The following is a 144,179-nucleotide window of genomic DNA, read 5'->3' on the forward strand; positions in this document are numbered from 1 at the left end:
GCACTCTTAACTGCTAAGCCATCTTTTCCTGTCCCCATGCCTTGGCTCTTTATTTTGAAATACTACCTCACTAAATCACCCAGACAGAACTCACTCTGTAGCCCAGGCCAGTTTTGAATTTGCATCTTCCTGTCTCAGTCTCTGAGTAGAAGAGATTGCAGGTCTGTACACACAGCAATGAGGTAATAATTGACTTGGGTCCCTCTCAAATATATGAATAGAATATTGGCAGCTTGAATAACAGTGTTTTTAGAGTCAAGATCAAAATCCTAACTTCAGACTCTCTGGGCTGTTTGTTGCTTAACAGTGGGCATGTCCTGACAGCAAAGCCCAGCTGACAGAAATGAGCTTCATGTGCAGTAACATGTGCACTGTGTATCTGCCAACAATCTCAAAGCTGTAAACCTCAAAAATAACCCTGGAACATAAGTTGCTGTCATTATCCTCATTTTAAAGATAAGGAAGGAGAAGTTAAATTAATTGCCTAAGGTTCCATAGCAAATAAGTGGCAAACCAGAACCCAGGAGTCTGGCTACAGGTTTTAACCACAGATAGAAAGTTCTCAAGTGACTGTTTACAATGAAGCTTATCTCTCTGAATTGCTATGCCTGTCGCAAATGGCCAAATGCCGGACACAGCAGAGGAGGGTGGAGTTGAGGGGACAGTCTGAGAAAAGCAATGCAGTGTAAAACCATTCAGGACTCCTCTTCACTACAGTCTCAGGAGAAGCATTGAGGCAGGGCAGAGTCACTGGGCAGGAAGCTGGGAAGTTGTCTCTATACCAGTTTAGAAAATGTATGAGGGGTTGGTGGGATGGCTCAGTGGGTAAAGGTGCTCGCTGCCAGAGTTCCATCCCTGGGTCCCATGTGGTGAAAGGTGAAAACCAGTTCTCTGCATAGGAGCTCTGTGGCAAGAGTTTGTAGCCACCAGCCCTCACTCTCTAAAATAAATACATTAAAAAATAAAATCAAAGAATAGAATGTGGGGGGCTGGTTGGTTGACTCATTTTGTTTTCTTTGTTTTGATTTTGGTGCTGGCAATCACCACATTGATCAGAGTCACAGGCATCCACCTCCTGAGTGCTGAGATTAAAGGCATGAAACCACTATGCCTGGACTTCACCCTTCCAAAGTAAAGAAATGTGTTTGAGATATGATGATGCCTTTATAAATTTGCTATTACAGCATAAACCTCAATGGGCAAAAAAAATTAAATCTTAAAAACAAGCATGAAGATAGAAACAGTATATACATCTAACTAATACTATTGGAGGTGAGAATTCTCAAGAGATGGCTCAGTAATTAAGATTAAGCATTTAGCTCTTGAAGAGGACCTGACTTCAGTTCCCAGCACCCACATCAGATGGCTCACAATCCCCAGAAACTAGTTTCAGTAGATCTGACCTCTGAAGGTACCCAAACACACACATATAATTAAAAATAAATAAAATTAATCTTTAAAAAATTCCCCAGGTAAGAGAATATAAAATAACTAGTTGACTATAACATTATAAAGTAAAGAGAAAGATGATCTGATCTTCTTTATTTCTTTTTATTTCACTTTTAAATTTATTTTGAGCCAGGCATGGTGGCGCATGCCTTTAATCCCAGCACTCGGGAGGCAGAGGCAGGTGGATTTCTGAGTTCGAGGCCAGCCTGGTCTACAGAGTGAGTTCCAGGACAGCCCAGGCTACACAGAGAAACCCTGTCTCGGAAAAAAAACAAACAAACAAAAAATTTTATTTTGGAGACAGGTTCTCACTATGCAGACCAGGCTGGCCTTGAACTCACAGAGACCTACGTGTCTCTGCCTCTTGAGTGCTGGGTATGCCACCATGCTTAGCTCCAGAAAGGAAAAAAAATATTCTGAAATGGACAAAAATATCAAAGTCACAAAGTATGCTCCAGAGAAGAGAGAACCATTTCCTGGTACTGTGCTGACAAATGGGGGTGGTGGCGGCTTTCAAACTCCCAAGGGACACTGTAGCTGGACTTTTACTATCTTGTGTTTCTTTCCCCTGCTCTTTATCCCAGAGGTTTCATCTCCTATCACTAGATAGGAGAGAAAGAAGGATGGGTGGGGGGGGGGGAGGGAGGGAGGGAGAGGGACGGGGAGGGGGAGGGGGAGGGAGAGAGAGAGAGAGAGCGCTAAATCTAGTTTCTTGTTTCTTCTTTGAGCATGGCTGCAAACAAACTGCAGCCAATCCCCATGAATGACCAACAACCATCCACTCCACCTATGGGCTCCTAGCATTTATATATCCTCTCTAAAAAAATTCCCAGAATTACAAATGCCACATAATCACAGAAACAATCTGCAGGTGGCAAAACCACGCCTCTGCTAGAGCAGGAGACAAATCATAGTCAGCTGCTGGGAAACAGCTCCATATCCCTGCACCCAGGATTAAAACAAAAACAAAGCATATTCTTATAATACTGCTTTCTGTGTGTGTCTGTGTGTCTATGTATGTTTCAGAAGCCAAAATTCCAGAATTCTCACTACTGGACACAATGAGTTAGCTTACCACCTTTCAACTAGAAGTTTACCTGCAAGATGGCTCAGTGGGTAGAGGGGCCTGTTGCCAAACCTGACAGCCTGAATTTGAGCTCTGGCCTCTGGGAGACATTTGACACCTAAACTACGTGTTCATTCCCTGGGCTGGAAGAGTAACTAGCTGGACATTTGGTATCAGAGTGTGGGACACTTGGCCTCATCTTGTGACTCATTAAGTGGACGGTGATCCCTAATACAAAGGAATCTGGGTGCTACGTAGCCCAAACATTAGACAAGTACCAGTTGTTCAGGCTGAGCTGGATTAACGGTTGGACCAGTTCAAAAGGTGTGCACAGGTGTAGAAGCATCAAGGAAAGGTAGGCTTTCAAAGCAAGGTGTGGTGGCTTCAGTGACAAGTGCTCTCTGTGAGCTCTATTTGAGCACTTGACCCCCAGTTGGTGGGGCTGTTTGGGGAGATGCTGCAATCTTGCTGGAGCAAGTCTGTCACTGAGAGACTTTGAGAGTTCCCGGACTCACCCCAGTTTCCATTTGCTCTTTCTGCTTCATGTTTAGAGTTGGGGGATCTCTTAGCATCCTGTTTCTGATGCCTGCTGCTATGCCTTCCTACCGTAATGGCCTCTTACCCTTCTGGAACTGCAAGCCAAAACCCAAAATCAAAACAAGAAACCAATACTCTTTCTTCCATAAGTCACTTTTATGGTCATGGTATTTTATCATGGCAACAGAAAAGTAACCTGATACATAAAACAATAGAGATTTTAGGCTCTCAAGACTGGAACTCACTATGTAGACCAGGCTGGCCACTCTGTAGCACAGGCTAGCCTTGGACTCATGAGCAACCATTTGCCACTGCCTCCTGAGTGCTGGGACTAAAGGGTATGCCAACCAGACAGAGGATGTCTGAGACAAGGCCTCACTGTGTAACCCAGACTGACCTTTAACTAGTTATATATTCCTGCCTCAGCCTCCTGAGAGCTCCTCTTATAAACCTGACACACCAAACCCAGTCCCAAACATACCCAGACCCAAAGAAGAGGTTTCTTGTTTGCTTTAAAAAATATATATATATTATTATGTGTATGTGTGTGTGAAATGTGGATGGGTGTGAGCACCACTGCTTGCACATGGAGGTTAGAACACAACTTTGTGGAATTCATTTAATATATTTTCCTCTTCTCCTTCTACCTTTCTGTGGGTTCCAGGGTCAAAGTCAGGTTGCCAAGTTTGCATAGCAAGTGCCTGGTTTTCTTGTTTTTTTTGTTTTATCCTACCAAGCCAAATCACTGGTCCAGATATTTAAGCTCTTTAACATTTTTCTCTCTTCTTTCTTTAGTCCTGAGACTTGAACCTGCGGCCCTGGAGCCACCAGGCAAGTGTCCCATCACTGAGCAGCTTCCCTGTCCCTTTTTACTTGTTAGTTTTGTTCTGAGACAGGATCTCCTGTAGCCTAGGCTGATTTCAAGATTGCTACGAACAGAGAATGACCTTGAAGTTCTGATCTTGCCTCCACCACCTGAGTGCTGGGATTATAAGCAAGAGAAAGAGACCAACTATATCAGCCATCTCCAAATATTTTTTTTCTCTTTTTCTTCTTTTTAGTTTACTCAGTTTATGCTGCAAAACAAAAGTTCTCCAGTTTGGAAAACTTCATGCTACTTATTTGAGAAACATTTCCAGTTTTGACATGTTAAACACTGTTGCAATTTTTGTTGTCCCAGCAACTGCTGTGAAGTGTTCACTATGACAGAGTCTGTGGGATGTGATTTATGACATGCCAGAGGATGGAAGCCTGAGCTGAGTTAGCTCAGTGGTAGAGCAGTTGCCTTGCATGTATGAGACCCTGGTTCTATCTTTAGTACCAGAAGTAAAAAGTGAAAGCCCAAGTCCTTTGAGGAGTGGCAGAGCCAATATACACCCAGCAAGACAGTGACTACTTGAGGGGGCCCATTAGCACCTGTGAGTGCCAGAGACAGAAATCTCAACAACATTCTGCAGATATTAAGTATATTATATAGTAAAGGCATGGAATATGCCAGCACCCAATGGAAGTTGGTTCATACATTTTTAAGTGTGTTTGGAGAACTAAGAGAAAATTACTTATTGTCATATAAAACTATTTGTTTTATGGTGTGTGTAGGGGTTGTGGGGAGACAGGGCTGTGCACCCCAGCAAATGTATGCGAGGTCAGAGGAGATGCCAGATGTCTTCCTCCATCCCTTCTTTTAAGACATGACCTCTTACTGAACTGGAAGCTCACCTGAGGTGAGGCTGTGTGCCCAGCAAGCTCCCAGGATCTACCTGTCTCTCTACCCCAGTTCTGGGCGTCCAGCTATGTCTAGCTGGACATAGTCTACTTTTAGACTACATATGATGTTTTCTGGGAAAGGGGGTGAATTTCTTCCTAACTCACTGGTGCAACAGTCTCTCCCTTGTGATGGAAGACTTCTTGCCTCCTTTCTCAGCAGCCTAAGTAGTCAAAAGTTCTTAACTTCACCTTAGATGGACAGCCAACATCTAATACAGCTATCCAATAGCCACCTAAGTTGCTAAGAGTGTAGCAGGCTGGATGCCATCTCTGATGGGTTAACAAGACACAGACAGATGGAGCCAGGAGGGATTTTCTCACAGGTCAGCTCTGGACTGCTGCTTCATAAGCTGTGTCCAGGCCAGCAGGAAAAGCCACACCTGTCCTGTGAAATGACTACCAGCCTTCACACAGGACACTAGGGCAGCCATCTGAGGGCCCTCTGGGGCAAAGGGACCCACTAGAAGAGCTGACAGTTGTTCAAATGCCACACAGGGTTATTGCGGCAACCTCAAGGCACTCAAGTTGAAATTGTCCAGGTTGGAGTTCAAGGAATATGAAGAGGTCCCAAACTCTTCAAAAAGTCTTCCCCAGGATATAAAAAGCCAAACAAAACCAAAACAACAACAACAACAAAAACAACACCCTCACAAAGAAAAACCAGAATAAAAACAAAAACTAGTAATTTCTTTTCTCTCCTTTTCTCTCCTTTTCTCTCCTTTTCTCTCCTTTTCTCTCCTTTTCTCTCCTTTTCTCTCCTCTTCTCTCCTCTCCTCTCCTCTCCTCTCCTCTCCTCTCCTCTCCTCTCCTCTCCTCTCCTCTCCTCTCCTCTCCTCTCCTTTTCTTTTCTTTTCTATTTTTGAGAAAGGGTCTCAAGTGGTATGGCTGATTTAGAACTTTCTCTGCAGACTAGGCTGGCCAAAGGCCTGGATTAAAGGCATGGGTTGACACCCCCTATCAGCACCCACAGAGGCCAGAAGAGGGTGTCAGATCCCCTGGAACTGGAGTTACAGACAGTTGTGAGTTCCCATGTGGGTGTTGGGAACTGAATCTTGGTCCTCTGCAAGAGAAGCAAATGCTCTTAACCACTGAGCCATCTCACCAGCCCCAGAAATTGCTTTTTAAAAATAGCACATTTTCTGTGGTGTGTTGGGCTACTTACAATGACTTCATCTCAAAAAGAAATACTTGAGTAAGACTTGAGGGAATATACCTTTAGGCCCAGTACTCAGGAGGCAGAGGTAGGTAGATCTCCATGAGTTTGAGGCCACCTGGTCTACATAGTAAGTTCTAGGCTAGGCAGAGGCTATGACTCAAATTTTTATTTATTTATTTATTTATTTATTTATTTATTTATTATTTTTTGTTTATTTTATTTATTTGGGGCACACATGTGGAGGTCAGAGGACCCCTTTCAGAAGTCACTTGTTTCTGTTTACCTTGTGGGCAACAGGGGTTGGGGTTGAACTCTGGTTATCAGGCTTGGCTGCAAGCACTCTTACCTACTGAATTATCTCATCCAGTAACTGCCTTTATAGTGTGGCTGCTTGCACCAGACTCTGTAGAATGCCTAACATACTGGAAACTCAGCGGACATTAAAACCTCAAAGAAAGAATTGTCTTCATTTTAACAGATGAAAAGCTGAATGAGACTCAGGGGGGGTTAAATGATTTGCCTAAATGATCTAGCCAACAAGAGGCAAGGCTAGGACTTGAACTCGGGACTGACTGTCATGCATGCCCACTCTGTTGTAATTTTATGCAAGGTTTTAATGTGTATAGTAAGACAAGAAGTCTATGCCAACACAGAACATGTGTGAGGATTAACTGAGAAAATTTATGTAAGTATATAATCCAGGAATATGGCAATTTGGTAAGAATTATCTACTTATATTTGAGATGCTCTTACTATGTAGTTCTATCTGAAACTAGGACCAGGCTTGCCCAGAAGTTCCCCTTACCACTGTCTCTTTAGTGCTGGGGTTAAAGGCATGAGCGGCCATGCCTGCCTAGTGTTTATTATTATTTATAACCATTGACTTACAACATTGGGCATGGTAGTAAATTCCTAGTTTGGGGGATGGAGGTATGAAGATCAGAAGTTCAAGTATATCCTTAGCTACATAGCAAGTTCAAGGACAGCTGGGATACATGAGACCCTGTCTCAAAAACAAACAACAAACCCCAAAACATGTGTAATAAAGAGGGACCATGCTTTTCTGTTAGTGGATTTCAGGGACAATTATTTATTTAAAAATAGCAACACTCACATGGTTCCCTAGTAAGTCAGTTTGCCAAGTTTAAAATAGCTTCTAAACACAGCAAGAACAGAAATTCAATCTTCGATATCATGGAAAGCCGTGATCATGGCTGCTACTTAAAAAGAGCCTGAGAGAACTGACTATGCATTTGCATGAAATTAACCCATCTCTGGTTCAGTTTCAGCCTTTTTCCACAGCAGAAAGAGCATGCATATGCATACACATGCAAATCAACAGACTAAGATAGTAAATTACTATTTGTCTGCAATAATATATACAAACCTCTTAATGTTGAGGGTTGATACTAACACAGGTATAGTACAGCAATATTCGGGTCCTTAAAATCTTTAGGTAGAGGACAAAGGATTTATGTATTTATATAATTAAAAGGAAAGACTAGGTCTCAGTAGGTGGGTGGTAGAGTTTGGCCTGGAACTTGATATGTAGAGCAGACTGATTTCAAATGCACAGCAGGGCTCCTGCCTCATCCTCCCAAGTGCTAGGATTATAAATATGTGCCACCACACTCAATAACAGGAACAATCAATGTCTAAAGTGTCTGAGGTGCAGATGCCTACAAGCCTAGGTTGGTAAACAGCTAAAAGAGGAGGGTAACTCCTCCTATTCCCTATGTTCTCTGCCAGTTCCAGTGGTAGGCTGGAGAGCTGGGCTAACACTTGTTCTGTCATTTGAAACCCTGAGAATTGGCATGGCAGGCAGATGAAAACTGTACCCACTGTGCCAGGCACTCCCTTTCCAGAACCTCTGTTGACTCAAAAACTGCTGTGTCGTTTGATGGTTATAGTGGTGCACAACACCTAGGAGGCAGAGGCAGGCAAATCCTGTGAGGGAGAGATCAGCCTGGTCTGCATAATGAGTTCCAGGACAGCCAGGGATACACAACAACACAACAACAACAACAACATAATCCACCCCCACCCCCCCAAACCATAAAAAACCAAAACCAACTGTCTTAGTCAGGGTTTCTATTCCTGCACAAACATCATGACCAAGAAGCAAGTTGGGGAGGAAAGGGTTTATTCAGCTTACACTTCCATACTGCTGTTGATCACCAAAGGATGCAGGACTGGAACTCAAGCAGGTCAGGAAGCAGGAGCTGATGCAGAGCCATGGAGGGATGTTCCTTACTGACTTGCCTCCCCTGGATTGCTCAGCCTGCTCTCTTATAGAACCAAGACTACCAGCCCAGAAATGGTACCACCCACAAGGGCCCCTTCCCTCCTTGATCACTAATTGAGAAAATGCCCCACAGCTGGACCTCATGGAGGCATTTCCTCAACTGAAGCTCCTTTCTCTCTGATAACTCCAGCCTGTGTCAAGTTGACACAAAACTAGCCAGTACACCAACCAACCAAAAGCAGAAGCTCAAGTTCTCACCCAGTCTCTTCCCTTTCAAATGTGGTTTGGAACACTTGGTTCTTTTTCTCTCTCTTTCTAGGGTTCTTCAGCCATGGACACAATTACTTCTGGAGAAAGCCACCAGAATCTTATTCTGTGGCCATCAGGAAGACAGTGGGAAAGCCAGGTATGGGTACTATGCCATGTGCTGTAAATCCCAGCACTGGGGAAATAGAGGGAGAATTGCTGTGACCAAGATGGGCTTGGTCTACCGAGTGAGATCCTATCTTAAAACACCCTCCCCTCTCCTTCCCCGGGGGTGGGGTGGGGGTGGAGGGGAGAGAGAGATTGATTACGATAGATGGGTGTGTATTATAACTTAAAGTAATAGCAATATAAAAAAATTTGTTCTGAGCCGAGGGTAGCAGGCAGATCTTAGTGAATTGAAGGCCTACCTGATCTTTCACAAAGAGTTCCAGGACATCAGAGATACACAGTAAGGCCCTGTCTCAAATTAAAAAAAAAAAAAAAAAAAAAAAACATTCTCCGTTAAGAATACAGGAATGAATTTGTTGGGTGCCATAAAAAGAATAAGAAAAAAAACCTCCTTAGAGTGCTCTCTTTGATAGCACATATTCTAAAATTAGAACAAAACAGAGAAGGTTAGTTTGGCCCTGTGCAAGGCTGACAAGCCGATTTATGAAACGTTCCATATTTAAAAAGAAAAAAAAATCTTACCGAAGGACTAGGGCAAAATTGATTTACAAATTCATGAACATTATTTTCTCTAAAAAAGAATTGGAAAAGTACTTGTAAAGTCCTGAGGGAATTAAGAAAATCGGGGTTACAAACACACGGGAGTGGAGTAGCTGATAGTGTAAAATTTGGAGTCAGGTTTCCTGCATTTGGTCTTTGGAGGTGGGACCTTACTTCTTGGCACAGCTTTCTGGATTGTTAAGTGGCAGGGATTAACTAGTGTAGTTGTGAATGGTAAAAGTCTTCCTGTATGTTACATATGATGGAACACATGTATTAGCTCTTATGACTTTCTGAAATTAAGAGAGCTATAAGTACTGTTGAATACTTGAGGTAGGGAGAAAGAGAAAGCCAGCAGAGAGCAAGTGTTCCTTTTCTGCCTCCCTGTGCAGCGATGTGAACACTTTCTCTGCTCTACCAGGGCATCCCCACCAGAACTGACTGAACCCTCTGACATGGTGGGCCTTTAAGAAAATCTGTCCTTTTTAAGGAAATATCCAAGAGCTATTTTGTTACAGCAATAAGGAAAGTTAAGTAACTTGAAAGGGAGGATGGCTACAAAACAGGAAGCTCTCAGCCAGGAACATTTAAAACTCACACATGGAGTTTTGGCTGGAATAGCCATGTCTCAGATGTCAGCATCATGTACCACAGAACCAGTTGCTTAAATGGTGTTCCTTTCGTTCACTTCCTGAGATGACTGAGTAGGTAGTAAATTAGGTGTCTTACTTTCTGTGGGGATTGGTTTTAATGTTTTGAAGTAATCCGGCACCCAAAATTGGGAAGCTGTGTGTCTAACTGCGGAAGGTCCTTGACCCCAATTGGTTTTTGGTCAGGTAATAAAGAGCCAATGGCCAATGGTTGGGCAAGTAGACTGAGGAGGGAATTGGAGGTTTGCACAGGCTAGGAACTGGAAGAAAGGAAGAAAGGGAATTATCATGATTTGGAGGGAGATGATCAGATTTAGCACTGCAGAAGGCAAGTCATCCGAAAAGTAGGTGAGAAGGAATGTGGCTCCCGGAAGGGCTGCCCAGAAGGAGCCTAGGCAACAAAGAGAAAATATAGAATTAGAGGGTGTTAAGCCAGGAGTACTGGAAGGAAATGTGTGCTAGCCACAGAGAGGATTAGACTACTCAACCTTTGAGCTAGTCAAAGCATATTTAAAATTAACTAGTGTGTGTGCCTGTGTGTGTCCTTTATTCAAGAATCCAGAGAGCTCTTGGGCAGGAATGCCCGTGTGACCCATTGGGAGCACAGAGTGGTTAGCCAACTACCGCTACAGAATGTATTTTTTAAAAAAAGTTTTATTTTATGTGTATGAGTGTTTTGCCTATGTGTGTATATCTGTGTATCATCTGTGTGTCTGGTGTTGGCTGAGGACAGAAGAGGGCATCTGATCCTGGGGAACTGGAGTTACAGCCAGGGTTGTGAGCGGCCATGTAGGTGCTGTGTGAATTGAACCCAAGTCCTCTGGGAGAGAAGTCAGTGCTCTTAATGGCTGAGCCCTGTGATAGTTTGTTTTGTCAACTTGGCACAGCCTCGGGGGAAGAGAGTCTCACTTCCGGTAGGTGTACATCACCTGTGGGTATATCTGTGGGGTTTACTTGATTGTTTAATTGAGCTGAGAAGACCCACTCCCTGAGGGCTGCACCATTCAAATGCTGATTTCTGTGCCCCTATATCTGGTTGCAATCCTTTTGCCAAGTATCTCCTGTCTTAGTGTTGTGTAAGCCTTGCTCCCCATTTATTCTCTGTTTTGTCAATAGAAACTGATTAGCCAGTGACTGGGCAGGAGAGACACTTCCAGCTAGGGGGAGGGAGGAAGGAGAGAGAGAAGATGTGGGGTTTAGCCATAGGGAGAGAGTTCAAGGGAGACCTTGAGAAAACACCTGTAGCCCAGAGAGCCAGATCAGTACTAAAATGCAAGTATCACTGGGCTTTTGGCTGGGAAGTACCCGGATTAATTTAGAGGATTAAGATACAGTAACACTGCTTAATTGTTGTGCCCTTAAAACCTGTTTATGAATGCAATAGTCCATTCTCAATTATTTGCGAGCTAGCTGGGTTAAGAGGAAAACAACAAAGAACACTTATTAAAGAGCTACCGACAGCCCTGTGTGAAGTACAGAGGGGATCTGAGCAGACGGGCATTTCTTCTTTCTACTCTTGACTGTGGCTGTGACTTCCTGCCTCAGTTCCTGTCACCTTGACTTCTCCTCTGTGTTCCACTGCATCCACAGTAAGCAGAATAAACCTTTTCTTCCTTCAAGTTGCTTTGCTTGGGTATTTTATCACAACAACAGAAATGAGATTAAATCTGGTGGTATATACTTGTAATGCCAAAATTTGGGAGCGAACGTAGGGAGACTACTGCAAGTTCGAGGCCACCCTCTGCTGTGTAGCAAGTATACGTTTGCCAGAGCTACATGGCGAAGTTTTGTCTCAAGAAAAATTAATTAATTAACTAGAGCTGTCTTAAGAATGTCTTGAGATCATTTCATTTAACATTAAGGGACGTGGGTTGAAGAGACGGCTTCGTGAGTATGAATGCTAGTTGCCCTGTAGAAGACCTGGGTTTGGCTCTCAGCAGCCATATGGCAACTCAAGGAGATGTAAAGCTTTCTTATGACTTCTGTAGGCACTGTACACATGCGGCGTGTATACATACACGCAGGCAAAATACTCACACACATAAAGTTTAAAAAAGTTCTTTAAAAATAAGGAACATTGGGGCTGGAGAGATGGCTCAGAGGTTAAGAGCACTGACTACTCTTCCAGAGGTCCTAAGTTCAAATCCCAGCAACCACATGGTGGCTCACAACCATCTCTAATGGGATCTAATGCCCTCTTCTGGTGTGTCTGAGGACAGCTACAGTGTACTCATATAAATAAAAATAAATAAATCTTTAAAAAAGTATTAAGATAAATAAACAAATTTCTTTTAAAAATAAAAATAAGAAACACAAAGGAAGAGTTCACAATCTTTTTTTTTTTAAGAGAAAAATCATTTAAAAGAATGTATTTATGATCCTTCATTCTGGATAGGATTTAAAATCATTTAGGAAAGGCTTTCTATTTAGTCTCAACTGATTCCTCTGTGCTAAGTGGCCATAATCCTGGGTTGGGCTTCCACAGTCAAGGTAAAGTGTTGCACTAAGTCACTTTTCTGCTCAAGTTTAAATTGAAAAGTGATAGTTGGTTGTCTCTAGTCTAGAACACTGTAACAAATCTCCTTGTTGTGTGTGAGACAGTCTCAGCATGAGATCCAGGCTGCCCTCAAAATTACAATGCTGCCCTCAAGTTTACAATCCTGCCAGTGTGGCCATACACACTTCTAGACCCAGCACTCAGCAGGTGGACCCAGGCAGATCTTGGATTGATCAACAGATTGGGTTCCAGGCCAGCCTGGGATGCATAGTGAGACCCAGGCTCAAAAAAACAAACAAAAAACCAAAAAACAACCAATTAATTTATGATCCTCTTGCCCTTTATACCCCCCTTACACCCCCACCCCCAATCACCACCTGGGACTACAAGTCAGTGCCACAATGTCTAACAGAAATTCCATTTTTAGTACCAGGTTGTTTATTATACTTAAATCAAAAAAAAAAAAATCAGTGTATGTGGGGGTATCCCTGTAATCTCAGCACTTGGGAAGTGGAGGCAGAAGGAATTTCAGCTGTATATCAATTTGAAGGCCAGTCTGGACTATCTGAAGCCTTGTGTCCAAACAGCCCCAACAACACAAATTTGTTTTGGGGCATCAGTAGTAAGGGGCTCAGAAGTATGCATCAGGGTAGAACTCAAATTTGTCCCCAGGACCATAAAACACTACTCATATATGTGTCTTATCTATTGCTACAGACACATTACTTAACGCCAGGGACACAATCCCTTCACGTGGCATTGTGTCACAATCCAGACATCTGTTAAGGTGTGACAACTGGGCTTTCATTTTATTGTGTGGCATGTGCCTTCCTCAGACCTTATTATGACACTGGCGTTTTGCTTTTCTGTGGTGGAGAAGAAGACAAAGGAGGAAGAGGAGAGAGAGTAAACTCAAGATGGACGCTGCTTCTATTGATAGGACATGCATTAGGTACTTTTCTGTTGTTGTGATAAACACCATGACCAAAGGCAGCTTACAGTTCCAGAGGAACAGAGCTTATAGTGACAGGAAAGGCATAGCAACAGACAAGACGAGACGTAGCAGTGAGAACTGGAAGCTGATGATCTTGTGTTCGTCCTCACGCAGGAGATATAGATATGCAGAAGTGGAGCCAGGCTATAATCTCCCAAAGCCCACCCTCAGTGCCCTACTTCCTCCCTCATGGCTCCACCTCCTAAAGGTTCCATGACCTTCCCAGACAGCGCCATCACCTGGGAGCAAGTGTTCAAATACATGAGCCAACAGAGGACGTTTCTCATTCAAAATACAACCCATAGTGTTTCACCATAAACTGTTTTTTATAAGTTGGAGTTCACTGTAAAATAACAGTAAATACACAAAGTAGTGATGTTTGTGTATTTGTTATTATCAAATATTCGACAAGTATAAACAAGTATTATGCATTATACATAATTGTTTCGTAATGCCTTTGCCCTGCTGGCATGCTGTAGATTCATTTACACCAGTATTATGATGTTATCATCATACTCATCGCTAGGACACAGCAAATGTTCATCTCTGTGTTAGTCAGACTTCTTGCTGATGTGACCAAACTTCTAACACACAAGCCTTTGGGGGGATACCTCATATCCAATCCATAACAAACTGTACTATAATCTTATAGGATCACTGTAATCATAGGTTCTGTCACTGTGCAGTATATGCCTATATTTTTTCATTATCTAAAATATTTTCCCTTTGTCCTTCAAGAGTCTCATGCTCTATCATTATTTATTTCACAAACTTAGGGTAGAGAAATTAATCGTAGTCCTAGCAATCCTGAGCTAGCAGGGAGAAGAGCTATACAAACACATGCCAGGACACTTTCTTACCATCTTAGAGAGTTAAGAACATTATGAGTCAGAGGCCATGCCTGGGAAGATTTTCTAAGATTCCAGAACTTTGATAATGCCTGCAAGTCTTATCATACCAGTTCCTTTCTGTAGACCCGCAGTTTCAATGCCTCCAAATGTTAGCAAATAGGTACTTAGCTGTAGTTAAGGGCAGCAAGGAGTGTGGAAGTTAGGAAAGCTGCAATATCCAGTCCCTTCAGAGCATCTCTCTTTACCTTGTGGAATGAATAATGCCCTCTCCTTGAGAGGGTAGCAGGCTAAGTTCCTAGGCTTGAAATATGAGGGTGGGGGCTTTGTGTGGGAGAAGAGAATTCCAGATTGAGATTTTGAGCAGAATTTCAGGAAAGGATCTAGGGCCTGAGTGGTAAACAGAGATGCTTTTCTTCTTGGAGAAGCCCCTTGTGTTCTCTCTCCTGGTTTCCTCACCTGTAACTTAGGAGTCACCTTAATATGAGGAATGCCTTATAATACTTGCTATGATGAAGCAAGGCCATCCATGTGAAATGCTGGCACGGTTCCCAGAACACTACACGTGCTCCAGACATTAGTATTCCTGGCCCTGGAGTCATGTGAGGGTCATGTGGACAGAGTCCAAAGACATTAAACCCAGCTACATGTAAAGGGGGAGCTGTAGACTGCATCCATATTTGAAACTGAGGTTATAGGTTAGAAAAAGTTATATAGCCGGGCGTGGTGGCGCACGCCTTTAATCCCAGCACTGGGAAGGCAGAGGCAGGCGGATTTCTGAGTTCGAGGCCAGCCTGGTCTACAAAGTGAGTTCCAGGACAGCCAGGGCTATACAGAGAAACCCTGTCTCGAAAAAAAAAAAAGAAAAAAAAAAAAGAAAAAGTTATATATCCAAATCTTTATAGCTGGGCTAGGGGCATCACTCAGGGTCACAGCTCACTTGCCGAGGAGTCTCCGGGCTCTGGGTTTGATTCCTAGTATTGTGGAACCAACAAGCAAGCAAATAAAACCAAAGCAAAGTGATGTAGCCGGTGAGCAGTGTATTGGGATCCACCCTTAGATCCCTTTGCCCCAAGAGACACATTTTTTAGTTTTCCTTGGAGTGTTCGCTATCTCTCAATACAAATGTCAACATAAATAAAACTTTATTTTAAAGATCCCCGTTTGGGGCTTGTCTTAGTTAACATGATCTATTACTATCAAAGACACCATGACCAAGGCTTATGGAAGGAAGCATTTAATTGGGGTTTTAATTACAGTTTCAGAGGCTGAGTTCATGACTATCATGGTGGTCATAGAACATGGCAGTAGGCAGGCAGCAGGCATACTGTTGGAGCAGTATCTCAGAGCTTATATCTGATCCACAGGTTGAAGGCAGAGATCAAGAGACTGGGCATGGCCTGGGTTTTTAAACCTCAAACCTCACCTTGAGTCACACATCTCCTCCAACCAGGCCACACCTCCTAATTCTTCCTAAACAGTACCACTAAATAGGGACCAGCCATTCAAATATATGAGCCGTCTTAGTTAGGGTTCCGATTGCTGTAAAAAGACACCATGATCAAGGCAACTCTTATAAAGGACAACATTTAATTGAGGCTGGCTTACAGGAGCAGAAGTTCAGTTCGTTGTTATCATCGCAGCATCCAGGCAGGAGTGGCAAGAGAGGAGCAGGGAGTTCTACATCTTGATCCAACTGAAGTCAGGAGAGGACTGTCTCTTCTGCACTGGGTGGGGCTTCAAAGCCCACTCCTCCAGTGACACACTTCCTCCAACAAGGCCACACCTCCTAGCAGTACCACTCCCTATGGGCCAAGCACATTCAAACCGCCACAAAAGCCATTCTATCCCCCCCCCCCACACACACACCAAAGAGGTGCAATCAACAAAACAATACATAGTCAATTAGCAGTGTGGGTTTACTTAACACTTTCACATTAGAGGGGGAAGCCGTTGTGTAGCCAATCATAAACATTTATTCCAATTTTGGACCAGCCACTACCCTTCATTTTTAAGGTCTGCTAACTACTATACTTTTTAAACAGAAAATGTATTTCATTTGTATGTGTGTGTGTGTGTGTGTGTGTGTGTGTGTGTGTGTGTGCCTGCGTGCATGCGTGCCTGCGTGCATGCGTGCGTGCGTGCATTCGAGTGCTCCAGGTGTGCACAGGTACGGACAGAAGCTAAAAGAGGGCATCTGATCACTTGGAGCTGGAGTTACAGGTAGTTGTAAGCTGCCTGATGTGGCTTTTGGAGATCAAATTCAGGTCCTTTGGAAGAGCTATAAGGGCTCTTAAGTGGTGAGCCATCTCTCAAGCCCAGAGGTGGTGGTGTTGTCATCTCCTCCTCCTCCTCTTCCTCCTTTTTCTCCTCCTCCTCCTTCTCCTCCTCCTCCTCTTCTTCCTCCTCCTTCTTTATTGATTCTTGCTGACTTTCACATCATATATCCCAATCTCACTCATCTCCTCATCCATTCATATCCACCCTTACGATGGTTTGTATATGCTTGGCTCAGGGAGTGGCACTATTAGGAGGTGTGGCCTTGTTGGAGGAAGTGTGTCAATATGGCTGTGGTCTTTAAGACTCTCATCCTACTTCCCTGGAAGCCACTCTTCTCCTGTTTGTCTTTGGAACAAGATGTAGAGCTCTCAGCTCCTACACCATGCTTGCCTGGATGCTGCCAAGCTCCTGCCTCGATGATAATGGACTGAACCTCTGAACCTGTAAGCGAGTCCCAATTAAATGATGTCCCTTGTAAGAATTGCCTTGGTCATGATGTCTCTTCACAGCAATGAAATTCTAACACTCCTCTGCCCTTGCAACTTCTCCCTAAAAAGAAAATAAAAAATAAATAAAAATTAAGAAACAACAACAACCAAAAGACCACCATCTCATCATGGAAGCTACAGTGTGTCATAGTGTGTTACACACTATACCCTTTTGTCCACTCATTTTTACTTGCCAATGTTCATTGCAATGAAGCATTGATCTATTTCAAAGCCTCTGGATTCTGCTACACTATACTGGATGCTCACTGGGACTTCTCTCAGATTTCTATTGTTGCCCTGTGTCATGGAGATCCTGCAACTTTGGACCAGCAGGACCAGCCTTTTTACACGCTTCAGCAAATCATCCATGGAGTAGATGCTGGGGTTGGACAACACAAAGTCCTGGATCTGAGCCTAGGAGGTACCTGAGTTGATCAGCTCACCAGCTCACCTGCACCCAAACCGCCAGGGTCATCTCTCCAGCACTGCCCCAGCTAACTCATCCACTGCTGCAGGGGCAGGGCCAGCTCTCCTGTTCTCATGCCCCCTCTCCTGAGTGCTGCAGCCAGTGAGGGGGTAGGGCCAGCACCCTACCTTCATGATCTTGGAGTTAGCTCTCTGCTAGAGGCTTCAAGGGGCAAGGGGGCATCTCTCCCTTGTCCATGCCACACCACACCCAGAGGTCTTCTTATTCATCTCCCTCTTCCCCTTCCTCCTTCTCCTCTTCATCTTCATTGTTGTGCTGAGAATCAAAAGCAAAGCATCTAGGCAAGTGCTTTACCACTAAGCCACAACCCCAGACTTGTTACTATTGAAAATAAAAATAATTTTAAGTACTTTTTAATTGTGTGTGTGTGTGTGTGTATGCAGGAGGCACTCCTGTAGAGGCCAGAGAACAACTTACAGCAGTTGTTTCTTTTCTTCGGCTACCTAAGTTATGGGAATTGAATTTAGGTCATCAGGCTTGGGAGCTTGTGCCTTTGCCTTCTGATCCACCTTGCCATTCTGACCCATTGTTACTGTTTCATAGTGCCCTGATGTCTTTATTGAAGTGGGAATCCGGGGTGAGTCTTGGGGAGGAAAGGAGCAGCTGATTCCCATGGATGTTGAACTCCTTGGGAGCATCCTCCTCCATCTCTCTCTGGGCTTCACCTGTGAGAGCAGAGCAGCAGCTCTGGGAGACTAGAGAGTTCTCATTCTCAGCACATAAAGGACAGAGTCTTAGTCAACAGTCCTTGACAAGTGTTGCTTAGGGGCTAGGGCTGCATACGCAATGAACTAAACAGCCATTTTCTGTGTCAGTGCTGTGTTTTAAAGAGAAGTGGAAAGAACAGTGCTTTGACAAGAGAAGAAAGGCTGGGAGCATGGCTGCTAGGGCCGTTCCTGTTCCTAGAGGCCATAGTTTCTGCAAGGCTTGCTTTCAAGGTGCCCATAGCCTGGCTTTCTGTGCCCGCTGTCTCAGAACGATGATGCTACTCCAGGCTCTGATATTGATTATTTATTTATTTATTTATTTATTTATTTATTTATTTATTTATGGTTATTTTATTTATTTACATTTCAAATGTTACCCCCCTTCCCAGTTCCCCCTTCGCAAACTCCCTATCTCATTCTCCCCCCACCCCTCCACCCCTGCCTCTATGGGGGTGCTCCCCCATCTACCCACTCACTCCTGCCTTCCCGCCTTGGCATTCCCCTGCACTGGGGGCACCTAGCCTTGCCAGGACCAAGGGCTTCTCCTCCCATTTATGTCGGACAAGGCCATCCTCTGCTACATATGCAGCTGGAGCCAGGGATCCCTCCATGTGTACTCTTTGGTTGGTGGTTTAGTCCCTAGGCACTGTAGGGGGTCTGGTTGGTTGATACTGTTGTTCTTTCTATGGGGTTGCAAACCCCTTCAGCTCCCACAGTCCTTCCCCTAACTCCTCCGTGCTCAGTCCAGTGGTTGACTTCGAGCATCCACGTATGTATTGGTCATGCTCTGGCAGAGCCCCTCGGGGGGGGGGGGGGACAGCTATACTAGATTCCTGTCTCTGAAAATATTCCTGTCCAGGGCTATAACTTTTGGTTCTCCTTCATGACAGAGGCCTGAGATGTCAGTCAGCAGCAAGGTGGGGAGGAGAGAGAAGACACAGTCTGGCCAGGCCTTTGGTTAAATCATCGTCTGTCCAGACAGAAAAAAATTGCACGGCTCTGTATGCTTCCTTCAGTGTTTCTGAGAGATTCTGCCAGATGTTTTGCTTCATGGTTTGAAGCAGATTTTTTAAAAAGAAAAAAAAAAAACCCACAAGGAGAGGTGACTAATTCTGTGGAGAATTTTTGCCTTTAATGTTCTTCTGTAAGTATTCTGGTTGCTGCATCTCCCAATGGCACACATAAAAAAGAGGAGTCCAGATGAGCTGTAATTCATTCCAGACACATCGCTATCTACAATACCATAGCATACCATCTATATAAAGATATCTTCCCCACTCCCACCCCCAAGACAGGATTTCCCTGTGTAGTCCTGGCTATCCTGGCCACTCTCTCTCTAGACCAGGCCAGCCTCAAACTCAGAGATTCTGTCTCTGCCTCGGGAGGGCTAGGGTTAAAAGTATGTGCCACCACTGCCTGGCTAAAAGATAAAAATCATTTCACCTGTAAAACAGGAGTGTGAGCAACCTCATAAAGACTGAAAGACATTGTATATGAAATATTTCACATAACTTCCTTAGGAATCTTGACAGGGTCTCCTATAGCTCAGGCTGGCCTTGAATTTCAGGAATGATGGCGGTGAACTCCTCACTGCCCTGCCTTTACCTCCCTAGTGCTCAGACACTACCGCACCTGCATTATGAGACCCTAGGGATTGAATTCAGAGCTTTGTCCATGCTACAGGGGCAGTCTACCAGCTTTGCTACATCTCCAGCCTGGAAAGAGCTACTTTTAACATATAGCTCCACCAGGAATCCAATCCTTATTGTGCTGACTTGATTATGTGGTTCTGGGTGCAAACCCAGCATTTTGGCATGTTTAGCATTTGGAATATATACTCCTGAGTGATACCCCTAGCCTTCTCTGACATCATCTGATACGACTTTGCCTTTGAGATCACAGAATCAGGATACTGACTATTTGTAGGGGTGGTGTGAACATTCTTGGTATTACTCATCCAAGGAAGGGATTAGTGCCCACAATGAGGAAGCTGGGATTAGATCAGGGTACTAGGTGCCCTTTTCTCATTGTCCTTTGTGTGAAGGTCACATCTGCTTAGTGAGGCTGGATTATGGCAAAGTAGGAACCAAGAAGGGCCAGATGAAAGATGTCAAGCTGTATTAAATAAGATAGACTGCATGCCATAGCCGTGATGAGATGGGTCGCACGCCTGGCATATAGGCAGCAGGTTGTAGCATTGATGAGCACTGTGGTTAGTCCATCCCCTGTGTGTTTTCGAAACACTGGGGGAATAGACGCTTTTGAGTGAAAGATGAATCTCAAGAGGAAGATGGGGTTTGATCTTCCCATGTTCCTTCATATATGAAATCCACTTAAAACGGTGAATTTCCTAGCAAACTTATTAGAACTTTTCAAAGGTTTCTACTGTAGTTGACGTTTTACTGCTGTGAAGAGACACCACGACTACAGTAACTATTTCAAAGGAAAACATTTAATTGGGGCTGGCTTACAGGTTCAGAGGTTTAGTCCATTATCTTCATGGCGGGAAACATGGTTGCCTGAAGGCAGACATGGTACTGGAGAGGTAGCTGAGAGTTCTACATCCAGATTGGCAGGCAACAGGAAAAGAGAGACACTGAGCCTTGTTGAGCATTTGAAACCCTAAAGCAGACCCCCAGTGATACACTTCCTTCAACAAGGTCATCCTTCTAATGCCTGTCATCTAGCAACCACTCCCTAATGGCCAAACACTCAAGTATACGAGCCTACGGGGACCATTGCTGTTCAAACCAATGCATTGTTGGTCTCAAGTCTTTGCTGATCTTCACTTCATTGTGAGAGGTACGGCAGAAAACTTCTCCTAGCGTCCCTGTTGGTCCTGGTCACTCCCATTGCCAAATTGGAGGAGGCCTGGCTATGTCTGCTAGGCGGTGCCATCACTGCTGGTTTACTGCTGGTGTATCTGTGAAGTGTTTGCGAGTGGATCTGGCTGCCACTGCTGATTCCTGAGAACTGAACTGCTGATCTCCTGACAACGCAGCTGGGAGTTGCTCCAAAGAACCATTCTGTTTAGGTCCACTTCCCCCGTATCCTAATAACCTTTCTTTCCCACTACCTCTGATGGGTGGTGGGCTAGAAGGGAGGTTAAAGTATTTAAGAATCCATATTAAAAGTAGATTTGAAAAAAATTAAGCATACATTAACCAAGTTAGAAAATTATATTAAGTAACTAAAATATGCTTCAGTGAGGCTAGGTACTGTAAATAGGGGTAAGATGTCTCTTGTCTTCAAAGTTGGAGAGGGAGTAGTTTTTTTTTTTGTTTGTTTGTTTGTTTGTTTTTTTGAGACAGGGTTTCTCTGTGTAGCCTTGGCTGTCCTGGAACTCACTCTGTAGTTCAAGGCTGGCCTTGAACTAAAAAATCTGCCTGCCTCTGCCTCCCAAGTGCTGGGATTAAAGGCGTGCGCCACCACTGCCTGGTCTTTCTTTCTTTTTTACTACCTGCCCTAGCAGTATTTTTTTTTTTTAATTTGGCTTTTTGTTATAGGGTCTTAGAATATTGTGCAGGCTGACCTTGAACTTTCAGAAATCTTCACCCCAGCCTCCCATTGCTGTGACTACAGGTGTGAATGCTAAACCTAGGTCAACAGTGTATTAACTCCCTAAGGTCCAAGCCTTTCGGTTGTAGTTTCTTTTTACTGGTGCTGGGGGTTGGACCTAGGGTTTTGTGAATGGTAAGCATGTACCTTTTACAGTTGAGTAAAATCCCCATCCTCATGCTGACCTTGAACTCACTGCTGTATGAGGGTGACCTTGAACTCCTGATCCTCCTGCCTCCATCTCCCGACTTCCGCACCTGATTGGATGGTATTGTTTTAAATTTTCAAGAAGAACTCAAAGGAGTACAAACTAATATGATTTAGAATAACTAAAATGAAATACTTTATTAGTTTAGTAGAATGTACAAAACATTGGGAGGGGAGTTACAGAGAAGTTTGCTTAACTTTTAAATGTTAACTAGGTCTATGAACAAATGCTTATGTAAGGATTCCATTTTTTTTACCATGTGCTGCCAATACTTTTATTGATACAAAAATACAATGCAAGAGGAAAATCTGTCTTACAGTAAGTTCATTGAATCTGAGCAGCTTGGAGAAATCATTAAGAACACTAGTTTGTTTTCATTTTTAAGACCTATAGTATTTCAGATTAGATGTCAGTGTGTGCACCTTAAGTTCTAGATTCTCATGAAGGCTGAACAGAAGCATCATTTGAGCCCAGGAATTTAAGACCAGTCTGAGCACCTAAAGAGAATCCTTCCTCATACAAAACACTAAAGCAAAGACACAAACTACAAGCTACAGGCCCAGGCGTGTGTGGACACACACACACACACACACACACACACACACACCTCTCTCACACACAATTCCAGTCAGAATGTCCCAATGTATAGAACAATGTTACTGGCTGGAAATGTATGTGGTAGAAACAAGTAAATAAAATAAAAGCACTATAACCATTTTGAAAACTTTGCCTATGGGACCATCGAAGAGTAGGTAAAGATAAGGGGCAGGCAACGCTCAGGGTCACCTTCCATCAGGAAGGGACAGTTCTCTTCCTTCCCACACTTGCTACAAAGTCCTTCATCTTCAGGGAGAGTAAGGGGAACACACAGAATGTAAATATTAATATAAAATAAATAAAATATTAATATAAATTACTCTTCTATATTTTGGGGTGATAAATTTACTGTGTATGCTTGAGTTCATCTTGGAAGTCTTTCCTTCCTTCCTTCCTTCCTTCCTTCCTTCCTTCCTTCCTTCCTTCCTTCCTTTCTTTTTCTTTTTGTTTGTTTTTTTTTGAGACAGGGTTTCTCTGTGAAGCCCTGGCTGTCCTGGAACTCAGTCTGTAGACCAGGCTGGCCTCAAACTCAGAAATCTGCCTGCTTCTGCCTCCCGAGTGCTGGGGAAATTTGCTTGATATGCACCATTTTCTGATTATTCAAATTGTAGTTAGACACTTCATCAAATCGTTATTGTCTATAGAAAAAATATTTTAATGAAGAATACACTTGGCCTGCTTTGAGGGTTCATTCACTGAGATTACAGAACTTCAATGAATAAAAACTAATAATAAAAAATAAAATACTGAGATGTAAAGTGAATAACTATATTAATGAAAAATCAAGACAAAACAAAGGCCTCAACATTTACTTTTACAAAAATATTTAAATAAGTACACATATACCATGAAATTATCATTAAAGATTAAAACTAGATATTCATTTGAGTCACATTGTTAGACATTTCAAAACTGTTGTTTTTTTGTTTGTTTGTTTGTTTTGTTTTTCATTTAAGGAAGAATCTTAGTATTCTGAGCTTATCCATCAAATAACAAAACACGCGATTGCCAAGTTTCTCAGGACTCAAAATTCTCATCGGAAGGTCATGCCAAATTGCACTATCAACATACAAAATGTGTGTAACCCTGAGAACAGACCGTCAATTTATTTGTTGCTATGAGAACACTATTTTGTATCAGAAATTGCAGCCTTGGCGACGCAGTGTTTGCGCCTATTTTGCACATGTTTTTCTACAGCAAGTCCTCTCTCTGTCTGCGATCCCGGGGAAAGGCTGGGCTTCCTCCTCCACCCGGCCCACGTCCGTTTTCGCTCCAGTTCCCTGACTGGCAGAGTGGCTCCGCTCAGGAGAGAGGGTGACGCCACAGAGCCACAAGGCCTGGTTCGGGTGGGGTTCGGGTGGGGTTGGGGTGGGCGGACGCTTTTCGGGGAGGGACCGTGTAACGCGCCAGGGGCCGCCAGGTCTGCGCCCGGTTCTGGGGCGCACCTGAGACGGCGGGAAAAAAAAAAGCTGAATAAAATAAGTAATTAAAGAAAGGAATAAAGAAATAAACAAGGCGTGCTACGTCCTTGACAGTCACAATCAGGCCCAGGCGGGTTCCGGAGCCTTATTAATAAATGACGCCCCTAGGCCCAAAGAACGCGGGCCTCGGTTCTGCTGGGGGCGGGGATCGGGGGGCCACCGTGCGTCCAGGGGCTTCCTCCGCCCGCGGAGTCCCGCGCGCGTCCCGCAGGGTTCGTGCTGGGTGTCTCCCAGGCGACCGGCTCCGCACCAAGATGGCGGAGGAAAAGGACGCGGAAGGGACAGGTAGGACCCTGCCTGGGGTGCCACGACGTCACCTCTGCGCCTGAGGAAGCGCTGCCCGGTCATCTTGAGCCCCTCGGCGTGCAGACAGTGGGCTGAAAAGCGGCGCCAGCCCGCGTCCCCACCGTCCGCCCTCCCGTCCCCTCGAGAGGTCTGCGCGGGCTGCTGTGGCCCCCGCCGGGGAGGTTCATAATGGCGTCCTTGTCCCTGACACCTCTCCTCCCCGTGAGGGCGAGGGCCGCGGTCTGGGCTGTGGGTAACCCGGAGGGCGGCCTCGCGGAGGACGGGAGCTGCGGCTAGAACCTGGCGGGATCCTCTGCGGCGGTGCCGAAACCCCGCCCAGCCCGGCCCAACCCCTGCCCCAGCTCTGGCCGCCTCCATTTTGCCTCCTCCTCCGCCAGGCGGAGCGCAGCCTCCAGGTCAGACTGGGCCCTAGCGGCCCGGGTCTCGCTAGAGCCTTGCTTAAGGAACACGCACTTTAATCACTTTAAAGAAAACCCAGCCGGGACTTGTCGGGCCGCCCAGACCGGCCGGGTACCCGAGAGGCCTCAGGGGACCCGAAAAACTAATGTTTCACGTTAAACTGCAAGACCTTTTGAATTGTTGCTAACCCAGCCGAATGACTTAAAGTCGGATCTTGTGACTCAACAGCCATTACGTGATAAATTGACAACATCACCGCTAAATAAATAGTCAAGCAAGCCCTAAAATAGTAAGTGGCAAACATTGCAAAAAAGTGAAAGTAACACTCCACCTTTGCTGACTCCCCTCCCTCTCGTATCCCCCCCCCCTCCCGCTCCCGCCCCCGCTCCCGCCCCCTCCACCCTCTGGTTTGGAACACAGTAGTTAGGTTAACAACTAATATTTACACGAGTTGTTTAGTCCATTGTCATGGTGATTACAGGAACCCAGCAGGGGAACGTGAGACCCTAGAGATCTTTTTTTTTTTTTTTTTTTTTTTTTTTTTTTGGTGTTTTCGAGACAGGGTTTCTCTGTATAGCCCTGGCTGTCCTGGAACTCACTTTGTAGACCTGGCTGGCCTAGAACTCAAAAATCCGCCTGCTTCTGCCTCCAGAGTGCTGGGATTAAAGACGTGCGCCACCACACCCAGCAGCTAGAGATCTTATTGATAACCGGGAAACCTGTGATTTATAGATGGTAAAATTAATCTCAGAAGTCGGCATTGTAGTATAGAGTTTTAACTCTACTAAGGTATCAAGATTTTTGTGGTGCTGCTTTAGAAATGGAAGGTTTTATTCTACTTTTTTGTTGTTGTTTTTACAAAGAATATGAAGTTAGAGGGCAGGGAGTGTCGGTGAGGTGTTGGGGGAGGGGAAAGAATATGATCAAAATATGTTGTATAAAAAAATGTTTTAGGTGAGCCGGGCGTGGTGGCGCACGCCTTTAATCCCAGCACTCGGGAGGCAGAGGCAGGCGGATTTCTGAGTTCTAGGCCAGACTGGTCTACAGACTGAGTTCTAGGACAGCCAGGGCTACACAGAGAAACCCTGTCTCAAAAAAAAAGTTTTAGGTAAAAAATAAAAAAGCTTCCCCAGAAAGTATTTTTATTTAGTTATACTTTTATTACCCCCCTTCAAAAAAAGTAAAGGAGAAAACCATTAGGGGATGAATTATTTTTTAAATTAATTTAGTTTATGTGTATTGGTGTATTGCCTTTGTGTATGTCCGTGTGAGGGTGTCGGATCCCCCAGAACTGGAGTTGCAGATGGTTGTGAGCTGCCATGTGTGTTCTGGGAATTGATCCAGGGTCCTCTGGAAGAGCAGGTAGTGCTTTTAACCTCTGAGCCATCTGTGTTTTTTGTTTTTTGTTTTTTAAACAAAATCTAAATCATTTGGTTTTACCAATGAAAACCCGGGAGCCAGAATCTGTGGTAAAAGCTTGCTAGCTCAGAGAAGCAGAGAAAGCACCCAGCTGACCTTCCTCCTCAGCCAGTGTCCCAGACATTGTTTTGTTTTTTGTTTTTTTTCTTAATAATCCTATGTTTACTCTCTGTCAATTGGTTGCTTGTTCCACCTCTTAACTTATGGTTGACTTTATTTAATTTTGTTTACAATATTCAAGCAGAGAACTCTTGGATAAATGCCTATGCTAAAGCTGAGACACACCACAACTAGAGACATAATAGGTGTTATTAACACAGTGGGAACAAATATCCATCTCTCCAGACTCCTCCTTTTCTTTTTAAGTTAAAGACTTATTTAGGGTAGCATTGGAGTATACTGCAAGTTTTTACAATGTAAAATTATACACACACACACACAGAGACACAACACTTAGGATCTCACCTTGTAGCTCTGATTGGTCTGGAACTCCCAGAGATGCACCTGTCTGCATCTGAGTGAGTGCTGTGACTAAAACTGTGTGCCACACCCAGCCTGATTTTTACAATTGTTATCCCTACTTGAGAGAGACAGAGACAGACAGAATTTCTGTTTCTTTAGTTTCCAAAACATATTTTAATGTTTAGTGTAAGTTTAGGAGAAGAAACAGTTCAGTCAGCAACTAACTGTGGAAGTAATGGCTGTTGAAAGCTGGATTTCATATATTCAATTTCTTATATATTTAATGCTTGCTTCATGGGAAGTAGTCTGGTGAATGTTAAACCTGAAAATTGTGATGAGGAAGACAGAATCCATGGTTGTCCAAATGAAGTAAGCTTTATTAAATACTGGCCAGGAAGATGGACACTGGCCAAGTCCATATGTGGGATTCTCACAGAAATGGTGATGAATTCCATCCTTCAGGTGCCTGTTAGGCCAGGCTCACGAAGCTCCTTACTTTCCACCTTGGTTCACTGGGGCAAGCATACATCCTGACTTCCTTCCTGCCTGCGCTTCTCCTGCCTGGATGTGACCAAGCACATCCTATGCAGTTGGGACAACAAACTTTGTTTATTGAAGGGGAACAGTGATTCATTATCTGACAAAACCAACAGCCCTCTGCATTCCTGGGAGTTATCTGTCCTTGGGCAAGTGGGGTTTAAAGCTTAACTTTAGCTCTTACATGAGGACAGAACTTTAGTGAATAGCAAGATGAAGAAGGCATTGTCTTTGTCCTCCCCAAAGGGGAGGTTATCAGTAAGGGAGATAAGAGAGGAAGAAATGGAAAAGAAACCAAGAGGAGCAATAGGGAGCTAGGGCCAAGATAAGATCCTCAAGGCACACTGTCCAGCATCCTGCTTCCTCTAGGAGAGCTTACTTTTCATGGTTCTGTTCAAATTTTTTAATCTACCAGTGGATTAGGTTGGTGCCCTCAAGATCCGGTTGTCTCTGGAAAAGACCTCTGAAATGCATCCAGAGGTATCCAGTCAAGTGGATAATATGGATTAAGAATGGTCTGGGGCCTGGCGGTGAAACAGGACTTTAATCCGAGCCATCAGGAGGCAGAGGCAGGCGGATCTCTGAGTTCCAGGAGAGCCTAGCCTACAAAGGACTACAGGGAGAAACCCTGTCTAAAAAAACCAAAACTTAAAAAAGAAAAGAGAAGAAAAGAAAAAAAGAATTGATTTGGGATTTTCATGTACTTAAAAAATACTTTCTGTGTGGTTATATATGTTGATGTTATGTTTCCCTATAGCTTATTTTGTGTTTGAACAGCATAGTTTTCTTTTTCCTAGATTAATTTTTTCTGTAATTAGCTAAATAGCAAATGAATTAAAAAATTTAAAGCCAAGTTAATTTTAAGTCATTTATCTTTTTTTTTGGACTGAAAGAATGTTTAAAATGTGATAGAAAAAGCTTCTCTTTTTGAAGTTCTATGATTTCTTTGAAGTTTCCTCAGCATTTTTTTGTTTGAGTTTTTTTTTTTTTTTTTCCCCTTTCTGGTTTGTTTTGTTTGCTTAAATGGATAGTTGATGAGGTTGTCATTTGGTTGGAGCTTTTAATCCCAGTGTTCATGTCTCCTAGAGAATTTTTCACAGTACCAGAAGGCTCTTCTGTTTGTAATTAGAGCCAGGAAACCAACTGCTTAGGTATAGAATTGTAACTTTAGGCAGACCAGAGAGATTTAGAAGTTGTGTCAGTTTTCTAACAGATCCCCTTTCAAACTTATTTTTGGTCTATACTAAATTATTACTTGATATTTTACACTCTGATATCATTACTTGGAAAAATGACTAGTCTAATTATACAAGAGGTTTAACACATTGTGTGTGTGTGTGTTTAAATTCTTTGTATGGTACTACTCTGAAACCAAAACATTTAGAAATCTAAATTAAGATGTTGGAGAGATGTTCGTAGGTAAGAGTTCTTGCTACACGAGCAAGAGGACCTGAGTTTGCGTCTCAGGGCCCATGTAAAAAGCAGGCCATTGCTGTGTGTGCTCTTTAAATCTCTACAATTTAGGGGCAGAGGCAGGAGGATGGCTGGAGCTTCTAGCTACCAGCCTAGCTCCAGATTCAGTGAGAGACCCTGCGCTTTCTGAAAAGACAGGGTGTGTGTGATACCAGTGTCCTCTCCTGGTCTCTACACATGCACATAGTTGTATACATATAATAACACCCACACACCCACACAGCAAATTGGAAATAGAGAAGTTAAAAGTGAACTTATATGTGTGTATTATTTATTTATTTATTTTTGGTTTTTTTTTTTTTGAGACAGGGTTTCTCTGTATAGCCCTGGCTGTCCTGGAACTCACTTTATAGGACCAGGCTGGTCTCGAATTCAGAAATCCGCCTGCCTCTGTCTCCCAAGTGCTGGGATTAAAGGCCTGCGCCACCACGCCTGGCACTATTTTTTTTCTTAGTAACTGTTGATTATATGCTAAAACCTGAGAGATAGTACAGTTAACAAAGGTGAGCTTTGGAAGGAGACCTGAATTTGTGTGTTATCTTTCCCAAGTTACAATCATCTGATCTTAGCCTAGGTGCTAAACCTAAGGAGCCTCAGATTCCTCAAATATAAAGCAAAAAAAATTATACCTGTTTATGTTGTGGTGAGGATAGTATCTTCTCCTTTTTTGAGACAGTAGTCCAACCTGTTCTACAGCTCACTATGTAGATCACTGTGTGGATCAGGCTAGCTTTGAGAACTTCACAGAGCTGCCTGCCTCTGCCTCTCTAGGGCTGAGATTAAAGGTATGCAGCATCACAGCTAGTAGATGGTGTCTTCTTATTCCTCATTATGGTTCCAGCACCCTCGGTGCCTGGCATGAGAATGCTGAGAAAGCAGGAAGCACTTTGCTTTGTAGGGCCTGGTGGTTACTAGTATGTGCTTGTCATGAAATCTGAGGGCAAGAAAAACAAACCTAAGGCCCATTGTTGATCATACATACAGCATTTGTGCAGATCTCTGAGGCCATTTAACAACTATTCTTCCTGTTTTAGGCAATTAAAGAAGAAAATGTTTTCAAAAGTTTACCCTTCTATACACTTCAAATCTCTTTTACTTAAAGACAGGACTTGAAGATCGTTGGCATAGCTGATGGGGGATGGTGTGGCACAGGTTGATTACCATACAGTAGATGGCACATTCTGGATTCAGTTTTGTCGGTTGTCAGTAATGTCTGTTTCTGTTGATGGCTTTAGCTGAGATGCCCACGTTACTTAGAGTTGACTCTCTGGTTTCATTTGATCTAAAGTAGTATTTTTGGGTTTCTTTGTTATATTGTCAACACTGATTGGTTCAGAAAGAGTTTGCATCATTAGAAATTTATAGCTTCCTTATATTTGGAGTCAGCTTCTTATGTGGCAGAGAAATGATAAGCCATAAAATGCAGAATGCATTGGTCAGTCTGTCTGTCTTGTTCCCTGTCTTTTCAACAGGGTCTTATAGCTTAGACTGGCCTTGAATTTGATGGGTAGCCAAGGATGACCTTGTCACTCTCATCCTCCTCACTCTATTCCCCCAAGTGCTAATATTTCATGCACATTCCAAGTTATATAGTTTTAGTTTATGCAGTGCTGGGGAAAACCAACCAGGACTTCATAGACTGTAGGCAAGTACTCTACCAAGAGAGCCACATCCCTAGCCCTTCAGTTTCTTGACACATTTCTCTGCATTTATTGGATCACTGCAAAAATCTCTAACTAATTATAACAAATTTACTGGTTTTCATCTGGATATGTATTATTTACCCAGAACTCTTGTTTGCATTGCTTTAGAATAGTCAGAACTCTCTAGCAAAGCAAACAAGGCAGTCTTTTTTCTTTCATGTTTTTTTTCTGGTTACATGGTTAATAGCACCCTTTATGCATGCTTTGCTATGGGGAGTGAATTATTTGCTAGTCTTATAAGCAACATTCTAGCCTGGGCATGTATTATTTCTTCATCCTACACTTAGTAAATAATACTTGTTCGTAGCTCAGAACATGAACTCTACAGTAAAATGCATGAGTTGGGGACCCCAGTATTCTAACTTCTTCACATGTCAAATGAGTGTAACAGAACTACTTCATTCAGTGACAGAACATGTAGCAAGAAGTTCATGTGTCATTAGAGCTCTGAATGCCCTTGCTGTATTAGCACTGTGCTGAGTGAGGAGTAAAAAGATGTCAGCCTTGTCCTCTTTGGGATTACTTACTGTTGAGAGAACCATTACAGAATTATGTAATTTAATTACATATAGGATAAATTGTTCAAAAACCTCAAGGCTACAGCAAAGGAACATAGATGTAATTTTTCTCTTTTCTTCGGGAGCTTTGAATGCAACATTTCCATGTGCTGAAATTCAAAAGCTTGAAGCAAAACAAAACCAAAACTCATAAAAAAAGCTGTAAGTTAGAAAGGAAACTGGCTTATGAGAGAAGCTAAGTAGGCTTGTGTGGCTGGATGGGTAGGGGAGGGTGAGAGGTGAAACCGGCGTATAGCAGAGGCAGGGAAGCCCTCCTTGAAAACAGGCCATAGGAGGTAGATCTTAGATCAACAGGAAACCATTGGAGCGTTTAAAATGGGGACAGTACAGCTTCTGCCTTAAGAGGTAATTATGCCTGACTCCTCTTTCATCTGTTGCTATGACATCAGGCCCCTTCCTCTCAGCTGTTTGGAATATAGACTTGATGTCAGTGCTCTGTGTGCTGGCACAGCACAGTTTGTACCTGTGTAATGGTAGTTTAGTGTCCATCGGTCAGTTCTCACATCTTCCCCATTCCCTCTGAGAAAACTATTATTTCACATAGTGTAATTTAAGTGTGGGTTTGATGAGAAACACAAAGTATGGGATGAATTTTTCATACCTAGGGCTCAATGTTATTAGTGAATATATCCATCTATGTGTTGTATGCAAATTTACTTTGACCCTTGGACTTTTTATTATATACAGTTTTAGAAAATATCTTTTAAAAAGCCGTGCTGGCAAGTTTTTATGTCAACTTGACACAGCTAACATCATTTGGGAAGAGGGAACTTCAACTGAGAAAAATGTCTCCACCAAATTGTCCTGTGGGCAAGCCTGTGGTTTTCATCATTGATAATTGATGTGGGGGGTCCAGCTCATTGTGGGCAGGCACTCGTGAACAGGTGGTGCTGAGTGCTATAAGAAAGGACTGAAGGAGCTGAAGGGGTTTGCAGCCCCATAGGAGGAACAATATGAACTAACCATTATCCCTCCAGAGCTCACTGGGACTAAACCACAAGTCATAGAGTACACATGGTGGGACTCATGGCTCTGGCTGCATATGTAGCAGAGGATAGCCTAGTCAGTCATCAATGGGAGGAGAGGCCCTTTTGGTCCTGTGAAGGCTCTATGCCCCAGTATAGGGGCATACCTGGGCCAGGAGTCGGGAGTGGGTGGGTGGGTAAGCAGGGGGAAAGGGGAGGGAATAGGGGGCTTTCAGAGGGGAAACCAGGAAAGGGGATAACATTTGAAATGTAAATAAAGAAAATATCTAAGAAAGAAAGAAAGAAAGAAAGAAAGAAAGAAAGAAAGAAAGAAAGAGAAAGAAAAGAAAGAAAAGCAAGCAAGCAGGCTGAATAAGCCATGAGGAGCAAGCCAGTAAGCAGTGTGCCTCTGTGGCCTATGCTTCATTCAGTCCCTCCCCCAAGGTCCTGGCCTGCCTAGGCTTCTCTCAGTGGACTGTGACCCCTGATATGTAATCCAAATAAACCCTTTCCTCTTTGAGTTGCTTTAGTTGTGGTCTTTATCACAGCAGCAGAAACCAAACAAGGACAGGTGTTAACAGAAATTAGCAGAGACTTTAGTCTAGGGGGTCTAGATTTCTTGGAGTTGGAGGAGAATATTAGGAGGAGAGCTAGAGGGATAACCAACTAGGCCATCCTCTGCTACATATGCAGCTGGAGCCATGAGTCCCACCATGTGTAGTCTATGGCTGGTGGTTTAGTCCCTCATACTCACCTCGATAGTATGAGTCACACTTTGAATATCTAGGACCTGGCCTCAGGTCTGAGGTGGAGGCTGCTCAAATGTCTACAGAACTACTTATTCCTTGCTGAGTTTCAGCACTGACCTGTTATGATTTATTGTAGCTCATCTGTTTTCCTTTTAAACTAGATTGGACCTACTATAAGTGGATTTTTAGTGTGTGTGTGTGTTTGTGTGTGTGTATATGTGTTCTCATTAAGTATTGAACTCAGAGCATGCAAGGCTTGTGTTTTACTGCTGAACTATATCCCAACCCCCAATAAACATTTCATATAAAAGCTCAGTGTATAAAACTAAATGATGATTGATTTAAATTTTTGGTCGGATGTTTGTTAATACATTCTCTTTGGGAAAAGTTATTCATAAAATATGAATCATTAAGAACTTCCTCCTCCAAACAGGCAAGAATTGGTTCTTTGGCTGTTTTTAAACACTGTGTGTCTGAAATAGATGTTGGCATTACTTGAGTCAAGCAGGACAATAACACATACTTTCCAGTTAATTAACCTTCAGGGCATTTCTCACCTTCTCCCTCGTATACTTTGAACAGTTCTCATGGTAAATGCTTCTCTTGGGACTTATTATTTTGTCTTCATTTCTGCAGGTTAGGGTTTTGAACACCTAGTTAAGTGTTTGAACATGTACACAGACACCTCAGTATCAGAAAAATCTCAGCTGCATTTTTATTTAAAACTTTTGTATCTTTTGGTGATTTGACTTCTGTTTGGTTAGGACTGCTTTCTCTATGTAGAGTCCCATTAATTTCTTCTTTCCAAATTAAGCTTAATTCCCCTCCCCCCGGTTTGATTTTAACCTGTTAAAATACACTTTTAGTCTTCTTAGTATTCTGATTGCCAAAAATTAAAATATTTCTATTCCCCAGCACTTCTGAGGCCAAGTGTATGGATTTTCTATACCAAACAACTCTCTAGTTCTTTGTGGACACCAGTGGGTGTTCTGGCACTACTGGAATTAGTGCAGACTATACTGGTTAAGTGTTATCCCACAACATCGTTCCCATGGAAACATGCCAGTTGCAGGCAGAGGCTACCCATCCCTCTGACTGACTTGGCTACAAGTTGAGCATTCTTCCCACCCACTTCTCACTCTGCTAATTTGCTGTAATCAATCTCAGAGCTGATGGCAACACTGATTATGTTTACTAGATTTTTATAAAAGACACAAATAAAGAAGAGGCCTGCTAAGGCTCTGAGCCCAGGATCTTCAGTCCCCGAACAATTGGGGTACACTGTCTTCTTGGTCTGTGGATACGTTTGCCATTCCAGGGGTTCTCCAAAACTCTTTAGAGTCTTCATGGTGGTCCCATTGTGTAGGTGTGGTTGATTATAGTTGCTCATGGTGACTGACCCTCTTCCCTATCCCTTCATCTCCCTTTGGAGATTAAGGTCTGAGCTGAATTTTCTATTAGTTTCTTGTTTGGGTGTTAGTCTTTCTGATTATTACTTTGGTCACACTCTCCAAGGGCTTGTTTCCTATGATCAAATTTTATGTTAATTATTTTATGGGCCTAATTTTATTTAATCTTCATAACAGCTGTATGGGATGCTATTTTATTTTACAGGTGAAGAAGTGGCCTAGTTAAAGGACTTGTTTGATTAAATACAGAGTGCTGGGGGAATAGCTCAGTGTCGGACTGCTTGCCTCCCAAGGCATGTAGATGTAGTTTGAATTTGTATTCCCAGTACTTGGGAAACTGAAGAGAAGTATCCTAAGTTTAAGGCAAGCCTGGACTAGACAGAAAGTTCTCAGTCAGCCTGGCCTATATAGCAGGGCCTTGTATCAGTGAACAAATATATATATATATTTGTTGGTTGTAGTTATTTGGCAGCATCTTGCTATTTTCTGTTTATTTATTCTATCTTTATTTGCTGGTCAAGTTCTCTAAACAGCTTGGGCTAGACTGGAATTTACTGTGTGGCTTGGGTTGCCCTCAGACTCATGATCTTCCTGCTTTGGCCTCCCAAGTGCTGGGACTACAGGCATGTGCCTCTATGCCTGGATGTATTTTCTATTTCAAAATTTTATATTATTGATATAAAAATTTTGAAAACCAATAAGGATCTTTACATTTATTCAATCATTAAACAAATATCCATAATAAAACTATACTCCTCCTCCTCCTCTTCCTATGCAATTCTGTTTGTCCTGGAACTCACTCCTTAGGTCAGGCTGATGGCTTCAAATTTACAGAGATCCACCTACTTCTGCCTCCCAAGTGCTGGGATTAAAGGTATGTGCCACCTTGACTCAACTCTATGCTTTTTCTTGACGTTCAATGCCTTTCAAATTATTTTCATCTAGTTTTATTCTTTAAAGGAAAGCTTTGCTGAATTTCCTAGTATGGGATGTAAAGAAAGCTGTTAAACTGACTTCTTGGAGTGATTGAATCATAAAGAAATCAGCTGGATTGTAGAAGACCTTTAACATTTCATGACTGTTTTTACACCATACTTAAAAAAAAAGCCCTTGGAAATAGCTGACAGTGAGCTAAAACTGCAACAATCTTTCCTCTAAAGTAAGAAATAACAGTTGACAGACATCTTTTTATAGAGATGTCTGTGACTGCACACTGTTTTTAGACTTGATAAATTTTTTTCCGAAATGAAAGTTTTTCTTTCAAATTTATAAAAGCCATTTACAGTAAAATAGCAAACTATGACGAGATAGAAACCAGCCCTGTTAATCTTACAGCTCATCTGGACCACATTTCTCTTAAGGTGGGGATGGCAGCAACATAGAACACAAGTATATTTTTAGTGAGGATAGGGTTTTTTTTTTGTTTTTTTTTTTTTTAAGAGTATCTACAAAATAGTTTTCAAACTTCAAACTATTTATAACTTAAAAACATGAAAAATGCAGATGAGAATGGTAACAGAAAGGCAAGCTAATCAAACTTAGTAAAATATTTTAAGCAACGAATATTTCAGAAGTAAATGAATAAATTAGTCATAGTCCTTGGATTAGCTAATTATTAATGTGCAACTGGTTACCCCACATCAACAGGCTCCAATCTACAAACATTTTCCTCATACAACTTCTGGACATAGTTTTGCTGAGTGAGCCTGGCTCTGACATAACTCTGGAGCTCACTGTATGTCTGTTGGCAGAATGGCAGAAGGCCTTCTTTCTTTCTTTCTTTCTTTCTTTCTTTCTTTCTTTCTTTCTTTCTTTCTTTCTTTCTTTCTTTTCTCTCTCTCTCTCTCTCTCTCTTTCTTTCTTTCTTTCTTTTCTCTCTCTCTCTCTCTTTCTTTCTTTCTTTCTTTCTTTCTTTCTTTCTTTCTTTCTTTCTTTCTTTCTTTCTTCTTTGAAGGAGATAGACACTGGGTGAGAGCAGAGATGCCAGACTTTCATTCTGTTAGCTATTTGGTGAGCCCAGATGAAGTGTCAGTGCTGCATAAAAACAGCTCCCAGCGGCACCAGCTCCTGGCCTTGCTGAGCATCAGCTCAGAAGTGATCAAAAGCAGGTCCAGGAGAGAGGTTTCTTGCTGCAGTTACTTAACAACTCTTTGAGAACAGCCTTTCTCAAGTGTGAAGAACTATAATCTTAAGAGACCAGTTATTTATTCCTTACCACCCCAGTATTTGATGGCAAAGATTACCACCCATAGAGACATCACATTAAAAAAGGGGGAAGGGAAGAGGCACCCAAGAGTTAGTTAATAGTTCATAAAACTGAGGTGGGCAAATGTTGAGAACTTTTCAAACTTTAGGATTCAAAGGGAAGAGCAAGCTGCTTCCATTTTTTTTTTTTCTATCTCTTGTCAGCTCATCTCTTCCATTCCATTCTCTCCACAGCCCCACTGTTTGTTGCTTTTTTTTTTTTCCATCCTTCTACTGACTTCCCCCGAGCACTTTTCATGGGCTCTTTGGGGCCTCAGACTTTTCTACCATAAGCAAGCATCTTTACAAACACTGTTTTATAAAATGTCCATCCTACTCCTTTGTTTGTATCCTAGCATTTGCTGTCGGGATTATGAAGAAAGGTATTTATTCTTTTTTGTCTTCTTTAATTCAAGACCTTAAGTTAGTCATTTTATTCCCAATTGAAACATTTTAAATATGTTTTTGAGCCAGGCTAAGTGGTACAGGCTAAGGAGAAACTTGCAATCCTCCTGCCTCTGCCTCCTCAGTTCTAGGATTACATTTATGTACTATTTCAATACAACTCAATTAAAAATTATTGCTCTTCACATCATCATGGAAATTCTAATTTTAAATTTGCAGTTGGTTTATAAAACCTTGGGCTTCCTTATGACCTTTTTATAGGCACATCATTGAGTCTTGCTCATTTGTTCTCTCTCTACTCTCTTCCATTCCCGTACCCATGTCACCCATGTAGTCCTCTTTCTGTTTTCATAGCACACATGTGGATATATCTAAATGTGTGTTCAAATATAAACTCCGCATATGACAGCAAACATTGGTATCTATGCTACCTCAATCACCTTGTCACTCTGCACTGTCATGTTTTTCAGTATCTCTCTAGATTACTCCTGTTGACCAATGACTGTCATTTCTTTGTTAGTTTTTCTGTTCACTCTAAATCCCATCATCCTTTTGGGTGACTTTGGTAATCATTTCAGTAACCATGTGGACTTTATCCAGGACACCCATTTCCTTCTCTCTTTAACTCTAGTGACTTTCACTTCCACACTGCTCCTTTTCAGCATTTCTTTCTTTTCTTTTTCTTTTACCTTTTCTTTTCTTCTTTTTTCCTCTTTTCTTTTTCTTTTTCTTTTTCTTTTTCTTTTTTTTTTTTTTTTTTGAGACAGGGTCTCTTTATGTGGACCGGGCTGTCCTAGAACTCCATGTAGAGCAGGCTTGACTTGAACCCAGAGATCTGCCTGCCTCTTGACAGCTCCTACCCCAGTCCCTCCAAGTGCTGGAATTAAGGCTATACACCACTACCTCCTGGTTTAAAATTATCTTCTTGAGATTCAGTCAAGCACAAAAACATCTGTCCCACCCAGCCTAAGTCACATGCCTACTCTATTGTTGTCAGCGACCTGGGAGAGGGCATATCTACTTTATTTGTCTTCTCTAGTGAGAAGTAGACACTATTTTCTGTCAGAGTTTTATACAATAGGGATTCCCTTCTAAATAGGAGTAGTGTTGAGATCATGGATGTTCAGAAAGAGTGAAATAGAAGGAGGAGGAGAAGGAAGAAGAGGAAGAGGAGGGGAAGGGGAAGAGGTGACTACAGACCTGGAAGGTATCCATTCTAGCCTTCTTTTGGTTTGGGAATGGCAGAAATATCTACCTTTAAGCCTCTGTTCCAACTTTAACTTTCTTATTTTCCATGGATGATGTTGCTTTATGTTTAAAAAATGGTAGCCATTAGGCTTGTGTGAGCTCCATTGCTGCCTTAAAACCTACCTTCATTGACTGTCCCTTTTTCTACATTCCTTAAAGCAGGAAGGCCATTTAGTTTTGTTTTTGTATTCCAGGGATGGAGCCCAGAATCTTGAATGTGTTAGGCTAGTGTTGTAGCACAGAGCCATACCTCTGCCCTACCCTCCCATAGCCATCTTGGTAGATAATTTGTTTCTTCTGTTGTTCAAAGCTAACATCCCCATTCATATTTAGGATCTCATCTACCTTGTCTTCTCTAGGACCTTCCTCCATTACATAATCATCCTTTCTTAGATGGATTTATTAATTCTTCCTCTTATGTTGGGTACTACTGAATACAGGAGATATAAAGATGAACTTTTAATGGCATTGAAATGTATAGTGGAGGTAAAATGTAAACAACTTTCAGCATAAGGATTTGATCACATTCAATTCTTTGTGTAATTTGTTTAGTGTCTGATTTTCCATTAGAATGGTAACACATATCTCTCTACTTTGTTCGCTACTATCTTTGGTGTTTAGTACCTTATAAGTTCTCACTTGAATTAGTGAATTCCAGAGGGCAGGTAGGTGGCGCAACCTAGAGAACGAGGGAAGGAAGAAGGGGAAGTGGAGACTTGCTGGAAGAGACTGCATTAATTGTGTTAGGAGCCGGCAGGGGAGAAAATGAGGAACTAGTACAGAATCCTTGGTGTAAGGAATAGTTTCCATTTTAGAAGAAAAGTTTTAGGATGTGAGTGAAGTTTAGTGGTAGGCCCTGACCCTGATTCCCATCATGGAGGAGAAAGGCAGTCCCTTAAGGAACATAGCTTGCCCAAGTTCCCTTAGCCCATAATGTAAGCTCCCTGATTTACTGTGGGATCCTTCAGGTTGCAGTCTGATGTTCTTTTATGCAATGGTATATTTATGGTTCCCAAACTTGGCTGCTCATCAGAATCCCCAGAGGAAACTTTGGGGAAGAGATTCTTGGACCCTCTCCCTCCCACCCTCTCACACCCACTGAACCAGAATTCTATCCCAGGAGCAGAGCTGCTCGATATCTGAAGTTAGCTCCGGGGTTTCTCACAGAGACTGGCCTAGTAGTGGTTCCCTTATCTTTAAGAATCATCGTAGATGGCAGCATGGCATGGCATGCTCACAGGGAACTTCTCTTGGCTGTCTGACATCTTTAGCCTACAGCCACCAGGGAGTTGCTGAAGGCTGAGGAGTAGCATAACCAGATGGGCACTTTATGCACAACTCTTTAGCAGCAAAGCAAGGGAGGAGAGTGGATGGGGTTGTATACTGCTATGTTAGTCAATTTCTTTTTGTCCTCAAACATTCTTTAATCATCTGCCTTTTCTTCTTTTGTTAATAACCTTTCATTTGTGTGGGTTCTTTTTTTTTTTTTTTTTATCTTCTAGCTAATTTCTTTAGAGAAACACTTGTATTCAATTCTAGGTTTCAATCAGCTCAAGAAATACTACTTTCCATTTTTACCACTGTTGCCATGCCTGTCCAATTTCCAATTGAGCTTTCTGGTCCATCATCTTATGTTTTCCTTAAGGCTAGCTTTCCACACAATAGTTACTTTTTAGAAGTTATTTGTAGCCAGGCGTGGTGGCGCATGCCTTTAATCCCAGCACTTGGGAGGCAGAGGCAGGTGAATTTCTGAGTTCGAGGCCAGCCTGGTCTACAGAGTGAGTTCCAGGACAGCCAGGGCTACACAGAGAAACACTGTCTCGACCCCCCCCCCCCGCCCCCAAAAAAGAAGTTATTTGTAAGCAGAGGCCTTTCCAAGACTTTGATTTAGAATGAAGATAACTTGGGTCTTTTGACTTTTTCAACACTTAATCATTCATGCCATAAACGTTACTGAGCGATAAATAGCCTCCATGTGTCTGCTTTGTGCGATGGAGGGCCTGGGGAAAACAGCAGTGATGTGAGCAGGTCAGGCTTCCATTTAACTGACTGTACGATCTAATGGGGCACCAGCAGTGCGAGGCAGGCATACAAGTCCACTGTGACCTGGTGACACGAGGCAAAGTAGGGACAATGCCTTTGACACTTTTTCTCTTCACTGTCCTCAGGTCTCTCTGCCTCCAGCATTGCTTCCTCCAGCTCAGTTACCTTCTAGCAGCAGGAGTTATCTTGAGAAGTTAGGTGCTCAATAAGTATCTTTTAAAATTTATATTTCTTACTTTATTTAAAATGTGCATTGCATGTATGTCTGTGTGAGGATCTCCTGGGAGTGGAGTTACAGACAGTTATGAGCTGCCACGTTGGTGCTGGGAATATAAGCTTGGTCCTTTGGAAGAACATCTAATGAGCCATCTCTCCAGCCCCAGCTCAATAAATAATTTTATAAAAATTCTATGGTTGGAGAGATGGCTTAACGGTTAAAAGTACATACTGCTCTTGCAGAGGACTTGAGTTCGATTCCCAGCATCCATGGATGGACAGCTCACAACTGCTTCTTTATGTCCAGGGAACTCCAATTCCCCTGGCTCCCACAAGAAAACACACACACACACACACACACACACACACACACACACACACACACACACAGATATGATAAAATAAATCTTAAATATATATGCCAGGACTGATGGCACACATTTTTAATCCTAGCACAGAGGCAGATTGGTCTCTGTAAATTCAAATCTAGCTTGGTCTACATAGTAAATCCCAGGCCAGCCAGAGCTACATACTAAGAGTCTATCTCAAAAAGCAAGCAAGCAAACAAACAAAAGAATCCCCAGTATTGATGATGATGATGATGATGATGTGTGTGTGTGTGTGTGTGTATGTGTGTGCAGTACCCATGGGAGCCAGAAGAGGGTGTCGGATCCCTTGGAGCTGGAGTCACAGGCAGTTGAGCTCTGGTTGTTGTAGGCGCTGGGAACTGAACTTGGGTCCTCTGGAAGAGCAACAAGTGTTGTTGGATGCTCAACCATCTTCCCAGCCCCTGAAATCTTTTTCTTTAGTGTCCATACATGGGACCCACAGATACTCACTTAAAAGTCTCTCCAGCTGCTTTGTTGCTCTTAGATAAGATCCAGCCTCCTTGGGGGGGGGGGGGACTGACTAAAAAGCTTAAACTTGCCTGAATGTTGCTGGGTTCTCTCTTCCAGCAACATCTCCTGGGACAGCCAGGAGCACAACACCAAACTGTTCCTCATGCTCAGTTCCCTTTCTGAAACTGTGCTGTATAATTGTATTTTTTAATTCTTCTCTTGCTCTTTCATTCCCCTTCTTTCTCTCTCTTTATTTTTTCTTTTTTGGTGGTGCTGGAGAACAAATCCAAAACCTCAGCCATAGACAAGCACTCTACCACTGAGCTACCTCGCTAGCCCATCATCCTATTAAAAAATATTCTGAATTATTTTAAAAAGAGAAACAATGCTTAAGTTAGCACAAAGGATAATTAATCTAAAACACTCACGTAAGAGTTAGTATGTAGTAAGCACCTAGAGGAACGCATGGGGAATAGGGAGTAGCAAGAACTGAGAAGTGACCTGTCTGCGGACATTAAAAACACTAAGATTCTTTCTTTTCTAAAGTAGATACAAATGTACTCTTGGCCAAAAACAGTATACTAAGACGTGTAAAGTAGAAAACAGCCTGACATGAACTGTATGCTGTAGTAGTTAGGTTAACTGGGAGTTCTGGTATTGTAGCATCTGGCCAGCATATAATAGTGCTTACATCCACACGTGGTCCATCTCTCTCTCTCTCTTTTTATTTTTAGTTTTTGGAACCCTATGTAAAGTAACATTTACTAGAACATTTGCTGAACATGCCATTTACCTAAAAATAAATTAATGAATAAATAATAATTGTTACTATTGTCCTTTGAGCTCAGCAAAATTACATAACTATTTGAAAACTCAAGCCCTACAGTTTTAACTTTATTTAATTAACTTAATATTTCTGGAATTAAATTAGGTATAATAATGAGTTAAATAGGTATAATTCTATTATGAATCAATCATGTTCTCATTATATGCTAAAGTTATAGTTTAAACATTTTTTTCTAGCAAGAAGTTGGTATTTCTAGCAAACTTATGAATTATGGTATTGTTTATTTCCATGACTAATGAATTAAAGCTAAAATAAGACTTTGTGGGCTGGGGAGATAGCTGTCAGTAAGCTACTTGAAGGGGCCAGTGTGTGATTCTTAGGATTCACATTTTAAAAAAGCCAGGCTTCTTGGCTCAGGCTCATAATCTTAGCACTTGGGTAATGATGGGGGATGGAGTGGGGAGGCAAAGAGAGATGAATCTCTGGGGCTCACTGGGCAGCTAGCCTAGCCTGCTTCTTGAGACTCTGTTCAAAAAAAAAAAAAAAAAAAAAGATAGATTGTGGCTGGAATCTCTCTCTCTCACATACACAAACACACAAACACACATACGGGAGGGGCAACAACACAAAGACTGCCTTGTGAATATGTCTATTTTTTAAAAAACCACATTTTTTACTTAGTTGTAGTTATAGTCAAAATTCCTGCCCTCTTTTTCTGTGGTCCAGGCTGGCTTTAAACTCAGTGATTCTCCGGTCTCAGCCTCCTGAGTGTTGGAATTACAAAAGAGAGCATCACACAGACAGTACCAATCTACCATGTTGTATTTACACAAATGAGAAGCAAGAAGTATTTAAAAATCCAATTTTATTTGCATATGTCTGTATATATGAGTGTGTGTAGTGTATGTGCATGGATGTGTGAGGGTGCTTACACCTGTGACAGTCATGTGGAAGCCAAAGGAGGTTGTTGGGTATAACATCAAGTTTTTTTAAAAGCCTTTTTAATATGATGGTTCTTAAACGCTCTAACTTCCTTTTTAGCCCACCACCCACCAGTGCTAGTGGAAAAGAAGGGATACATGGGGCTGGTGGGCAGGGCTGGTGGGGGGAAACTTGTTTAGAAGGGTTCTTTGGAGCAAGTCCTATCTGTGTTGTCTGGAAATTGGCAGTTCAGTTCACAGGTTAGCAGTGGCAGCTTGATCCACTCACAAACACTTCACAGATACACCAGCAATCCAGTTCAGTAGAGTCGAGGTTGCAAACTTGAATCAGCAGTGGTGGCATGACCTAGCAGAGACAGCCAGGCCTCATCCTCAGCACAAGTCAGCAGGAGGGACCAGCCCAGAATGTCAGTAATAAGTGAGAGGGGTATTGTCTGTGCTGTTACTTGTCTGTGAGGCTTGGCTACTCAGGCTGAGGCAACAGGGCTTGCTAAGCTGGAAGTTAGCTGGTAGGTAGCCTGGACAATATCATGAGAAAATAAAACAAGGTAAAAAGATGTTTTGCCCTTAGTATTCCCCAAGCTGCTTGCTTTTGGCTTCAGTGCTGTAAACTTGAATCAAATTATCCTTAGAGAGAAAGTGAGGCTCTCACTTAGAACTTGTATGCCAGGTTGATACACAGGAGACAGTTTGTCCACACTGATTCTTGGGCATACAGAATACCTTTCACTAGAAAGTCTGACTTCAGTTCTAGGTTTTCCACAAAGGCTCCTATTGTGCTGAAGAATGTTAAGAAATTCCTAGTTTTTAGATTTTTTTTTTTAATCATGAAAAGATGTTGAATATTGAAGTGCAACTCTAAAATGTGCTTTTCCCTGTTTCCCCCTCTTCCTCCTCCTCCTCTCTTTCTTCTTTTAAAAACAATTTTAATGGACTGGAAAGATGATTAATCAGAGGTTAAGAGCACTGGCTGCTCTTCTAGAGGACCCAGGCTTAATTCCTAACACCCACATGGCAGCTTTCAACTCCAGTTCCAGGGGATCTGACACCCTCACACAGACATACATGCAAGGAAAACACCAATACACATAAGCAAATAATTAAAAATGTGTTTTTCATGACAGGGTCTCTCTGTGTATCTCTCTGGCTGTCCCAGAACTCACTCTGTAGACAAGCTAGCCTCTAACTCAGATATCCACCTGCCTCTGCCTCTTGAGTGCTGGGATTAAAAGCATGTTGACTGTGTACAGTGTGAGTGCCTGATGTTTACAGAGGCCAGCAGAAGGTGATAGATCCCCTGGAATTGGAGTTACAAATGGTTCTGAGTCACTGTGTGGGTTCTAGAAACCAAACCTAGTTGCCCAGCAAAAGTAACAAGTGTTGTTAACTACTGAGCCATCATTTCTGTCCCTTGTTAATGTTCTTGAAGGATTTTGTGACTCTGTAAGAAATAATGGTCTGTAGCATCCCTTTTTAAACATTTTTGTTTTTTCTTCCTTTACTTTTTCCCCCTTTTCTTTCTTTTTTCCTTAAATGATGTTTAGGCTAGATGTGCCTTGTATGTTCATGTACTTGGAGGATAAGATGGGAGTATCACTTGAGCCTAAGAGTTTGTGACCAACCTGGATCACATAGAGTGATCACATTTAAGAAAAGAGAAAGAGGGGCTGGAGAGTTGGCTTAGTGGTTAAGAGCACTGGCTGCTTTTCCAAAGGACCTGGGTTCAATTCCCAGCACCCACATGGCAGCTCACAACTATTTATAACTCCAGTCCAGGAAATCTGACCATCACACACATATAAACAAGCAGGACACCTATGCACATAAAATAAAAACAAATCATTTTTAAAAAGAAAAGAGAAAAAATGAAAAGGAAAAATGCGTAAGTCAAGTTTATTTTAACCCTCACTGAGTGGAGAGGAGTTTCTGTAGATTCAGGTTTTGGAAGAGTTTGTGACGGTTTGGGGTAAGTCCTGCTGTACTCCATTCACTGTTGACAATGCATCATACATGCTGCATCTTCCCCATACATGCTCTTGCCATGTTACCTAGACTAGCTTTTAACATGTGGACCCAAGCAGTTCTGCCTCCAGCTTTTCTTTATAGGCTATGTGCATGCACCGTTGTGTGTAGATCTGTTTGTATCTTAAACATAAAATAAAAGTATATGCACATAATAAGTATACAGTGATGATGACTGCAGTGTGGTGTGTGGCTTCTCTCCATGTTAGAAAGAAAGACCCGCTTCTTTCAATTTACTGCTTAATTATAGAATACATAAGAACCCTGTCTTAGGCTATTCGAATTATGTACTTACTGACTTATTTTTAAATGATTTTATTTATGTCTATATGTCTTTGCAAGCATATGCCATACCTGTGTGTGTGCATGCTCTTGGAAGTCAGCTGGAGTTACAGGCAGTTGTGAGCTGCTTGATATGGGTGCTGGAAACTGAACTCAGGTCCTCTGGGACAACAGCAAGCATTCCTAACCACTAGACCATCTCTCTAGACCCTATTTACTTTTTTTTTTTTTTTTTTTTTTTTCGAGACAGGGTTTCTCTGTATAGCCCTGGCTGTTCTAGAACTCACTTTGAAGACCAGGCTGGCCTCGAACTCAGAAATCCACCTGCCTCTGCCTCCCAAGTGCTGGGATTAAAGGCATGTGCCACCACCACCCGGCTATTTACTTACTTTTAATTAATTAATTAGCTATTTAATTAATTTGTGAGTGTGTGTGTGTGTGTGTGTGTGTGTATGCAGGTGACAGAGGAGCTGGAGGTATTGGTGGTTGTGAGCCACCAAAGCTGATGTGGTGCTAGAAATTGAACTCAGGTCTGCTGGAAGAGCAGTATGTTCCCTTAACCACGGAGCCATCTCTCCAGCCCTCTTGTTAGACTGCTCTTTTTTTTTTAAAGCATTTTTTTATTAGATATTTTCTTTATATATATTTCAAATACTCTCCTGAAAGTTCCCTATACCCTCCCTCCGCCCTGCTCCCCTACCCACCCACTCCTGCTTCTTGGCCCTGGCATTCCCCTGTACTGGGGCATATAAAGTTTGCAATACCAATGGGCCTCTCTTTCCAGTGATGGCCGACTAGGCCATCTTCTGCTACATATGCAGCTAGAGACATGAGCTCTGGGGGTACTGGTTAGTTCATATTGTTGTTCCACCTATAGGGTTGTAGACCCCTTCAGCTCCTTGGGTGCTTTCTCTAGCTTCTCCATTGGGGGCCCTGTGTTCCATCTTATAGATGACTGTGAGCATTCACTTCTGTATTTGTCAGGCACTGGCAATAGCCTTATATGAGACAGCTTTAACAGGGTCCCTTCAGCAAAATCTTTCTGGCATATGTAATAGTGTCTGGGTTTGGTGCCTGATTATGGGATGGATCCCCAGGTGGGGTAGTCTCTGGATAGTCCATCCTTTCATCTTAGCTCCAAACTTTGTCTCTGTAACTCCTTTCATGGGTATTTTGTTCCCTATTCTAAGGAGGAATGAAGTATCCACCCATTGGTCTTCCCTCTTCTTGATTTTCTTGTGATTTGCAAATTGTATCTTGGGTGTTCTATGTTTCTGGGCTAATATCCACTTATCAGTGAGTGCATATCTAATGACTTCTTTTGTGATTGGGTTACCTCACTAAGGATGATATCCTCCAGATACATCCATTTGTCCAAGAATTTCATAAATCCATTGTTTTTAATAGCTGAGTAGTACTCCATTGTGTAAATGTACCACATTTTCTGTATCCATTCCTCTGTTGAGGGAAATCTGGGTTCCTTCCAGTTTCTGGCTATTATAAATAAGGCTGCTATGAACATAGTGGAGCATGTGTTCTTATTACCAGTTGGAACTTCTTCTGGATATATGCCCAGGAGAGGTATTGCTGGATCTTCCGGTAGTATTATGTCCAATTTTCTGAGGAACCTCCAGACTGACTTTCAGAGTGGTTGTACAAGCTTGCAATCCCACCAACAATGGAGGAGTGTTCCTCTTTCTCCACATCTTCGCCAGCATCTGCTGTTACTTGAATTTTTGATCTTAGCCATTCTGACTGGTGTGAGGTGGAATCTCAGGGTTGTTTTGATTTGCATTTCCCTGATGATTAAGGATGTTGAACATTTTTTTCAGGTGCTTCTCAGCCATTTGGTATCCTCAGTTGAGAATTCTTTGTTTAGCTCTGAACCCCATTTTTAATGGGGTTATTTGAATTTCTGGAGTCTAGCTTCTTGAGCTCTTTGTATATATTGGATATCAGTCCCCTATCAGATTTAGGCTTGGTAAAAATTCTTTCCCAATCTGTTGGTGGCCTTTTTGTCTTATTGACAGTGTCTTTTGCCTTACAGAAGCTTTGCAATTTTATGAGATCCCATTTGTCAATTCTTGAACTTACAGTGCAAGCCATTGCTGTTCTGTTTAGGAATTTTCCCCCTGTGCCCATATCTTCGAGGCTTTTCCATACTTGTTAGACTATTCTATAGAAGATTTTTACCCATAGTTAATATTTTTAGCTTCATGGAAATTGCTAGCACAGGATAGACAATGGCAACATGTCCAGGCTAGAATTCAGTACATTTAAAGTCTAGCCTATACTGATACTTTTCCCTTGGTTTGTGAAGTGGAACGTGTAGCAGTCAGAGAGCATGCAGAGCTGGGGTAGGTTCTTTCATGAGAGTTCTGGAAACAGATTGTTAAGCTTGGCCACAAATTCCGTTTACCTGATGAACCATCTCTCTGGCCCTATACAAATGCTTTTAAAAAGTAATTCTACCATTAAATTACTATCATGCATGCAGGTTTTCTGTTCAATCATTAAATAACCACTGAGAAAGGAACTTGTCCTTGAGTTGGGAAGCTTTGGCCTAGTACTAATATTTTAAAGTAAACATCTATTATTTTACTTTAGAATTTTAAGCAAACATTTTCATATTGGAACCACTTGGAGGGGAAATAGATGTCAGGAAATTTACCCTTAGGCTGTTAAGATATAGCCAAAGAAAATCACTCTTTTGAGGATACCTGGGTTTAATGCTTGCCAGTATATCTATTACCACAATAAAATGGATTGCCATCATTAAAATGTGACTATATTGCTGGGAGCTTTCTAGAAGAAAATTTGCATTAAGTCCTTGGCATTTTTATTTTTAATTATTCAATTTTTTTGTCTGTGTAAAACATGCTCTATTTATTAGAATAATAGAAATGCTTTCTTCTATATTTGTATTCTCTGTGAATCAAAGAGTTATAATATATCATTCTTTCTCTTTTGAATAACAGTTTTACTAAGCTGTAATCTCTCTAGCATTCAGTTCACTTCTTTAACTGCCTAATTTAGTTTTTTTTTTTTCCTGTATATTCCTGTTATCACTGTCAGTTTTAGGATCTTTAGAAAATCACAGTGGTTAATTCTTTTTAACCTTTATTTAAACTAGGCCCCCCCTTTTTGTTTTGTTTTAACTTTTTAAAAAATTTTATTTTGTTTTTAGTTTATTTTTTACACTTCATATTTTATTCCCTCCCCATCCACCCTCCTAGTGCTTCAAATCCCACACCTCCTCCCTACCCCACTCTGGCTCCACGTGGATGCCCCAACCCCCACCCCACCTGACCTCTAAACTCCCTAGGGCCTCCAGGCTCTTGAGGGTTAGGTGCATCGTCTCTGAATGAACACAGACCCGGAAGTCCTCTACTGTATGTGTGTTGGGGGCCTCATATCAGCTGGTGTATGTTGCCTGTTTGGTGGTCCAGTGTTTGAGAGATTTCGGGAGTCCAGATTAATTGAGACTGCTGGTCCTCCTACAGGATCACCTTTTTTCTCAGCTTCTTTCAGCCTTCCCTAATTCAACAACAGGGGTCAGCTGCTTCTGTCCATTGGTTGGGTGCAAATATGTGCATCTGACTCTTTCAGCTGCTTGTTGGGTCTTTTGGAGGACAGTCATGGTAGATCCCTTTTTGTGAGCACTCCATAGCCTCAGTAATAATGTCATGCCTTGGGACCTCCCCTTGAGCTGGATCCCACTTTGGGAATTAGGCCCTTTTCAAATGGCCTATTTGGCCAATTATTTCTAAGTATACAATTCAGTGATATTATATGCATTCAAAATACTGTGCATCATTACCCACTGTCCATTTCAGTACATGTCCTCATCCTACCTGAATCCCCATTTCTTCCTCTTCCAGCTCTTGGCAATGATTGTTATATCTTCTGTCTTAGGGAATTTGATAGACCTCATCTAAGTCTCATACAGTATTGTCCTTCTGTGTTTAACTTGCACCATCACTAAGTGTAATGGCTGTAAATGTAATTCTGGGGGATTTTTCTTTACCCCATTTTTTATGCCCACTCTAGCCCACTTTAGCTTCCAAATAAATGACATGTAGACCTAATACATTTATTAACAAGCTATAGGTACCATGCTGGACAGATACTCATCTATTGTCACCCTCTAGGACTGTCTACTTCCCAGCCATGTGGTCCTTTACCTGAATCTGAGTCATGCCTTGGCTTGTTCTGTTCCATGTTTGTCCTCATGACTGCTCTCTTATAGCGCCCTCATGGCAAATCCTTCTGGTCCTTCTCCTCTTTTCCTCTCTTCTTCTTCTCCTCTCGTTTTTGCCAGTGACCCTCTCCCCCACTACTGAGATTGGAAGTCCCACTCTATTCTCTTCTGCCCAGTCATAGGCTGAATCAGCTCTTTATTAACCAATCAGAGGTGATGGAAAATAATTTTTACACATCGTTGATGCTCTAAACAGCCGACAATGCCAATGCCAAAATGACAAAACCATCCTGCAACAAATGGTCTTCATTGAATGTGTGTGCCCCATTTCATTTCTCTATTTGACTGAGTACTTGGATTAAGCCTATCTTTTGACTGTTGGAAATTCTAATCCCTGATATTGAGTCAGAATTGTTGGAGCAATGGAAATGAAATGTTTAAATTTTTGAGGAGTTGCCATATTATTTTTTAAATAGCATCTGTACCATTTTACATTCCCAGAAGCATTCACAAAGATTTAATTTTCTACATTAACATAGTCTAGATTATTTGTCTGTGCTCCTATAACAAAATATTGGCTACATTATAAAGAACTGGAGTTTATTTCCTGCAAGGTCCAGGGATTAGAAAGTTGAAGATCAAATCACCATGTGGCAAGAGCTTTCTTGTTCTTCAGTCTATGATAGACAACAAGAAAGGAGGGAGAAAAAAGAGAGGAGAGAAGCTAAGGGAAGAAGGCTGTCTTAGTTCAAAGCAACTGTCAAAATCAAAAGCAACGTGGGGAGGAAAGGGTTTGTCACCTTATATATCCCAGGGATAGTCCATCAAGAAAGGGAAGTCAGGACAGGAACTGGAATAGGGCAGGAACCTGGAGACAGGAACTGATAGAGAAGCCATGGAGGGTGCTGCTTACTGGCTTGTTCGTCATGGCTTGTTCAGCCTGCTTTCTTATAGAACCCAGGACTACCAGCCCCTCAGGTGGCATCACCACAGTGAGCTGGGCCCTCTCCCTTCAGTCATCAATCAAGAAAAAGTTTGCCTACGGGCCAGTCTGGTGGGGGAGTATTTTCTTACTTGAAGTTCCTGCTTTACAAATGACACTAGTTTGTATCACATTGATAAAAGACTAGCCAACACAATTGACTCCTTGGTAACCTGACACAAATACACATCACTATTCAATCTTTCCCTTTCCATTTGTCCTTAAGATGGTATGTTAATAATATTAATATGACAATATAAAACAGTCCAACTTTAAGAAGGTCCAGTCTTTAAAAATTTCAGATACTTACGAATTAAGACTTTTTAAAACATGAAAAAAAAATCTTTCAACTGCAATTGAGACTGCACTTTCACTATGGCCCCTCCTGGCCTCTCATAGTGTCAAGCCTCAGCTGCTCTCTTTGCCTCCTTGCTGTTTGTTTGTTTTTCAGACAGAGTTTCTCTGTGTAGCCCTGGCTGTTCTGAAAATAGCTCTGTAGATCTTGCTGACCTCAAACTCAGAGGTCTTCTTGTTTCTGCCTCCTGCTGAACGCTGGGATTAAAGGTGTGCAGCTTCCTCCCAAACAACAACAACAAAACAACAACAACAACAACTCTTTACTCTGGAGCTTCACAAGCCAGGTCTCTATTATCTACACTGTCCTCAGCATTATCTCCTAAGTTCCCACAGAACAGCCTACTAAGTTCTGAGTACTCGATGGCTTTCCAGCCCCAAGTCCAAATGCCACTGCAGTTCTCCTCAGAGACCATTGCACATGGTCAGGCCTGTCACAGCAATGCTGCATGATAAATCCATCCATGATACTAATTTATGTCTTAGGGTTTCTATTGCTATGATAAAACATCATGATCAAAAGCAACTTGGAAGGAAAGAGTTTATTTCAGCTTATGTGACTTGATCACAGTGCATCATGATGGAAAATCAGGGCAGAAACTCAAGGCGGAAACCTGGAGGGATGAACTTAAGGAGAGACCAAAAGTATTCTCCCCATGGCTTGCTCAGTTAGCTACTTTATAGCATCTAGGACCACCAGCCTAGGGGTGGCACTGCCCACTGGTCAAGATGGGGACATTTCTCAATTGAAGTTCCCTTTCCCTATATAACTCAAACTTGTGTCAACTTGACACAATACTGGCCAGCCTGGAGGCAGAATTCACTCAGTTTCTGTAGTAAGAACATTAACTCTTTCCAGAGAGCACAGACCAAGTGGCATAATCACCTCTTAAAGGTCCTGATTCTTAATACTGTTACAGTAGCAGTTAAATTCCAACATGAGTTTTAGAGGAGGCCAGAGCACATGGTAACTTCGTTTTTTCTGGCATCTTAATTGGTGTGAAGTGCTGTCACCATGCCTCTGATTAACATTTCCCTAATGACCAACAGTATAGAGTACCTATTGCATGTTCTGACTAGTTATTTGTATTTTTTTAAAAGAAATATTTATTCAAATCCATTGCCCTTTTAAAAATTGGGCTATTTTCATGTTGGATGGTAAGAGTTTAAAAAAGTGTATTTGGAAATTTGGGCACAGTGGCACATACCTATAATCCCAGAATGTGGGAAGCTGAAGCAGGAGGCTATCCCGAACTTCATAATGAGTTTGAGGGCAGCCTGGGCTTCATAAAGACTCTACCACTAAAAATAAATTTAAAAAGGGAAAAATAAAAATAAATATATATGCTGGAGACAGGGTGGGGCCTGGTTCATAAAGGCCTTTGTGTTTCTTTAGGAGACTTGCTGTTTCTTGGAAGGGCCTGTGGATTGGGATGTGGATGGGGATGGGGTGGGGAGACCATTGAAGGACTAGAAAGCAGAAGGTTATAGGATTAAATTTATGTTTTAGAAAGATCATCCCAGCACTGGGGCTACAGCTATGGTAGAATGCTTACTTAGCTTGCATAAGGCTCCAGATTCTAGCTCCTTCACCAGAAAAACAAAAAACACTTTTTCAAATAGAAAAGAAAAAAAAATCACCCAAGCAAACTGAGTGTGGTTTGAGGAGTGGAATGGGAAAGGAAGCTAATGGCAGAGAGGCAGGAAATGACTTTAATCCATTCAGAAGTGATGAGCCTCTAAACCCAAGTGGTGGCAGTGCAGATGGAAGGGAAATGGGGACATGTTTTAGAGTGTTTAGTAAACAGAATAAGGAAGCATTTGTCGTTATCTAGAACTTTGGAAATGCCTTGTTGTAAACTGAATGAGTTAGAAGTTGGAATGATAAACTTGGTGGAGGGAAGGGGTGGGGGGAGGGAGGGACCAAGGAGAGAGGGGGAGGAAAGGAGAAAGAGGGAGGGAGGGAGAGAGAGAGAGAGAGATATCAGGAATCAACTGACAGCAATGACGCAGTGAGAAATTGTAGGTGGCATTCCCTGAAGGGATGGATTTCGATGGATCAGTAATGGAAAGGAAAGCTATCAGTCAAATCCAGGTTACAGGGAACATTATGTAAGCTAGTGTATAGAACTGTCTCGACAACAAGCTCATTTCATAGGTGTGAGAAGGAGTGTGAACGATAGACTGTAGAGAAATACACACATACACATTAAATGCAGTACATAAACTTTTATGAAATTTTAGGTTAAAGGAAGTAGCAAAGACATTTGGGGACAGATGGAGACATTTGAATATGGAACAGACACTAGATGATTATGGTGAATTTGGTTATTTTTGAGGATATTAAAATAGCTTGAGATGATATAGGAGTTTGTCCTTATTTTTAGGAGATGAATGTTGCAGTATTGAGGTCATTGTGCCTGACTTACATAGCAGGGAGGATAGAAACAAATGGCAGTCTTAACAGTTCTTCTGTCTCGGTGGTGAGCACAGGGCTGCTGCTGAGCTCTCAACTCTTCTCTGTGTTTGAAAGTTTCTTAATTGAAGAAAATGGAAAAGATGAGCTATGAGTAGGAAGTTTCTAGTTGCACTGGGGAGCAGATTATAGCTCGTGGTTATTTGAGGAGTAGCGTGGGAAAGGTGACCATAGGCAAAAAGGCAGGAGGTGAGTTTGGAGTCCCTCAGAGAGCTGAGCCATGGGACCATGAAAAAGTTTAAGGTGATGACCTCTGGGCAACAAGTGGTTTATCACTCAAAGCATAACCATGGAGAATAGTACTGGCTAATATACTGGAATAATAACTAGAAGAGGTTTTGGAAGTAAATAAGTGGCTTGATAAGATAACCTTTTGTTGAGCAGTGGTGGAGATAAACTTTTATTTATCTTGCTTTGCAGATGCTAGGCAAGCCTGTTACTATTGAGCTACATTTCCCTGTCTCTAATTTACTATTTTTGTCATTTTTATTAATTATTATTGAGGTTGTGCTGTGGTATATGTATAGAGGCTAGAAGACAGCTCTGGGGAGTCAGTTCTCTCTCCTTCCACCATTAAATGGGTTCCAGAGACTGAACTCAGGCTGTCAGCCTTCCATGGTAAACACCTTCACCCACTGAGCTGTCCTACCAGCCCTCCTTAGTTATTGAGGTAGGGTCTCAAAGTGTAGCTGAGACTGACCTTGAATTAAAAAAACCTTCCAAATGGCTACAATATCTAAAATATTCAATTCCTTTTACTTATTTTTCGAGATTTATTTTCTGGGCTAGAAAGATGGGTCAGTGATTAAGAGCATTTGCTGCTCTTTCAGAGGACCCAAGTTTGAATACCAGCACCCACATCAGATAGTTCATAACTACCTGTAACTTGAGCTCCAGGAGATTAGAGACCTTCTGTGGTCTCCTGTACTCATATCTGTAAATGCCCCACACTTTTAATAAAAATAAAGTCATTTTAAACTATTTTTTTAAAAAAAGATAAGCCCTCACTGTTTAGCTGAGGAGGACTATGAACTCTTGATCTCCCTGACTCCACCTTTTGAGTACTGAGATATGAATGTGTGCCACTACCCATGGTGGAAATTTAATTTTTTCCCCTTGAGACAAGGCTTCACTATATAGCCATGGCTGTCTTGGAACTCACAGTGTAGACCAGGCTGACCTCAAACTCATGGAGATCTGTCTGCCTCTGCCTTCCAAGTGCTGGGATTAAAGGGGTGATCTACCATACCTGTCTGGAGATGCAGTTCTTGATACATTTTTTGTACAAGTCTCTCAGTTTTTGATAGTATTCTACCAATGAAAAACTTCACCTAAAAATGGAAGGCATTTTTGAAAACGTTAAAATTGCAATTATTAAAGTTATAAATTTGTAACTGACAACTATAACTTAAAAATTACTTCATAAGAAAACCAATGGTGGGTGTGGTAACCCATGCCTGTAATCCTAGCAATCAGAAGACGGATGCAAGAGGTGTTAGAGTTACAGATCGCATTGGGCCATATAGTGAGGATTCGTCTCAAAACAAACAAAAATGCCTATCAAAATAATAATAATATTTAGTCTGTACACATGTACACAATATCAGAGCAATACAGTGAGCTTGTTTGCTGCTCAAAGGGCACTGCAGTTACCCAGGGACAGAAGTGGCTGCTATGTGTGATCATGAGTTACTACCTTGTAAGCCACCAGCCCTTCAGTCCCAACTGGTTGTACTTCAAGATGAATGCAAGCTCTTTGGGTTTATCAACCCATTTCTCCAGTAGCTCCCTGAATTTAAGATCAAAATTATATTCAACATCCTTAATCATCAGGGAAATGCAAATCAAAACAACCCTGAGATTCCACCTCACACCAGTCAGAATGGCTAAGATCAAAAATTCAGGTGACAGCAGATGCTGGCGAGGATGTGGAGAAAGAGGAACACTCCTCCATTGTTGGTGGGATTGCAAGCTTGTACAACCACTCTGGAAATCAGTCTGGTGGTTCCTCAGAAAATTGGACATAGTACTACCGGAGGATCCTGCAATACCTCTCCTGGGCATATATCCAGAAGATATCCCAACCGGTAATAAAAACACATGCTCCACCATGTTCATAGAAGCCTTATTTATAATAGCCAGAAGCTGGAAAGAACCCAGATTTCCCTCAACAGAGGAATGGATACAGAAAATGTGGTACATTTACACAATGGAGTACTACTCAGCTATTAAAAAGAATGAATTTATGAAATTCCTAGCCAAATGGATGGACCTGGAGGGCATCATCCTGAGTGAGGTAACACAATCACAAAAGAACTCACACAATATGTATTCACTGATAAGTGGATATTAGCCCAGAAACTTAGGATACCCAAGATATAAGATACAATTTGCTAAACACATGAAACTCAAGAAGAACGAAGACCAAAGTGTGGACACTGTGCCCCTTCTTAGAATTGGGAACAAAACACCCATGGAAGGAGTTACAGAGACAAAGTTTGGAGCTGTGATGAAAGGGTGGACCATCTAGAGACTGCCATATCCGGGGATCCATCCCATAATCAGCTTCCAAATGCTGACACCATTGCATACACTAGCAAGATTTTGCTGAAAGGACCCAGATATAGCTGTCTCTTGTGAGACTATGCCAGGGCCTAGCAAACACAGAAATGGATGCTCACAGTCAGCTATTGGATGGATCACAGGGCCCCCAATGGAGGAGCTAGAGAAAGTACCCAAGGAGCTAAAGAGATCTGCAACCCTGTAGGTGCAACAACATTATGAACTAACCAGTACCCCAGAGCTCTTGACTCTAGCTGCATATGTATCAAAAGATGGCCTAGTCGGCCATCACTGGAAAGAGAGGCCCATTGGACTTGCAAACTTTATATGGCCCAGTACAGGGGAACGCCAGGGCCAAAAAGTGGGAGTGGGGGGAGGGTATGGGGAACTTTTGGGCTAGCATTGGAAATGTAAATGAGGAATATACCTAATAAAAATATTTTTAAAAAAGATCAAAGTTAGGGTCTTCGGAGATTACTCAGTAGGGAGATGTCTCAGTGACAGAAATGACAAGAGGTTGGTACAAACAAGAGGATCTGAATTTGGATCCCCAGCAACACATAATAGCCAGGGGCAGCAGTATATCTATATCTCCAGCAGTGGTGTATGTGGGGGGTAGGGAGCGGTGGGCAGAAACAGGCAGATTCTGGGGGCTTGCTTGTCAATCTATTTGAAACAGTGAGCTCTAGGTTTGGTAAGAGAACTTGTCTCAAAACATAAGTTGTCAGATTTGAAGGAGATACCTGATAGTGATATCCCTCCTCCCTCCCTCCCTCCCTCCCTCCCTCCCTCCCTCCCCTCCCCTCCCCTCCCCCCCTCCCCTCCCTCCCCTCCCTCCCTATTTCTCTGTTTCTCTCACAAACATGTATGCATCCTTACCTACACACAAAAAAAATGTTTGGTGTCATGAGTTTTTCAGCAAGAGGGAGTGTGCCAGAGCAGCCCCTTCCATTCTTAGCTTGCTTTTGTCAGATCTATTCTGTGCACCTCTTCAGGAGTTAACATGGCATGTGATTTATAAAGGAGACCAAGGAGGACTCTTTCAGGTTCTTCCTCATTTAGCTTTCTGCTTTAGCCAGGCAGGATGGTCCATGCTTGGAGTCTGTGCATTGAGATTGAAAGGCAGCTTGGTCTATGTTGGAGATAGTGAGACCTGTCTCAAAGCAGACAGATGGATGGGTGGATGCTCGGAGAAAAAAAAAAAAAAGAAAACCCCCAAAAAACTTCTAGTTAGCTTATTAGATTTTTGTTTTGAGTTAATAAAGTGATTTTCTTTCCTTTGTCTTTTGCAGAGGCATTAGTTGCAGAACTTCATAAGAAGATCAAAGACGCATTTGAAGTGTTCGACCATGAATCGAATAATACAGTAGATGTGAGGTTTGGAAATAGTCATTGTTATAATTCTAAATTGTGGATACAATTCATAAACAGAAGGGAGATGTTCTCTCCTTTTTTTTTTTTTTGCACTATACTAAGTTTAGTGTGCTATTTATTTATTTTCTTATACTTTGTGTTTTTGCTAACTACCACTTCAAGATAAATTCTGTTTCCTATTCTTTGTAGTCCAGTGGAGAGACTATATTTTCATTGTACTGAACTGAGTAAGATGAACTTCATTATAGCTTTAGTGATGCCACATGTTTGGTACTCAGTAAATCTCTATTTAGTGAGCAAATGGAATTTGCGTTTTAAAATACACAAGTATGAACTGGGGAGATGACTCAATTTGTCAGAGTGCTTGCCATGCAGGCATGAGAGCTCAAGTTTGGATCCATTGCTGATGTAAGAGCTGCATGGCTACACAAACCTCTGCCCCAGCACTGGAGGGCAGAGACAAGCAGATCCCAGGAAGTCATTGCTCAGTCAGTCTAGCTGAACAGCAGGCTTCAGGTTCAGAGAGAGACCCCACTGTAGCAAGGGAATAAAGAAACCATAGAAGAAGAGACCTGCTGTCCTCTCCTGATCTCTGATTGCATGTACCTGTGCGCACACAGACATACCCACAGATTCTGTAATGCTATAGTACACACACATACTATTAAAAATATAAAAAGTAAATAGATGTGTATTATCAAGCTACATGTTACAGAGAATAGTTATGTTTATAGAGTAATACATTTCCCAAGTAAGATAAAAATGGGCTAAACAGAACATGAGAAATGGAAAGACATGATAAATATTGGGAGAGCTGGGGTAGAATACAGGTGTGGCTGTGCACACCTGTAAGGGTAGCACTTAAGTGCTAGAGTCAGGAACATTATGAATTTAGTGACTTCCTGGGATCTGCTTGTCTCTGCCCTCCAGTGCTGGGGCAGAGGTTTGTGTAGCCATGCAGCTCTTACATCAGCAATGGATCCAAACTTGAGCTCTCATGCCTGCATGGCAAGCACTCTGACAAATTGAGTCATCTCCCCAGTTCATACTTGTGTATTTTAAAACGCAAATTCCATTTGCTCACTAAATAGAGATTTACTGAGTACCAAACATGTGGCATCACTAAAGCCTTGCCTATGTATTTTGGGGTGTTGGCGGAAGGTAGAGGAAATCACACAGGAAACTAGCAGAAATTGTGGGATTTGTGCCAAATAAAGTATAGGAAATCCAGGAGTCCATTCTCCCAGGAGGCCAGGCGAAGTGAGGATTATTTCATGGGTTCATAGTCTCAAGAGCTTCTACTACTAAGGCCAAGAAAGCAGTGGGGGAACAGTCTAAAGCACAGCAAGGAACTGTTTACAAACCAGGCCATCCGTCATTTCCTGTACTGCCAGGGGCCCAAGTGCTTCAGACTCAAGTCAAACGGAATGAACAATATGAGACTATTTATAAGTTGTTACTGTATGCATTGCTTAGTTTCTCATACCTCACGGCCTGAGATTAACCAATGTAACAAGTTTCATGTCTTCATATTTAACATATAAGACATTATGAAGTTTTGTTTTGTACTCTAATTTTGTGTATAAGCCTGTTTCATAGACAAGATGGAGACAGAATTCAATTTGTCCTCTAGCACCTTACTTGTAGTGGGCTTGGTAGTTACTTGTTTTGCTAAAACAGTACCTGACAGAAGGCGCTCAAGTAAGGGAGGGGTTATTTGCCTCAGAGTTTGAGAGTACAACCTGTCATGGCAGGGATGTCGTGGCTGCAAGAGATTGAGGTAGCAGCTCGTCACATTATGCCCATAGTCCTGAAGCACAGAGAGAGAAGTATGAAGCTCAGCTCACTTTCTGGTCAGTCCTAGAAGCCAGCCTGTAGAAGGTTCTTGGTTAGTCTTGGTTAGCCTTGGTTAACCTTGGTTAGCCTTGGTTAGCCTTGGCTAGCCTTCACAGGCATGCCCAGAAGCTGACCTCATCTTATCCCACAGATGCTCAGATACTTGTCCCTTAGTTGATTCTAGATCCTATCAAGATGATAATCAAGGTTAACCATCATGGGCAGAGTGAGGCTGGGAACTTAGAGGGTGGCCTGGCAGCTCACAGAGTACTGAACCTCATATGTGTCCTTTGGGAAAATGAGTGGGCAGGGATGGTGTTGGTTCCAGGGTTGGATGAGTAGCATGGAGCTTGTAGCACTATTTTGCAATTAGGCAGACTAAATTATGATGGACAAGTTCTTGTCACTGACCTTTCCTTGAATCTGGATAGTTCTCTTCCTGGGCCAGGAGAGAAGTATTGTTAGAAAAGTCAGGGAGGGCATAGCTTTAGACGGGTCTGTCTGGTTGTGGTTTCTGGGAACAGATTCCAAGGCCTTATTCACACCAGGCAAGCATTCTCCTGCTGAGCTATGCCCCTGGCCTACCGCAGCTTTGTGAGACAAAGGGGAAGAGAGCAAAGCACTTGCTTAAGTTTTGCTCTCTGGCAATCCAGCTATCCTGTAACTGACATGTAGGAGCTTTGCATTCATCACTTCATGTTAACGTCTTTAGCTGTGTGTGAAGGTTTGGCACCTCTGGTTTTGGAGATAGGTGACAAGTCTATGCTTTGCTCAGTGTCACACCAGGGCTTTTTCAGTTCCAAGTCTCTGGCTGTGCTTGGGAGCATGTTCTCATTTTCCTGTCCCAGCCTCTTGCAGATCCCTGGGCTTGTCTCTTGCCTTCTGTTTTCTTGACAGTGAGAGTGAAAGGAACCCCCGCATCCCATGCAGCAAGTATGCACCAGGCCTTTTTGGTAGAAGGGCCAATATAGGAAGAAGGGATGCATTTATGGCCTGCAGCTTTCCCCCATTCAAGATTAAAATAATTGAACTGAGGCCCCGAGGGAAAGCGTATGTTCTTATAACTTAGTCTACTTTATTAAACAAAGATGTTTTTTAAGAGAATAGGCATTGCTTTTGGCACTAAAATATGAATGCTAAGTAGTATGAATAGTGACATGGATGATGTCAGCTTTTAAACTTGATTCCTTATGCTAGTTTTTTTCCTTTTGAGACAGTCCTACTCTGTAGTGCAGGCTGGCCTTCAAGTAACTGTGTTACTTAGGCTGGGCTCAAACTCACTGCAGTCTCCTTGCCTCAGCTTCTGAGCGCTGGACTTCCAAATGCGTATGTTGCCCTGCCTGTCGCCTTATACGAGTTACATGGAACTGTATCCTCATGCTTCTGGTGTCATTTGAAAACCATTGTAAACTGGATGTAAAGGACAGACACAAAAAACCTTGCCCAGGGTTGCACAATAGTGAACAGCCAAGTTGGAAGTCGAGGTAGTTTTCTCTGTTGAGTAGTGTTTTCCAAGTTGGCTGCATACCAGCCTCAAGGAAGGCCCTAGGAACGCTGTGTTGAGCAGGGCCAACTCTCTCTCTCCATTTATAAGTGCAGTTGATCTGTCTGAAATTTATTGTGGCTTATGATTAAAAGGGAAAGGCTAAATAGATGCTTATTTTTAACCTACTAAACAGTTTAAATTTGCTGTTTGAATTGTTAGGCCTACTGTATAACATGCTTACTTTTGTATGACTGGATCCAGTTTGAACTGGTTTCTGATCTATTGCATTATGCTGAAGTTCAATACTCTATTAAGAGCTATCAATTTATAAAATGCTTTATTACTCTTCAAACAGTTAAGGATTGAAGGCAGTATTTTATAGACTGAACGGTGGAGAGAAGCAGCTCATGCCTGTAATCCCAGGCAGGAAGGAGAGACACAAGTTCAAGGCCAGCCTGGACAAGAGAGTAAGAACTTGGTTAAAACAAACTCAAAAAGCACCCTCAAGCCCCCAAAAAGTGTTTGTGTGGTAGTAAGAGGGCCTGCATTCAACAGAAAGAAAGTTTTCTCCTAGGAGGAAGCCAGGGCATTGACTGCCTCAGAGGGAAAGTGTGGAGTTGCTTCCTGCAGGACTGACCTAGGTGGCCTTTGATACCTTTTTGGTGGCTTCTTTCCTTTCTTCTTCTCTCTGTTGTGCACAAATTGAAAGATTTTATTTTAATTTTTGTCATAATATATAGAAAAGAAGTCTGATATTGTGAGTATTAAGCGAACAGTGGGTTGCTTGTTACTACCTGAAACATTTCAAACTGGTTTCTTCTGTCCCTCTGGGGCAAATAAGTCTCTTTTGTGCTGAAGACTTGGTTTGGGTATCTTGAGCCGACTTTGAGGTTCCCTTTAGTCCCCCATGGTGTACTTTAGTAGAATTGTACCTTAGTTTGTCACTGGAACTTAGGATGAGTAGTGGGCTCGAGATATATGATCATCATACTTTTTAAAAATATAAATAATTTGCTTGAGTGGGACATGATGGCTCACATCTGTGATCAGAGCACTCCGAAGGTAAACGCTGGAGGTCAGGAGTCCAGAGTCATCCTCAGCTCATAAGTTCTAGACTAGCTTGGATGCATAAGACCTTGTCTCAAAGCAATTGAATTAACAACAAATTAATTTCCATTAAAGAAATTGTAGAGTCTCGCTGGGCAGTGGTGGCACACGCCTTTAATCTCAGCCCTTGGGAGGCAGAGACAGGCAGATTTCTGAGTTCGAGGTCAGCCTGATCTACAAAGTGAGTTCCAGGATAGCCAAGGATACACAGAGAAACCCTGTCTCGAAAAGCCACAAAAAAAAAAAAAAAAGAGAAATTGTGGAGTCTCAAATGTTTGTCATGTAAGACATCATTAAGTTTAGAAAAGCTCTTAGGAGACTCTAGGCACATGAACTACTTCAAATATAGAAAATACCATTTAGCTTTTTACTATAAAAGATAAGGAAATCAATATTTTAAAAATCCCTTGCATTTCTTCAAGTTATTTTATTAATTATTTTTTACCTAAAAGATAGCCTATTCACACTGGAGTATTCACTTAACCTGTCTGTCAGTCTGTCTCCCCCTTTCCCTTTTCCTCCTTCTCTCTCTCTCTCTCTCTCTCTCTCTCTCTCTCTCTCTCACACACACACACACACACACACACACACACACACACACACGAAAGAAAAAGGAAAACTCACTTCAGTGGCACTTGAGCTTCATGGGCCCCGGGTTGGTATTTGTTGTCGTTGAAAGGCTTCAGCGACTCTGCATTCCATGTCACTGTTGTGGCTGCACAAAGGCTTTGCTCAGCTAACATGCTGGTGACAGCTCCTTCAAGGGTCTTCCCTGCTACTGCCAGGTCCCTACTGCCTGCCTCTTCCCCCTTCTGCCTGCTATTCATGGCTTCTGCAGTCTTAGGATCTTGCTTACTGCCTGCTCTGCTACTCCTCTTTCAGGTGTAGCCCTCTGGATGTCTTGTTTCACAACTTCCAGAGAAGAAAAGGAAAATACTCCTTTGATCACATATTAATATTCTGCAGAGGGTGCCTTTGCAGAGCAGAGCTCATGCTAGACTTCAGAGGCCTCTCCAGAAGGCTGTTAGAGACGTGTAACCTCAGGGTTAAGTAGCCACCTCTGGTTCAATCAGTTGTGCTTGGGGTGACAGATCAAACATCACAAAATGCAGCAATCTGTACAGGAAGAAACCGTTAACAGGGGCCCATGGATTTGACAGGGACCTTGCTTCCTTTGTGGTATAATTACTTCCCAAAAATCCTGGCTTGGTAGTTAAGCCCAATAGGCACTCTGACCCCATTTCTAGACTAGCAGTTGGAACTTTGTGGTGAACTCACTGGTTTCTTACCATTCCTTTCTGGTTGTGCTAGCCATTAATGCCTGAGCAGGTAGCCCTGTTCTAACTTTCAGACTCCCTCAGAGATAGATGGGGATTTGGGATTGTGGTCTAGTAGACCATGTAATGGAGTCTGTCAGTGGACCGTGCCGCAAGGTGATGTGCCACTTGAGGCACATATCAAATTGGGTGGAGTTATTAGCAAGTCTTTCTTTCCTTCCTCATCTCTTCCTTTCCTTATAGGCTAGGACTTTGATGGAGGGCCTTGTGAATGGTAGGTAAACACGGTGTCACTCACTGAATTACAGCCCCAGTCCTTACCAACCTTTCTCCCCCTGAGCTGACAAGCTGGTTCTAAAGCTTATCATTTATCTGCAAGGGACTTGGTGTGACCTAAAACAGCCTTGGAAGTAGAAAAGAAGGTTGGATGCCTACTTCCTGTTTTGAAAATTTACTTCAGAGCCACACTAACTGAGACTGTTCTTTATTTGATCTCCAGTAAAGGTGGAGCAAGGATAACCAAATAGGGCTTTTAAATAAATGATGTTGGATCCCTCTCACACATATGTATACAAACTAACTCAAGGAAAAAAATCACATGTAAGACCTGAAGTTATAAAATTGGAAAGAAACATTGGTATAAATGTAGCAAGTTTGGATTGGATAGTTCCTTAGTGGGTGGAGGCAGCTAAGGGGGTGCAGTAGCAATAGTCTGTGATGTTTTGGGAATCCTTTGGACAATCCTGATAACTCAAAGGAGGATTTCTCATGTGTGGTGTTGGGGCTTTTGTTAAGTAATGTGTGGCTCTTGAGGGAACTATTATCAGCCCAGATGGGAAATTTTCATTTAAACTATGTATTTATATTTAGGCACCAGCTTACATGTATTGTTGGCAGTTTTAGGTAAATACTAATGTGATTCCTTTTCAGACATCCTTATTGTTATTTTACTTTCCTCCCTCCTGAATTATCCTTTTCCTCCTTCCCTAATTGAAGTCCTCTCGTTTTTCCCATTTCCCTCTTCAGAGCACCTGCACCCTGCTATTCCATTCTGTCGTGCTCTCCCTCCCACCTTCAGCAATGGCTACTTTCTAGTTTGGAGAGTAGTATAGAAAACCACAACTTGTCAACGTGCAAAGTTGTGGAGCCCAGTCCCAACTGATAAGTTCCTAACACAACTCCTAAGGCTCAGGGATCACTGCAGGAGGAGGCAGAAAGATTGTCAGACCTCAGCCAAAGGCAAAGAACCACAGCTGAGAGAGAGGACTGTGGGGTGGGAGGTCCTGAAAACATAAGTGACATTAAATAGACTAAGCAGAGTGTATTTTTATATATTAGGGGTGTGTGTGTGTGTGTGTGTGTGTGTGTGTAACAACAAAGAAAAAAGAGGACACGAATTTGAAAGAGAACAAAGGGGAAGAAACAAGGGAGAAATAACGTAACTATAGTCTCAAAAACCTATTTTAAAAATCAACTGAAAAGGGCTGGAAAGGTGGCTCAGTGGTTAAGGGATTCTCCTGTCCTTGAAGAGGACCCAAGTTCAGTTCCCAGCACCCACCCATGTGGTTTATAACCACTGTAACTCCAGCTCCCTGTGCGGGCCTCCTTAGGCACCCACTCACACACACATGTACACATAGAAGAATAAAATACATATTTAAGAAAATCAATTGAAGTAAAAAGCCAACCAGACAGATCCTAGAAAATCTAGATGTACTTCTTTCTGTAGCCAGGATTTCAAGGGGTTCTGCTGCTAAAAGGCTTCAGTCCAGATGGCTGCATATTAAAATTTAAAATGTTGTCCTTATGGAACTTAATCTCTTTCAGGAGATGGGACTAAAAGGAAAACTACTGAATTATTTTTCCAAAGTGTATATAATTCTAACACTGAAAGCCTAATAAAGATTGCATAAAACTATGACACAATTTTCTTATGCATAGCTATACAAAATTGCAAATAGAAGCAACAAAATCTAGTAGCAAATTGTGTTATTCCTAGAAATGTAAAAGTATTACTTTGCTGGACATTTACTTATGTAGCACATCATATTAGTATGCAGATAGTTAAAAGGCATTTGACAGAATTCAGCACATGTTGATAATTCTAAAGTCTCTAAAGCAGTCACTAGAGAATGCTTCCTTAGCCCCAAGCTGAGGTTCTTCCTTAGAGAGGAGGCAAGTACGCCGTTTTGTTAAAGTTATGAACAAGATAAGGATATCTACATTAACCATTGTCAATTAATATTAACATAATTGGGCAAGTGGTGACATGGACTTAAGTATTAGACATGATATGGTAGGAGGTAGAAAAGATAGGAGAAAGAAAAACTATTTGTAGGTATATGACTAAATATCTAGAGAACCCAGAAGAACTGATAAGAAAACTATTGCAAAGAAAAATGAATTTTAGTAAAGTAGCAAGATTCTTACACAGAAGGCTGGTGACATGGTTCAACAGGGAGAAGCACTTGTGTGTAGCCCTGACAACCTGAGAGAAATCTTTGGGTCCCACAGAGTGGCCAGAGAGACCAGACTCCTGGGTTGTCTGTCCTCCAACCTTCTCCTCCTAGCTATGGCACAGGTGTTCCTGCACTCGCCACCTCACCCCTAACAAATGGAAATAAATTAATATACAGGAGCCAAATACTAATTTTTTGAAAAATGATTTATTTTATTTTCTGTGGATTGTTTGTTATGTCTGTGTGATATTCCCTGGAACTGGAGTTACAGACAGTTGTGAGCTGCCATATGGGTGCTGGGAACTGAACCTGAGTCCACTGGAAAAAGTCAGTGCTCTTAACTGCTGAGCAATCTCTCAAGTCCCAGGAACTGTATATTCTATAAAGAGTACCCAGTTAGATGATATAATGGAGGATACTACCCATTTATAATATCAATAAAATATCGAGCTTATAGACAAAAATGCATCAAGAAATATATAAATCATATCATAGGAAAACCACATGATATAAAAATAGAACAAATGTAAAGAAACCATTTGAGGGCTAGAAAATTTGAAATTATAAAGGTGTCAACCGATCCTAAATTGACATAAATTCAGCACAAATGGAAATGAACATTTTCTGTAACTTGACAAGTGAATTTTATTGTACATATGAAAAAGTAAACTAGAACAGCCAAGGGAACTCTTGAAAAAGAACAAGAAGGCAGGTGTAGCTTTATTTGATATCAAAATATATTACAGGAACTGAGAAATGGCTCAGTGGTTAAGAACATTTGCTGCTCTTGCAGAGGATCCCAATACACACCTTGGAGAGGAGGGGGACGCAACCTTCTCTTCTGCCTCTGAGGCCAGACCACTCATAGTCACATGTACACTCACACACACAAAGGAAGAAAGGAAAGGGGAGGAGGAAGGAGCAAGGGAAGGAAAGACTAGAAGTAGCTATGTGAAAAATTAATGGGAAGGACATACAAAGGTCGTGGGGGGTGTGGCCTTAGCATGTTGGGGAAAGCAGAGAGAGAGGGAGTGGTTAGCATGCAGGTTAGAGTGCAGCAGTCCATCATGAAGGTGGCTGGGTCTGCAGACATCATTCTGGCAGTGAAAAGGAGTGCGCACCAGTGCCAGTGGATGCCCCTGGGGGCTTCTAAGTGAGCAGGGAACAGACGACGACGATGGGATTCTAGTGTAGAAAGTTTGCTGTGGCTGCTGTAAGGAGAGTGGAGAGGGGGTGGCTGGTGAGAGGGATGCAGAATGTCAACCTTCTGGCTAGTGTAGTGGCCCAGGCAGGAGGACTGTGGTCAGCAGCACAGTGGCAGCAGTGTGTGAAAAGCCATCTTATTGCTATGGCTATATTGCTGTCCCTAAACTTCATGTTTTGAAATGCTCATTCTTTTAAATTGATATATGATAATTTGCATTGTTTATAGGGTACACATGATATAATTGTAAACATTATGCAATGTGTATTGATCAATTGGGTAATTAACATTTCCATCTTACATGCTGATCTTGTGTTTTAAATTCCTTTCTTCTAGCTCTTCATGCAACATATAAAGGTCTTGTAAACTGTAGTCACTGTTCTGGCTGTAGGTTCAGAACTTTCTCCTCCTGTCTTACTGTATGCTAATGTTGGATTTCCAGGCCTGCCACTACCTGCATTCTCCCCCTTCTTATGAGCAGTTACTACTCTGATCTGTTCCTCTATGAGATCAATGTTCTTAGGTTTTGTATGTGAGTAAAAGTATATATCTTTGTATTTCTTTGCCTGATTTGTTTTATTTAATGACCTTCAATTAATCTGCTTTGCTACTGCAAATGATAAATTCAGCTTTAAAAAATATCAGCAGATAGTATTCCATTGTGTGTGTGTGTGTGTTTGTGTGAGTGTGTGTATATAAGTATGTGTGTGTGTGTTTCCTTTAGCCATTCACCTGCTGACATACCATAGCTGATTCCATCTTGGCTGTTGTGTGTCTGTCATGCTGGAGTAAAGAGGGCTGTGTAGGTATCTCCTTGCGATGCTTATTTATTTCCTTCAGCAAGGTGGCAAAAGCAGAACGGCTGAATCTATAGTATCTCCAGTTTTAGTCTTGCACTAATTTACATTCCCATCAATAGTCTGTCCGTCTCCCTCCCCTCTCCTCCCCTCTCCTCCCCTCTCCTCCCCAGCATTTGTACTTTTCAGTGTCTTGTTAATTGCCATTCTGAGGGGTGAGATGATATCTCATTGTGGTTTGGCTTTACAGTTCCCTAGTAAGTAGTGACACTGGACATATTTTCATGTTTGTCTGTCGACCATTTGTATGTCTCATCTTAGAAAATGTCTGTTCAGATCATTAGCTTTTTTTTTTTTTAAATCCAGAGACTTTTTAATTGTTCAAATTCATCATATTTTCTAGATATTAATCCCTTTTCATATACATCATTTACAAATATTTCCTCTATTCTATATCCATCTCTTCATCTGTCGTCTCTTTCTTTGCTGCAGAAAGTCTCAGTTTGGCATAATTCCATTTGCCTATCACTGCTTTTGTTGGCTGTGCTTTTGAGATCTTAACCACAACCACCAATAACAGCAACAACAACAATGAAGACACAAATCATTGCCTGTACCAGACTTGAAGTGTTTCAAAATCTTAATATCTGCTAGCTCAAAATGTGAGTTTATCTGCAAGTCAGGTGTTTACAGAGATGATTGGATTTAAAACCATTGCTGAAAGAGAGACCTAATTGCTCTCTCTGGTTCTCTCACCCTGTGCATGCCAGGCAGGTGGCTTACCACTGGCTTATACCAGGAGAGATGCCAGGGAGTCTGTGTTCAGAGGGATGCCCCCGTTAGGACATAGCAAGGGCTCTCTCTGCAAGTTAAGCTGGGAGGCTTTGGGGTGAAACCACAGCCCAGATTTCCAGCCCTCAGAGCCGTGAGAAAAGAAGTTGCTGACAGTGTTTATCTTCCATGCCCTAACCCCACACCGTGTGATGCTTTCTCAAGGTACCTTCAGCAAGCTAATACAGGCACAAAAGCAGCAATGATGATGCGGTTTCTTCAGAGCGCTTATCACTGACTAAAATTAGCTTGTGCTCAGTTATGTTTGTGCTCTGTTCCTCCCAGTAGTAAGCTCCAAGGCGAGAACAGGGGCTCGTCCTTCTCATTCCCCACAGCAGTCATGGCACTAAGCAAAAGTAGCTGTGTCATTAACTTACTGATTCTGTCTCTGTAATGTCCGGATTTTTACAGAGCCCAGCGTTCTTTTTGGGACTGTAACTTCTAGCACAGAGACTAAGAAGAAATAGCTTTGCAGCAATTAAGAGACAGAAACTCCTTGTTCTTCTCTTTTACAGGCTCTTCACTTGATTAGGAAGGCCTTTGAGGCCATTTTGGAACAGAAAATCTGCCCTTGTTTTAGATTTATTTTATTATTTGGTTTCAAAATAACTTGGATCTAGGAAAAATGCCCTCGTAGGGGAAGAAGGCAGGGTCTTCGTTTTGTTCTCTACTCTTCAGTAAGTACCCGGCATAGCAGTCTTCAGTAAATGTTTGTTAAATGAATGGAAACCCATTTTCCAAAATTCTGCTTTGTTCTAGAAATTTCCAAATTGTGTTCTGCTTACTGATACTTAGTGTAACAGCAGTTATATTATAGAGGGTAAACGGTTTTCCACCTTTTGCCCCTCATAATTGCATCAGATGCCCTCTGTCTGTCCTCACGGGGGATGGGTGGTGGGGGTGGTGGGGGAGGGTTGCATCAGATGTCCCTGGTCTGTCCTCTCTGTTGTTTGTGACCTTGACTGCCCTTATGGATGGCTCAGTCTAGCTCAGTGGCTCTGCTGCCACCCCGTGTCAGCCGTGGGGTACTACACCCACTGAATGTCCATCAGGAACTCATCCCATTCATCTGTTGGGTTGCTCTTCATGACCTGTTTGTCTAAATGACATTTCTTTCTGAATGGTATACATGCAGAAATAAATTCTTCTGTTTAAAAGTCTTTAGAGTTGGTTTGTATTTATCAATGTAAAGAATCTATGCACTTGAATAAAATTTATGAAAGTTTCCATATTTTAAAACATTTATATAAAATAGTTGTTTCATTTGTCAGTTTATTAAAAATCCCATAAATGATTTATAGAGAAGAAAATAATATTTTAAAAAGCTTTAAAAAATTTAAATAAGATTTTTGTTGATTTCTGCTTTATTTGCATAGTAGATTACTAAGTGAGTTGGTTCTAACCACTCTAGTCAATGGAGGAAATGAACTTGTCTACAGACAGACTCCTGCATCAGCTGTTTGAAATAGCAGTAGCCACAATATCAGTGACTGATGTGCAGAAGCCAGTTTAGAAAAGCGTTCTGAAACCATTGTTAAAAGCTAGCTGATATTAGAATCATTTTAACTTGTTTTAAAGAGGTTAGGCAGTAGAGACAGCTCAGCAATTAAGGGCACTCTTGCAGAGGACCTGGGTTTGGTTCCCAGCACTCGTGTTGGACCACACACCTACTGGACCAGCACACATACTGAACCAATAAGTGAGCTCATATTGAGCCCACACCCACCTGAACTCTAACTCAGGGAATCTAATTCCCTCAGCGTGGGACACATTCATACACAGAGACACATAAAAATAAGTAAACAAATCTTTTTTAAAAAATCAAACAAGCAAGCCATGGTGGCTCACACCTTTCATTCCAGCACTTAGGAGGCAGAGGCAAGCAGATATTTGCATTTTAGTTTGGGGTCAACCTGGTCTACAGAGTGAGTTACAGGACAGCCAGGGCTACACAGAGAAACCCTTCCTCAAAAAACAACAAACAAACAAATAACACCCCAAACAGAGTTGCCTGTTTCTACAGCATTTGTTGTTGTTGTTTTGGTGGTGGTGGTGGTGGTGGGGATGGGGCCTCACTATGTAATCCTGGCTGGCCTGAATCTCACTGTGTTGACTAGGCTGGTCTTGAACTCATGATAGTCCTCCTGTCTCCCCAGTGTTGGGATTACAGATGTTTGCTACCATACCTATCATAAGAAGTTTTAAATATTAGATAGGCACAATGATACATGTTTATAATCCTAACACATAGGAAGTTGAGACAGAGGATTGCTTTGAGTTCAGGGATAGCATAAAAAGACTCTTTCAAAATACAAATAAAATTTAAAAGTGCCTTAATGATTTTAATGATATTAAAAGGTTTGTGTGGACCAGTGAGGTGGCTAAGTAGAAAAGTGCTTGTGTGACTGAGGGCCTAGGTTTGCATTCTTAGCACCCAAACAGAAAGTTGGATGTGGCAGTGACTGTTGTAATTCCAGCATTGGGGAGGCAGAGACAAGAGACTCTCTGGGCTTACTGGCTAGCCAGGCTAGTCAACTGGTATGCTCCAGTTCAGTGAGAGACCCTATCTCAAAACTAAGGTAGAGAGCGAGAGGAAGATAGCTGGCATAGACCTCTGGCCTCTATGTTTATGTGCACTTACAAAAATACGTTTATATTGTTGCTATTTTGTTTTTTGAGACCAGGTCTCATTATGTAGCCCTGGCTATGCCAAAACTTGCTATGTAGACTAGGTTGGCTTTGAATTTGTAGTAATCTTATATCTCAGCCTGCTGAGTACTGAAATTATACATATGGGCCACCATGCCCAGCTCATTAAAAATAGGTTGAAGGAGCCAGGTGTAGTGGCACACACCTTTAATCTTATCACTTGGGAGGCAGAGGCAGACAGATACAGATCTCTGTGAGTTCAAAGCCAGCCTGGTCTACATAACTAAGCTCCAAGACAGCCATATCTATAGCAAGACCCTGTCTCAAATCCTCTGTCCCCCAAAATAGGTTTAAGTGGGTTCTTTAAATAATTTTCAGGGTCAGCAAGATGGCTCAGTGGGTAGAGGTACTTGCTGCCAAGTACCATATTGATTACCCGAGTTCAATCCCCAGGACCCACACAGTGGACAGAAAGAACTGACTCCCATAAGTTGTCTTCTAACCTCCACATGTGGACAGTAGCATGCACTTCTAACCTGTACCCTTCCCTCATCCTATCCAGCTCCCCAATAAATCAACAAAGAAATGTAAGAAAAATTAAAATAAAAAACAAAATAATTTTCAGTCAGTTTACTTGACCTAAAAATCTTACTTGTTAGAAATAGGCTTAGCCAACTTTTAATATTTATATCATTCTACTTATTGCTTTTATTTAGTAATTGATGTTTTGTTTTTTTTAACTAATAAAATTTATTTTAAAATATACAACTCAGTTGTATTGACATTTTTTAAGTTATCAAAAATAATTTATAATAGTTAAATGCCTCTTAAATATACATGATATCTTCTGAAGCTAAAAGTAATATGCACTCAACCAGTTTTTAAAATCTATTTGGAACATTAAACATGATAGAAGTAGAAAAAAAAACCTCTCATGAAGTCCTCTAGGAGAGGAAGTTATGACAAGTTCCTGACTAGACAGAAACTGTCCCATCTGTAAGGGAGAATACACAGTGTAACTGTGGCTTCATAGAATGAATTGGGTAGTGTTCTAGTAATTGGTATTTATTCTTTACAGTATATTTTTATTATTTTTTCCCATTCTCCAGTTCCTTCCAGATTCTCACTAGAATTCTACTCTTTACCCACCTATCTTTATGTTCTCTCTCTTATAAGAGAAAAAAAAAAGCCGTAAAAAACCATAGATCTCATTTGTGTTAGCTATCTTCTACTGAGTATGGTTTATAGACTCAGTATTTACTGGGTATATCAGAATATTCCACTGGAGAAAACTGATTCCCCTCATCCAGAGCCATCATTTTGAATGGCTTCTTTGCTAGGAGTGGCACCTTGTGCCCACACTCCCTCTTTTGTATTGGGAGTTTTGTCAGGTTTGAGCTGTCTAAGTCTTGGAAATGTTGACAAAGTTTCTGTGAGTTCCTATGTGCATATTGACTCTTGTGTCTGGAAAATGCTATTTTAAAGAAATCATTCACCACCTCTTACTTTTTAACCCCACCTCACCCCACCCCTTTCCACATGGATCCCTGACCCTCTACAGAAGGGTGAGACAAAGAGCTCATTTAGGACTGAGTCCTCCAAGTCCTTTCCCTCTCTGCATGTTGTCTTGCTGTCTGTCTTTGCATTAATTACCATCTACTGCAGGAAGCTTCTCTACTGAAGGTTGAGAATAATTCACTGGTCTATGGCATAGTGGTTTGAATGAAAATGATTCCATACACTCATAAGGAGTGGCACTATTGGGAGGTGTGTCCTTGTTGGAGTAGGTGTGGCCTAGTTGGAGGAAGTGTGTCCCAAGCCAGGTCCAGTGGCATTCTCTCTTCCTGCTACCTGCTAATCGAGATATAGAACTCTCAACTACCTCTCCAGCACCATGTCTGCCTGTATGCTGCCATGCTTCCCACCCTCATGATAATGAACTAAACCTCTAAAAGTGTAAGCCAGCTCCAATTAAATGTTTTCCTTTATAAGAGTTGCTGTGGTCATGGTGTCTCTTCACAGCAATAGAATCCTAACTAAGACATAGGGCATACCAATATATCATTAGGAATCATTTTATTCCTGAATATGCTCATTTAGCAAAATAATAGAGGTAGGTTTTCCAGAGGGTCCATGACTTGAGTGGGCCTTAAGCTCCCCCCCCCCCCAAAAGTGATTGGTTAATTCCATAACATTCATGCCACTATTGAATCCACATCCTGCAGGCAGGTCCTCACTAAAGCTCACAGGGTTTGTAGCCGGGTGAGATTGAGCTTGATGAGATTTCTGGTGCTGTGCTTAGAATCTTCTAACACTATGAACACTAGCCAATAGGGTGAATCTTCTAGTTGAGTACCACTTAGATTTCTCCACTTTCTATGATAGAAGTGTGTGGTGTCTTCAGCAATAACATCTTACCATCAAGTTGGAAATAGCCTGTGGTGTTTGGGGAGTCTGTGGGACCCCTTTGGCTAGTGACTCAGAAAGATGTAACCCATTCTTGATACTGAAAATTTTATTTGGCAACAAATAATATCTACTTGTGGTATTGTCTCCCCCATAATATAGTGACTCTATTTAAATTCCTTTTATACATGTATATATTTTAGGAAGTTTCTACAGTAGTAGATTTTCAAATAGCTTTTCAAAAGGTATTTATAATGTTAGTTGTTCACCCCCATATTCCCTCCTCTACTCTGTCCTACCTTCCCCCACCCCATGCAATCCTTGTAATTCCCCCTTTATTCACTTATAGCACTATATTCCATTTCCCTTCCTTAGATGACCCTCCCATGATGCTTTCTTTTTTTTTTTATGTTTTTTTTTAATTGGGTATTTATTTCATTTACATTTCCAATGCTATCCCAAAAGTCCCCCACACGCTCCCCCACCCACCCACTCCCACTTCTTGGCCCTGTCGTTCCCCTGTACTGAGGCATATAAAGTTTGCAAGACCGATGGGCCTCTCTTTCCATTGATGGCCGACTAGGCCATCTTCTGATACATATGCAGCTAGAGACACGAGCTCCGGGGGGGGGGGGGGGTACTGGTTAGTTCATATTGTTGTTCCACCTATAGGATTGCAGATCCCTTTAGCTCCTTGGGTACTTTCTCTAGCTCCTCCATTGGGGGCCCTGTGATCCATCCAATAGCTGACTATGAACATCCACTTTTGTGTTTGCTAGGCCCCGGCATAGTCTCACAAGAGACAGCTCTATCTGGGTCCTTTCAGCAAAATCTTGCTAGTGTATGCAATGGTGTCAGTATTTGGAAGCTGATTATGGGATGGATCCCCGGATATGGCAGTCTCTAAATGGTCCATCCTTTCGTCTCAGCTCCAAACTTTGTCTCTGTAACTCCTTCCATGGGTGTTTTGTTCCCAATTCTAAGAAGGGGCAAAGTGTCCACACTTTGGTCTTCGTTTTTCTTGAGTTTCATGCGTTTAGCAACAGAGGAATGGATACAATTCTACGATGCTTTCTTATCTCATACTTTCGTTTCATTTGCTAGTTCTTCTGAACTCTGTCCTTGTTGTTAACATTTCTGTTTTGTGTTTCTTGAAATTACATTTTCATCTTTTTTTTGGTTTGTTTTTGAGATGGGGTCCCATGTAGCCTAGGCTGGCTTTGAACTTGCTGTGTAGGAGAGGGTTTGAGCTGCTGATTCTCTTGCCTACATTTTCCAAATGCTTTGGATTGCAAGTGTGTGCTGCCACATCTGGTGTTTTCATCTCTTTTGGCCTTTTCCTACATCTCCCTTTCAATTTTCTTTCTTCCTAAGCCTCCTTCTCTTTCAGTGCAAAGACCTGGCCCTTTTCTTGCCTGTGTTTTCTTTTCTCTGTTTCTCATCTCCGGGAGCACCACTGTTCCTAGGGCTTTAGCATCAGCAGCCTGGTTTCCTCACTACGGCCAGCATCTCAGCCTGTCTAGAAGCCATCTGGAGCTCTGTGGTGCCCACCTGGCCCCTTCTGCTGTGTTCCCATGCTCCTGGCTCCCATCACTCCTCTCTCACTAGTGCTGTGTGAGAATAGCATGGAGGATTGCTTAGGCTCTGTGTATCCAGCCTGGGAAACAAAGGAAGCTCTGAGTCACTAGGGCATCTGCTGTGATTGCCCTTTCTTCCCACCACATGGACTTGGGGACTTTCCATCCCTGCTGGTGTTCAGATTTGAACCAAGGGCCTCACACATGGAGAGCTCTTGAAATAGATTCATCTCACTTCATTACTATCTAAAGAAACATTTAGAAAGCCTGGCATTTAAATACCACCTTCCTGTCCCTTCCTCATTTCCCCTTCTCTCTTCCTATCAGCCACCTTCTCCATTGCCTTCATTGCAATGCTGCTAAAGGTAACACTTAGTGAGCTACTTTCTCTGGCCATGTGTCTGTTTGCCATTTAGCTGGGCATGCTACCCATCTTCAGAGAGACAGACACTTATACTTCCCAAGACACAAGCCCAGTGCTCAACCAGTGAGTTACAAACTCGGCTCTTTGCATAGTAGAGGCAGTAGTTCACATTGCTGCCTTCATTGATGTCTTCAGAGGAAGAAAAAGGGCTCTATCCTTTTCATATGCTTTTCTGTCTTCAGGGATTAATAGGTCATATCCAGGCCCATTTTCACTTTCCTATGACAGAACACTATTGTAGATCTCTCTATCCAGAACTTCCAAACTTTCAAGTGCAGTGGACATAGATCAAAGCTAGTGTTTTGCAAAGTCTGATTCCATCCCACAGTTTCTTACAGGTTTTATAGTTTGAGTAACAATGTGAAGATTCCTGTCTGCACAGACCTTGTGAAGGTGGTCTCTGGGTCTCATGACCACCAAAAGGATGTTTCTATTGTAGTTTAAGTGTGTTTACAAAAGCAGATGTGGGTAGCCATTGGGACATTCTTTCTTGTAGCAAACATAGTCTACAGATAGCTTTGTAAGCATTTGCTTTTGCAAGATAAGAGAACAGTATTCAACTGAAACAAGTAGGAGTATAAGCAGAGTGAAGTAAAATTTAACCCAGTCTGTCTCTTCTTCCTCCTGTAGCCCCCAGGCTACCACAGTGCAAGGCTACAGTTAGATTGTGCTGGAGTGTATTAATGTACTAAATGATTAACCTATATTCTCTTTCTATATCAGAGTTAAACAACAGTTAAAACCAGCCGTCTAGTGGCAGACATTGTTTCTTCCTCCCCTCATTTTGTCCTGATTCCTTTTCTGGAGCTTTGAGATTTTGAACTAGTCAGGGCTTGATTTGCTAGTTATTGAAAACCTTGGGCTGCTTTGGTTCTTGCAACCTTTTTCTTTTCCCAGGAAGTTTCTTATGTATTTGTGAGCCAGTACTTAAGTGAGGTGCTTTGCTATGTTATCTGTGATCTGAAATAATTTCAATAATTATTTGATAATTTATACTACAGTTCCTCTCTAGAATTTATATTCTAAAACTTTTCACAACTTTTTTTTCTAGAGAGATTGGGACAATTATCAGGTCATTAGGATGCTGCCCGACTGAAGGAGAGCTGCATGATTTCATTGCAGAGGTAGGTACATGGTTGAGAAAGTGTCACTGAGCTGACTCTAGAACTTGTAATACAAACCAGCCAACCAACCAACCAACCAACCACCAACCAACCCAAAAACCCTTACCTCAAACTGAAACTTCCCTAACTTACTGAGGGTGTTGTTTGAGAGTGTTAGAATACCTGTGCACATAAGTCAACCAATGGAACCTGGAAGCATTTTGGTCAAGTTGTGAAGGCAACTATTGATAGTTTTTAAATTAGTTGAAAATAAGCCAGTGAAGACAAAGAAGTCTGATCACGTGGAGAAAGACCAGTAACAGGTGTATTTAGTAATAATGTTGGTTCACAGGGTATGCAGAGAGACTCTAGTTTTTATTTATTTGAGGAAATAAAACTAAGCTTCAGAACAAATAACAACCATCACAATAACAATAACAATAGACTAAAGAATAAACTTAAACAGAAAAAAATGGAGTCACACATGATAAAGTTAAACATTGCCAAACAGAAATTCTCTAGGAAAGCCAGTTTCTCTCTCTCTCTCTTTTTTTTTTAAAGATGTATTTATTTATTATATGTAAGTACACTGTAGCTGTCTTCAGACACTTCAGAAGAGTGAGTCAGATCTCCTTACGGATGGTTGTGAGCCACCATGTGGTTGCTTTAGAAGAGCAGTTAGGTGCTCTTACTTGCTGAACCATCTCACCAGCCCTTTTTTTTTTTGGTTTTTTGAGACAGGGTTTCTCTGTGCAGTCCTGGCACAGAGGAACTTGCTTTGTAGGCCAGCTGGCCTCAAACTCAGAGATCCACCTGCCTCTGCCTCCCAAGTGCTGGGATTAAAGGCGTGTGCCACCACTGCCCAGCGAAAGCCAGTTACAATGGGCATGATAATAAAGTCCTTCAATTTTAATCTGGTTAATAAGAATATTAATCAGTCTAAAATTCTAAAAGTTACTATTATTCATAATAATAACAAAATTAACCACATTAGTTAAAATATTTTGGTTGGTTTTCCTTTGTGGTTATAGATTAATTGAAATGGATAAGCATTTCTGACCAGAGGAGACTGGTCACCCCTAGGGAACAAAGATCTGATTGGCTTGAGTTACTTTCCTTATAAGGCAGGGAAGAGATGCTAAACAATAGGAGGATCATTAACAAGTTAACATCAAGTTACTCCAGGCAAGTCCTCCCCTTCCCCCTAAAGATTAAAACAGAAGGATTCTATTATCTTGCCCATTGAAACTGGCTTTCGTGGGGAATTCTGTTTGGCTGTGTTTAACTTTATTATGGGTGACTCCAGTTTTTCTTTTGAAGTCTGTTTTGAGACCTAGTATAGGAACTTAATCCAAAACAAAAGTCTCTTGTAATCATTTGCTGTGTGAGCTGAGGCTAGGAGAAAGGAAGCGTGGATGGACAGTCCATACCCCCAGAGCTTCATACTCCATTTTGCTTTCCAGAAAGATCTCTGATTGAACATGAAGTGAAAGTTTTAGTTGAACAAAGAGAGACCTTCAGGGGGGAAAAAGCTGCCTGGATCACCAGTGGGAGAAACATCTAAGAGAGCTGCTTTTCTTTGCTTGGGGGCAGTGAGAGGTTGTTGGAATATTAACAAGGGATGAGAACGAAAAAGCAACGAAGTAGAATTTGTCCTGTCTTCTTGCTCCTTATACTTGGTAGAGTCCTTGTTTATTCAATGCTATGTTAAAAAGAAGGAGTTTGGAATTTTAGGTTGATGCAGATAAACTTGAAGTAGTAAAATTGATGCTACAAAGGATTTACTAATAAGCTTGCTTAGGAAATATTAAGTTACACAAAGTGGAATTTAGCTAAAGGAGTGCCTCCAGTATGACTATAAGTTAAGAGCTATACTCACCAGACTTGTTAGAAACTGTAGGAATGAAAAATTTGTACTATAATGGAAGTTTAGGGATGTGAAGAAAGTTTCTCCAGGGCTTGGAGAGATGGCTCAGTGGTTAAGAACACTGACTACTCTTCCAGAGGTCCTGAGTTCAATTCCCAGCACCCACATGGTGGCTCCAAAACCATCTGTAATGGGATCTGCTGACCTCTTCTGGTGTGTCAAAAGACAGAGCACTTATATACATAAAATACATACATTTTTAAAAGTTTATCCAACATTAATTTACCAAGATTGACCTTCAGTTAGGCTTTATTTCTATAGCAAAAGAAGAAAACTGACTTAGAACTGGCCATTAGGCTCATCCCATTTCAAAGAACATATCTCTAAGTAGCAGTTAAAGGGGTGGCACAGGGTCACAACCACCCTGCCATTAAGGCTCTGTGTTCTTATCAGGAAAAGCCCAGTTCTGCCAGATGGACAAGATGAACCTGGGTAGCAACTGTTCAAAAAGAGCAACACTGGTGTACTTAAGAAATAGTGAGAACAATTCTGGTAGTACGTTTGCTGTGTAAATCTCCCATCTGTCCAAGTGGTCAGACTTGCATTCTCCTGTCTCTGTTTAAATTGTTTAAAGTGGAACATGGGGTCAGGACCGTAAAGAGGTTTAAGGAAAATAGCATATGTCAGATGCAGAAGCGTTGTAAGATTGTATAAGTTAGTCAAATTGTCAATTCAGGGCCAGCTCCTCTTTGCGCATTAGCCAGAGCTGCATGAGTGCTATATTAAAGATGCCTTTCCTTTATGAATCTTTAAGTGTGCAGAGTGATGGGGAAGGCAGTTGATTCTAGAACAGGGCAAGCCACTTCATTTCTATGACTATCAACCTCTCCATAGTAATGCCTACTTCAGAGTTTATCTCAAAGATACATTAAATAATATATCACAAACCAGTTTTCAAAGGAAAAACACTGTAAAAGGCAAGTAGTTTAAACTTAGGAGGACTGTTGCTCAGACAGCAGCCCCTTGGCAACTCTTAATTGTCTCACAGTGCTGTGAGCGCAGTACCTGACAGAGACTGTCTGAGGGAGCAAAGACTTGTTTGCTGCATGGTTTTAAAACAGCAGTAGTTCTCACCCTTCCTAATGCTGTGACCCTGATCCTTTAATACATTTCCTTATGTTTTAATGACTCCCAACCATAAAATTATCTTCGTTGCTACTTCATAACTGTAATTTTACTACTGTTATGAATCATAATGCAAATATTTTTTTGGAGCTAGAGGTTTGCCAAAGGGCTAACCATCCACAGGTTGAGAACCACTGTGGTAGAAGGCTCCAGTCCACTGTGGCCAGAAAAGCGTGGTAGAGCCTCTCAGGTCATGGTGTGCCAGAGAAGCTGGAAGCAAGGGTGGGTGTAACCTTCAAAGGGCTACCCCTGGCCACCTGTGTCTACCAGCTTCACTCTCTAAAGGTTCCATGGCCTTCCCCAAATAGTGCTACTAGTTAGGTAACAGGGGTGGGAAACATGAGCCTTGGGGAGATTTCAGACACAAACCATAGCAGTAGCATCAGTTTGTCATTACTATTTTGAAATATTTAGTAAGAAATTCTAAGTTGTAAGAAAACATTTTTTCTACTTTAGAATTTTAAAAGTTTTTGAATAAAAATGAGGAGAAAGACCTGTTTTTCCTGTGAATCCACCTACCCCCCACCCAAAGTTCTTGTTCCAGATGACTGGTTTAAAATGTTTACTCATAAAGCTGGAGTTGGTGCTGAGAAAGGCAGAGAGACACTGGGAGGAAGAGAGGGAGTCAACCCCAGTGCTCGGGAGGCAGAGGCAGGTGGATCTCTGAGTTCAAGGCCAGACTGCTCTACAGAGTGAGTTTAAGGACAGCCAGGGCTACACAGAGAAACCTTGTCTCTAGAAAATCAAACTAAAACAAACAAAAAAAGAATGAGTGTGTACCCAGTAAACAGAAAAGAAGTGAGACTGAAGATTGGGAAAGGAGAATATGCGTTTTAATATGTATTAGGAATCTGAAAAACCCTACCTAGATCATCAAAGCACCACAAAACCCACTTATTTACACACACACACACACACACACACACACACACACACACACACACACAATTAGTCTGTAAAACCATTGAAATGTGTAGTATCTGGAAATTGAATTTTGTAGCTTTCATCTGTTTGAATTTTAGAGCAGATACATCTCTAAAATTCTCAGCGCTTTGCTTCCTGAAGATCAGAATTCTCCTGAAATAGATCAGTTTTAAAATTCCTCAACATTGATTCATCTGTTTAATATTCTAAGATTAGCAGCTTGCTTAAGTAATTCCTGTCTGTATAGGATGTTATAAAAGCCAGCAGCTGTGACAAGGAAAGGCTAGTGTGAATCTTACTGCACACAGGTTACTCAACAGCCCTGCCCTTGATATTAAGTCAGAGCTATCTAGGATCATCAGTGCGAAGGAGCTGGGAGGAAAGAGACTATTTAAAGGTCTATGTTCTTTGAATTCTAACTTGAATAGAATTATAGAGAATTTAAACTAATTACACAGGAAAGGTAAAAGATGTCTCAAAAAATGCCCTGTGTTATTGACTATTGATTTAGGTTTTAGAACTAAGATAGAACTGTGTTTTTTACTGAGGAGACATCCTCAGCCACCTTCTCCTCCACATTTGCCTGTTGTGGGTGGAAAGCAGTGTCTTTCTTGGCCCCTCTATTTTGTTAATGTTCTGTGCTCTTGAAAGCATATCTCAGCATCTCTTTATGTATTACTCAGTGTTCTGTAGAGTAACAGAATTTGTAGAGTCTCTCTCTCTCTCTCTCTCTCTCTCTCTATATATATATATATATATATATGTGATACGTATATATCATACATACATATATGTGATATGTATATATCATACATATCATATATATGGTATGTATATATCATACATATCACACATATACATATCATCTATATATGCATGTACATAAATGCACATATACATGTACATGTATATACAATATGTACATATATACATGTATATGATATATACTATGTTCATATACATATATACATATCAACTATATATACATACATATCTGTATATATTAAACAAATGCATGTACATATTAAACAAATGAATCAATGTTGAAGAATTTTAAAACTGATCCATTTCAGGAGATTTCTGATCTTCAGAAAGCAGAGAGCTGAGAAATTTAAAAGTTAGAGATGTAAATTTCATGCACATGAAAGAGAATTTAATTTTCAGATAAAAGTTTCAATGTTTTTACAGAATAATTGTGTGTTTATATATGTTTGTATATATACACACACATACACATATAATATTGAAAGATCCTGACAGAATGTAAAAGGTCACAGAAGCCCTGAAATTGGCAAAATAGATTTCATTGTTAGCAGAACTAGCTTCACTGATTTAGAAAAATAGAGGTGCACAATGCTCTGGCCACTCCTTGAACATGTGTGTCTGCCAATGTTTTGACCGTTCCTTGAACCCATGTGTGTGCCCACTGATGAAGTCCATTGCCAGGTGTTTGTAATATTGGTTGCTGGAATAGAGTCGGAAAATCTCCCCAGCAACCACAGCCAGGCCAATCTGGAGTTGCTACACCTGCACCAGACTCTTTCCGTGTACCCCTCCCATACCCATATTTTGAGAATAGACATTGTTTAGATCTGAAAATCTCCTACTCCCCCTTCTCCTTTCCCCCCTGAGGGCCTATAAAAACTGGGACCCCTTTCCCCTCGTGGTCGACTCCTCTACCCCTGCGTGGGATATGAGTCGTCCCCAGAGCTGTGGATTTCCCCGAATAAAGCCTCATGTGGTTTGCATCAAGCTTGGTCTCTTGTGAGTTCTTGGGTGTCTGCTATTATCCCAAGGCCTGAGCGAGGGGCTCCTCTCGGAGTCTTTCAATATATACATATCATATTTATTAGAATGACTTACAGCTGGGCTATGGCCTAGCTAATCCAACAATGACTGCCTATGAATGGAACATCCAAGAATCCAGTAGGTGTTGGTCCATCAGGCTGGATGTCTCAGTTGGTCTTTCAGTCTATGCCAGAATCCCAAAGAAGTGGGCTCTAATGCCAGTAAAGGAATGGACTTGCTAGCAAGGTTGAGAGCAAGCAGGCAAAAAGAGATCTTCCTTCTTCCATACCCCTTATATTTGCTGCCCAGCCTAACATGTGGTCCACATAAAAGTAGGTCTTCCCACCTCAAAAGATGTGGATTAAAGTTCTAGCTTCCTAAATCAAAGATCCAGATTAAAAGTGGATCTTCCCAGTTCAAATGATTATGAAAAACAAACAACAACAAAAAACTTATCACAGATGTGCCCAGCCATTTGGGTTTTAGTTAATTCTGGGTATAGTCAAGTTGATAACCAAGAATAGCATCGTACTTCAGTTTTTGATTTCCTCGTAGCTTCTGTGATTAAACAGCTTCACATGGTTTCCATTACTTGGGCTAGAGAGAGCTGGCTGGCACATCAGCCTGTAGACATTAATCAGCGCAAGTTTGTGTACCCAGTGATCTAGTGAACCTCCCTGAAATGGAAACTTAAGCGTTCTTTGAGAAGTCAGTTGGATGGTGTTTTGCTGGGGCAAATATGTGAGGGAATGTTTAGCTGAAGAGGACACAGGTGAAAGGCTAAGGCAGACTTTTGAAGGAACACTTAGCTGAAGCAGACACATGAGAAAGGATGTTCTGGTAAAGCAAGCATGTGAAAGGACATGTGATGAAGGATTCTTTGATAATGACGTGCATGTATTGGTCTGCCTTACATTGCATAGTTGAGCTACATTTGTCAGGACTCCATAGAGAGAAATGAGCCAAAAAACTTCTGGTGGTGTGCTGCAGTTTCTTGCTGCTTTTGTGGACTTGGGCTGATTAACAGAGTGATGTCAGCCGAGACCGACACGCATGCTGAAGTCACGTGATGTTTGGAGGGCATACATAGGACTTGACAGTCAGTGATGGAGGCAGAGCTAGGCTTGTTTATAGAACTAGTATGCAATGCTTGTGGGTCTCCCATCTTCGAGTGAGATATAGCCAAGAACTTCTGGCATTCCTGCTGGTCCCTCCTGCTGTTGACTTGTGCCAAGGCTGAGGCCTGGCTGTCTCTGCTGGGTAGTGCTACTCTGCTGATTCGTGTTTGCTCTCCCAACTCTACCGAACTGGACTGCTGATGTATCCCTGAGGTGTTTGCGAGTGGATCAAGCTGCCACTGCTGACTTGTGAACTGAACTGCTGATTTCCAGACAACACAGATGGAAGTTGCTCCAAAGAACCTTTCTAAATAGGTCTATTTTCCCTGTATCCTTTCTTTCCCGCTGCCTCTGGTGGGTGGTGGGCTAAAATGGAAGTTAAAGCATTTAAAGTAGGTGCTTCAGGGCTGGAGAGATGGCTCAGTGGTTAAGAGCACTGACTTCTCTTCCAGAGGTCCTGAGTTCAATTCCCAGCAACCACATGGTGGCTCACAACCATCTCTAAATGGGATCCACTGCCCTCTTCTGGTGTGTCTGAAGACAGCTACAGTGTACTCATTTAAATAAAAATAAATAAATCTTTTTAAAAAAAGTAGGCACTTCAAAAAATTAAAGTTACACTTCCCTGACAAGGAGAGCATCTTGGAGCTGAGTGCTGCTTAGGCTGTTTTCAGCAGCATGTCCCTGATGTCCCTGATGCCCTGAGTGGACAGTATGTTGTTCCTTCTACCATCTTCCAAGGGACATAATCTGGCTCATGCATATCTGTCCCAGTCAGTCCGTGCTAAGGAGAAAATGGACCTTTCTGTTTCATGTGCTGTTTAGTTATTCCAGGTCCCTGAGAGCCACCCTGGGAGCAAGTCTTTCCCACTTGGGTTCCTTGCCAGAGGGGAGGGCCCTGTGTCATGGGAAGCACCTGAGGCAATATTACTTCCCCAGGCTTGTATTTTAGCCCTCTGTTCACCATGACACTTGCCTCTAGTCACACTAGCTAGTTTCATTTCTTCCTTCAGCATGCACTTACTTTCTTCCCCTGCTAGGCCCAGTGCCTCCCCAGCTGGGTTATGCTGGAGTTGAACTCAATTTCTCAGTCTACCTTGTAGGAGAGATGTGGCAGTTCCCAAGGGGTGCCTGTTGCCCAGGGTGAGTCTTCTGCAGCACGACAGTGCCACCTACTGTTAGAAAGGAATGGGTGCACGCCTAGAGCCTCCAGAGAATTTGCCTAGTCAGCATCATGAAAGGGGCCTGCAGCTTGGTTTCTCTAACATGGCAGCATGCCAGGCCTTTGCAGCCAGGACTCTGGCCGTAGGAACCTGTTTTGCCAGATGATGTAAATGTCTCTTTAACTGTTTGCATTTTCTATTTCAGGGATGCTAAACTGGAGTGCATGTGCCTCTCCACGGCCTGGTTTTGTTGTTGTTGTTGTTTGTTGTTTGTTGTTTGTTGTTTGTTTTTGAAGCCTTGGCTAAGGATGGTCTATAAGTTACTTTTCTTCTTGTCATGACAAAATACCTAACACGAACAGCCTGAGGAAGGACGGGCTCCTTTGGTGCACAGTTGGAGTCCATCATGGAAGGGGATGAAGGTGGCAGGAACATGTGACAGCTTGTCACATTGCCCCCAGCATCCCTTGTCCCTTTGATGACAGTCTTCCTTCTTTGATTAACCCTTTCTGGAAGCACTCTGATGGAAATGTCCCACAGGGGCATTTCCAAGGTGATTCCTAATATTTGGTTATGAGCTGTTAACAGCTGAACTATCACCTGTCTTCCAATGTGATTCTTAATATAAGCAAGTTGACTTTGATGATTAAGCATCAGTGATGGTTTAATGTTTTTAAAATGTCCTAAAAAATAAAGATATGCATAAAAACTTTTGTATATTCAACAGTACTAAGTTATTTACTACCTCTCTTCATGGAATTATACCACTTCTGTTTAATTGATGTATGACAGAGTCTGCCTTTTACTCTAAGAGGCAAATGCTTCTTTATAGGCTGCCAAAGAGCCATATGGCCTTAACATCTAGCAACTGCTTAACAAAACCCCAGTTTCTCCTTGTCCCACAGGCCTCAGTACCACTTATAAATGCTGCTGCTTTATAACATTGTTCTTCCCTTCTTGTCAGGGTTCCTGCAAGAATGATCCTCTCTATAGCATGTTCTCAGTTACCTCTCATAAAAATTTTATCACTGGACTTCCAGAGACAGATAATCTGTGTCCACAGCACTACATCCCACTTTGGCCTATAAAGCAATGAGTCAGCCTGACTTAGAAGGCCATCTCACTGCCTGTATCCTTTATGTCCCTTTGGATGTCATGTGTGGTCCTGTGGATACTCTAAGAAGCTAACACTAAGCTATAGACATTCGAGAGACTTGGTGGGACTGCCAGAGCCAGAGGAGGTGGGAGAATGTCAGCATGCAGTAGAGCTTGTCTGCTGATATTTCTTAGAAACAGAGGTTAAATAGAAGAATATTTTCACAGGAGCCAGTTGTGGTGGTTTGAATGAGAATGGCCCAATAGGCTCATGTATTTGAATGTCTGGTTCTCAGTTGATAGACCATTTAGGAAGGTTAGGAGGTATGTCCTTGTTGGAGAAGGTATGTCATAGGGGCATGGAGGTGAGTTTTGGAACCTGTGCTAGATCTGGTTTCTTTCCCTGCCTGCAACTTGGGATCAGATGTGAGCTCTTAGCTAGTGCTCCAGCTCCATGTCTCCTGCCTGCCGATGTTCCCCACCATGAAGATCATGGACTAACCCTATGGAACTGTAAGCAAGCCTCCAGCCTATTAAATGCTTCTTTTCTAAGTTTCTTGGTCAGGGTGTCGCCTCGTAGCAATAGAACAGTAACTATGACACTATTGCTGTTACCCAGCGGAGCTGTGATGGGAACTGGGTGTCAAATGTGCAGAACACCATGACCAGGAGTCAGCCATGCTTAGTTTTTGTTTCTAAGCTCAGTTGGCCTTACATTCTGGGTTTTAGGATTAGGTTGAAGTACATCTACTTAGGAATACAGGGAAGGCTGTGACATCACCAAGGAGAACCACAGGAGAGTGAGCAGAAGCTGTTCAGCACGTGTTAAAGATGCGCCAGTGATGACTTGGGTCAGGCTTGTTCCAGAATCCTGATCTTGGATAAAATGATGGCATCATAGCAGGGGTTGCGATACTGATGGTCCTCAGTGCAGCCATGTTCTTAGTAAAACCCTCCAGTGTGGGTACTTAGCCTCTGCATGTAGTGCACAGTTGTCATGAGGGATTTCTGGGAACTGCTTTTCCCCTCTAGACTTTGTATAATTTCTCATTTCTTTCATATTTGACACATTCTTTGATGACTTCTTGGAAAGGAGGTAATATTTTTGAGACTTCTTTTTTTAAATTTTTTTATTGCTGGGGATAGAATTTTGTTATGAGTTTGGGGCTAGGCTTGGTGGTACAGGCCTGTAATCCCAGCTAATCAGGAGGCTGAGGCAGAAGGATTTCAAGTTTAAGGCTGCATGGATCACAGAGTAAATTTAGGGTCTCAAAAAATTATAAAAACTAAAACCAAAAAGGGCTGAGGGTGTAGTCCAGAATGAAGTACTTGCCAATACACCTGAAGCTTTAGGTTTAGTCCTTAGTACTGCAAACCATCTATCTATCTATCTATCTATCTATCTATCTATCTATCTATCTATCTATCTATCTATCTATCTATCCATCCATCCATCCATCCATCCAACCAGTCAGCCAGCCAGCCAGCCAACCAAACGTCAAGCACTGTGTGTTGTTAGACTCCTGGTGATGCTGTTGAGATAGTCTGGATCCATCCTTTGTATTTGATTTCCTTCCTTCCTTCCTTCCTTCCTTCCTTCCTTCCTTCCTTCCTTCCTTCCTTCCTTTTTCTTTTTAGATTTGTTATTATATGTAAGTATACTATAGCTATCTTCTCATTACAGATGGTTGTGAGCCACCATGTGGTTGCTGGGATTTGAACTCAGAACCTTTGGAAGAGCAGTCAGTGCTCTTAACCACTGAGCCATCTCTCCAGTCCCAGTGATTTCTTAATTAAAAGTTCCCGTCTGGAGGACTGCTTTTCTTCTCTTTGTCTTTAGAAATTGAAATTTCATAATGGTTTGTATGGATGTAGTTGCACTTTCATTTGTATTAAGGACCTGGTGGCCTTCAAACCAGTGAATCACATCCCTTTGCTGCAGAAAAAGGCCTTGCAACTATGGCGTTGATTTTTATGTACCCGTTTCCCTTCTTGTTATCTCTTAGAATTCTTCAGGTCATTTGTGTGCTTCCAGACTGTTCCATCTCTGTCTTCTCTCTGCAGCCTTCTTAGCTTACTCTTGTAATGTTTTTACTGAGTTTCTTGCTTCTGATTGCATGGATTTCCAGGAGCTTGTTCTTGGATTCATGTTCTTTCCTGTCTCCCAGAGTTCTCTGTGTATGATCCTTTTTCTTTGTGTTGATCTCTACAGCTGTTTTGGTTGTTTATTTTGTAAGAAGATTTTCTTTAATGCTAATGAACTAATGAGATCATAACTCAAACATAGTTCTAGTCAATTTTTTAAAATTGAGACTAGACTTTTTTTATACAATATATTCTGATATGGTTTTCTGTCCCTCAATTCTTCCCAGATCATCACCTCCCCTCCTATTCAAAACTCACACCCTTTCTCTCTTAAAAAACTAACAGGCTTATACAATAAAAAATAAAGTAAAATAAAATAAGCAGAAGAAAAAGACCCAAAGAAAAAGCACAAGAAACATTTAGAGATGCAGAGACACAATGCTCGACACACAGGAATCCCAAACCCACAGAACTGGGAAGCTATAATATATACACAAAAGACTTGTCAGGTAAATGGAAGGCAGGCAGGCAGGCCCTAACAAAGCATTATGAGACAAAGAATGTCCAGAGATGCCCTTGAATTTGCTTGTGTTGTACTGCTGGGCATGGGGCCTGGCTTTAAGAGTGGTCCATTTCCCCAGACTCTAGCATCATACAAACAGAATGGAGCAACAGTAAACAGAGAGGCAAGGCCACACTTCCGAAGAAGCAGGTTTGTGTGGTTAGTGAGGTATAGTCATGCCTGGAGCTTCTACACGTAGCCCTTTAAGAACGGGTCTCGTTGCACAGCACAGGAGCAGAAGAGTTTGTATTCTGGGTAGTGTTACTATTATCATCAACTCTCAGGGTTCACAAAGCAGTCATATCCTATCTCATAAAACTCACACTGCTTCATCAGGTAGACATTAAACAACTAACAGTGAGCCAAATAAGATAGATCTTAATTGTTCTTGTTACAGAATAAAAGGAAATTAGTGAGGTGATAAATATGTTAATTACCTGAGTTGTAGTAATAATTTCACTTTATATGGATATTAAAGCATCTATTTGTATTTCACTCTATATGTATAATTTCACTCTATATGTATATTAAAGTATTCATTAGATATGTATAATTTTAGTTTGTCAATCTTGCCTCAATAAAATAAAGAATTTAAAGCAATAGGAATGCAGGTGAAAATTCTTTTATTATCTTTGCAACTTTCTGTTAAAAACTATACTAAAAGAAAATTAATTATTTGAATATAAAATCATTTATAATAAAATAGTTCTTGTCACTCATGAAACAGTCCATGAATGTCGTATTTAGAATAGTCATGTTTTAAATGTCATTGCTTACCTATAGTTAGAGAAATATAGATATGGCCTCTAGAGGGCAGTATTGAGTCATGGAAAGAATTTTAGATTTTCAAAATGGACTAAGAAACATTTAAAATGGACTTAAAATTTGTGTGCATGTGCTCATGTGCATGCATATATGTGTGGTGTGTTTGGGCATGCACATGTATGCCATGGTGGACATATGAAGGTCAGAGGACAACTTTGTGGAGTCTGTTCCTTTCTTTCTACCTTTCCTGGGGTTTTGGGACTGAACTCCAGTTACCAGCCTTTTGCAGTAAATGTTGTCACCCTCAGAGTCCCTTACCAGCCCTTTAATTACTTTTAAATTGTAAAGTGCATGCACACGTGTGCGTGTGTGTGCATGTGTGTGTGCTTGTGTATGTGTGTATGTGTAATCCTTTCTCTTTAAACTGAAGAAAATTTATGTTAGACATGATGACAAAAACTTATAAAATCAACATAGAGATGCTTGGGCAGGAGGATTAAGAGTTTTAAGGCAAGCCTAGGTAACATAGCAGGACTCTATCTAAAAAAAAAAAAAAGGAAAGAAAAACTGTGGGAAGCCATTCCGGACTTCCTGGCCAGCCGGATGGAACTCTATTCCAGGCAGTAAACAAGCCCATGTTTGGTGGATGGCCCACCCCTAATCCCTGATTGGCTGAGCAAGCCTGCCTGGTGAGGTGATGTGACCTGTGGTGATTGGTGGGGGCGTGGTTGTGGCTGGAGTGTAACCAGAGAGGCTGGGGGATTTTAAGAAAGAAGCTGCCTGAGTAAAACTGCTTTAAAAGAATCGGTGGTGGTGGTGGTTGCGTCTTTCTTGCTGGCCGAGTTGGACACAACAAAAAACTTTATACCTGCTTTTGCTATTCTGATTGTTTAGAGCTTGTCTCTAACATTCACCACTAATGTGGTGGTTTGAATAAGAATGGACCCAATAGTTTCATATATGTGAAAGCTTAGTTACTAGGGAGTGGAACTGTTTGAAAGGATTTGAAGGATTTGAAGGAGGTGTGGTCTTGGAGACAGTATGTCATTGAAGGTGGCATGCCAATCCCAGAGAGTGTGTGTGTGCTCTCTCCTCTCTCCCTTTCTCTCTTCTTCCCTTCCCTCTCCCCCTCTCCCCCTCTCCCCCTCTCCCCCTCTCCCCCTCTCCCCCTCTCCCCCTCTCCCCTTCCCTCCCTTTCCCCTTCTCCTCCCTGTGGATCATGATGTAGCTTAGCTACTTCTCCGGTATTTGCCTATATACTGCCATGCTCTCCACCATGGTGATAATGGACTAACCTCTGAAACTGTAAGCAAGTCTCAATTAAATGCTTTTTCTGGTAAGAGTTTCTATCTCTTCACAGCAATAGAACAATAAGACAGTTTAAAAAACTTTTTTTAAAAAAAATCTCAAAAATCATCTGCAGAGTTTTAACCTTAATGTTCTCATCACTGAGGGCTTGTTAGTGATGAGGGACCCAGGGAGGTAGCATAAGGAACATATTATATGTCATTTGTCAACTCTAATATAACTCAGATGGAGTTACAGAACTGCACTTTGGAATACTAAAGTTAGTAGGTTGATGAAGCTCTGTTGTAAGATAAAGGACTTGATTTTGTAAAGGTAGCTGTTGTCTATTCTAGAGCTGTCTAGGGGACATAGGAGGATTACCGCACATGAAAAACAATTGTCCTACTCTGGAACAATTTCTGAAGGAATAAGAAGGGAAACTCAAGCTGTTAATTTTAATATTTTCACTGTGTGCTAGTGAGATGGATCGGTGGGTAAAGCTACCCACTGCCAAGCTTGAGTCCTGAGTCCTATCCTTCCACATGGTGGAAAGAGGGAACTGACTCCTGCAAATTGTCCTCTGACCTCCTTATTCTGTGGCACAAGTATGCCCACACTCACACATATGCACGATAAATAAATGTAAACAAATTATTGCTCTATAAATGATCTTCTGGGACCGACTCTTTTTATTTGTTTGAGATTATAATTACATCATTTCCCCTTCTTTCCTCTCTCTAAAGTTTAGAGTCTAAACACTCCATGAACCCAACCCCTTTCTCTTTAAGTTTATGACCTCTTTGTCTTTAATTGTTGTTACATACATATGCTTTTCTAAATATATAAATACAGTGCATATGATGTTACTGGCATGCATGTTTCAGGCCTGACCATGTGGTATTGGGTAAGCAGTTAGCATGTTCATCCCTGGATGCCCATTTCTCCCATTTTCAGCATCTCTCAGTTACCTGTGTATGTGAGAAAATAGAACTTTCTTCAAACAGTACATTTTGATTATGATTTGTGGTCCCTGATTCCTCTCAGATCCTCTGCACCCCCCTCTTTTACCTCAACTGGCACTCCTTTCTTTCTGTCTTTCCTTAGAAAACAAATGGGCATCTAAAAATGATAATAAAAACAAAAAAAATCAGAAATTGTAATATGTATATAAAAGACCTGTAAGGTTAAAAAAAAAAAAAAAACTTCCCAAAATGCCATTGAGTTCATTTTGTGTTGGCCATCTACTGCTGGGCATGGAGCCTGCCCTTAAGAGAGGTTTGTATCTCCAGTGAGACTCCATTGAACAAAACTCATTTTTCATTTGTGAGTGGTTATCAGTTAGAGATGTGTATAAGTTGGGGATGGGTACTTCCCCTCTCAGAACAAGACCCCATCTGGCTTAGATCCACGCAGGCCCTGTGCAAGCTGCCGTAGTCTCTGAGTTCATCTGTGTGTCGGCCCTGCTGTGTTTAGAAGGCCTTGTTGCCTTGGTGTCCTCCATCCCCTCTGGCTCATACACTCCTCCTGCCTCCTTTTTAGCAGGGTTCCCTGAGCCCTGAAGAGAGAGATTTGATGGAGACGTTCCACTTAGGACTGCATGTTCCAAGGTCTCTCACTGTCTGCACATTGTCTAGTTGTGGTTCTCTGTTTGTTCCCATCTACTCCAGAAGGGTGCTTCTCTAACGATGGTTGAGCAAGGCACTGATCTGTGAGGGTGGCGGAATGTCATTAGGTGCCTGTAGTGCTTTGTCTAGGGTTGAGGCTTCTTCAACTTTGTCTCTTCCATGTTAGCATGTCTGTTGGTGTTGTCCTTGCTCAGGTCATGTGTAGGCAGCCATGTTGGTGAAACTTCATGAGTATAGTATCTCTGAAGTTTCTAGGAGACATAAGAGATTCACTTTTACAAAGTCTGCTCCAAGGATTAAACCACAGAGTCCATAAACACACTACCATTGAACTGCACCTGTGCCAGATATTTAATTTTTAAGTTTCTGTGTGCTGGGTTTTCAGACTATTGCCCAAGTACAACACAGCTACATTAACATGAATTGTCAAACTGCTCACCTCAGCCCTTAGAGGGTTCTAAAGAAATTGTTCACATACTGATGGGTACAGAAATTATGAAACATGATGTCTCTAGATAGGTTTGATTCTCTGATCCTGGAGTCTGAGACTCTACTCATATGAGGTATGACTCTTAATATGAACATTGAAAAGAGTTGTCATTTGAATGGCAGTGCTTCCCACTTAATAGCAACTTATAGATTTATTTTTTGTTGAATCAATAAATCTCCTTAAAGCTCATCTGTTGAATTGGGATCTACGAGCCTTTTAATAGCATTTTTGAAAGAGAGTGCAAAATTTATAGCTCCTTATAAATTGCCTGACACGGAAGTTTAGGTCAATAGAGTTTTGTTAGTCAGTCTGTCAGAGTTGAACTGCAGGTGAAAAGACCTGTTTCCTTCTCATCCTATAATGCTAGATACCAAAAGCTCTCATTTTTAGAATAGTATTCTCTTACCTTAGAGTGGGCAGAACAAAGTTCTATTACTCAGGTAAGCACTTTATAAGTATAAGAATGATTTGAGATGTAGGTTGGTCCTTGAGATCTTGACTGGCAATCATTTGATCTTATTCACTATTCTTCATTTCAAAGAAAAACAGTCAGAATTGGGGGTCATCCTAGACTTCTGTACCCCCTTATCCATAACATGTGACTGTAGTCAGCCCTGTCAAGTCTTCTCAAAGGTCTCCTGGATATAACATCTACTGCCCTCATGGCCTTCACTCCTGTCTGCACAATCTTTCTATATCTGAAGAAGCTGCCTCACCTACAACAGTGTTCTTTCCAATACACACCCATGAGACCCTCGGTGATTTTACATTGTTCTCGGGATAACAGGGAATGGAAATCCTGTAAATGATAAGGCCTTATCTCTCTTCAGCATCACCTTGAAGAACTGAGCCTGTTGGAATCTGTGCTCCAGCCCTAGTCTTCTTGTCCTTGAAAACCAGAGCAAACAGCACTTTCTTCAGTGACTTCCCTGATGCCCACACCAGAGAAGTTTCCTGTGTTGTGTGCTCCTCTAGACCCACACTCCTTCTTCGCATGCTTGTACATATCCAGAACTAGACATTCAAGCCAGGGATGGTGGTTCAGGTCTGACATGCCACCATTTGTGGGTCTGCAGGAGGATCACTGCAAGTTTTAGGTCATCCTAAAAAGACAGAGTCTTTCCCTCAGTGAAACAGATTGGATACTTGGTATTGTTTGATGTGTGTACATGCATGCACATGCCAGAGGTTAACTGTAAGTGATAATCCACTGTGCAGCTACACACCTTGTTTTTAATGTGGGCGCTCGGGATTGAGTTCAGGTGCCCCTGGTTACATGGCAAGCACAGAGCTATCCTCAGCTGCTAGTGCTGTGGTATTCTCCTAGCAAAAACAACTGCCACGAGCACGATGCATGCCCCGAACCTCCTCATCAAATTCAACAGTTGGCTCAGGGATGAAAAAAAAGTAGTTGCTTAATATATTTGTTGAGTGAATAGATGACTGTTTCTAACTGTTTAGATAGAGGAAGAAGAACCCACTGGCTACATTCGATTTGAAAAATTTATTCCAGTGATGACCAGAGCCCTTGTGGAAAGAAGGTAAGGAAGGAAATTTAATTTTAAGGCAAATAATGACCAGAATGACACTAATGTGGAAACATTCCATTTGGCCAGATGCGCTGCCTCATGCCTGTGACTCTAGCACTTAAGGGGATGAAGCAGGAGGATGGCAGCAAATTTCAGGATAGCCTTAGTTAGATAGTCCAAGCCAGCCTGGACTACAGAGTAAGATCCTGCTGCAAAAGAAAAGCACTTGGATTCGCAGATTTTATTCACCCAGCTTATGTCTCAGGGTAGCTTCCTCTAGCCTTTCAGTGTACTTAAGGCTGGTTTAGGGATAAGCTTAGAAATACCAACCATGCTAGTATGTATTGATCTAAGCAAGGCATAATTACATAGCAAAGGAGCTACATAAAAGAACAATATTTGTGAATTATCATTTTAAGATAAAAATTAACACCAGTTACTTTTCTAGTGTAAGTATAGCATTGGCTCACACACCAAAGTTGATTGAGTGTAGAGGTTTTGGCTCTAAACAAGTTTCTTTTCATATCAATAAAAATTGTTAGTAGGTAATATCAAACATTCCTGGGGAGTAGGTACTGCTGACTTTCATATCCAGAAATCGAAAGAAATGTCATTGGGGGAAGTGCCATTAGCCTAAGATATTAGTAGCTTTTGTTTTGTTTTGCAGTCATTTATCATAGAGACTGAGATAAATATGCTGATATTAACTGACTTTATTGTAAAATTACAGATACAGACCAGCTGCTGAAGATATCCTTTTGCGAGCTTTTGAGGTGGGTGAGCTCTACATTATTCATGTATATGTGATAAATTAATTCATCATATAGAATTTATTCAACAAGGACAATATATGCTATCTACTTTCCTCAGGTTTTGGATCCAGCTAAACGTGGGTTTCTTACTAAGGATGAACTGGTCAAGTACATGACTGAGGAAGGTAGGAGGGCTTTATCTCTTCTTCTTCTTTTTTTTTTTTAAGATTTATTTTATTTATATGAGTACACTGTAGCTGTCCTTGGACGCACCAGAAGTGGGCAACGAGGGCTTTATCTCTTGTAAGGGTAATTTATGCAAAGATCAATAGGTTTTAAAGATGTTTATTTTTTAAATCTCTTGTCTCTCTCTCTGTTATATGTGTGTGCATGTGTGTACATGTATGTGTGTGTCTCTCTCTGTGCATGTGTGTGTGTCTGTGTGTATGAGTGCAGTGCTCATGGAGGCCAGAAGCATCTGGCCCCCTGTAGCTGGAGTTACATGGTAACTGAACTCAGGTTCACTGCAAGAGCATGGCACCTTAATTGCTGAGCCATCTCTTCAGCCTCAATTAATAAGTTTTTAACAATTATGCAAAATTTATAGGAAATGGTACTTCAAAAACAATTGTTTGGTTACATAGTCATTTATTATTTCTATTATTTTGGTTTAGTATTTGATTTTGTATAATAGAAGTATAATGATTACTTGCATAAATTGTGCTTACTTTATTTACTTAAAATATTTCCTGAATAAAAGATAAGCAACTTAAAGAAATGAACTGTCAATCATAAACCAATGCCTTTTTAAATAGAAGATTTGAGTTAAAGTGTATAATTTTTTTTTTTCGAGACAGGGTTTCTCTGTAGCCCTGGCTGTCCTGGAACTCACTCAGTAGACCAGGCTGGCCTCGAACTCAGAAATCCGCCTGCCTCTGCCTCCCAAGTGCTGGGATTAAAGGCATGGGCCACCACTGCCTGGCAAAAATTTCTTTTAAAAGCCCTTTTTAGGTGGTAAGGTTGAAACAATATAGCCTAAATTGGATGTGAATTCACACAAAAGCTATTTTCTTATGATTATGGGACCTCCACCACGAATACCTATGTGTTTCCTTTAAACTCTGTCGTTTTAGGTCAGTCTATCTATGTATTCCCCTGACTGTAAGTGGCTTGTTGGGCAGTCATTAATGCTGTTGTCACCCCATCACTCCTGTAGTAAGGGAGGAGTTCTGCTTCCTCTGCTCAGGCTGAGTCCTGAGTGATGCAGCTGTCACACATCACTTGAGAACATGGACATAGGCGGCAGTTTGAGCAAGGAGAGCAGTATTGACTCTATGTACCTGCTTTGGCCATTTTGACTCAGTTCACCATTAGGGATCAGGAATGAGAGAGGAGTAATATGAAAATCATAGATGCCATTCAGGATGGCGTACAGTGTTAAAATCATCTAAGCAGTTCACTTCAGTGTGTTATGACTTTCAAATCCTAAGGATGAAGGGACACAAACCCTATATTATGTCACATAAAGTTAATAAAAACAGCCAAAGAGGTTCAGTAACTCCTACTGTGTGCCAGTTGTGTGTTTAGTGTTGTTACAGCACAGTGGGTGGTAATGATACTGGAATCTGATGCCCTTCTTGAACATATTACAGTCTTATTAGGAAAGCAAAGCTAACATGTAAAATAGATAGATATGAGACATTAGAAAAAATAACTCTCAGAAGATCAGTGCAAGCTTAAACTAGCCTGGGAAGCTTAGCCTGGGAAGGCCATAGAGAAAATAGCTTCCTTGAGAAGATAGATCTGATTTTGTTTTTGTTTTTTGTTTTGTTTTTGTTTTTGCTTTAATTTTAGACAGGGTTACATTCTGTAACTCAGGTGAATCTGGCATTTCATACACATCCCAGGCTGACAGCAGACTCAAAGCAGTTCTCCTGTTTCAGCCTCCTAGATGGGATTACAGATGGGAGCCACTGTGCTTTGCTTGAGATTGAGGGCAGGCTTAATAAGATTTTATATGTTACAGTTCCCTCACATGCCATGGGTATCAACATATGAGTAGTAACAGTTGAGCTACGGATAAACCAATGGGTAGTTGAATGAAGACAGGTGGGGGACTGTTTGAGGGAAATGAATAAAGGAATAGGAGCAAAATCTGGAAGGAAGGCAGCCAGGCATGTGGAAGAAGGTGAACTCAGGCAGCCCTGGGCATCTTGTTGGCCCCAGTAGGAAAGGAATGGGGGTGGATGTCTTGGGGCTGAATTGTAGAGGCCTGCCCTTGAGTGTGGGTCATCCCTGGGAGGTAGAGAAGAGTCATTCAGTGTGGTGATATGGTGGGAAGTGGTTCTGGTGCTGGTCAGTTTATGGCTGAGTAAGGAAGCTTCAGCCAGGAGATGAGCTGGGGCTCCTTGAGCAATCCCAAGGCTCTCTGCCATGGCCTGGCCTGGCGTGAATGGGAGGAGGGAACTGTTGCAGTAAGACTATCACAGCACCCTGGGCCATGGTGACCAATAGAGGGCAGGGGACAAAAATGGGAGATGAGTATAAAGTAACACTAAGACTTGCCAGGGCCCATGGGTATCATCATGACAGTAGTACTATTGGCTGAATCAGTGAAGTCAGACACTGGCTGCACTGTGTGTAGGGACAACAAGGCTGTGTGGTTCATAGGAAGGTGCTTTGTGAGAATTTTCAGGAAGGTGTATGTCTTAGCTAGGGTTTCTATTACTGTGAAGAGACACCATGACCACAGCAACTTTTTTTTTTTTTTTTTTTTTTTTTTTTTTTGGTTTTTCGAGACAGGGTTTCTCTGTGTAGCCCTGGCTGGTCTCGAACTCAGAAATCCGCCTGCCTCTGCCTCCCAAGTGCTGGGATTAAAGGTGTGCGCCACCACACCTGGCTCACAGCAACTCTTATAAAGGAAAACATTTAATTAGTTCTGGCTTATACTTCAGAGGTTCAGTCCATTATTGTCATGGTGGGAACATGGCAGCATGCAGGTAGACATAGTGCTGGAGAAGGAGCTGAGAGTTCTTTATTTGTATCTGCAGACAGAAGGAAGAGAATGAAACACACTGGCCACATTTGAGCAACTGAGACCTCAAAGTCAGCCCCTTGTAACCCACTTCCTCCAGTCAGGTCACACCTCCTGACAGTGCCACTCCCTGTGACCATGCATTCAAATACGAGTCTATGGGGGCCATTCCCATTCAAACAACACAGCATACATCCAGAGTTCTTGTACTTCCAGCGCAATTGTTGCATGTCCTAATAGACAGAGCCTGCATCAGGGTTTTTTTTTTTTCCAGAGATCATAAATAGTTTCAGTTATTTATTCAACATTATTTAATTTTTTTCATGTTGTATGTGCCAGTACATTTGTTAGGTGCATGTAAGATGCACTATCATATCTTAATGTATCATCACTATTGTATATAGCATGGTCTTCTTCTAATTGTGGTTACAGTTGCCTAGTTCAGGAAAATGGTTGATTGCTTAAGAAGTGATTTGTTTTGTTTTGTTTTGAGACAGGCTTTCTCTGTGTATCACTCTTTGTCTTGGAAGTCATTTTGTAGACCAGGCTGGCCTCGAACTCAGAGATCCACTTGCCTCTGCCTTCTGAATGTTGGGATTAAAGGTGTGTGCCACCAGGCCTGCCTGGCTAAGAAGTGATGTTTTTATTCTCAAAATTCTCAAAACTTTTTTAAGTACATACAAGCTTTGGGACTATAAAGTTACTTCTACAATCCTTTCATAGTATCTGCAGAACAGTTAACACATCTTTAAGTTTGAGAATGTTCATTTTAAATGCCCAGGAGATTGTAAGATAAACACCATAAAACATACTGAATCAAGTACCTACAAGACAGAATCCATGTTAGTCCAGGATGTCTATTGCATCAGAACGTATTTAGTAGCAGGGAAGATCTCAAGTCTTTTAAAAACAAATACATGTTGGGATGTGTCAGATGTTTGTGGAAGTGGTATTTGAATAACACATTTAATCCTTAAACCAAGCCCATGGGTGGAGAGTGTTACCATTGTCTGTACTGTGTAGACTGGAAAGAAAGGTTAAGCAACCTGCTCAAGACTATAAAGCTAGTAAGAGAGCCAGGGCTTGAATGAGTGAGGCTTCTCCTTCCAGCTCTGCTTTCCTGTGTTGAGCGGGTTTTCCTGCTATCCTAAGTCAAATACTGTATGCATAGCTCTTTCCTTGCCCAGTGTAGCAGAGTGACTGTTGTGAGCAAGGCTTAGTCGAAGCAGTGCTGTGGAGGGAAGCTTCAGCTAAGGTTGGTAGGTAGGTCTTCTCAGACTCGGTCCCCATTCACTTGTAGGGCAGGCTGCATTGTACGTGCTATAAATGGACATGGTAGTTCTCCTTGTGAGGTGGTTGGGAGATTAACTTAGTTAATACATGTGAAACACTTAGATCGGTGCTAGTCTCACAGCAGGATTTGCTGTTGAGTATTTTCTTCCTGTCTCTGTCTCTCCCCTCCCCTCCCCTCCCCTCCCCTCCCCTCCCCTCCCCTCCCCTCCCCTCCCCTCCCCTCCCCTCCCCTCCCCTCCCCTCCCCTTCCATGCTGGGGATCCTCAGGACCTTACATGTGGTAGATGCTTATTCTGTCACTAATCTATGTCTCAGACCATGGTTATTTTTTGTTTGTTTAAGACAAAGCTAAGTCTAGCCTTAAGCTCACTATCTTCTTCACCCTGGGTGTTGGGACTGTAGTGGCACCCATTGTCAGCATCCCTTTGACACTTACATCCAGGTACATGTAGCAGTGGATTTAGTGTCTGTCATTTGTAGGCAGCGGGAGTGGGGGAATAAAGGGGGTGGGAGAGAGCTAGTTCCAGTGCTCTGGGTGGGCAGACTCGGAGGACTGGGTGTCTGGTTGTGGGAAGCCACAGACCCCAGCCCGTGGGGAGTGGACAAGGGGCAGTCTGAGGTCTCTGGGCTTCACAGAGGCCAGAGATAACAGGTTCTCAGTCTTGGGCATCCCAGACACCGCTGGACACAGCAGAAGAGCAGAGAACAAAGTGGAGGTCCTTGGGGTAGCTCGGTCACCCCCAGTGCTGAAGAGAGGAAAGGGCAGGGAGAGAGGGGGCGTTGGGTGGTTCCCATGCGGGCAAGAGTCTCTGGGAACGTGGCTCACTGTTCCGTCCCTTGTAGAGTTTTCTCTTGCTTCTCCAGAGCAAGCCTTTCTCAACCAAAACAGGCTGCCTTTCACGGTCCCACAGCCAGTCAGATAACAGCCAGAATTTGCCACTTCAGCATTTCAGAGCATGAGTTTGAAGTTTGACTCTTGGACATGCCAGAACTCTGTCTCAGAACACAACATGAAGACAAAACAAAATTTAAAGACAAAAGCCACACAGAATCCCTATTTGCATAAGTTCTATAACTGGTAGCTGAATCCTAACATAGAAAGTCCTGGAGACACTGAGAAGTAACCTAGGCTCATAAGGTAAGTAACTCTCCTCAAGCCTTGGTGCTGTGGATAGTGAGCATAAGACTTCCCCTAGAGATTGGTGATGGCTAGGATGCTCTGTCTTTTCCCTCAACACTGAACGTAGTTGTGTCTTAAACAGTCTGTAGCCTTTTCAACGTTCTCCTGAAGTTTGTGTCCCACCTTATGAAGCCAGTTTCCAGGATATCTTTCAGATGTTACCTGAGTCCAACTAAAGTCCAGATTTTCTCCCCAACTTTTGATTTCATTGCATCAACACAAGCCCAGATTGAAAGAAGGAGGACTTTCAGGATGCTTGACGAGTTTTGTCCATGGCAGGGTTAAGACAATGAGAGTGAGGCAGTCCTGATAGAGTAGTCAAGTGTCTGGTCTCTCTTCAGCAATAGCTAACTTTTAATCATTTCTCCATAGTTTTAATAAAGATAATAGTTATGCTCACTTATACAACTTTAGCTTCCAGCAAATACTTTTGCAATTTCAATCATTTTAGTTTAAGTGAATTAAACAACTATATTCATGGTGTTCTCCTGCTGCCTTGACTAAAAAGATGTATTCTGGAGGTCTCAGCAGGGCAACAAGTCTACAGCCTTGCAGATGTGTGGCAGCATGCATTTTGAACTCCTGGGTTCTCAAGTGTTGCTGTACAGCTCCAGTGAAGAAAAAACTGGACATACTTGGGGCCTGTGGACTTCAAGGCAGTATAGCAGACTAGTGGGGAGAGCAAAACCTCTGACTGTAAAATCATGCTATCCTTTCTTGTCTTTCCAGGTGAGCCTTTTTCCCAAGAGGAAATGGAAGAAATGTTGTCTGCTGCAATTGATCCCGAATCAAACACCATTAATTATAAGGACTACATAACAATGATGGTGGTAGATGAAAATTAAATGCTGCAAAGACTTCTTCTTTCTCCTTTTAAGACAACTGTAAACATTCAATTTCTAATTGAAATGATAATTTGAAAAATTGTCCTAATTAATTTCACATTTTATTTTATAATTTCTATATTTAGTGCCTTATGACATAATTGTTTCAAGGTATTTTGTTTACTAGAGATGATCAATTTAAAACATAAATTTATTTAGTATGACCAGATTTATGGAAGGACAAGTTGATTATTTCAAAGGAATTGTACAATATTTTAATGTTAAGTGTATCGTTGCTTATTTTCCACAACTAGGCCAATGATACATTGAAATTAATTAGAAAGTGAGATTGACCCTAACCCCCTAACATTTGCCATAGAAAGCTCTTGCAGGGCAGGACGGCCACAGACTAGATGTGAGTGGCAGCTTGGTGATGGCTGCCTTTCAGAGCAGCAGTAAACACTTCAGCAAGCAGAATATGGAGGGAGAGCGACCAGAATAACTATTAATAATTGATTTCTTATGAATGCCAATTACAAATCTCATTTGAGAGTCTAATAACTTTGAGTAAAATTGAAAATTGCTCATCCAGCATTTTGCCATTTATGGAATAGCTAAAGGAGGTGAGATAATTGGATCCAGAGAAAGGAAGACTGAATGAAAGCTGATAATGGCAACTCCTTTTTTTGCTCTTTAGAATTCTCACCTATTCAGAATATCTGTCATGGGAATATTGTCCTGGATACTGCATGTATTCATCTGTTGTTACCAGAATGTAGTATCTGATAAGGGCTGACTCCAGAAGAAAGAGATTCATTTAGCTCACAGTTATAGATGGTCAAGGTCCAGGCAGCATTGTACAGGCTGAGCTAGGGCCACCTTGTATGCATCTCACCAAAGTACAGCTAGCCAGACAGAAGCACGAGCAAGCAAGACCAGAGAGGCTGGGAGGAGGGGTCAGGCCTGTTCCTTTTACAATAGTCCTCTCATAAGAATTACTTTCCAGGCTGGGGAGATGGCTCAATGGGTAAAGCATTTGCTGAGTATCATTAGATAATGTGGTGGAAGCTGGATAAACCTCTAATTAATCAAGGTCACTGTTTAGTGAGGGAGTCTTGCAAGTCAATGAGCAACCACACATTCAGGGGACTGAAGTTGCACAAAAGAAGCAAATGAAGCCTGGTGGGGTAAGGGTGCTTTCTGGTGGGCAGACTCAAAGAGGTAACACATGACTTACAAACTCAGTAGTTTTTAAGTTTTGACAAATAGTCATTCTTTGAGCAGTTTACTTCAGAGCATGTCAGCAGCAGGACAGCAGATCAAACCCCCAGAGGTGTCCTGAAACACAAGAATCTGGGAATTGAAAGTATGGTTGATAGATATTTGGAACCTGATGAGAGATGAGAGGTTGAAATAAGAACCATATCCTAAGAGATAATGAGCTAATTGGGGTTAAGGTTTCAGTGTTTGAATGTGAACTTTCTCTGAGAATCAGAGAGAAAGGAGCTGGAGTTGTAAATAGCCTGAGAAATACTTTGAAGGGTCAAGGCCAGAGGGAAGGAGACCAGCTGGTAGGCTGCTTTGTTGGCAGTGGGAGACGGGCTAGGGAAAGTCAAGCACAAATCCTAAGTGTCTGGCTTGAACACTTGGTAAATAATAATATCAGCCATTCAGATAAGATGCCCAAGGCTTAGGCTAATAGGCTTGACTGTGGTCATCTCCAGCTTGAAGAGCTGGTAGAAGATAGAAAGATCAAGTGGATAAATAAGGGGACATCTACTAGAGACACAGCCTTTGAAGTTGTTAGCACATGGTGTCCTGGAAAGAAAATAAAAGATGACCAGGACAGAACTGGGAGCACAGAAGAGGAACCCTCAGAGCATGGGGAGGAGAAGCCCTGAAAGGAGGAAAGCTGAAGAAAGAGAAGCCATGGCAGGAGAGTCTCTCAAGGAAGAAGGAACCAAGTCAGAAGTGGTAGAGTTGTGAAGTCGCTGATGATGAGGAAACATCCCTCAATTTCAGCACCAACACATCCACTGAGAACCTCTCTCAGGGCAGATTTGTGAAGTGGCAGGCAGGAGAGTTCAGTGGCTTCAGGAATAAACAGATGTGAGGAAGAGCCTGGAGGACACGTTGCCGATTGGTGAAGAGAGAGAAGGTAGAGGGGAGGGGTTTGGAAGATGTAAACGGTGCAAGAATGCTGCAAGTTTGTATTCCAAGAGTTGAGACATGGCAGAGGAGCAGAGGACACTCAGAGGGGCGGAGATCCAGGGCTACAAAGGTCTTGACCTTGGTCATGGACATGAACTAATGTATATAGTCCCTGCCTAGTGGCTTCTATCTCTTGCAACGTATGACCCCTCTGCTTCTGCCTCCCTAGTGCTAGGATTCTAGGCCTGAACCTCTGCACCCAGTTATACTGTCCCTATGAATGAGAAGGAAGATAGTAGGTTATAGAGCTAGAGGAGATGATAGAAATCTGAAGGGCTTTGGGGCTTTGTGAGAAATGAGAGAGTTGGGGAATAATCTACAAAAGAATTTTCAAGGATTTTGTCCAGTAACCCTGGTCCAGAAGCAAAATATGTAGAGTGTTGTAGTGAGTCAAGATGGTGAAATGGACAGACAAAAGAGAGAGAGAGAGAGAGAGAGAGAGAGAGAGAGAGAGAGAGAGAGAGAGAGAGAGAGAGAGAGAGAGAGAGAGAGAGAGGAGAGAGAGAGAGAGATTGATGAGTCAGCAGAAATGAGTGACCTTGATGGTCTGTAGGTTAAGGTGGAAGGGAAATCCAGCTAGGAGTAGACTTGCATGGAGGATTGTAAGACTCCAAAGGGCAAACAGCTGGTGTGTTGTGAGAAGGCCTGTCATTCCTGAGAACAATATGCTCTGCTTGCAGTTTGACTTCCCTGTACTATTACTGAGCATTTCTCTGTGTTATTATTAATTAGTAATAGTATACAGTGTATATACATCTCTCAGTATGTGTCAGGCACTGTTGTGTTTTACTTAACCTACTCATTTAAAATTCTTGATGACCCAATGAAGTAGTTACCATTACTGTGGGGGAGTGGCAAAGAAGGTTTGTAACTATAAGGTACTGCATTAATCAACCTCTGTAGGCTTTGTGATGCTGAATCTTCACCACAACAAAACTAATTTTTCATGTCATCTGGGACTCTGCTTTGTGTGTCTTACTTTTCGTCACTTCTTTCATGAGTAGAATGGCTATATGTCCCCATTTGCCCTGGGTGGACCCAGCCTGCACCTGCTATTGCAGTATAATCATTGACATTTCTCTGTTTTATTCCTAGAATGCCTTCATTTGTATGATTCACATGTGGTTACCCCTCTCAAAAACTAATGACAATGATAATGGAATCCCTCCCGAGGGCTGGACAGATGGCTCAGTGGGTAAAGGTGCATGATAAGCAAGGGTGAGGGTGTGGGTTCATCTCCAGCACCCACATAAAAAGCTGGGTACCTATTATCTTAGCACTGGGGAGGCAGATATAGGAAGATCCCTGGAACATACTGGCTAACCAGCCTAATTGGTGAACCTCAGTCCCAGTAAGAGACATTGTCCCCATCACTGAGTGACTCCCGAGGAACACCTGAGTGTAACCTCTGGACAAGACATGTGCATATACACCCTTAAAATATGACTGTGTACACAAGCACATATCAAACAGTCCTGGAAGGGTCTGTGAAAATAATAGTACCCCTTCCTTCAACAGTTTCACAAGACAGACTTTCCTAGAACACTAAGGTTTTCTCCAGGGAAAGTCCAAGTGGGAAATTGACATGCCACTCACTGAACCATGGAAACTGGGGTCCCCATCTGCAGACGAAATGAGCCTTGAGCGTTTAGGTAAGGGCTGGGACCTCAGGGAGGGTGTGGTAATTCACAGTCAGGCTTTGTAATGGCGACGCATGACAGACATGAGAAATACTTGTCAAAGTGGAAGTCTCCCCAGCTGCGAATCATGGTGCAAACCAAATGTACCATGCAATCACAGAGCTTACACTAGTGCCTAATGCATGAGGTGTGAACTTGACTGGATCATCCAAGATGGCTCTGAGTATATAACCCTGGCTATGCTGGTCTTGATAGCCAAGAGGTGCCTCATTCTCTTGCTTCACGGAAAGAAAGGCTCATGCACAGAGGTAGTGAAGAAGATGCCTTAACACTGGATCCCTGGTCCCACCGAGAACCAACCGTTCAGTGTTCAGATTGTTGTTTCACTCTACACCCTGTCTCCAGAGCACCCTCTTTGGTTGCCTTTTGGAGCTGTAATTTTTATTTTCAGCATCATTTTTTAAAGGTCACCAAAGACTGCAACACAAGACACCAAGGGAAGTGTGCTTTAGTCCTCTGTTGCCGAATAAACAAATACCCATGTTTGCCAGAGGAGCGCTGTTGTCACTGTGCCAGGGGTTGGATACAGGGCCTAGTCCAGGCTAGGCAAGGCTTCTACCTGTGAGTTACACCTGCACTCAATATTTCCCTTTATACCTTGGATGGGCGTTTTACCTCTTAACTCAACCCCCCTTGCCCAACCTATAAATTGGACCACAATGCTATTTTTCTGGCATGAAGAACACTGGGCTCTTTGCAGAAAGTTTGTTTTCCTAGGACATCTGAGTCCTCTGGCTTCTTCAGGATCCCTGGCCCTGCATGCCTTTGGAGGGCTGCCTTCTAGGCTAGGGAAGCTGCATGACTCATGGCCTGTGTGTCTGGGGGTCACACTCTGATCCCACTTTGCCTATGATTCATTTGGGACCAGGCACCTCACTTGCTCTGCATGGCACCCTGGAAACGAGAGAGCCCAGGCTGAGACTTCTCCTTTGTAGGTACCAATAATCACAAGCCCAGTGGCTGAAGAAAGCCAAAAGGACTGTCTGAGATGGCAGGCTAATTGGAAGTGTGACTGGTTGTCAAGAACAGCCTGTTTCTATGGACCAGAATATGTTTGGATTGTTCTTTCATGTCTGTCTTCCTCTTTTCCTTTCTTTTTCTAATTCTTCCACATAAGAAGGCACCTTTTATACAGATATTCCTTGGAGACCATCATCATTATGCTACAGTGTAAATAAGCAGCCTCTTGGTCATGTACATTCAGACCTGTTCCAGACTCATGTTGTCTCCAGTATTTCTAAAAGTATTACTGTCAGTTTCTTGCTTCAGAAGATCCTGGGGGGTGGGTGTTTGTTAGAAAGTAATTATGTAGGCAAGGATGATCAGATAGATCCTCAGAACAATTTCTGGAGGCATAGCTCCCAAATCTTCATTTGTAATGGACACTGAGAGAGAGGTTCAGGCACACTTAAATGCAAGAACCTCTACCCTGGGAAGAAGAATACACAGAGGTGGGATTCGGAATTGGCCTATGCCCTTACAGAGCTTGTAACTGGCACAGACACCAATATTGCTGAGCTTCTGCATCTTCACATGGGAAGGGGAAAGAATTACTATGTAGGGCTGGTGTGATGATGGATATCATAAAGCGAGAATTCTTTAAAAGCTCTAATGGATGGAGTCAGTTATTTATAGAAAACCAGCTAGGCAGGCAGGGAGGAGGTGGAGTGGAGCTGGAGACCTGCTGCCTGGGTGCAAACAGCCAGAGTGTGGGAAAATAGGGAGCTGAAGGAAAATTCATCTGTGGGATGAGGGTGGTGCTGATGGAGCGATACCAGGAGGTTTGCTGTCATTGCACTATGAATGATCAGCTGTTATGTTTGTGTTAAGGACTTGAAAGTAGGAGGGTTTAGAAGGCTCGCGCTCTCTCTCCCTCCTTCCCTCCATTTCTGCATTGATATCAATCATAGTACATTTATAGCAGTGTGAGTCATTCACCTGATCTAATGAGAAAAGACATTCATTGGGGCTGGGACTGGGGCTGAGGGTGCAGCTCACCTACCATGTAGTCCTGGATTCCAACCCATGTAAACCAGGCATGGTGAGACACGCTTCCAATCCCAGTTCTTGGGGTTGCAGGGAGCTGGAAGATCAGAAGTTTATGTAGTGAGTTCCAGGCCAACCTAGGATACAAGAGACCTTCCTAACTCAAGAGAATAAAATAACATAAAATCAGGATATTATGTAATTCTCTGGTCCAAATATCAGATTTACCATGCTGTTGATAAGGTTTTCAACTAGTCAGAAAGAAGTTGTGAAAAGATTTACTGCTATTTGTGACATTTAAGTATGGGTTAAGTATCATGTCACTACCATGTAGCTTTAAAGCATGCCAAAGTTTGTTTCTATGTTTCAAATGCTTAGTATTTAAATGTCTTGCTATCTGTCATAGCTGCATTTCAGCTCTGGTTGCCCGTTCAGAGCCTGATGCTCATGCAGGCAAAGTTGTTAATGATTGTGGAGGCAAATCTGTTTCTGATAGTCTTCTTGATCCATGACTTTTATATTTCTTTTATTACTTATTAAGTCTGATTATGCTATTATTATTAATCTTGTGTCACAGCTGGCAAAGAGCTCACAGGAGTAGATTTGTTAGCTTTGCCTTATACGCCTGGGCTGCACTCAGTACACTCCACCACTTTCTTGAAGCTTACTGTGCTTACAGTATCAGTTTTGCCTTCATTCAAGGTTACTTTGAGAAAGTCTTTAGCCAATCACAATTTATTCAGGTTCTTCTCATCAAAACTAGACAATCTCTGTAAATTCTCCACTTATCTAGACATCACAGATTTAGTAGTTACGTGTCAGTAAGCAAGGTAAAGGATGAACAGGGGCATGGACCCCATGGAGTTTCTAGAGAGCATCTGCCCTGCCTTCCCTGGATGTGCATCTTTGACCCACAGCTCAGTGGACCTGTCAGCAAGACCTGATTCTGACATATAAGGTATATAAATGGAAACAGAGTCTAGTATTATCTCTTGTGTTCCCCTGCAGGCTGGCACATGCCACTTTTTAGGCTCTCTTGGGAAATGGCTCTTTGGAAGAAACAGTGTGAAGTTAAAATGCTCTATAGATGGCTACAGTATTAACACTTGGCTCTATAACTTCTTCAGAGTATCACAGTGGACCTTTCAGGACTCTCAACAGACATGCAGAAAGCAAGGTGGACCTGAGGGAAGACACATGAGCAGAGGAAGGGCTGTCCACAGGGCTTCAAGCTTGCACTTGCAGAGGGCCATGTGGGGCAGGCTTGGGGCAGACTGGAGCCACAGGGATATGGAGGGCAAAGCAACAGGGAACAAGAGTGTCCCAGTCACCATCTACATGGACCTGCCTGTCCCGTGCAGGCTGAGGACAGCCTTGCTTCTTAGCATCTGTTACAGATGGTAACTGGACCTCACCTGAGGATATCATTAGCAACCACAGAAATCAGAGTCTTTGTGAGGAAGAGAAATAATAAACAAGTGTTTACTGCAGACCCAAACCACAATGTTATTATGTAATCTGTTAGAAATTAATACAATGCAAACAGTTTCCATGTTCATGTATACTTACCTAAAATGTAGTTTTTTTTGAGACAGTCTTTTGTGTAGCCCAGGCTAGCCTGGAACTTATGATTCTCCTGCCTCAGCCTTCTGAGATCTCAGATTATAGGTATGTACACTACACCTACCCCCACCCCTTCCCCCTTCAAAGCTGAATTCTGATCTTACTGGAGCTTTTTAAAGACTCATGGCACTGTACTGAAGCATCTAATTGGATTGCTTTGGGAAGCATCAAATTTCAACCTGACTGTTTCCTCAGACAAGGACTTCTCTGATCACTGGGCAATAGGATCTCACAAGGCTTGTTTTCAGCAGAATCTGAATTTACAAGAGACATCATCTTTCAAAACAGTTTCAAAACCACCAGGAGGCAGTTAGTGCAGTGAAGCCTCTGTGACACAGAAATGTTGCAAAAACTCATGTAAGGAGATGGGAAGTGTAGAATGCATATGCAAATAAAGATTCAAGAAGGGTCCTGAAAGGCTGAGCAGAGTGAGGGGCCAGCTGGCCATCTGCTCGATCAACAGCTCACAGGGTGGAAAGTCTCCTCGTGGAAAATTCACTGAATTCCCATAGCGTGGCAGCTGCTATGTTAGGCTCCAGGGAAAGACAAGCCTTGTGCTTGAGAGACTGCAGACTTAGGGAGAAGGCAGTAGGACACACACACCAAGCAGTAGTTAGTTGTTCACATTAACAAATGCTTTGGGTTGGAGCAACCAGCAGCCAACTGCCTGTGGCACAAAGGGCTTCCTGAGGGAGGTGACATGAGCCACAAATGTTTCCTGTGCTCATGTTGGCAATACTGCCAATTCCAGATGGGAAGGGAATATTGTATAATGAGATGACTTGAGGCTAAGGCTAAAAGAGCTTTATGGCTTAGGGTAAAGAATGGATCTGCCTTTGAATCCCAGCTGTTCCAGATACAGGTTATGTGACCTGGTAAAAGTCCCATGATCTACTGGTATCTGTTCCCAGAAAAAAAATGTCAGAATCACATCTGCCTTGGAAGGTCACTCTGAGCATTTGATGTCTTCATGTGGGACTCAGTAACAGATAATCTGTTATCATAGGTTGCTCAGTACAAATATGCTAAATAAATGAATGGAAACATTTTCTGTATTTGGTAGTTAGTTTTCAATTATATGTCAGGTACAGGTATAGTATTTCTTAGAATGAAGGTTGTTTCCCTAAACTTCATGAACTTGGAACTTTATGAAAAATGCATTTGTGTCATTCAGAGCTTATTTAACAATACTCTGTGCTAAGAACTGTTCTGGTATACAAAGTTCCTGACCTTATAGAACCTAAATTCATCTCAGAAGTCAAATTACATGTAAATCAATATATGCCACATAAGGGCAAACAATATGGAAAAAAATAAAACAAGATGAGTGGTTAGAGAATGAAAAGGTATTGTTCTAGCTAGAGTAAGATCAGAAATCCTAGCATTTCCTGTGAAGAAGACATTAAGAGCCTGAAAGAACATCACAGAGGCCGCCCTGGCTGTGGTACCCAAGTAGTGAGAGAAGTAAGAGGTTAAGATGAAGAGGCAAGCAGAACCCAGCACAAAAAAGGGTCAGGTAGCCAGGGAGAGAGCTTCGTATGTGTTTTATGCGAAGAGAAAGCACTGGATAGAACTGAGTTAGCACAAGCAAGATGGTATTTCAGATACTGGAGAAGTGATAGGATTTGGAAAGTAGAATGAAAAGGATGAACTGATGTGTTGGACCTTCGTGGGGAAAGGGTAGATGAAGGATGACTTCAGCATTTGGCAGAGCAGCTAAGGTTTTGGGGGAAACAAGAGTATGGTTTGGGTGAGTTAATGTGGAGAACTAACTGATCACACAGGCTTGTGAAGGGTCAGACACTCTACAGCAAGGATGGTCTAAGAACTTGGAGGCAGCTTCAGCTTATAGACAGAGGAAAGCTCAGTACAAGAGATACACAGTGAGCTCACAGACATGGGGTTCACTAGACCATACCCCCAGGCCTACCCAGTCCTCCATCGCCTACTCTTCCTTTTCAGCGGTCCCAATGTCCTCAGACAAAGAGAGTTCACCTGGATGAGAAAGTACCACAGTTACGGTTCTTAGACTACGGTGACAGCACAGTTGAGACAGGTGTGGCAGCCAGTCCATGTTAAGGAAGGCTCCACTCTCCCAAAAGCTTATCTTGCAGCCTGTCCTCAACTTCTGGCTTATGGGCCCTGAGTTAGAGTGGGAGTCCCTCTGAGATGAAAGCACAGGTCTTCTTCCAAGATCTTCCTGTCTCCAGTGCAGGGACTCCACATGCTCTCCTCAGACACACAGCTTCTGTCAGTAGGAACAAAGGCTGTTGAAAATTGCTCATTCTTCCATGTTTGCCTGAGAAGACTTGGTTCTTCAAGATTCAAAACACAGTTTACCTTCAAGAATGGTCAGTGAGGAGAGGCAAAGGAGAGGAGAATTACTCCTCCTCCCTAACAGAAGTAAAAATAGAACACTAAAAATAACTAAATTATCCTGTCAGAGAAGATTCCCCTTTAAAGCTAGAGTGTATAGGATTTTATAAACTGTTTTATTATCCTGAATTGGTAGACAACAGTATGGTGGAGCCTCACATATCTTCACCTTTTCAATGGCTATTAGCTCAAGGCCAACCCGGTCTGCATTTCAATAATGTCACCCCGTCATTATTTTAAAACAAATATAAGACTATTTGATTCTGCCCATATTTTTTTCAATAGGTATATTTTTAAAATTCAGCACATTTAAAATATAGTAAATCTTTAAAAATAACCACTGCTCTCAGTTCCTCTTCTCATTGATAACATACTTGACAAGAAGTAACTTAAGGGAGCTAAGACTCATTGTGGCCATTGTTTAAGGTGACAGTGCATCATGGCTGCAAAGGCACGCAAATGTGGCATAGCCTGCGTGCATCTCAGCACATCAGGAAACAGGCAGACTGAGGTAGAAATGGGGTGGTCGCCAACCCATTAGGCCCAGTGTCCAGCAACCTACATCTCCCAGCAAGGTACCTTTCCTGAAGGTCCCTCCTAAACAAAGCCACCAGAAGGGAACCAAGTGTTCCCACACATGAGCCTACGGAGAACATTTCACAATTAAGCCATGGTGACCACAACACTGTGGTCACTCTTAGTAATTGTTATCAGCTATCCAGCTAGTGTTGAAGTAATCGTTTTCCCCACTAATGTAAAGAACACACACACACACACACACACACACACACACACACACATACACACAATGAAGTAAAAGGCACTATTATATTTGATTAACTTTTTTAAAGCCACTATTAATGTATAGTTCTCATTTCCAACTCCCTTTTCTCCTTTGGAGTGTTTTGAAGAGTCCAAGACATGCCTGTGTTCTCACAGCCTGGGTTTTGCTGGTGGCACCCGCACGGCATATGCAGTTGAGAACATTATATTCCACTGTCTGTCCAACAGGAGCAGCTGCCTAACGGCTCGATCCAACATAAGGGTGACTTTCTGTGGGGGCAGGATTACCTTCTAATCTTGTTCTAAGCAGTGGAATCAATGACTCAATACCAGTGGTAGGAGGGTTTATCATTTTGTTTTAAATTCCCATTTGTTGGCCAAGCAGCAACAACAAAACCACAAAACTAAGGAAGAAAACCCAGTAGGGTCTTCAAAACAAAAACATCGGGGTGGGGTGACTTTTTCTGGGGAGACCTGAGCAAATTCAGTTTGTTTACAGTTTGTATAACATTGGGGAAGGAACCTTATGAATCCTATAGGTTTCCAGGATGTTTGTTTGTTTGTTTCCAGTTGTGAGGTTTTTGACTTCCTGGTCTTAGGAGCCTCTCTCTTTCCTCCAGGAAGTTGCAGTTCTGGAAAACAGCTAAACAGGAAGCAGGGAAGGCAAAGCTTACATGACTCATGGCTGACTAACCAGATTAGTCTCCACAGAAGGGATGTAGCAGGCCAGTAGTCCGAGGGCAAGACTTGTTGGCTTCAAGTCATCTGTGCTAGAGAGAGGACCCGTATGTGCTCTGCAGTTAGGAGGGCAGGCACAGTGAGGAGTCTGGATCCTAGGGCATACTAATGCTTTAAGTTAAAACAAGGTAATTGTAGAAGGCAAATTCTTGCTCTAGATGGGGGAAGCATGGAGATTGGACTCAGAGCAGAGCAAAAAGAGGCAGAAGAATCTAGACTGAACACACAACTGGACAGTGCCCAGCTGGCTCAAAGTTTCTTTTCTGGACAATGGATGCTTCCCTGATGGTAAGGTGGGGTTGAAGGTGGAAGGCCTATGGGTAGAGTATAAACATGCTTATGTTACTATGGAAATATCTCTGCAGGGCAGTGATCCCTAGGTGATGAAAGCAAGGCTTTTTGCTAAGCTTCAATCCAAGAAGAATAAGTGAGAGGACATGAACGCCTCCATCAGCCCGTGCATCTATGGCTAAGCGCCCTTCATCTAGTCTCTCTTCGCCTCCAGCCTCACATTGCAGATTATTTTGAAAACAAATTCTAGACATTACTTCATTTTTGTCTGTAAGAGCTGAGAGACGTCTTGGCTATATAGGGAGCTCTTTCCCTTTCTCTAGCTGACTAGAAGCTGTCAGATGTAGAAGAATTCTTCAGTGTCCCCTGAGATACACTGTTCCAGTGCCCACCCCTGACTTCACAGTGTGCTCTTTCTGTTGCTTTATTCCAATCAGGATCCAACCAAGGTCAGCCATTGTCACTCCTAGACACTTCCCTCTCTTTTGCTGTACTGTTTCTCTCCTACTCTGAAGCGGAAACTTAAGGGTTCTTTGGAAAGTTGGTTGGATGGTGTTTTGCTGGGGCAAACATGTGAAGGAACATTGCGTTAAAGTAGTCACAGGTGTGAAAGGCTAAGGCAGACTCGTGAAGGAACGTTTTGCTGAAGCAGACACAGGAGAGAGGATGCTCTGCTAATGCAAACACGTGAAAGGACATGTGATGAAGGATTCTTTGCTAACAACACACATGTATTGGTCCACAGTACAGTGCGTAGTTGAGCTCCATTTGTCGGGACTCCAAGGACTCAGGGTGATTCGATGCACATGCTGAGGCAAGACCAGGGCTGAGTCAAGGCACGTGGAGGACATGTGATGTTTGGAGGGTATAAATAGGACTCCACGGAGCAATGGAGACAGAGCTTGGCTTGCTGGTACAGCTAGCTGTGCAATGCTTGTGAGTCTCAAGTCTGCTGATCTTCACTTCCCTGAGAGAGGCATAGCCCAGAATGTCTCCTGGTGTTCTTGCTGGTCCCTCCTACTGACTCCAGCAGAGGCTGAGGCCACAACTGTTAGCAACCCAACTCTACCAATCTGGACTGCTGGTGTATCTGTAAAGTGTTTGTGAGTAGATGGAACTGCCACTTGCTGCCTGCTAACTTGTAAACTGAATTGCTGATTTCCAGACAACACAGACAGGAGTTGCTCCAAAGAACCTTCCTAAACAGGTCCACTTCCCCTGTATTTCTTTCCCACTACCTCTGGTGGGTGGTAGGCTACAAGGAAGGTTAAAGTTTTTAAGAACCGTCATTAAAAATAAGGTTTGGCAGTGGTGGTGCACACCTTTAATCCCAGCACTTGGGAGGCAGAGGCAGGCGAATTTCTGAGTTTGAGGCCAGCCTGGTCTTCAGAGTGAGTTCCAGGATAGGCAGGGATACACAGAGAAACCCTATCTCGAAAAAACAAAACAAAACAAAACAAGACAAACAAACAAACAAAAAGGTTTGGAAAAATTAAAGTTACTCTAGTCTTTAATATAGAAGAATTCTCTCCATTTCTGGAATTATCTGGTTAGGCTTTTGTGGCATTAAGATGCCCAGCTATTCCCTGTGTTTCTGTAGACCAATCCTTATATCTTGGGATTTGATTAACTCAAAGTTTTATTTTTGTTCTCTCTTTCTCTCTCTCTCTCTTTTTTTAAATAAACCAACTTCAAGGATCAATTTCAATTATTTTCCTCCAGGGGGCTCAGTGTGTCTGGACCATTTCTTTGTTACTATCCAGCCCCAGGCGTGGCCAGCTTGATCTAGCCAATACAACGTTTCCATCAACCTGCCACCTTATGCTGTCATAACAGAGGTGGCCCACCTTTTGATGTTGAGACATAATGTTGTGATGTACAAATGTATTCATAGCTAGTGAGCCACAGGTTGGGCATGCCAGCTGGCAGAGACAGTTTATGAGGAGCTCCACGGATAGTTTTAAGAAAGACTTATGACACCCAGTGGGAATCAATCTTTCTTTCTTTCTTTCTTTCTTTCTTTCTTTCTTTCTTTCTTTCTTTCTTTCTTTTTTTTGATTCAAACAACTGCTTATTATTATCATTATTTTACTTGGTCACTTTACATTCCATTCACTGCTCCCTCCCAGTCAGTCCTTTCCACAATTCTTCCCCCATCTCTCCTTCCCTTCTCCTCTGAGTGGGTGGGGCCTCTTGGGTATCCCCCTACCCGCAGTGGAATTCCTTAAGTAAAAATAATTTCCCAGCCTCAACTATTTGATTTTTTGTTTCTTCTCTTTTTTTTTCTTTTTTCTTGGGGGGGGAGGGGGGGAGGCTTCACTATATAGTTCTGGATGACCTGGAACTCTCTATAGACCAAGCTGGCCTGTGAGCTGCTATATCCAATTTAATTTAGAAATTAAAAAATAAATGTTTCTTGATTTTCTTTTTAAAAACATGCATCTTAGTTTGATAGTTGTACACTGACATTGTCTATGTGTCTTGACACTGACATCATCAATGTCCCTTATAAATTCCCATTTGGTCATATGCTTCCGGAGTCACTCTTGGTGATCTTCATACCTCACTGTGTTGTGAGTCACAGTGTTTGAATTAACGGTTACATGGCTATTTCTGGCACAGCACCTCTGTATTCTTAATGTGTGGAAGTCAAGTGTTTGCACTCAATTTAATGAGCTGCTTGAAAATTGATAACAAGTTTCAAATCCCATGGGGATAAAAGAAAACAAGGACTGAGTATAATCTCACAAGACACAGTACAGCAAGAGTTTATAATTTGGAGTAATTTCTCCCTAAACAAGTTAAACAATTAACTTACTACTTATATGTTCTGACACTACATGTTTAATTATATGTAACATACATATAATATATAGTATTTTGATTTTACAAATTTTACTTATATGTTAAAATATATATTTACAAATAAAATTGCTCAGCTGGCAGTGATGGCACACGCCTTTAGTCTCAGCTGGCAGTGATGGCACACGCCTTTAGTCCCAGCACTCAAAGCAGAAGCAGGTGAATTTGAGTTCCAAGCCAGCCTGGTCTACAGAATGAGTACCAGAGAAACCCTGTCTAGAAAAACCAACCAACCAGCTAAACAAACAAAACAAACAAACAAACAAGAAAACAACAAAAACAGCTGAGTGCACAAATTATATGTGCTAAACTTACAATTTCTGTATCCTTCTAAAAAGGTTGCCATTGAATTCAGACTTGTAATCCAGACAGAAGTCTGAGTTTGATTCCTGCTTGACCGGAGTGAATCGGGCCATTTATTCTTGGTCTTTGTCTTAGTTACCTTTCTATTGCCATGATTAAACACCCTGATGAAAGCAATTTATAAAAGAAAGCATGTAACCTGATGTGTGGGCTCAGGGGGTTAGAGTCTGTGAAGGCACACAGACAAAGGCACACCTGAGAGCACACAGCTTGATCCACAACTGTGAGCTGAAAGCAAACCCTGGGAATGGCAAGCACCTTTTAAACTTCAAGGCTGTCCCCTGGTTACACACCTCCCCCAACAAAGCATATCCTCTCACGCGCTATCGTCTCGCCAGCAAGAACACACGCGTGAGAAACCGGATCCTTCTGCAGCAACTTTATTACACCAACTTCAACATGAAGAGGAAGACCCCAAGCACTAAAAAGGCGCTGCTTATATACACCTTAGTGTGGCGTGTCCACACCTGATTGGCTGCTCTCCCAGAGCCTCATCACCACACCCGGGGATGGGCCGAGACTTAGCGCGAAAACACTCTCGCATATGCGCACATTGCTTGTTTACCAATTAGGCCTCGCAGGCACAGCGGAAACTGCTTCCCACAATATCCCCTAATCCTACCCAAACAGTTCCACTAACTGGAGACCCAAGTATTCAAATATATGAGACTATGGGGGCCATTCACTAGATCAGCCACCCTGAGCGATGGGATTGCAATTGTGTGTCACTGTCTCAAGATTTTCTTAATCTAGCAACAATTCATCTGATATATGGAACAGAAGTATTTCTAAACAGCTGCTCTCTAGTGCCCCCCAGAAGGCTAGTATCTCTCTACATGGCCAGCATCTACAGCTTCTAGTCATGCATGCACCCACCAGGCAGTCAGTGGTGCAGGGGTGGGCACAGACCTAGGTGGAGACCATGAACCAAAAAAACCCCAACTCAGAACAGTTGATGACCACAGCCTCCATGCTGGAGAAGGTGATGTGGTAACATTTTGGTCTCTTTCTTTCTTCTCCTTTTGCAAGCCCTGAGCCCCCCAGACCTTCCAGTCACAGCTAAGGATGCACAAGGGGACTCTTGTCTGCAAATTGGGCACCTGCTGACTCCACACTGCCCTCTACTGGCTCTCTCCTCAAAGTGTCCTGTGTGAATCACTTTAGGCTTCCCTCCTAACCCAGGTCCTTAGTGTGGTCTGCCCACCACCAGATCATTGACCCATGATCTCTCTCCTAGACCCCTCCCACAATTCCCAGGCGACTCTCCTCCAGTGCTTTATCTCCTACTGGCTCTCTCTGACCTTCTGTCAGACAACCCTCGATATACTATATGTTTGCCTTTATCCATGCATGCACAACTCATAGACCATAGTCTTAGTGGGTCTGACCCTATCTTTTAAAACCACTTTCCCTTGTACTGATCTCCCCTTTTGTGGCTGTTCTTTTGACTTTATGGGTTCTTTCTCTCTTCCACCCTTCTCTACCCTTATTCTACCCTTTCAATGGCTTAACACTAGGTAGGAGAGAAAGAAGGATAGAGGCACAATGGGGTGGCATTATCATTAGACTACTTCCTGTTTATTAGGGATGTTCTTTGGGGCAAGTTTGATCTTCAATGTCAGGATATCTAATTTCTTCTTGTTTTTTTCTTCTTTGCGCACAACCACTTAACAAACTAAGACCAACAGCCACCAATCAACAAACAACAACTCTCCTTGTTTCTTGGGTACCTCTGAAGAGTCCCCAGAATTCCAAACACCATACACTTACAGAAATGTTCTGCTGTTGGCAAAATCACACACCTGCTAGAGCATGAGACAAATCATAGTCAATGAGAAATCTGAACCAGCCCCATATTCCACACCTGGGATTAATAAAAAAACACATCCCCATAATATTCCTGTGTTTTTAAAAACAAAGACAAAAACAAGACAAAATTCTCACTACACCCTTTAGCTACTACTGTCTCTCCATCCCCCACCATTAGAGTTTCCCAGCAATGTTCTGTACTCCAGGGAGAGGGTAGCTCAGAACTCCTGCTTCAGAGGCTCCTACAGGCTAACATCAGTTTTGTTCTACTGACGTTGCTGCAAGGTCACCAGTGAGGGACCTATCACCCTTCCATGCTGAAAGCTGTCCTTAGGTCCAGAGACCTGTTTTCTGGTTTTTCTCCTATCTCTTACCTTGTAACTCACTCTCTTCCAATAGCACTGTCCTCAGGACTCCAGCCTCAACTCTATTTCCTAATTCAGTAGCCCCATGAGTCCCATTAACTCATCAATATGTGTGCTCTAAGGGTCTAAACCCTGGAGCCAGCATTTTGCAGCTAAAGACAGTACAGTCCTCTTCCTCAGCTTGTTTTTGTACGATCTCTGTCAGGCACACCAGTCACCCAGGAGCTGCCTCAGTGGTTCCTGGGTTCATCTTTCCCCTCTATTCCCTTAAGTCAAATGATTCCAGTTCTCATCGCCCCCTTCCTTGAAATTTGCCATGACTATTCCATCTTTCTCTATGCGCTACCATGTTCAATCCATTATTTTCATGATCTTTGAGTTATCTCAAGCAGATGTTATGGCATCCTTCTAGTATGGATTTTGCCCAAAGAAGGTCATGTTGATTAGTCTTTTATCACTGTGACAAAATACCTAAATAAGCCATTTAAGAAGAAGGGAGACTTATTGGTCCATTTGGGCCCATGGTTTCTGAGGTTCAGTCCACGTTCACTAGGCTCCATTGCTTCTGAGCCCACACATGGTGCAGTGGAACATCGTGGCAGGGAGCAAGCATATGGTGGAGCAAAGCTGCTTACCTTATAGCAGTCAGAAAACACAGAGGGGGAGGTGCTAAGGGACATGTTATTCCACTGAAAGACACACACTGGGTCACCCTGTCCCTCCAACCAAGCCCCACCCCTTATTTTCTACTTCCTGCTAATAGTCCATTCAATAATGAACCTATCAATGGCCAATTCAACCGGTGAAGTTAGAGCCTGGTGATCACCTCCACAAAGCTGGACCTGCGCCCAGTGCCTTCTTGAGGATCACTGTTCATAAGCCCTTGGGGAAAGTTCAGATCCAAACTATAACAGACTCTAGGATGAGGGTTTTGGTGTAAATGATTTATTTGGGGGTGATCCCACGAAACACATATGTGAATAGGGAAGGAAGGGAAGGAAGTGGAGTCTTGATGGGAACCTCTTGTAGCTCCTGTAGAATGTTCTTGGTTTCAGGTTTGCACCAATAAGGCACAGATTTCATTTCTGTTCTAATTCTCATTAGGCTCTGGGATGGGAGGGGTTAATTCTACAGAGATTCATTCCCCTTCTGACAAATTTGGATGCTTGTAACATCTTTAAGCAATGGAGGCTAAGCCAAGCTCAAGAGATGAGGCCCAGGAATGGTGAAGTGAACAGAGGGTGATATTCTCCTCTTTACCCTCACACGTAGTAAACGTCAGAGACCCATTAGCCCACATCTTACCTTATTACTCTCCCGTGTTTTCTAGCATATATTCCTACAGACATGTGTCCTCATATATTTATGGCTGTGTGTTCCTAGCACTGACAAAAACTAGTCATCAGAGAGGAGGGAGCCTAAATTGAGAAATGCCTCCATAAGATCTGGCTATAGGCAAGCCTTTGGGGCATTTTCTTAATTAGTGATGGATGTGGGAAGACCCAGTCCATTTTGGTTGGGGCCACCTCTGATGGCAGACTAAGCAAGTCATGGGGAGCAAGACATTGAGCAGCACCCCTCCATAGCCTCTACATCAGCTTCTGCTTCCAAGTTCTGGCCCTATGTGAGTACCTGTCCTGACTTTCTCCAATGATGATTTGGAAGTGTGAGCCAAAGAAATCCCTTCCTCCCCAAGTTGCTTCAGTCATGGCGTTTCATCACAGCAATAACACTAAATAGGATACTAGCTGTATCTATTAGGTACTTGATACAGAAAATGCCGTTCAATATGATGTGATCTTTATAATAGCATATGAATTGATTAAAATTATTTTCTCTACCCTACAGGTAAGGACACTGAGGCTCTGTGAGGTGAGAAAGGGGTTCAAAGCTGGCTAGTGGTAAAGCCATGCCTTGATGCTCAGGTCTGACTCCATGACTGATGATGCTCACTAAGATTTACTGCCTCAGATAATTAATACTTCTCCCACCCCAGCAGTAGCCTGTCCTCCTGCGGCTTTGCCCCACTCTGTTCTACATACATGGCATTCCTTTTTATACTTCTTATGCAACAGGCTTCTATAACTGGTGTACCTGACAACATATCCAATCCTTTCATGTGACTTCTTCAAACTGTGAGCCCCCCTTTCTCTCACCTTCACTGCATGGACCATTGTCTAGCTTGAAGTAAAGCCTCCCTTAATGTCTATGATTAGAATTCAGTTGAATGAATACAAAATTCTGACTTTGTTTTCATACAATACACATAAACAGCAAAAGATCAGTTCTTAAATAAGGCAGGATACAGTTGTGATATTCTGGGGATATTGGACCAGGTGGGAAAGAAACAGGAGACTGTGCTAATCACCACAGGAAATGAGAACATTGAAGAAATCCTCGTTGCCTGGGAAAACAATCAGGAGAAGGAGATCTATGTCAGTCCTTCATTTGTCTGCAGAAAACAAAGATTAATACATTCAGATAGGAAAATAGCTTTCCAGGAACTGCTGGAAAAAGAGGGACAGTAATGATATGTAAGAGTCATCAAGCATGCATTATGTGCAAATAGCATACTCGGTTTTTCTCTTCTGTTATCTCTTTTAATCACCACAAAACCCTTGTAATTAGTCATCGTTATGCTTCCCAGCCTACAGTTGAAAATGCTGATACCACAAGGCTAAGGGCACAGGACTAAGAGGTGGTGAACTGCAGATCCCAAGCCAGATAGTTTGCCCTGACTCCAGGGTCCAAGTGTGCTGTTTGTCACTATTGGCAGGACACCCATACGTCTACCATGATATCATCTTGGGTGTTTTACCAGCATTTCAGAAGTGAGTTGAGTTTTGACATGTTGAATTTTACTTTTCATTGACCATGAAAAGGGAGTTGTGTGTAAACAGAGCACTTTTTTATGCCACCATTTGGTCTCTGCCCCAAGTCCTTCATGCTTCTGTGCACGACAGTGCTGCTGTAAAGCTATCTTCCTAGTTTGTTCCTGAGCTTTTCCCATGTGATGACCCTGTAGAAATCACCACCTACAGCTGAGTGGTTGACCAGTTGTCTCTTCCTGCTGTTATTTATGTCAGGCTTGGGGACTTGTCCCTGATGAAAGTTGGTGTTGCTTAACTATCCTGTCTGCTTGTCTTGTGAAAAGAGCTGTTTTTATTTCTTCAAATTGATGAAAGAGAGATGTGATCTATCAACCCATTGATTTCAATGTTTCATGTAAGCAACAGGGTAGAAAAAGTGTTCCTGAATCTTCCAGAGTCGCTGTCCATTTGGGAAGTGGTTCTTCAGAGACACCAGAGGGTGTGTATGAGCTGTGAGGTGCAGTTGGGAACCTACCCAGATGGATTCCTTTTTCTCTATCTCAGTCCTTTGCTAACTGTGGTCTGTATGCCTTCTCCCATTTCTCAGTAATCTCGTGCCTTTATTTGTCCCTTGGCAGGCTCCCTCCCTGAACATGGTGCACCAAACTGTGCACTGGGATCAGAGACAAATCCACTGTGCTTCCCTCTATCCCCATGCCCATGGTCTAGTGAGGGGGAGAGAAGTACCAATGTGCCAACATCAGGGTGAGTGTTGGCAAAGTGCTGTGGAGCAGCGTGCTGTCCCTCGTTGCTGGGACAGAATACCTGACAGAAACAAGGGACGAAGGCCCATTTGGGCTCACCATTTTAGAACACACAGTCCACTGTGGTGAGAAGTCAGAGCAGAGCAGGGCAGGGCAGGCAAAGTGTATGCTAATGCCCTGTATGTAGCAGTCGAATCTTGAAGCAGGGGCAAGACACCCCTCTAGTGATCTACATCTACCAGTGATGCCACTTAAAGGTTCTATGGTCCCCTAAATCAGTACCATTAGCTGGGGACCGAGTGTGCAAACATGAGCATGGAGTGAGGGTGGGAGGCATTTTGCATTCAGACCAGAACAGACACATAAACCAAGGGAGCTGTCATGTGACCTGGGCTGTAGAGCACCGGTGGGATTTTCCCAAACTGCTGCCCTGTGTAATGTTCTATGCTTGACTGTATCATATTTTATTCCCTGAGTCCCCTCTTAAGGTACACTGAGGTTTCCAATCTTTCAGAAGCTCTGAATTAAATAGCAGCAGTGGGGCTGTTTCAGGTAGAGCATCTGTGTGTGTGTATGGTGGGGAGGGCACTGTAGGGATCTGGCTGAGGCTTCTTCAAACAGACACTGAGTTCAAAGTCATAAATCCTCCCTGGCAAGGAGAAAGTGTCCGTGTTTCTTCTGTATATTTTGTACCATAAATTTAAAAACTTTTATTTTTATTTTCCTAAGGCTTTCAGTCTCCTTGAGTATCTGGTTAAGACCTTTCTTTGTCTTGAACTATATATATGGAGATTAATGCTGTCGAAGTGGTAGAAAAGTGCTGTCTTGTAGAAATGTTTGTCAACTAAATGCCTGGGAAGAGCTGTGTAATACAATCCTGGCTCTGCAGCTCCTGACGGTGAGCTGATAGTGCCAGGATATTTTTCCCCCTACTTCTCTTCTTGAGGCTAATACTTACAAAGCCAGCGAAGATTTTTATATGACATTCAGAAATATCAATATAAAAGCCTTTAAGCCCCAGAAAGAAAATTTTTTTCTTTATTTTTTCCTCTGATATTGAGACACTCCTAAAGGTAGTCAGGGCTGGGCAGTGTTTGCAAAGACTGTCACTGTGTCTGGCATATATAAGTAAGTGATAGAGAAATTAAAGTACAACCACCTGGTTGTTTTTCCCCCCATGTTAGTGATGGAACCCACTGCCCTGTGCATGCAACATGAGCGACATACCACTGAGCTGTACTCTAACCCCTCACTTAGTTTAAAATATACCCCAAGTGGAGAATGATGGTCACCAGGCTGGGCGCAGCTAATCAAACCAAAGCCTCAGTCCTGGTACCCAAGAATTATCAGCACTTAAGTCTATGAGAGGGTCGGCCCTGCCCTGTCTGCCATGGCTCCTCCATATTGCCTTTACACTGGCATCTGAAAGACTCTGCGATCAGACATAAAGCGGTAAGACAAAAAGATGAAGGGAAATTGGAAGGGCTGGCACTTAGAAACCATGCCTGAGGTTGAAACTGCAGGGCAGCCTCTTCTAGGAAGATGTGGGTAATGCTGATTGCTTGTTTGTTTGTTGTTGTTTTGGTCTTTTGAGATAAGGCTTCTCTATGTAGCTCTGGCTGGCCTTGAACTCAGAAATTCACCTGCCTCTGCCTCCCCAGTACTGGGAGTAAAGGTGTGCGCCACCACACTTGACCCTTATACGTGCTTGTTCTGAGAATTGTTAGGGATTGAACCTGGAGCCTCAGGCATGGGAAACATGTGCTGAACCCCTAAGCTGCACCCTCTTTGTGAATGGTAAATGTAGGGGAGAGAGAGAGAGAGGGAGAGAGAGGGAGAGCGAGAGCGGCGAGCGCAGTAAGTGCCCATGAGCAGGTGACTCGGATGCCTGAAGGTCTTTGAAGTTCACTCCTGCAGCATCCTCTGAAGAGCAGTGAGAACCCCAGATGTGACCGTCTAAGCCTTTAGCAACCAATGAAAATCCTGAATATACCTCAGGCACCTACAGCCCAGGGGCAAAGACATGCAGGCAGAGACCAACTCATGCCTCTGGCTATTACTGGCAGTTTGAGAATTCCAGATGGCAAGAGTGATCGATAATGGAAAAAAATGGGTAGCTTTAAAATTTATTGTAATAAGTATTTATGCTTACCAAGCAGAAAAAAACATGAACCTTTTTTTTTTTTTGCCAAGGCATAGCTATATTTCAGTAAAATAGTATCTTGCTTCTGATGATTGTAACTATGATAACCAACATAAATTTGAGTGTAACCTTTAAGGTTAGCTGGCCCCAAATTCCTTTTTCAGAAAGTAATAATGAAAAATTGGGGAGCTTATTTATTTGTCACAGTAAAAATGTCTGGTCAACAGATCCTATATGTTCAGCCCATCTATGTCTGGGCATCTGCCATAACCCTGGCTAGTCTCTGCATAGCTTTGTGTTTGTGCTTGCTTTTGCCATGCTGTGGGTGGCATTTGGGGCTTCCTACATGCTAGACCAGTGATCTGCTCCTGAGATACCGTACCCTTGCATAGCATCTCTTGTGCCATATTGTATTCTACCATTCACATTTAAAGGAATACTGGCATTGCTTTTAACATTTCAGAAACTGTGAACTAAATGACATGGGACACTCAGTCCAGATCTAACCAGAACTTGGCCTCTTCCGGACTTTTGCCTGGTGCTTTTTTGCTGATCCAGGTTTCATTGTGTCTGAAACGTCTGGTTTTGGGTGTGTCTCTGGTGTACACAAGACTGAATACACAACCTCAGTCATCTCCATGATATGGGTGAAAACACCCGCCCGAGTGAGGTAACCCATACCTAGAAGGACATGCATGATATGTACTCACTGATGAGTGGATAAAATTAGCAAACAATACACAATACCTAGCATACAACCCACAGACCATAAGAAGTTTAACAAGCAGGAAGGCCCAAGTGAGGATGCTTCAATCCCACCAAAATAATCCCAGGAGGCAGAGGGAGAAAAGGAAACAGGATCAGGAATGGGGGTGGGGAACAGGAGAGAAGCCCAAAGGGCCAGAAGAATGAATGAAAATATGCATCCTTGGGGGGTGGCAAGTGGGGAGGCCCTATAGAAAGTACCAGAGACCTGGAAGGTGAGAGACTCTCAGGACTCAATGGGGGTGACCTTAGCCAAAATGCCCAACATTGGGGAGATAAACAGGGCCTCAAGTAGAGGGATGGGTTACCAACCCACAGTTAAAATTTCTGACCCAGAATTGTTTCTGCTAAAAGAACTGCAGGGACAAAAATGGAGAAGAGACTGAAGGAAAGGCGGTCCAGTGACCAGCCCAACTTGGGTTCCATCTCATGATGTGCTTACAGACTGGAGCCTGGCATGGCTGTCTTCTGAGAGGTCCTACCAGCAGCTGACTGATGCAGACACTTACACCCAACCATTGGACTGAAGTTGGGGACCCCTATGGTTGAATTAGGGGAAGGATTGAAGAAGCTGAAGGGGGGGCGACCCCATAGGAAGACCAGCAGTCTCAATTAACCTGGACCACAGGGAGCTCTCAGGGACCACCAACCAGGAGCTGGTCAGAGGACTGCCTGGTCTGGCCTCAGTGGGAGAAGAGACTCCTAATCCTTGAGAGACTTGAGGCTGCAGGGAAGGGGGAGGCCTGGTGGTGGTGGTGAGCACCCTCTTGGAGGCAAGGGGGAGGAGGAATGAGATGAGGAACTGTGGGAGGGGTGGACTGGGAGTAGGGGAAATGACTGGAATGTAAATAAATAAAATAATTTTAAAAACCACACACACACATGCACACACACACACACACACACACACACACACACACACAGAGGAGGGAAGTATTGGTAGAAATGATGTTCAGCCAGATCAAATATAAGTTTGTCAAGCATAGTCTCTGCTTCCAAAATATTTAGAGCAGATATAATTTAGAATTATTCTTGTTAATTACATTTTTCTTAAAATTTTATTTATTTATTTATTTATTTATTTATTTATTTATTTATTTATTTATTGTGTGCACGAGTGTTTATGCATGCACCACTGGCATTCAGTGCTAGAAAAGTGTGTTGGGTCTCATGGAGCTGTGAGCCACCAGACCTGGATTCTGGGAACCAAACCTGGGTCCTCTGGAAGATCAGCAAGTGCTCTTAACCACAGAGCCATCTCTCCAGCCTCCTACATTTTTTTCTTCAGTTTTGAAAAACTGCATATTTTATTAGTTAAGGAACAACTATTTTTAGCGTATTTTCAGAATTTAACTTTTTATGATGGTTTAATAAACAAGTAATGGAACAGAGAAACAGCTGTATTCTGCAAAGCTTTTGCATTTTAGACTTTTTGAGCTACAAGAGTAATCTTTGTTACTGCAAGTAAGAGGAAGCTCATCTTGCTAAGGAGGAATTCCCAGGTTTCCATTTGGCTGAACAGGGGCAGTGTTTTGGACACAGTTTGATATAGGGGAACAGGCCATCAGAATCTAAGCCTTGCTTCTGTTACTTTGTGTCAGCTCCATTTTTAGAAAGTTTCTTCCCTCATGTTATCAGCATGGCTGGGAGTGTAACTTAGTGGAAGAGCACTTGCCTAGCATGCATGAGCTTTGAGCTTCATTCCAAGCATCACCCACCTTCCACACACATCCCCACCCAGACGGAGCTCCACGGAAGCATCCCCTTCTGGATCTAATTGTCACTTCCTTAGTTCCTTTTTTGCTTAGTTTGTTTCTTTGAGACAGGGTGTTTTTATGCAGCTCTGACTGGCCTGTAACTCACTTTGTAGATCATGCTGGGCTCACACACTCACAGAGATCAGAGATCTACCTGCCTCTGTCTCCCTAGTACTGGGATTAAAGGCCTGTGCCACTACAACTGATGGCTTCCTTAATTCTTGGTTCTTCTCTGCACTTTGCCATGCCTGACTTTTTCCACATTTGCTCAAAAAAGCAAAGACACTGGACTTTGGTCAGAAACCTTTGTTCTTCTGGTATGTCTGCAGGTAGCAAACACGTAGGCCAGAGGAGAGAACCATATCTCCTGGAGCTAGAGTTACAGGAGGCTGTAAGCTACCAGACATGGGTGCTGGGACCTGAAGGAAGGGCAGTAGGTGTTCTTAACTTCTGAGCTGTCTCTCCAGCCCCTTCACCTTGTCCTTTGAGACAGGGTCTTTCACTGGGCTGGAGCCCACTGAAGAGGGTAGGTTAGAGTGTCAGCAAGCCCGAGGATCTGCCTGTCCCTGCTTCCCCAGTGTTGTGATCAAAGTGTGTGCTACTACATCTGGCTTTTTTCCCCCATACATGTGTTTTGGGGATCCAACTTGGTCCCTCATGCTTTTCTGGGAGGTACTTTAGATTAAGCCACTTCTTCGACCATATGCGGTATATTTTTAAATTAGTGTATGGAATTTGTATAAACCAATGGGTTTATTATAACATTTACACATATACATAATATACATTGATCATATTTAACCCCAATGACCAATTCTTTTTTTCCCTCTTCTGTTGGTAGCCTTATTATCTTCAAATAGACTCCCTCTACTTTCATGTCTTTTTAAATGGAAATTCTGGAACTGGGAGAAAACATTCGATATTTGTCTTTTTAAGTAAGGTTTATTTCCCTTAACACAAAAATTTCTTGTTCCATCCATTTTCCTGCAATGACATAATTTTTCTTCTTTACAGCTGACTATAACTCCAGTGTGTGTGTGTGTGTGTGTGTGTGTGTGTGTGTGTGTGTGTGTGTGATATCATATTATCTTAGTTAGGGTTTCGATTCCTGAACAAAATATCATGGCCAAGAAGCAAGTTGGGGAGAAAAGGGTTTATTCAGATTACACTTCCACGTTGCTGTTCATCACCAAAGAAAGTCAGGATTGAAACTCAGGCAGGTCAGGAAGCAGGAGCTGATGCAGAGGCCATGGAGGGATGTTACTTACTGGCTTGCTATCCCTGGCTTGCTCAGCCTACTCTCTTATAGAATCCAAGACTACCAGCCCAGGGATGGCACCACCCACAATGGGCCCTCCCACCCTTGATCACTAACGGAGAAAATGCCTTACATCTGGATCTCAAGGAGGCATTTCCTCCAGGGAGACTCCTTTCTCTGAGATAACTCCAGCTTGTGTCAAGTTGACACACAAAACCAGCCAGTACACATATTTTCTTTGTCCATTCGTCTGTTGTTGGGTCATTAGTCTGGTTTCACATCTTGGCTATTGTGAATAGTACACCATCAATAACATAGTTGTTCAATAGAAGATCAATAAGACCTGATGGTCCATGTCTTTGTGGTATGCTGACTTAGATTCCTTTCAGTATATATCCAGGGGTGCTCTACCTGAGTTGTATAGGGTGGTTAAAGGCTTGGTCTTAGTGTTATAGGGCTAAAGGGACTTTAAGAAGTGGGGCCTGTTTGGAGGAAGTTAGGGTGTTCTGGGAAGTACCCTTGGAGGGGATATGAGACGCCGGCCCCTTTAATTTTCTCTCTTTGGCTTCCTGGATGTCAATGATGGTACAGTTGGGCTCCATCACATGTTTCCTGGCATCACCATGATGCACCCACACTGGAAACCTAAAAGGCCTAAAAACAAACCTCTAAAGCCGAGCCAGCTAAGCCTTACTTTATAAGCTGAATATCTCAGGTACTTTTCACAACAAGGGAAAACTGACTAACACAGCAACATATTCGAAGCTAGGGCTTTATAAAGATAACTGAGCGAGTCTTTTGTTGTCTCAGTCTAATATCACTGGTGTCTGTATAAGAAGGGAGAAATGGACACAACACACATAGGAAGAAGATGATATGAATCAAAATAAATGAAGATAGCTATTTATGAGGCAGGAGGTGGGGCCTCAAATGGCCCCTTCCCTCCCAGACCTTAGAAGCACCAACACTGCTGGATCTTGACCTTGGATGATCTTGGCCTTCCAACTTCTAGAAACATGACAGTAAGTAGCGGTTCCATAAGCCACCTCTTCTGTAGTACTTTATGGCAAAGTCATTCAGAGAGATGCCAGGGTCCCGCATGCTGCAGCGTACCTGCAGTCCTAGCTGCTTGGAGGCTCTGACAGGACTGACCTGGACAATATACAAGATGAGAAAGAGCGATCTGACTTACGTTTTAGAAGGCTTCCATTAACCATTGAATGGGACCTGGACTGAATTCAAAGAGCAGATGGAGCCATCGATCCACTACAGACACTGTGGTAGCTGGGTCCTGAGAAATGCTCAGATGTGGGGACATTTTGAGAGGAGAGCCACTGGGATTTCTTGATGGGATGGATGAAGGAAAGAAAAAGGAGCCAAAGATGACTTCTGATACTGGACCCATACGTGGAAGTACAGAAGCGCCATGGGAGGGGATGCAGCGGCTTGCAGGGGTGACCTTCAAGGTTGATCATTCTGAGCTGGGTGATAAGTTAATGATGTGGTAAGTTAAAGATGCCCATTTAGCAGCTAAGTACAGATATCAAGTAGAAAGTTGGACACGAGGTGGGGGGTGGGGCAGTACTCAGGGCTGGAGCTAGGACTCTGGAGATCACCAGCAGGTACTTAAAACCAGGAGACAGGGAAAGCCACTAAGATGGAGGATGGATGGAAAAGTAGCTGACAGACCAAGCTGCAGAATTCTTTCTATCAAGGACAGGAAGAGGGGCAGCAGTAAAGGATACAAAGAGGGGGTGATGGGGGAAGGAGAAGCTAGAAGAGGGGTCCAGGAGTCCAGTGAGGGACAAGCATCAGGGATGGAAGGGTGACTAGACATGTCAAAGAGAACCAACATCTATCTGGCAGCCAGTGCTGGCCCCACCTACGACAGCCCAGTAAACGAGAGCCCATTCTTATTTTTATAAATACCATCACTGTGAGGAGGGAGTCAGTAGTGTGACAAATGCTAAGCCTTCATGCTCCATCACACAGAGTAAAGAGCTGATTCTCAAACGGTAAATCATGAAACTGCTTCTTAAGCACATACAGTTCAGAAAAGCAGCTCCAGAAGGGCCAAGCAGTTGCCTGGAGGAGAGGCTGGGCAAAGGGCGCACAGCCAGGACAGGGGATGTCAGAAGTGAGCCTTTGCTGTGATTCATTTTTTTTTTTAATCTATCATGTATGTAATTCTTTTGTGAGGAAATTTAAGGGACATTGAGAGGACTTCTGTGCATGGGCTCACACCACAGGGGAGGGTGGTTCACAGTGTTGCAGAGGCCTGTGTGGCTGTTGGTCTCCTGTCCAAGGACCCGTGCTTTAGTGCAGGTTGATTTAATCTTTCATTCTTGCTGCTGCTTGTCATGCTGGGGAGTGAATCACAGGCCTTACACGCATTAGGAAAGCATTTTGTTACTGAGCTGTATCCTTCCACCCGACTCCACAGGGTACCACTAGGGTGCCCAGGCTGTCCTTGAACTTGTATGCATCCTGCCTGAGCCTAAGGCATCTTATTCTTACCCACTAGGCTCTTTGCTGGCTCAGTGACAGGAGCCCTGCCCTGAGAAGGCTAGGAATGACCCAGGCTCTGAGGGAAGGAAGTAATTAGATCTCTTTCTCTCGGGCTGTCTCTTCTGCTTACTCTCTGCTGCTGAAATGGGGTAGCAAATGAGCTGCCATAGTTCTACCTGCCCCTACCACCCCATCGTCTCCCAGGACAAGCGACTCCATAACACCCAGGCTCAGAAAAGACCAAGCGACCTTCCTGCATTAGTAAATGAGGATTCTGTGGAGATGAACAGAAATGCAGGTAGAAAATGACTGAAATTACTGGGTATGACGAGAGATGATGACCTGTGTGAGAAAGAAGATGTGGGGGAGGGCAGGGTGAAGGTGTCTGCGACTCGGTAATGACACGATGCGGAGCTGTTTGCTTATTTTTTTTCCTGGCTTTTACTCCAAATGAGCAGTTCTGGCTGTCACACGGTGCAGGGCCAAGTATAAATCCAGCATTGATAATGCAGGCTCTCAGGGTGGTGGTAAGGGGACTCAGCCATTCCCTGGTGCGATGAAGAGAGGCTGGATAGGAAAGCTGCAAAGCAGAAGAGATGGGTGAGAGGAGAGAGGAGAGACAATCAGTAATCAATAACTGAGGCATCTAAAAAGGGGGAAGGTCACATAGGTGTGGGGAGGAGAGCTGTCAAGGTCATGGGTTTGGCCAACACGTCAGCACCCCACAGCTTCCAGAAGTATCAAGAAATATCAAAATCATGAACTTGATATCTTAAGAGTAAACAAACTTTCTTTGTCAAAATCTAGATCCAGAAATTCAAGCCTCGGGTATCAGCAGGGCGGCGATGCTTCTGGAGTCTGGGGAAGATCTCTCGTATCCCTTCCGGTTCCCACGGCTCCAGGCATTCCTTGGCGTGTGCCAGGGTGCCCTGGGCCACTCGTGTGTTCTCCCAGGGCATCTCCTCTGGCTGTCTTCTGTTTCTCTTACTCGGGAGGGAGGGAGGGAGGGAGGGAGGGAGGGAGGGAGGGAGGGAGGGAGGGAGGATGATACCTAGATCCCCTTCCCATTGGGCAGTGTTTCACTGGTTCCATTGACACCTGAGCCTCACTGAGGGCCATAGACTCCCAGCCCACTAAGAGCCAGGAACTGGCGGCGGGGGGGGGGGGGGGGGGAGGGGGGGACTCCGAGGGCATGGAGGAACGAACCGGAAGTGGGACATCACATGGGCTGATGTGTTAACTCAGCTTTTCACAGGACAGTCGACTCTGGCTCAGGCTTTGGATCCTGGGAAAATTCTCACTTCCTTACTTCTCTCAGCCCTCATCTGGCTTGCCACATTCTCCTGCAAGTGACCAGCCGACATGGTTGAACCCAGAAGACTATGCTACGTGGAATAAGCCAGTCACAGAATTTGGTAAAGTCTGCCTGGGGTCTGTGGGTCCAAAAGAAAGGCAGGCAGAAAGAAGTGTGGTATTTTTGTTGTTGTTTTGTTTTGTTTTGTTTTGTTTTTGTTTTTTTGTTTTTTTGTTTTTTCTGTGATCTGGATTTGAGTCTGTCTTCATCACTTTTCAGTTGCTGTGATAACATACCCTGACTCACAGGGTTTATTCTGTCTCACAGTACAAGGTATAGCCCATCAAGGCAGAGCTGTGAATCCAGTGGGAGCTTGAAGCGGCTGTCCAAATTACAGCCACAGTCAGGAAGACGAGCACGGAACACATGCTTAGCTAGGTTTCTCCAGTTATACAGTCCAGGATTCTGGCTAGGGACTGCCACCGCCCACAGTGGGTAGGTCGTCTTACCTCAACTAATGCAATCAAGACAATCTCCCACAGAAGTGTCTCCCCAGAGATCCTTCTCCAGGTGATTCCAATCTCTATCAACTTGACAATGAATTTAGAACACCTTGCTTTCTTATGAGGTTGAGCATATTATTTAACCGTTTTGTGTTTGGGGCTCTCGCCTAGTTGGAAGTAAAACAACTATGTGAACTTTACCGAGGAGAGAGTAGAAGCGGGGACATGGCAGTTGATTAGTACACAGCACTCTGAAAATCCATCTGCTGAACACTGATGCTGGGCACTGGCAGAGAGGTGAACACTGTGCTAGAAGAGCCCCTAGGTAGCAACTGCCAAAGCCAGCTGACTGAAATCATCTTCCTCACTGTCCACAACAAGCCCAGCACTGTCTTATAAATAGTCATTATTTCCATCTTGGACCATTGCTCCTAATTTTAACCCCCTCCCACTAAATGCATCTCTGTTTTTGTTCTTACTTCAAGAAATGAACTCAGTGATGCCCTTTTAATCAGAGTTGTAAGACCTCCTACAGAGTCTAGGGTCCGCATGCTTTAGTCTTCATTTTGTGTGAACACACATGCATCTGTAGAGACCAGATGATCACTCTCAGGAGCAATCAATCCACTTGGTTTTATCGAAACAGGGCCTCTGTTTAGCCTGAGGCTTGCCTAGTAGACTAGGCTAGCTTGTTGGGGAACACTGCCTCTCCAGCCTTGGGGTTATAAGCACATGCCACCATACCTGTTTTGTTTGTTTGTTTTTTGTTTTTTGTTTTTTGTTTTTTTAATATGGACACTGGGGATTAAACACAAGCCCTCATGCTTGCACAGCAAGCAGTTCACCAACTGAAATGATGAACTTCGCCAGCCCCAATCAACCTTCTGTAAGTGTTTAAGTTCCTGTGATCACAGACTGAAGTTGCCAATGGGTTGTATCCAATGTTCACAGCAGAATGTAATATTGTCGATTAAGTTTCTGCTAAGCAATTTCACAGAAAAAAATACAAACAAAATATGTCATTGGTTGAGAGTGACGCGGTGGCAGAATTCTTGCCTAGGACACATGAGACTTTGGGTTCTGCCTCCCACCACTACCCCCTTCCAAAAGTCTGAATTATGATGCAGAAATTTCCTCCACACACATCTAACAAGCACCACACAATGAGTATTAGAGTCTTAGAAGGTTATTAAGGTGGCCTCTGACTAGGGAACACATGATCTCATGCAGGAGGTGTGTAGCCTCTAAATGGCCACTTCATCTCTAAAACTGAACATTTCTAATTCACAATCACTGTGTATCCTAGCATTGTATGGTGGCTGTTGACTTTTTTTTTTAAGAAGCAATATAGTTAGAAGGGAAAGGGGGCTATCAGACAGATGTGTGGACAGCCATGCTGGCTACATGTTAAGGATTAGGGGGAACCTTGAACACAGTCCCAAAGCAATGGACAAGACTGGCATGAAATGAGCTGGGGAAAGAGTCTTCTAGAAAGTGGGCTGGCCTTACAGCAGCAACAATTCGTGGTAATTCCGAGCCTTGAAATGCCAGGGCGGGGGATACCCCGGGGATCTCCACCTGCTCAGAGGAGAAGGGGAGGGGGAAAGGATTGTGGGAGGGCGCGACTGGGAAAGAGCAGTGAGAGGGATGTAAAGTAAGTAAAAGATAAAATAAAAATTAAATAAAATCACACCATTTATTCATTCATTCATTTGTGTGTGTGTGTGCTCGCATAGGCACACATGACCCCGCACTTGTGTGGAGGTCAGAGGACAACTTGCAATAGCTCTCTCCTACCTTGTGGGCAATGGGATCAAATCCAGGTTGTCAGGCTTGGCAACAGAGTGCCTTTACCCACTGATCCATGCTGACATTCCAACCCTATTTCTTCTTGTTTCTCTTTAGGGAGAACCACTTTCTAAATGCCTGCTAGAAGAGTGGGAGTTCGAACCCAGTTCTTAGATGTGTGCTCCAGCCCACTTTCCTGCTTTGGCCTTTCTTATCCTTTGGGCTTCTTAGTTTTCACACTTAAATTCCCACTGAGGGGGTAGTGGCGAAAGCCTGCTTGTCTTGTCTCGGCTTCTCCCATTTCTTCTTAACGATCATTTAGAAAGCCGGCAGGTAAAACTAGGCACTGGGGCACAACTGTGACCCCAGCTTCTCAGAAGATGAGGCAGGAAGATTGCTTGAGCCCAGGATTCCAGTGCCACCCTAGGCAACAAGTGAGGGGACCCCTGAGAGAGAGAGAGAGAGAGAGAGACAGAGAGAGAGAGAGAGAGAGAGAGAGAGAGAGAGAGAGAGAGAGAGAGAGAGAGAGAGGAGAGAGAGAGAAAGCCCTGAGCTCAGAGTCAGTGCTGGCTGCAAGCTTCACGCTGCTCTAGGCCTTGTGTTAGAACTGTAGCTTTGAGTCCATGCACCTGTGTTCTTTTCAGCTGAGATTCCCCTAAAATTCACTATGGGGAAAGTTTTATCAAAGTAAGCTTTTTGGCTTATAATGAAGTCTTGTAGCTGCCTAAAAGTGAAACCGTGCAAAGGTTTGGGATGCGAAGCATGCACCTTCACCGCAGGACCCGGGTGTTTACAGCTCCTTACCTTCTGAACACCCGGGGGTGGGGTCGTCCTCTTCCCTCTCCTCCTCCACCCTCACCCCCTTCTGCCCACCTCCTCCTTTTCTTCTCCTCCCTCTTCTGCTTCCTTCTCCTGTTTCTTCTCTTCACAGTGTATGTTCCTTGTTCTGTGGAGGCAGTGGACGTGGCCACGGGAGAATACAACGGAGTGGACTGATTGGAGGCCATGGGGGTTTCTTACCACTTCCTCTTCAGCTGTTCTTGAACTCAGTAGCAGGACCTAGGAGGCAGTTAGCAATGATTCCAGGATTCCACTACATCTCACCCTGCTGCCTGCTGTTCCCTGGAGACTCGGTTGCCTGGCAAGCACACAGCAGGACCACGATTCTCGATTCTCCGGGGATTAGGTTTCTCCATCCTCAGTGTGGGAATGAGACTGTTCCCTCCCTCACAGGTGGCCGCAAGGAATTATAAACCAATAAAGTGATTGCTTAGCATATGGCTGAATGTCAAGGGTAATATAAATGCTTAATTTCATTTATTTAATAGTAGTTCAGTTGCTGTGGAAACTCTAACTTCTCAATTTCTTGACACTTATCTGTGCTGTTGTTTTAAAATAAAATTTTACATTTAAATCCTGTGTTTTTTTTTTTTTCTGGAGACATGGTCTAGTTACATAGTTTTGGATGGCTTGTAGCTGGCTATGTACACCAGGTTGGCTTTGAGTTTGAAGAGACCTGTATACCTCTGCTTCTGCCTCTGCCTCCCAAGTGCTAGGATTAAAGCAGTCCCCACCATGCCTGGCTTACTGTAAACATTTTAATATTGGAAAAGTAATAAGGAGGATTAGAACTCGATACACCTCTGCTTTCTCAAAGAAACTGTGGAATGGGCCAGCATGCACGTCACTACAGCATGTGTGCATGCACACACATATTCATACATGCACATACACGAATACACTCACATTCACATGCATGCACACATACATGCAGGCACAAATGCACAGTCACACAATGCACACACATTTACACACACATACGCACATGCATATACACACACATACACACACATGCATCTACACATGCTTGTGCACACACATAGTCTACATAAGTAAGTGTGAAAATAAAGGAACTTGTAAGAATTGCTATTGTTACCCTATCCAGGAGCATCAAGCTATTCCATCTCTTTTCTTTCCCAACTGGATGGATGTCTTTCATTCATGCATGCATACAGCAATCAGTGACTTTTTCTATCCATTTGTTCCCTTCATCCCTCCCTTGTTCCACCCACCCCTCCACCTATCCATACATGTATCCATCCATCCATCCATCCATCCCTTCACCTATCCATCCATCCACCCACCCATCCACCCACTCATCCATCCATCCATCCATCCACCCACCCATCCATCCACTCATCCATCCATCCACCCATGCACCCACTCATCCATCCATCCATGCACCCACTCATCCATCCATCCATGCACCCACTCATCCATCCATCCATCCATCCATCCATCCATCCACCAACTCATCCATCCATCCATCCATCCATCCATCCATGCACCCACTCATCCATCCATCCATCCATCCATCCACCCATCCATCCATCCACCCACCCATCCATCCATCCATCCATCCATGCACCCACTCATCCATCCATCCATCCATCCACCAACTCATCCATCCATCCATCCATCCATCCATCCATCCACTCATCCATCCATCCATCCATGCACCCACTCATCCATCCACCCACCCATCCATCCATCCATCCACCAACTCATCCATCCATCCATCCACCAACTCATCCATCCATCCATCCATCCATCCATCCATCCATCCACTCATCCATCCATCCATCCATCCACCCATCCATCCACTCATCCATCCATCCATCCATCCACCAACTCATCCATCCATCCATCCATCCATCCATCCATCCATCCATCCACTCATCCATCCATCCATCCATGCACCCACTCATCCATCCATCCATCCATCCACTCATCCATCCATCCATCCATGCACCCACTCATCCATCCATCCATCCACCCACCCATCCATCCATCCACCCACCCATCTATCCATCCACCCATCCATCCATCCACCCACCCATCCATCCATCCATCCATCCATGCACCCACTCATCCATCCATCCATCCATCCACCAACTCATCCATCCATCCATCCACCAACTCATCCATCCATCCATCCATCCATCCACCAACTCATCCATCCATCCATCCATCCATCCATCCATCCATCCACTCATCCATCCATCCATCCATCCACCAACTCATCCATCCATCCATCCATCCATCCATCCATCCATCCATCCACTCATCCATCCATCCATCCATCCATCCACCCATCCATCCATCCATCCATCCACCCACCCACCCATCTATCCATCCATCCATCCATCCACCCACCCACCCATCCATCCATCCATCCATCCACCCACCCATCCATCCATCCATCCATGCACCCACTCATCCATCCATCCATCCACCCACCCATCCACCCATCCATCCATCCACCCACTCATCCATCCACCCATCCATCCACCCACCCATCCACCCACCCATCCATCCATCCATCCATCCATCCACCCACCCATCCACCCACCCATCCACCCACTCATCCATCCATCCATCCATCCATCCATCCATCCACTCATCCATCCATCCATGCACCCACCCACCCATCCATTCCTACACACACACATTTTTAATTCATGGGTTGAAGGGGCCACAGGAGAGTTGGTCAGGACTGCTGACTTTCTAGTGCAGTTTGAATGGAGAAGACTTGTGGGGTGGTGGAGATGTCATGGCAGACTGAGGTGTGACGGCAGATGTCTGTGACCCTGAGAAAAGTGAGAAGTGACAATAGGTGCGTTTGCTGTATAATAGCCTAATAGGTGACCCTGCTTCTGCTGGTTCTTGATTCAAGGAACACAAAATAAAGGGTACAAGCAACAGCATCCCTGTTTACAAACACTGGCTTGATCCTAAGTCCTGTTTGGATCAATTCTTGGGTTCCTACCTCTACAAGTCCCTTTAGGTCCTTAGCAGGTCCTCAGGTGACTCCCTCCTCCTTTGTCTATCCATTGGATTCTAGCTCTGGAATGACTCTAGAAGCTGTCTCCAGCCTACTTGCATGTGCCTCTCTATCTACCACCCTATGGCTGTCTCTCCTGGTTCTCATTTCCACAGCCTGAACTTCCACTCTTGCTCCTGTTGAGGGTCATGTGGCTGAATGGGAGGCAGCTGCCCCTCCTGCTGGCCACAGAGGGCTTACTCTGCAATTCCTTACAGAAATCACAACTTTTAAATTAATCACACATCCTCAGTTTTTAAAAAAGGACTCTTCTATTCTTACCAGAAGTCAGCCGGTGTCTTGACACCCTTCCCAGAGCTGGGGTTCAGAGTCCCAAGGTCCTTGTGAAGACAGCATTCATGGGGCTGGGGCTGGACACTGGAGTTCCTGAAATGACCACACAGCTCAGTCCTGACATGGCTGCTTCGGAGGAACAAACGACTGGCTCATTGTCTTTTCTCCATGAAGCACACCACCTCCCTCCTCCTCTGCCTTTTTCATCCCTCTTACTCATTTTAAGAATCTGGAAATCATTTGGACTCCTCCAGGCCCCTCCACTCAGCTCTTTCATCTGACAGAGTGCTGATGACTCTTGAGTGGTCCCGTATTCTTACATTTTTTCCCTCTCCCATCTCATTAAAATCAACAACAGCAGCACCAGCATCACCACCACCAAAACCCACGCCCCCCTCCCTAGTTCTTCAGCTATGTGTACACGTGAAATCTACTCTCATTCATGTATACACCGCAATGTTTTCCTTGGTCCATCTCTGCTCCCATCCCAGTCCCAAGCAACCGCTATGTGACTTGGCCTTCAGACCTCTCTCACGCCATTTCACGCCAACGGAATCACACACTATGCAACCTCTTCCCTCTGGTTTCATTCGCTTAGCTTGACAATTCTTATGGTTCACCAATGTTGCAGCATATATGTTGATTCTTCTTTAATTGGCATATAATATCCCATCGTTTGCTATGTCACAGTCTGTTCATCTGTTTACCAGGTGAGGGCGCTGCGCCCGTTTCCCTCCTTTGCTACTCATGAGTGACTGTCCCTAGAACTTTTCCTGGGCAAATCCCTGTAGAGACGAACATCTTTAATCTGTGATGAAGTGGATACTCAGGGGGAACTAATGGACATAGAGTAATTTTACATCTAACTTCTTGAAAACTGCCAAACTGTTTTCCAAGATGGCTGTGATATCTATTTATCTCCCGTACTGGCTGGTTTTGTGTGTCAACTTGACACAAGCTCAAGTTATCACAGGGAAAGGAGCCTCCCTTGAGGAAATGCATCCATGAGATCCAGCTGTAAGGCATTTTCTCAATTAGAGATCAAGAGGGGAGGGCCCAGCCTACCGTGAGTGGTGCCATCCCTAGGCTGTTGGTCCTGGGTTCTATAAGAAAACAGGCTGAGCTGTGCAAGCAAGGGGAAGTATTCCAGTAAGCAGCCCCTCTCCATGGCCTCTGCATCAGCTCCTGCCTCCAAGTTCCTGCCCTGTGTGAGCTCCTGTCCTTGTTTCTTTTGGTGATGAATAGCAACGTGGAAGTGTAGGCTGACTAAACCCTTTCCTCCCCATAATATTTCATTGGACCAATAGAAACTGTAGCTAAGACACCACCAAACTGTTCAAATATTCTCATCTGTCCACATTCTCACCCACAACGCTGCTGACTGTCTCTTGGATTATGGTTGCTCTAATGTGAAGCCTAGCTCACTGTGACATTGGCTTCTTGAGTCCTGAGTGGCAATGCTACTGACTGTCACTCCACATGCTTAGGGCCCATTTTCGGGTTAGGTTGTTTTCTAATCACTGAATTATAATCTCCTCACTCCCCTCAACCCTTCATTCTCGACCAATTCTCACTTCAAATTGCCTTTTAAAACACTGCCAGCTCAAAGAGACAACGTGTCCTCAGCAGAGACTCTCACGTACTCAAAACCCCTGTGAGTTTTTCATTGCCTCAAGTTAAAAATTCCCAACTTGACAAATTTAAATACAGGGAGCATCTTGCCCTTATGTACTCCCATTGGCCTGTGGCTCCGCTGGGTCTCCCTTTCATTTCCTTCTGGGTGTTGGTTTCTTGTCTGAAGTCTTCCCTTTGCATTTCTCAATCCTGGAGTTTAAAAGCCCCAGCTCAAAGCCACCACCCCCATCAGTTTTTGGTGACCCCTCCACTGGGAATGCCACTCCTCTGATGTCCTACGTCTTATTTATCTAAGAATGTTTCCAGGTTTGTCTTAGAGGAGGCTGTTCCGGTCTGTTAGCCACATAGTGAGTTGGTTTTATTTGTATCTTGAACTTCTGCAGCTTTTCTGTTTCTTTACTTTCCCTCCCCCTCCCTCCCTCCCTCCCTCCCTCCCTCCCTGTCTCCCTCCCTGTCTCCATCTCTGCCTCTCTCCCTGCTTCCTTCCCTCCTTCCCTCCCTCTCCCTTCTGCTTCATTTCAACATGGCCTCAAGCTCACCTTGTAGCTGAGGATAATCCCAAACTTCTGATCCTCCCACCTTCACCTTCTAAGTGCAGACATCACAAGCATGCCTCCCCTCCCACCCCCCAACATCCTATCCAAGCTGACTTAAGGCTACTTTTCTTCCTTGGTTCCTGTAAACAATGACACATAGGATGCGGCTATACTTTTTCAAAGCAGATGACTTCCTGTGATCCTCAGAGCCACAGCCCAGGGCTGGCAGGTCCTGAGGTTGGCAGGCTGACCCTCAGTGTCCCACTGTCCATTACCTTTAAGTGACAGCTCTTCATTTGATAAGAAGGACTGCTGTATTTACATGGCATTGCTCACATCTTCTTCCCCTTCCCCTTTGTCTTCTGAGTTGGCAATTTCAGGCTAAGGTCAAGGCTGGGGATTGGGCTGGAAGCATACCTCACAGGTAGGATAATTGCTTAGCTTGGACAAACCTATGTTCTATCCCCAGCACTGGGGGAGGGGTGGGGTGGGGGGAGGGGGAAAGATTTGGAATTTAGCACCCAAGGGATTTCTAAGGGTAATGTAATTAACTGTTGAGACAATCTTCCAAGAGTGGAAGCCTTCTTAGCTCACGGGTTGACATCTCTTCTCCTCCACTACAGTAGTGACCAAACTCACAAATGAAAAGCATCAGCTCGGCAGCCCACACACATGGTCACATGGCCCCAGAACACCAGTAGATCATATGCAAATACTGTCTGCATATTCATCGAGATGCCACATGGACAGTGTAAGCTGCTTTAATTATCTTTCAAGGAGAAACCCAGCCGCCTCTGGCACAGGCACTCGACTGGCTCCGTTGGCATGTTGCTGCCTGGACTGAAATGGAAATTAGTTCAAAGGAAAGATATTAAAAAGGAGTGGAATCTGTTATATTCTGTGTTCTGTGTAGCAACTAGGAATTGCCGGGCTGATCTGGGGCTTTTATTTCTGACGTGTACTTTTAGGCTCTCCAACGCACAACGGCATAATGTATGTTGGCTATAAATTTTATGAGCCATTCATATTTGAGATATAAACAAAGAGGAAGCTAAATTGAATGCTGTGAAATACGGATGCACCATGAAGCACTCCTGAGGAAGTTTATGTGCCTTTAATAATTAAGTAACAAGCAAGGTGGATCATGGATCCCATTCTCACTCCTTTGTATTTTTGTGATCATACAGGGACCAGAGAATGACCCTGTTCTCACCCAACCGTGTCGATGGGCTCAATTAACTACTCTTCATAGAAGGCATGTGCTGTTACAAGCCAATATACAATTATTTTTCATTCCTGACATAAGGGTCACTAAATGCAAGCTAAATCTTGAAGAAATACTACCAACATCCTTGAATTTGAAGAAATGGAAAACACGGCATAGATCTGGCCTATCCCTCTTTGCAAAGGTTTGGTTGTATCACTGGGAATCTTCAGTTTAAGAGCAAGTGAAACTATAGCTAGTCTTGGCTAATCTCCCCTTGAAACTGTGTAAGCCACACTCAGCTGGGGTGTGGCTCAGTGGTGGAGCACTTGTCCAGTGGGTATGAGGCCTCGGGTTTCACGGGGTGGGGGGGATTCTAGAGGCTTAAGGTATGCTGAAGAAACCCTTGACAATAGAATTATGGAGCAAGTACCTTAGATACAAAAATCAAGATTTTCAACAAAAACGATGGTAAAAATGAACAAGAACACCAACCACAAACCAATTCAAAGCCCCCGAGAAGAACAATCAGCAGATACCGGGGCACTCAGTACCCAGGAGAAAGGTTCTGCTGAGTCCAGTGGCTTGGCTGTAGAGTAAAACACTCTTCATGGTCTGAGATTGTACTTGCTGGTGTTCAGGGGTGTCTGGATGGAAAGAGAGCAGGGAAATCCTGGAGCAGAGCCAGCCACAGGAGGCTACCTTGAAGACTGCCATAAATTTCCTTCTGATTTTTAACTGGCATTCTGGAACAGAGAAGATCCCCAAGAAGTTTAGGAAAGATGCCATGCAGATGGTGAGAGTGAGCGGTGCTTTACCCGGCTGTAGGGGAGCTGAGCTCAGGCTCAAGTTCCACATGCTTGGAAAACTTGTGGCACTTTCTACTGAAACCCCAGAAGGGCCACATCTTAGGTATGAAGAACAAGTATCAGGACAGTTTTATTAGTTGTAAGGGAAATAGAGCTACCCTAACAAAGGAAGGGTAAAATGAAATTATTCTATGTTAAAGAATTTAAGTAAAACAGACACTGACACACACAGACACAGACATACACACAGATACACACTGACACAGGCACACACATATACATACATACACAGGTACACACACACACACACAGACACACACACACAGACATACACACTGACACACACACACAGACACACAGACACACAGACACAGACACACACACACACACACACACACACACACACAGGGGAAATGTCCACCAGAGTAGAATTTAGGGGCCTGGTTCTACCTCCTAACCCCATGTTCCCAGAAATAAGACTCAGACTCAAAATATATTCACAAATACCTTGGCCATTTAGCTAGGATCTTCTCTGACAAGAATCATAACTTAAGCTAACACATTTATCTTAATATGCACACTGCCACATGGCTGGTTACCTGTGCTCAGGTATCAAATATTAGGCTCCTCACATCTTTCAGAGTGAATCTCCTACCTGGCTCTATCCCAGAATTCTTTCTGCCTCCCAGATGTCCCACCTTCTATTTTCTGCCTAACCCATAGGCGATCAGATTTATTATTGACAGGCGTTACATCCATACATACCTAAGATACTCTCTCTACAAGTGGTTAAACAGCAGAAGCAAGAGCTAGTTGACATATAATGGATCGATGGAAATGATTTGGCCTGTAGAACAGGGAGAATATGCCCAAAGTGAGCCAGTAACCCATGTGTCATGACCCAAGAATATGAGGACAACATATACACTATTGGAGTCCCAGCAAGACAGAAAGACACAGAATGGGGTGGTAAAAAGATTTGAATAAGTAGTAGTTACCCCCCAGAGCTCGTGTCTCTAGCTGCATATGAATCAGAAGATGGCCTAGTCGGCCATCAGTGGAAAGAGAGGCCCATTGGTCTTGCAAACTTTATATGCCTCAGTACAGGGGAATGCCAGGGCCAAGAAATGGGAGGGGGGGGAAGGGGAGTGTGAGGGGGGGGGAATAGTATGGGGGACTTTTGGGATAGCATTGGAAATGTAAATGAAGAAAATACCTAAAACAAAGAAAAAAGAAAATGTCCCAAACTTGGTGAAAATTTTATAGATCAACTTTATGGTCAACTGAATGAGAAACGCTCTCCATTGGCTCATGTATTTAAACACTTGATCCCCAGTTGGTGCCACTGTTTGGGAAGGTTATAGAACCTTTAAAAGTGGAGCCTTGCTGGAGAAAAGGCATCACTGGGGGTGGGGAGGAGGGTTTGAGGCTTTGTGGGCTGGCCTCACTTCTTTTCTCTCGGCTTCCTGGGTGCGAATGAAATGTGTTGTTCACACCACCATGCCTTCCCCATAACTTCCTCAGAAACTATAGGCCAAAATGACCCCTCTTCCTTCTAAAGTTGCTTTGTTCAGGGTATTTTGTCATAGCAACAGAATAGTGACTAATAACTAATAACTAATACACACTCTCAGGTTCTAGAAATTCTAGCAAACTCTCAGTGGAATGAACACAGATCCACACCCAGAAGCATCTTCGTCAAACTCCCAAGAAAGAAAACTGTAAAGAGATCTTCAAAGCACCCAGGGAAAAAAGGAGCACATACCAGACCAAGGAACACCCACGACGATGACAGGTCGCCTCTACCCAGGACGAAGGCAGAGAAGTCGTTCTAAAAACACTAAAAGTACCACTGAGAATTCTACATCCAGCTAATCGAGTCCTTAAATGGAGAGGCAAGGCAGATAAGCAAATCTGAGAGTATTTGTTGCCACAAGGAGAGGCTGGAGAGATGGGTCAGAGATGGGTCCTCTTGCAGAGGACCCGGGTTCAGTTCCCAGCACCCACATGACAGCTCACAATCTGCAGCTCCAGATCTGGTAACCATCTTCTGGCCTCTGCAAGCACCCGTTGTGCATATGGCTCTCTCTTTCTCTCTCTCTCTCTCTCTCTCTCTCTCTCTCTCTCTCTCTCTCTCTCTCTCACACACCCTGGCAAGAACACTTATACTCATAAAATAAACACAAATAAATCAGAAAGAAAGAAAGAAAGAAAGAAAGAAAGAAAGAAAGAAAGAAAGAAAGAAAGGAAGACAGGCAGGCAGGCAGGCAGGCTAAAGGGAGTTCTCCAGGCTGAGAGAAAAGAATTTAATTGGAATTTTGGTTCCCCAGGAGGAGAAAAATCCAAACTTGCAACAAACAAACAACCCAAAACCAACCAACCAACCAACCAACCAACCAAAAAACCTGGGTAAATATATGAACAAAACCATAT

The 144,179-nt window shown here is 42.9% G+C and overlaps 1 protein-coding gene and 1 non-coding gene across 2 annotated transcripts; both read left to right on the plus strand.

The window, feature by feature from the left end:
• The first annotated feature begins 9,052 nt into the window (after positions 1-9,052).
• Positions 9,053-9,158, plus strand: LOC115032376 (U6 spliceosomal RNA). Its single transcript, XR_003838055.1, has one exon. It is a non-coding gene; the product is annotated as a U6 spliceosomal RNA (small nuclear RNA).
• Positions 9,159-24,163: 15,005 nt separating this feature from the next.
• Drc8 (dynein regulatory complex subunit 8) lies at positions 24,164-103,899 on the plus strand. The gene is made up of 7 exons (XM_021160871.3): positions 24,164-24,275; positions 56,885-56,969; positions 76,071-76,143; positions 93,538-93,617; positions 94,336-94,378; positions 94,476-94,542; positions 100,594-103,899. Exons 1-7 carry the CDS (start codon positions 24,245-24,247, stop codon positions 100,707-100,709), a joined length of 495 nt encoding a protein of 164 aa, XP_021016530.2. The 5' UTR covers positions 24,164-24,244; the 3' UTR covers positions 100,710-103,899.
• Positions 103,900-144,179: the final 40,280 nt, after the last annotated feature.

This window comes from Mus caroli, unplaced genomic scaffold (genome assembly GCF_978045245.1).
Source record: "Mus caroli unplaced genomic scaffold, Mus_caroli_1 scaffold_1, whole genome shotgun sequence".
NCBI lineage: Eukaryota > Metazoa > Chordata > Mammalia > Rodentia > Muridae > Mus > Mus caroli.

What these genes read in the sequence shown, in the direction of transcription:
- Drc8 (XM_021160871.3), top strand. Translation starts at nt 24,245, where the DNA reads ATGGCGGAGGAAAAGGACGCGGAAGGGACAG. An exon ending in AAAGGACGCGGAAGGGACAG is followed by an intron (nt 24,276 to 56,884) that starts GTAGGACCCTGC and finishes TGTCTTTTGCAG; the next exon opens with AGGCATTAGTTGCAGAACTT. An exon ending in TCCTTTTGCGAGCTTTTGAG is followed by an intron (nt 94,379 to 94,475) that starts GTGGGTGAGCTC and finishes TACTTTCCTCAG; the next exon opens with GTTTTGGATCCAGCTAAACG.